The sequence below is a fragment of the Leptinotarsa decemlineata genome, unplaced genomic scaffold (assembly GCF_025532065.1).
Source record: "Leptinotarsa decemlineata unplaced genomic scaffold, Ldec_3_MD MMD2_P_RNA_scaffold_9, whole genome shotgun sequence".
Taxonomy (NCBI): Eukaryota; Metazoa; Arthropoda; class Insecta; order Coleoptera; family Chrysomelidae; genus Leptinotarsa; species Leptinotarsa decemlineata.
The window spans coordinates 3,524,345-3,668,523 of record NW_027412536.1 but is presented as its reverse complement, the minus strand read 5'-3'; the positions used below and the strand labels follow the sequence as shown (position 1 = coordinate 3,668,523).

The 144,179-nt window shown below is 34.9% G+C and overlaps 4 protein-coding genes and 1 long non-coding RNA gene across 5 annotated transcripts in view; 3 read left to right on the top strand and 2 right to left on the bottom strand.

The window, feature by feature from the left end:
- LOC111515037 (cationic amino acid transporter 2) overlaps nucleotides 1-50,826 on the bottom strand; it is a 153,043-nt gene extending 102,217 nt beyond the window's left edge. The window contains exon 1 of the mRNA XM_074170449.1: nucleotides 50,592-50,826. The gene's annotated coding sequence lies outside the window, so the exon portion shown is untranslated. The remainder of the gene's footprint in view (nucleotides 1-50,591) is intronic.
- Nucleotides 50,827-58,276: 7,450 nt separating this feature from the next.
- Nucleotides 58,277-65,967, top strand: LOC141480456 (uncharacterized). The gene is made up of 2 exons (XM_074170442.1): nucleotides 58,277-58,783; nucleotides 64,087-65,967. The coding sequence occupies exons 1-2, from the start codon at nucleotides 58,758-58,760 to the stop codon at nucleotides 65,753-65,755; spliced, it is 1,695 nt and encodes a 564-aa protein (XP_074026543.1). The 5' UTR covers nucleotides 58,277-58,757; the 3' UTR covers nucleotides 65,756-65,967.
- A 10,484-nt stretch (nucleotides 65,968-76,451) lies between these two features.
- RpL27 (Ribosomal protein L27) lies at nucleotides 76,452-80,587 on the top strand. The gene is made up of 3 exons (XM_023171343.2): nucleotides 76,452-76,608; nucleotides 76,782-77,006; nucleotides 80,263-80,587. Exons 2-3 carry the CDS (start codon nucleotides 76,788-76,790, stop codon nucleotides 80,449-80,451), a joined length of 408 nt encoding a protein of 135 aa, XP_023027111.1. The 5' UTR covers nucleotides 76,452-76,608; nucleotides 76,782-76,787; the 3' UTR covers nucleotides 80,452-80,587.
- A 12,106-nt stretch (nucleotides 80,588-92,693) lies between these two features.
- Nucleotides 92,694-93,466, top strand: LOC111509105 (uncharacterized). The gene is made up of 2 exons (XR_002722601.2): nucleotides 92,694-93,157; nucleotides 93,284-93,466. It is a non-coding gene; the product is annotated as an uncharacterized lncRNA (long non-coding RNA).
- A 3,049-nt stretch (nucleotides 93,467-96,515) lies between these two features.
- On the bottom strand, nucleotides 96,516-143,702 carry LOC111509106 (cationic amino acid transporter slimfast). The gene is given in 14 exon segments (XM_074170448.1): nucleotides 96,516-99,033; nucleotides 99,212-99,320; nucleotides 99,372-99,538; nucleotides 104,016-104,197; nucleotides 105,217-105,285; nucleotides 105,374-105,476; nucleotides 109,394-109,504; nucleotides 109,507-109,532; nucleotides 111,041-111,138; nucleotides 111,338-111,618; nucleotides 119,338-119,442; nucleotides 119,493-119,648; nucleotides 128,776-128,904; nucleotides 143,066-143,702. Coding segments are annotated over 14 exon segments (3,171 nt in total). The 5' UTR covers nucleotides 143,301-143,702; the 3' UTR covers nucleotides 96,516-97,633.
- Nucleotides 143,703-144,179: the final 477 nt, after the last annotated feature.

The window sequence follows — 144,179 nt, the reverse complement described above, 5'->3', positions numbered from 1 at the left end:
AAAACAGAATTATTTCAAAAATGAAATTGGCATTCAATTTGAAGAATATTGGTAAAAAACGTATTTGAGTGAATCCGATGCTTTTAAAAACAATATCAATAACTGGACTTTAGAAAAGCTCTCAATCAATGAATTTGATGAAAAAAACTCATCCTTATCTTTATTGAAATATTCCATACCTAATCATGAATAAGTTTTTCTATGGCACCGTATAGAAGTAAACACAAGTAAGTTCACTCTGCGTTATATTTGGGTCAAGATTTCCCACCTCGAATTGTATGCTCAGCCAACCTACAGCGCAACCGACTGAATCTGATGGTTTTACCAAGCGAGCCAAGTTGAGGCATGGAATATTATTACAGAGTGAGTCGTTGTAAACGGTGATTTTGTATTTGTGAAAAATTCTTGTCTAGTTTCAAAATGAACAAGTGTCGAGCTGTGGGTTGCTGTAATCTGAAGGGTGATGTCGGCATTGATTTTTTTCGATTTCCAATTGTCGAAAAAATGTATTTTTTTCTAATATTCATTATGTAAGATTGAAGGAATTAACATATAACGAAAATAATCATAAAATAAATTGTTATAGACCATATATATGCAGACTTTTTTTATGAAAGTAATTTGATGAAATCGAACTTTACGAATAGTATACGCCTCCCTAGTAATGAAAAAACAATCGGAGCTCCACTGGAAATCCACAAAGGAAAATAATTGTTGAACCACATTTTTTGATTTGGCTAGTAGGAAAAATATTACTTCCACTGAAATTTCTGCAAAACCAAAGTATCAAATGTATATTCGAATAACCTTTTTTGGGGCCTACTGTTGCAAACATTTTCACCAATTCATCCACATCAATACTGGATATAAAAAGTATTCTGATTGAAGCTGTAAGGCAATTATCAAAAATTGGATCAAGAGTTAGGGGTATCATTTCAGATTTAGGTTTTAATTTTTATACACTTGCTAGAAAAGATGTCAATGTGAATGTAGAGCAGTCATATTTCTTAGTTGAGAAAAAAATATTTTACTTTTTTGATACTCCTCATCTGCTGAAATGTAGCGGAAACCATTTTTTCGATGAGTTTTTGAAATTTAATGAATTTACGGACGATGAATTTACGAACAAAAGTCATCTTGGACAACTTTACAACTTGGATAAGGAAAAGGAATATAGACTAGCACCCAAACTTACTGATTTTCATTCATTTTCAACTAACTTTCAAAGGATGAAGGTTAAATTAGCCAGTCAAGTTTTCAGTCATTCGGTAGCTACAGCGATGAATACTTATGCCAGTTTCAATCAGATACCATCAGCAGCTATAGGGACAGCTACATTTATTCATCTAGAGACAGAATTTCCTTATCATTTTTATAATTTATGTGCCAATGATTGCATAGGCAACCAGCGCAAAACAATGTTTTCAAAAATCAACATTTCCTTAGGATTATTTATTTTCTCTTTTCACAAGGGTAAGAATTTATTATACTTTGAAATTTGCCAATAGAAATTTGAAAATAAATGTTATAAAAAATCAAAAACTCATCATTCTGAAAAACCTTTAGAATAGATGAGCATAAATTCTTGACATAAATTGTATAATCTGACCTTGTTTATAAACAAATTCAAAAACTTATCTTATGAAGAATCAAACTGAATTGGATAATTCGCCATTATTGAATCTGTTCATTTCAAGGTTAAAATAGTTATGTATATTTGACGTTCTTTCAGGTTAGAGTATAAAATGGTTGTAATTTGGAAGTAACTTTTAGTTTATTCTTGAGAAAGCTATTGTATAGCGAAATACGTGTCGCGGTTTTTGTAAAACCCTCTATAGTGAAAATCATGCAATAAACTGCATTTATTAGTTTTAATATGGATTTTCATCAAGTATCGGCCAGTTCTATTCAACTAATTTTCCTTTGGATTATTTATTTCCTCTTTTCACAGGGAAGAATGTAAGAATGTATTACCTATACTTTGAAATTTGACAACAAAAATTTGAAAAAAAAATCAAAAACTCATCATTCTGAAAATTCTTCAGAATAAATTAGCATAAGTTTTGACCTAAATTGTATAATCTTACTTTACAAAATATACGTTTATTTCACCACCTTGCCTTTTTCTTTATCAATTCCTAAACAGTTCACAATCATATGAGATATTTATTGTGAGCTTTTCGTAGCAATGATGAAGTCAGATCATGGTCACATATTTTTTTATCGAACCTCATGCAGAGGTGCACGATATCTCTTAGCCTACACCCTCCTGCCCCGACACATGGCAGCAAAAAATAAAATCTCGACCCGATACATCAAAGACGCCGACCGGGAGTGAATTTACTTGTGCTTACTTTTATACGATGTCTATGGTAAGTTATTTTTGACACTTCTCTCTCTTTGTCGTCGACGACCACACCTTTCTGGTAATTGACGATCTACAAGAACTAACAGGAGTGCACAAGAACTTACGTCATTTCATTGTTCTCGGGGGTACATTTAAGACTTTTTTGCAGCTTTTCACGTACCTACGTCACCCCTACAGCTAAGGGAGGAGATAATTCGATGATTAAGTGCAGTGGTTAGATAAACGCCAATTATGTAAAACTTACATTTTTTTTTTGGGACGTCCGTTACATCTTTCTCATCTTTCAAACAGAACAGCAATTATGTAAATAAACTCCGACCTCGAAGGTCACATATAATAATTATTCAAATCGAAGCCTCGAAAATGCAACAAAATCAGCAATTATGTTAACAAACTGCAACCCCAAAGGTGACGTTGATTTCCAAGATGTCATAATCGTCTCTCTTTCTCTTACACATTGAATGACATAGCTCGGCCTCCAGACGAACCCTATTTATCTACTCACCTACGAGAATTGTATTAAAAACTAGACTTCCGTTCAAAAGTACTGGTATCCGAGTAAATGATAATCTAGAAATGAATCAAATCTCACTTACATGGACCAATGCAAGTTTGGTGGTGGATATTTCATTTCATCCGTAGATTTATTTCCTTCGAATGAAAAGTGAGTGGTTATTCGAAACGAAAAAGGAAATACATCCCAATACAAAGTAAGGCTGGTTACCAAACGATGTTTTGTAAAATAGAGGAATGATTACGAAGAAACCAACCGGCCTATTATAAGATGAGATGATTTTTTTTTTATTTTTATTGTATTCAAAATCGTTCAATTGATCTGAATCTACCATCACGATTGTGCAAGCCTATATTGTCCATCACTTTCTCATCTTAATTTATATAATTTTCAGTTAGTTCGTCCAAAATAATTCGTTATTAATTTCTACATTTGAAAGTCTCCAATTATTTATAGAACTTGTGCTCGATGTTCGATTCAAAATGCAGTACAAGTTGAAATATACAATGTTCAGACATGGTTGACATTGGAGAAAACGACACAGTCTATGTTTACAGTAGAGAGATGGATTATAATTTTGCAAGTAATATTCATGAATGTGACGTGATGTCGAAATCGCTCGTGGTTAATGGGTTGTGGTTTATAGTTGACATTAACCGGCCTTGAAACAATTCTGTGGGTAAATATGCATTAAACGTATAATTACAATAATAAAGTAACTTTTTTATATCCCCTACAACTAGTTGCAACATTTTGAAACTTTGAAATAACAGCATATTGACGTATCTAGACAATTTAAAGATCTATCTGAAATATACAAATGAGGAGGAAAGGTTCATTTGAATTTAGTACTATTTCTAAGGGTTTGCATACGTTCATGTATTTATGAAAACTTTTTTTTTGGGTTCAATTTATCATGAGTCGATTAACATTCATTTCTACATTTTCGGAATGGTAAAAATAAAATGTTACGAACAAAATTACCATGTGACGATTTTGTGGCGAACTTCAAGTGATGGAAAACTGTAGGAAAATGTATTTGCCCTACTGAGAATTTTGACGATTTCGCTTTTACTGCGTACTGCATAGGTATGTTATAAAAACACGCATTTTCTCGAGTAGCTAGGCGCCTGAGAAATCTCGATATAAGGCAGCTCGTCGTCAAAGATATCTATTTCTGTTGTTTCTAGTCGGACAGTAGTAGATTACAGCCGGTTCTGAGCCTCCCCCCACCACTATGACGTCACGTGGGGTGGATGACCTTGTGACCTTGAAAAATATGTCTGGAGCATGCGACGTTGAAAAATATGTATGGTGCATATAACTTTGAAAAATATGTCTGGTGCATAGGTGGTATATGTACGTCACAGATTACAGCCGATTCTGGACCTCCCCCCACCACTATGACGTATTAATTGTTTTTTTTTGTTGTTGTTGTTTAGTAACATCAAGGCGATGTGACCTTGAAGAGTCTGGTGCATGGATCGTTCAGAATTTTTTTCATATGAGATTTTGTGTGTGTGTGTGTGTGACATAGTGACGTAATTACATTTGATTGGTGTGTGTGTGTGAGAATGAACGGTACAGGGTTTCATCATGTGCTTGTCTATGTACAAACATACGTCTGCATACTTCGAAGATCCTTCAAGTAATGAATGTTCCATCGGTGTGAGCCCACCAAGTTAGTAGTGGTGTGACGTCACAGCAGCAACCGTTCAACGGTAAGAGAGCAATATGTTCACTCCACGACGTGTGGCTGAGTAATGCGTATTCATCGGTGTGCCCTCACCTCTCTCGAAGCAGTGAAGGCTGTGACGTAACGCATCGCTCTAGCCTCGCTATCGATGGTGACACGCAGGCGGCCGAGGACTGTGCTAACGTCTGCCCTCTCCGAGAGCGCAACGACCACTGCCTGTTCGTATCGACATCTGTTATCGCATCCAGTTGGGAGGTGGGCTTGGCTTTAACGTCAGGCATCTCTAGTGGGTAGCAAAGTAGGGTAAACTGAAGAGGGTTAAATAACGTGCATTTGTATAGATAAATATTGTAGAATCTCGTGAAGTATTAATCTGAAAATTATCAACTTGAGCTGTTCCAAGGTATTGTTAGGGCGAATTGGATAAATATAACAATTGACAGAAATTCTCCCTATTATAGCAAAATTTGTCCTCACATTTTCGCTTTCAAAACTCATTGAACTATTGAGGCCCGCGTCGGACTGCAAAATTGAAGGTTATAAAATAATTAGAGATAAGTAATGAGAAAAGTTCATTGCATGTATTCAAATGATTCAACATGAAACAATCCAAATAAAGTACAACTGATAAGAAATGGGAGTTCAGAGTGAATTCTTGTTGCTTGTAACTATCCGATGGAATTTAAGATCTGAATCTTGTGCAATGTTATATTCATAATGACAAATAAAAAAACAGTTATTATTTAGGTCTATTTTATGTACGGAAAACACTGAAAAGAGTGAAATTGAATTACAGAATACATATTCGGAAGAGAAATGAATATATTAGGATTTGGAAAAATCTTGAAGTTTGGTTAGAATTTAAAAATTGTCGAAAGAGACAACTGCTTTGATGTGCCATCACTTTGATCGAAAATAAATTCATTCGCCTGTCATTGCCAGATTTACCCGTCGAATTTGGTTTGACTTTGAAATAAATGCAAGGTTATTATCTGCCCCAAAACAGATGCGTAGACTCAACATAACATTTCACAGGAGAACAGACTGACATTTCTCACGCATATGCATGTCTAACATGAGCTAGGTACCACATATACAGGCTGATTCACGGTGGATGGCACATTAGACGTTTCTGGTGAACCAGACAACGGATAACTTTGAAAATTTAATGGAGGGCATATTCGGACATTCTCTAGCCAACTAAAATATTTTCGACAATGTGGTGTTGCCGCTTCTATTAGAAAGCAGTAGCAACTTTGATTTTTCAAACGAAACACTCTGTATATAATATTATTTTTGGAATCTCCAACAATTGCCCGACAACTTTTCTTGATATTTCCCTATGCCTATCTGTTATCTGTTTTTCTTCGAAAATCATGACTTCTAAAAATGCCGATATCTTTTAGTTAAGAAGTACTATAATATCGAAATTTGGTTTGGAGTTAGGTGATACTTGGACACTTCCCACACGTCAGCCTAATCTCCGTTACTTCAATACAGGGTAGTAAAAAAATACAGTTTTTTCGTTTGCTTGAAAAAGTTGCTGAAATTTGATTATTTTGAATGGAACACCCTGTATATTATTGAAAATTCGGAAAGCTGCTGAACTTTGCTTTCTTTCTATGTATATCATACCTATGCCTAACTAGTCAAGTTTCGGACTTATGAACATTTATTTGTGAAAATGTCCCTTCAGAATGGTATTTCCATTCGGTATTTGGTAAGCAGGCCATGATTACTATTTGACAGTAGCGTTGTGACATTCTCCTAATAATATCGACATTTTCGTCACTTCAGAAGTTGCAAATACCTTCAAAACGATGGCACAAAACTATTCAAACGAAATTCTTATGAATTTGTTTATTATTTTTGGACAGTGTGACAAAATTATCAGCAGAACATGTAGAAAGTTCAATGAAATGTATCCGAATCTACCGCCAATGAACCTCAAGAAATTTATACGAATTCAGAACAATTTCAATGCATTTGGATCAACTTTAAAAGCACCAAGAAACTTGAAATTGGAAAAATTGATATGAATAATTATAAAAAAGTAGAACAATCATGTGGAATATTTCAAAATATGTTCGAATCGCTGGCCGTTCACTTCCAAGCACTTTAAAATGCGGGTGTTGACTGCTTTCGTGGTGGCAGATCTGATTTCATTGGGATCCAAATCTTCAAATGTTTGGGCAATCCTTTCTAACAATTCATCTCTCGAACGCACGGGTATTTTGTAAACTTTTTCTTTGAACATTCCCCACAAGTAAAAATCTAATGGATTAAGATCGGGTGATCTCGCTGGCCAATTCCATGGTCCCAAGCGCCTCATCCACCGATCGTCAAATAGTCTATCCAGTTCTGCGCTCACTTCTCTTGTGCAATGTGCAGGAGCTCCGTCTAGTTGGTACCAACAGTTTCGATAATCTTCGAGTGGCAGATTATCCACGAAACTGTCTACAGTATTCTCCAAAATATTCAGGTAGCTTCTGGATGTTAATGACTCCTCGTATATCACGTACCTCAATTTGTTGTCCATCAACATGCAGAAGACATTAAAACTAAATTTTTCTTGAAATCCGGCTTCTTCTGTGACGTGAGGATTTTCACTGGACCAATAATGACGATTTTTTCTATTGAAAATCCCTTCTCTCGAAAATTTCCATTCATCAGTCCAAATAATTTTATTTGAAAAAAGTGGATCTTTTCACAAAATTCTACTCTCTGTTGAGGATCTTGAGGCTTCATTGCTTGAATTTTGGTGAATTTATAATCATGCATTTTATGTCTTCGCAAGATTCTTTGAACCGATGAATATTTTATACCCAAATCTTCTTCAGCACTTCTTATCGATGACTCGGGAAATGCGTGAAAATATGCTAAGACATTAATCTGGTTGTCTTCGAAAGTTACGGGTCGAGGCAAGTTTCTTGGTGCTTTTAAAGTTGATCCAAATGCATTGAAATTGTTCTGAATTCGTATAAATTTCTTGAGGTTCATTGGCGGTAGATTCGGATACATTTCATTGAACTTTCTACATGTTCTGCTGATAATTTTGTCATACTGTCCAAAAATAATAAACAAATTCATAAGAACTTCGTTTGAATAGTTTTGTTCCATCGTTTTGAAGGTATTTGCAACTTCTGAAGTGACGAAAATGTCGATATTATTAGGAGAATGTCACAACGCTACTGTCAAATAGTAATCATGGCCTGCTTACCAAATACCGAATGGAAATACCATCTGAAGGGACATTTTCACAAATAAATGTTCATAAGTCCGAAACTTGACTAGTTAGGTATAGGTATGATATACATAGAAAGAAAGCAAATTTCAGCAGCTTTCCGAATTTTCAATAATATACAGGGTGTTCTATTCAAAATAATCAAATTTCAGCAACTTTTTCAAGCAAACGAAAAAACTGAATTTTTTACCACCCTGTATTGAAGTAACGGAGATTAGGGTGACATGTGGGAAGTGTCCAAGTATCACCTAACTTCAAACCAAATTTCGATATCATAGTACTTCTTAACTAAAAGATATCGGCATATTTAGAAGTCATGATTTTCGAAGAAAAAAATTGAAATTAATTTTTATTTCGAAAACGGTAACTGATAGGTATAGGAAAATATCAAGAAAAGTTGTCGGGCAATTGTTGGAGATTCCAAAAATAATATTATATACAGAGTGTTCCATTTGAAAAATCAAAGTTGCTACTGCTTTCTAATAGAAGCGGCAACACCGCATTGTCGAAAATATTTTAGTTGGTTAGAGAATGTCCGAATATGCCCTCCATTAAATTTTCAAAGTAATCCGTTGTCTGGTTCACCAGAAACGTCTAATGTGCCATCCACTGATGATTCAAAATGCTACACTATATTTTTTCATGAAATATTACATTTCAATTTGAAGCAACATAGTAGATGATATTGACGTAATTTCAACTGAAACGTGGGTATCGCCTCACTTTGGTCTCTTTTTCTTTCCACACATTGGCAAAATCTGATGGTGAAGTTTGGTTTAACCTTGAAACTAAATACTAGGATTTTCTCGAGGGTCGAGTATTCATGTATGCCGATGACACAACATTGTGACGTCCCTAGATCTAAATGAAATATACTTATTGATATAAGTGCTATAAGATAAAATATCTTTTGTAAAATGTGACGTGACATATACACATTCATGTATCGAAAATGATGACTAAAATTCGACTTTGACTTCTCCGCCAATGTCATGCTAGACGGAGATTTGTAGACATGTAGTGTCAACACTTGACATTTTACAGGAGAACAGACTGATATTTCTCACAAATATGCATGCCCTACATGAACTTCCGCATGCTTGAAAATGATGTGATAATTTAAAATGTCGCACTACGTTTTTCTTTAAGAAATATAATTCATTACAAATCTGAAGCCATATAGTAGATGATATTGATATGATTTCAACTGAAAAGCAGGTTTGTTCTCACTTTGGTCTGTTTCTCCCCCACCATGTCAAGATCTGACAGAGCAGTTTGGTTTGAGCTTGAAACTGAACGTGAGTTTATTCACTGCCCAGGTTATGCTAGACGGAGATTTGCGGAGTTTCCAAAAGAAATGCGTAGGGTCATGCCGTTTTGCAGTAGAATAGAATGATATTTCTCACACATGCATATGCTCGCCTAACAAGAACTTTCATGTATTGCAATACAATCTAATCATTTGAAATGCAACACTATATTGCAATATCTGACGGTGGAGTGTGGTTTGACTGTGAAAGTGAATACAAAGTTCATTGTTTGCTGAACGGGGTTTGGACGTTCTACAAAACAATGCTGTAAAATGGTGCAACACACCATTTTACAGCGAAAAAGACATATTTTTCAGACCTAAATATATTCTCGACATGAACTTTTACATGTCGCAATACACATGTTTCAATTTGAAATGTATCACTATCTTGTTCTTAAAACCCAATATTATCCAAGATTCAAGCCAATATACCATATGACGTAAGCGTGTATTCAACTGAAAAGGAGGTATTTCCACACTTCAACCTGAAAACTGATTCCTCCCCTCCACCATTTCATGATCTGACCTTGAAGTTGAGTTTGATCTTCAACTTGACTACGTGGTCATTTTCTGTCGATGTCCTGCTATACTGGTTTGTGAGTCCCCAAATATTACATAATGCACACATTTTTTGTACATACACACGCATGCTTCACACCATGCATGCTTATGCTTATGTTGTAGTATGTTTCTCGAGAGAATTTATCTGGTTGAAGCTGCGATGATTCTGCAACCGTTTTAGGAATCACACGTTAGAAGGTAAGACCTCTTTAGTCCTTAACTCGCACAAGTTTATCAACTTCTGAGAGTTGTCTTTTGTATGGGGGTGAATCTGATTAACGTAAAAACAGATTTCAAACAGAACAGTATGATGTATCCATCAGAAGTGCAATACTAGGAGTTTGATACAAACTAGCATTATATTCCAATACATGAGTTGGATTCGACCTAATATCGATACTTACGATCAGTGTAGGCTAAAGAAGGCGAAAACAAGTATCTCAAAGAATTTTTCACTTCAATTTATTCAATATGAAGTTTTGGCATATTGGTTTCTCTATTCTTTTAATCAGTATAACATTTACTTGCTGCATGAAGAAGATACAGTAATGCAACTTGTCGCTATCGAATTGGGTACTGTAATAGCGCGATAAACATTTTTGTCGACATTTTTACTGTTGTTCCTGTAAATATAGTGTTTCAGACTGATATATCATCATAAAAATTCATTTTTCTGATATACTATGATTCCATAAGACATGTGTCTCAATAGCAAATTTTATTCATATTCATATTCGGTCACATTACTTCTAACGCAAAGTTTTTCCCGCTAGATAGTGCTGTTTCTAATTTACTGTTCGAGGAATATTTTCTGGCGCTCCATTTCGGTCAATCAGTTATTGTTAAACCTGCTTCTGCAATTTTGAAAAATGTTTGCTGATGTGATGAAATATATCGCATCTATATTTAGCCTCATAAAAGATGAATACAAGGAGAAAACAGTGAAGGATGGACTTGAAGAGTGTTCTAAGGCTTCTAAACGAATAAAAAAAGATCTGAAAAATACTACTACTATGGGTGGGAAACAAAATCTACTAACATTCTTGGTCAATATTACAACACTACGTAATCAGATGAAATTTGATATGAAGAAAGGAGCAGGCCTGATTAGCCGAAAAGAGACAGCCTCTAATCGAGTACATTGGGATGATTAAGAATCGGCTTTCAATTCGCGTATCCGGACTGAAGTAATTAGTAATCTCAAGCATAAGAACCCTACCTCATTTTTGATCGGCTGTAAGACCCTTTTTGTGAGACGAATTCAAAAGGCATTGAAAAAGGATGCATATTTAAAGGTTAATATGACATTCGGTGGAGAATTTGAGGTTGTTAAAGGCGATCGAATCTTCAACGAATATAAGTATTTTACAATATCTAACGCATCCATCCATAGTAACACTGATATGAATATGTGGTTTGAGGAACATGTTATAGAGCCAATCATGATAAAGTTGGAAGAGTTTCAGGAACGTGACAGAGGTTAGACGTTGAAAGCAGTAGTGAATTTGGGGGGTTAACGTAAACAAATTTGTGCCGCAGAGAGGTTCATCATACATTGAACTGCCTCCTCAAATCAAACGAAAAATCATGATAATTCCTGCTTCGCTTGGGCCATTGTTTCGACATTGTATCCAGTTCCCCATGGGCAACATTCAGATCACATCCTATCTTATCCTGACTATTCAAAAGTTCTGAAGTTGTAAGGTATTCACTTTCCGATGACAATTATTCAGATAAATAGTTTCGAAGAGCAGAATGATCTCTCAGTCAATGTTTACTCGTTTAAAACTTTTTAAATCCAAGTATACCGTAATACCGCTAAGATTGAGCATAGCAAAAAATAAAAGCAAACATGTGAACCTACTCATGATTCAAGACATGTATTACGATGAAAGATGTGAGGATTCAATAAATGTCTATGATGTTACGTCACCAACCAGAAAACACTTTGTTTGGATAAAAGATCTATCTAGTTTGGTGAGTAATCAACTCAACAACCATAATGGAAAAAAAATATTTTTGCCATAGGTGTTTTCACTGTTTTTCCACGCAAGCTATGTTAGATAAACACCTTAAAGACTGTTCGAAGACAAAGGAATGCCTACCAAAATGGATGGAAAGCATATTTTGAGGTTCAAAAATTTCAAAAATAAAATTACATCGCCTTTCGTCATATATGCCGAGTGTATTGGTATCTGCACAAGATGGCAATAAATATCAACGACACATTCCGGCATCTATTGAATATTATGTGAAACGCTCTTATGATGATACTCTATCATTTTATCGATCATTTCGTGGTGAAAATTGTATGAAATGGTTTGCCGATGAGATAGGTCAGTTTGCTGAAGATGTTGCAACTGTGTTCCAGTGTCCATTTGATGTAGATATATCAGCCAGCCAGGAAACATTTTTTCAGGCAGCAACTCATTGTCATATATGTGACAAACCATTCAATATATCAGACAAAATAGTATGCGATCATAATCGTCTAATACCTAAAAATAATCAATCGCGGACCATCACACAATGAGTGCATTATAAACTATCAAGATGATCAAACAATTCCCATCGTGTTTCATAACTTATCAGGGTATGATGCACATTTTGTTATAGAAAATATTGCATTGGATCTCAATGGAAGTGTCGCCGTTTGGCCGATAACAAAGGAAAAGTATATTTCCTTCACTAAAAATATTTCTGGTAGCAAGATCCACTTCAGATTTTTTACCTCATTCAGATTCATGAGTTTTTCGCTGGATACGTTAGTATCATATCTATCAGATTTTCCAAATCTCATATCACAGTTCTCCAACCTCTCGAATGATAAAGAGTAGATTTTGACAAAAAAGGGTGTAATGCCGTATGACTATATCTATTCTTTCAAAAAATTCAATGAAGATTGTTTACCCCCTATCGAAACCTTTTACAACAAATTGGAGGGAAAACCGTGTCCTAGGAGTTCTTACTTACGTGCCAAACTGATATACTTCTAATATAAACACATTAGGAAAATATACGGATCTGTATTCGAAGACGGATGATATGCTTCTGGCTATATCTTCGAGCAGTTCCGCTCAAGTTGTCATAAAACTTACGGTTTGGATCCTGCCCATTATTTCACTCTGCCTGGCTATACATGGGATGCTATGTTATTCAAAACGAAACAGCAACTTGAACTTCTCACCGATGTAGATCAGCTGCTTTTTTTCGAAAAGGGAACAAGAGGTGGATTGAGTCAAGTTTGTTCCAAGCGAAGAGTCACAGCTAATAACAAATACATGGGTCACAATTATGATAGAGCCAAAGCTGACTCATACCTAATGTATTTCGATGTTAATAATCAATATGGTTGGGCAATGTCTCAATATCTACCATACGGCGGATTTGAGTGGATGGACACCAACATTGACATCACAACTGTGCCTGATGATGCCTCGGAAAGTTATATACCAGAAGTTGATATGGAGTATCCAAACAACCTTCACGATATGCGTAAGGATTTACCGTTCTGCCCCGATCATGTGGATCCTAAGACAAAAAAAAATTATGTGGATCATTACAGAAATCTCAAGCAGGCCTTAGAACATGGTCTCATTTTGAACAAGATTCATCGTGTTCTAAAGTTCAAGCAGTCCCCATGGTTGAAGCCCTACATAGATTTGAACACACGTTTGCGAACTGCTGCCTCAAATAATTTTGAGAAGAACCTATTCAAACTAATGAATAATGTATTTGATATGTATTGCTATCTTCAAAACTCAATGTTTGTCCCATATATATAAATATTTGTTTCAGGGAAAACTATGGAAAATCTGAGTTGGGATGGGCGATATGGTGCCAAAGCCAGAATCTCCAATCCACGGTTCAAGAGTTTGACTGTCTTCGATGAAAACTTGACTGCCATTGAATTGGGAAAATCCGAAATATTCTTCAACAAACCTATATATGTTGGAATAGTAGTACTGGATTTGGCAAAGTTGACCACATATAATTTCCATTATGAGTACATGGCTCCTAGGTATAGAGAAAATTTTTGCGCAGTTTATACTGACACGGACAGTTTGATTTATGAAATTATAAATTATGATCCATATGAGATGATGAAAAATGATTGTCATCAGTATTTCGGTACTAGCGATTATCAATCAGATATCATTTACAATATTCCCCGAACGAATAAGAAAGTGATTGGATTGATGAAGTATGAGAACAACGGAAAGCTTATGATCGCCTTTATTGGACTCAGATCTGAATTATACCCAACTAAAACTGCAACGTCAGAAGATCAAATCACTGATCTGAAAAAAAGATTGAAGCAGGAGAATTATGAAATCAAACAAATTATGGCCAATTTCGGAGTATCCAAGAAAGCGAAGGGCGTTAAACATAATGTTGTCAAAACAAAAATCGCTTTCGAAGATTACGTGGCCTGTTTGGAAAATTGTACCGAAATAGCAATCACACAAAAATTATTAAAATCCTATAAGCATAGGGTGGATTTAACATAACAAACGAAGATTGCTCTGAATCCTAACGATGATAAACGCTATATAATTCCCGAAACCTACCATACTCTTCCATGGAGACATTACTCAATTCAAAATATATGAATATAGATGATAACAATATCAACTTCAAATTATTCTCGTCTCAAATGAACGGTTCTATGCACGAGTGAAAATCACATATCAAAGTTTTTGTTAACATATTATCCTGTTGCTGAAATACAGGTGTATTTTTGTGAGTCAAAGCAGAACTATTGGAAAAATGAACCCCACTATCATTTATTTCAGATTGAATCATACACCTATTTTCTTCCGAGAGAGGTTTTATATAGGGCAATTGGCCATGTTTTTCTCCTCTATAATCTAAAAAACAAACATCCGGCAGCTCTACCTCCAGGGTGGCGTGGAAACGAGCAAAAAAAACTGTTTTAACGATGAAACTCACAATCTGATGATATCAACCCCTTGTATTCATTTTTTATGGTATTATATCTTGGTCTCTTCCTTTGAAGGGCTTATAAGTATCTATTAAGTCGATGTATTTCCTGAAATTATCAAATTAACTTTTCCGTCATATTTTTTGTTTACAGACAACAATAAAAAATATTTATATATTATGTAAGTCTTGTTCATTATATATTTTTGGTAAACATTTTGTAAGAAACTGTTTTGAATCATTAGTTAACTTGAATGTGTTTTTATTGATGTTCAAAAAATTTTTTGATAGAAACATACTTTTTCTATGACATACATCATCTTGTAGAATCAAAACCATAACACGGACTTCACGACGATAGATGAAATAACCATTAAATCATCTTGTATGAAAGCTGTTTGGAAAAGTGTGTAACTGAAACTGGTTTTGATCTATTTCACCACCAAAATAACCAAAAACATAACCATTGAATCATCTGTATGAAAGCTGTTTGGAAAAGTGTGTAACTGAAACTAGTTTTGATCTATTTCAGTCTAAGATCAATTCAAAAGTAACATGAATACATATTGTTGATATAAAGAGACGAAATCACGCATAAAAATTCAGTTTTGACCAAATTGCAGTATATTCCATAGCAGAGCACTCCATTAATTATGAATCTCGATATTACAGAAAATGCCAAGTCGAACAAACATATTATTATCAGCAAACCCTCTTCAATATTAGTCTTTATTGAGGTGGAAATCTTTCATAATTACCAATCAACCACATCTATCCTCCCACTATTCTACATAAATATCTTCAATTACATAAAAAGTCAAATATGCAGCTACATAATTGAAAATTGGTATGATGGAGATTGCTATCATAGTGTTCGAATGAAACGTGCTAGAGTGAAGAAGCGGGTTTACATCTCTGCCCATGGTTTGCAGACCTGTTTCGGGCAGTTTGGCCACTCGTTTGGCCACTCGACTTTACGTTCATTATAGATCCGAACAGTGAATTAGAAACAGCACTACCTAGCGGGGAAAACTTTGCGTTGGAAGTGATGTTACCGAATATGAATATGAATAAAATTTGCTATTGAGACACATGTCTTATGGAATCATAGTATATCAGAAAAATGAATTCCTATGACGATATATCTCTGAAACATTATATTTACAGGAACAACAGTAAAAATGTTGACAAAAATGTTTATCGCGTTATTACAGTATTCAATTCGATAGCGACAAGTTGCATTACTGTATCTTTATGCAGCGAGTAAATGTTATACTGATTAAAAGAATAGAGAAACCAATATGTATTGGTTCTATTCCATCTCATGTATTGGAATAGAATGCTAGTTTGTATCAAACTCCTAGTATTGCACTTCTGATGGATACATCATACTGTTCTGTTTAAAATCTGTTTTTACGTTAATAAGCTGTCACCCCCATACGAACGGCAACTCTCAGAAGTTGAGAAACTTGTGCGAGCTAAGGACTAAAGAGGTCTTACCTTTTAACGTGTGATTCCTAACACGGTTGCAGAATCATCGCAGCTTCAACCAGATAAATTCTCTCGAGAAAAATACTACAACATGAGCATAAGCATGCATGGTGTGAAGCATGCGTGTGTATGTACAAAAAATGTGTGCATTATGTAATATTTGGGGACTCACAAACCAGTATAGCAGGACATCGACAGAAAATGACCACGTAGTCAAGTTGAAGATCAAACTCAACTTCAAAGTCAGATTATGAAATGGTGGAGGGAAGGAATCAGTTTTCAGGTTGAAGTGTGGAAATACCTCCTTTTCAGTTGAATACACGCTCACGTGTATTGGCTTGAATCTTGGATAATATTGGGTTTTGAGAACAAGATAGTAATACATTTCAAATTGAAACATGTGTAATGCGACATGTAAAAGTTCATGTCGAGAATATATTAAGGTGTGAAAAATATGTCTTTTTTGCTGTAAAATGGTGTGTTGTGACTATATGCATTGTTTTGGAGAACGTCCAAACCCCGTTTAGCAAAGAATGAACGTTGTATTCATTTTCACAGTTAAACCACACTCCACCGTCAGATATTGCAATATAGTGTTGCATTTCAAATGATTAGATTGTATTGCAATACATGAAAGTTCTTGTTAGGCGAGCATATGCGTGTGTGAGAAATATCAATCTATTCTACTGCAAAATGGCATGACCCTACGCATCTCTTTTGGAAACTCCGCAAATCTACGTCTAGCATAACCTGGGCAGTGAATAATCTCACGTTCAGTTTCAAGCTCAAATCAAACTGCTCTGTCAGATCTTGACATGGTGGGGGAGAAACAGACCAAAGTGAGAACAAACCTGCTTTCCAGTTGAAATCATATCAATATCATCTACTATATGGCTTCAGATTTGTAATAAATTATGTTTCGAAAAGAAAAACGTAGTGCGACATTTTAAATTATCACATCATTTTCAAGCATACGGAAGTTCATGTAGGGCATGCATATTTGTGAGAATTATCAGTCTGTTCTCCTGTAAAATGTCAAGTGTTCACACTACATGTCTATAGATCTCCGTCTAGCATGACATTGGCGGAGAAGTCAAAGTCAAATTTTAGTCATCATTTTTGATACATGAATGTATATATGACACGTCACATTTTATAAAAGATATTTTATCTTATAGCACTTATATCAATAAGTAAATTTCATTTAGATCTAGGGACGTCACAATGTTGTGTCATCGGCATACATGAATACTCGACCCTCGAGAAAATCCTAGTATTTAGTTTCAAGGCTAAACCAAACTTCATCATCAGATTTTGCCAATGTGTGGAAAAAAAAGAGACCAAAGTGAGGCGATACCCACATTTCAGTTGAAGTTACGTCAATATCATCTACTATGTTGCTTCAAATTGAAATGATAATATGTCATATATGTCAAAAAAAAACTTTCATCGTGAAAAAAAGTGTTATTCACCGTGAAAAAAATTGTTTTTTTTCACTGTCGAAATAATTGACAATTCATAACAATAAGAGAGATCCACAGAATTTGCAGTTCGGCCACTTTTCATCAAAATAAGGAAAATATTCGCATTTGAAGAAATTTTCTGACAACTGTCATATTTTAAAATAAGTTCGTCAAATTCAGGAAGTGAAAAAATCATTCAATTCAAGTGGACCAGTTCAACTAAAAGCTAAGTATTTTTAAAATATATCTTTTATATATAAAACACATATTTTGCTCACTTTAAACCGTAGTTGTATATCATTCATTTCAATGACTGCTAACGATGGCCTTTCTCTTGATAACAAATTCTGTGAAATTTGTGAAAAATCCTTTAAAACAACGAAAGGTCTCAAAATTCATAATGGTAGAGTTCATAAAATTTCTAATACAAAATCCTCTTTGAATGAATCAGCTTTCACACAAGCTGTCGATTCTGTTCTGTTGCCTCATTCTAATAAAGATACGTCATTCAATACTACGTTTCATGAAAAATTGTCCTCATTGAAACGATCCAGTCACATTATAAAAAGGATTCCTAAATCTGCAAGAAATTGCTCTGCCTCTGCCCTTTGCGAAATTATAGAAGAATGCTTACATACAAACTCTCCAACAAGCTGGGAAAACTTGTTAACTTTTCCTTATACTTTGTTCTCCATCCCACATGCCAAGGACTCCCGTAGATCTCTCGCATCTCTCATAAAGAAAAACATCAAACTTCTCAATTCCAAGACCAATGTCATTCCATCTCAAATCGATGAAAGGAAATATAACCAAAACTTTTGTAAGCTTGTTTTGAGTAAAATAGCTGATGGTGACATTAGGTCAGCTATCAGAATCTTGAGCTCAAGTGATACGTTGGCCGAATACGATGAATCCACACTTTCAGTTCTACGATCAAAACACCCTCGATCAGATTCCTCCACACATTCTCTGGATTCGCAACTATCACACGATTTTTCAGAGTTTCCGGTGTTCCAATTTTCAGAACATGAAGTATCGGAGGCAATTAAATCTTTTCGTTCTGGTTCTGCTGGTGGTTTGGATTCTTTCCGCCCTAGTCATATGCAAGACCTCATTAGTCACAGCTCTGGAAATTCAGGACAGAAACTTCATTTTTACTGGTAGGGTTTCTCCAGAAATTTGTCCTATACTTTTTGGCGCTTCACTGTGTGCTCTTCGGAAAAAAGATGAAGGAATAAGACCGATTGCCGTCGGTACCTTTTATCGTCGATTGGTAGCTAAACTTGATTGTATGAGGATTAAAGACGAACTAGGATCGATGTTACGTCCACTACAGTTTGGTTTCGGTACTGCAGGTGGATGTGAAGCTGTTGCTCATGCTGCTCGTAGATATATTAATCTTCATCCAAATCCTGATAGAAACACCATGCTTCGTAAGGTTAAAGATTCGTTTCCAGGATTATATCCCTTCTTAAGTCAGTGTTACAAATCAGCCTCCTGTTTGAGTTTTGGTGAACATCTGATTCTGTCTGAGAGAGGTGTTCAACAAGGTGATCCTTTAGGACCTGCTCTTTTTTGTCTGACCATCAACGAACTTACTAGAAGCTTATCATCCGAATTTAATTGTTGGTATTTGGATGATGGCTCAATCGCTGGCGATGAAAATAGTGTTTCAAAGGATTTGGAAAAAATCATTGATTATTCAAAACATCTTGGACTTGAACTAAATTTTGAAAAATGCGAGTTGATTACTCTTTCAACTCCGAATAATATTTCCGAATCCATTTTGAAATTGGCTCCTGGCATAAGAATTTTGGAAAAGTCTAAATGGAGTCTTCTGGGTGCTCCTCTCTCTAAAGATTCACTTTCAGAACATCTTCGAGAAAAATGAGAATCACTCAAATTGCTGACCACCAGATTGAATGAACTTCCAAAACACGTTGCATTTTTTCTTTTGAAAAATTGTTTGGCGATTCCAAAACTCATGTACGCCCTCAGATGTTCCCCCACTTGGTCAAGTCAGTTAGAACTTGACGAATTTGATAATTTACTCCGCCACACGACGGAATATGTTACAAACAATCATTTCAATAATGATTCATGGCTCCAAGCAACTCTTCCTGTAAACCTTGGCGGATTAGGGCTACGTTCGGCTTCTTACTTAGCTTTACCAGCGTTTCTGTCATCAGTCAATAGTGTTTCCGATCTTATCGATTCCATCCTTCCTTCCATATTTATCAATATCAAAGACGTTTTTTATTCTGAAGGTGAATCACTTTGGCATGCTGCAACTAATATTGCTCCTCCTACAGATAAAAAGAAAATACAAAGTGTATGGGACCGACCTCTCCTGAACATTATAACTGATAAACTTCTGAAATCTACAAGTGTATACGATAAGGCTCGTCTGAAAGGAGCAATGATCAAGGAATCGGGTGCTTGGCTGAATGCTTTACCTGTTGCATCTCTTGGAACACTATTAGACGATGAATCTTTCAGAATAGCAATAGGACTTAGGATGGGTTCATCTATTTGTGTTTCTCATACTTGTGTTTGCGGTAGTATAGTTGATGAGAAAGGTACACATGGTTTGAGTTGCAGGAGAAGTGCAGGGCGTATATCTCGACATCACCAAGTGAACGACATATTGAAAAGAGCTATGTTGTCAGCGGATGTTCCTGCAATTCTGGAACCCTTAGGTACCAGTCGAGATGATGGTGAACGACCAGATGGCATGTCTCTCATACCATGGAAATACGGTAAACCTGTGGTATGGGACTTTACTTGCGTTGACACGGTCGCGGCTTCCCATCTAGCCGAAAGTTCCAAGTCTGCTGGAACTGCAGCATTGTCTGGCGAGAAATTGAAAAGGAAAAAATACCAAAATCTTGGAAACAACTATCTGTTCCATCCAGTAGCGGTTGAAACTTTTGGTGTTTATGGCCCGGAGTCTCTGTTATTCGTTCATGAACTCGGAAGAAGAATAGGCCAAGCAACGAAAGATCACCGTTCTACATCTTTTTTGTTAGAAAAAATTGGTATTGCTATTCAACGTGGCAATGCTGCTTCAGTACTTGGAACTATTCCTCCTTCACATAATTTTGATGAGATCATGCATTGCCCTAATTTCAGTACGGAACTGAAACCTCTTCGAAACAAGCCAAAATATGTGGATATTCATCAGTCTCCTATCAAGGTTAATTCACAAGTGATTGATCCACTTTCTTCTTTTTCAGTGCGGTCAGTGGACTCAGGTCATTCTTGGCCCCAAAAAATGAGTTGCATTCCTCGTAGAATTGGTACCATTTCAGTGGAAGCGCTTCTTGAAGCAAGAGCCGAATCGATCCCTCTACGAAACCCTTTTTCACTTGGAAGGATCGATCGGAGCTTGAGAAATGGTTCTTATGGAGATTCTGTGAAACGTGTTCTTCCTTACGAATCAGTAGAGAGTTGTCCTGAAAATCTAGAGAAGAAAATTGGATTGGATAATTTAGGAAACACTTGTTACATGAATAGCATTTTATAAGTGTTGTTCATGACGAAGAATTTCAAGAACGAAGTTTTAATGATGAACGAGAACGAGAATGTTTCCTGCTTATTCATCAAACTCAAACAACTGTTCATGCAGCTGCAGTTTCGTAAGAAGGTATCATCTTTTTCTCCAACCGATTTCCTGGAGTCTTTGAAGTCCACTAGATACTCGTTAGGACAACAAGAGGATTGTTCCGAATTCTTGAGGTTCTTGTTGAATATTCTTCGTGAGCAAAACAATAGCAAAATCAATACTCCCAGCCGCTCTGGACTGAATGATTCCGTACAACCCATCTCGTCTTGTGTTTGTAAATCTTTTGCTGGAAAAATCCTCACTTGTTTACTTTGTGGTAAATGTTCAAGAAGTACTGAAAACTTATGTGAATTTCTGGAACTTCATCTAGCTTTTCCTAATACGACTAATTACCAGTCCGTGCAAAGCTTATTGTTAAATCATCTGAAAATGGAATTTTTAACAGTAAATGATCAACTGTTGATCATCACCTGTTGAATGTGGTCATTATTACGCCTTGGTCAAAGAAGAAACGGACTGGTTTAAGTTTGACGATAGTCGTGTCACGAAGTGTTCTGGCGATGCATTGAATTTATTGGAGCCTCTGGAGACACCCTACATTTTGTTTTATGAGAGAGAGGACATTGTTAGATCAAGATCTTCAGATGATGTGGTGCTGCAGGTTTTTTCGGGTTTACCTGCAGCTGAAAAAGCAAATGCGCCACTGGAATCAATGAAGTCGACCCGGAGCGCCAATTAATTTTTATTGTTGTATTTATTTTATTTTTAATGTCATAAAGAACTATTATTTTTAATAAATTATATTTCAAGAAAAAATATAGTGTAGCATTTTGTACCACATATTTAATATATGTGGTACCTAGCTCATGTTAGACATGCATATGCGTGAGAAATGTCAGTCTGTTCTCCTGTAAAATGTTATGTGTTGAGTCTACGCATCTGTTCTGGGGCAGATAATAACCTTGCATTTATTTCAAAGTCAAACCAAACTTGACGGGTGAATCTGGCAATGACAGGCGAATGAATTTATTTTCGATCAAAGTGATGGCACATCCTACTTTTCAGTTATAGTTACGCTGATGTCATATGATGTGAAGGTCGAAACGGAATGCAAAAGCTACGTGCAATATCAAAATCGACAAGTTTTTGTCATACGGGACCAATAAATACAGGCACAAACTATAGAAAATCGGCTCATCAAAGCAGTTGTCTCTTTCGATAATTTCTAAATTGTAACCAAACCTCAAGATTTTTCCAAATCCTAATATATTTATTTTTCTTCCGAATATGTATTCTGTAATTTAATTTCACTCTCTTCAGTGTTTTCCGTACATATAATAGACCAAAATAATAACTGTTCTTTTATTCGTCATCATGAATATAACATTGCACAAGATTCAGATCTTAAATTCCTTCGGATAGTTACAAGCAGCAAGAATTCACTCTGAACTCTCATTTCTTATCACTTGTACTTCATTTGGATTGTTTCATGTTGAATCATTTGAATATATGCAATGAACTTTTCTCATAACTTATCTCTAATTATTTTATAACCTTCAACTTTGCAGTCCGACGCGGGCCTCAATAGTTCAATGAGGTTTGAAAGCGAAAATGTAAGGACTCATTTTGCTATAATAGGGAGAATTTCTGTCAATTGTTATATTTATCCAATTCGCCCTAACCATACCTTGGAACAGCTCAAGTTGATAATTTTCAGACTAATAATTCACGAGACTCTACAATACCATCTATACAAATTCACGTTATTTAACTCTCTTCAGTTCACCCTACTTTGCTACCCACTAGAGATGCCTGACGTCACAGCCAAGCCCACCTCCCAACTAGATGCGATAACAGATGTCGATACGAACAGGCAGTGGTCGTTGCGCTCTCGGAGAGGGCAGACGTTAGCACAGTCCTCAGCCGCCTGCGTGTCACCATCGATAGCGAGGCTAGAGCGATGCGTTACGTCACAGCCTTCACTGCTTCGAGAGAGGTGAGGGCACACCGATGAATACGCATTACTCAGCCACACGTCGTGGAGTGAACATCTTGCTCTCTTATTATTGAACGGTTACTGCTGTGACGTCACACCACTACTAACTTGGTGGGCTCACATCGATGGAACATTCATTACTTGAAGGATCTTCGAAGTATACAGACGTATGTTTGTACATAGACAAGCACATGATGAAACCCTGTACCGTTCATTCTCACACACACACACACACACACACCAATCAAATGTAATTACGTCACTATGTCACACACACACACACAAAATCTCATATGAAAAAAATTCTGAACGATCCATGCACCAGACCCTTCTAGGTCTATTCGCCTTGATGGTACTAAACAACAACAACAAAAAAAGCAATTAATACGTCATAGTGGTGGGGGGAGGCCCAGAATCGGCTGTAATCTGTGATGTACACATACCACCTATGCACCAGACATATTTTTCAAGGTCATATGCACCATACATATTTTTCAAGGTCGCATGCACCAGACATATTTTTCAAGGTCACATGAGTCGGTCTAGGTCATCCACCCCACGTGAAGTCATAGTGGTGGGGGGGGCCCAGAACCGGCTATAATCTACTACTTCGGACATTGAAAGATTTATCATCTAAACTCTGTCCATTCCAAGCAACGAAGTGCTCCAAAACATAGTGCACGTGATCTCCCAGACAAGGCTGCTTGTACAGAGTCGCAATAAGAAACGACCGAAATATTATTTATTTTCTTAATAATATGCGGCTGGGTATAGGAAAATCAATCAAAGTTTAACTAATGAAAAGACAAAAACAATTTTCCATATTTAACATTAAATGAGCTATAAAAATATGGGGGCAACTGGTAAACAGTCTTTGATTTCAAAATGACGTTCTAGCGTATAAATTAAAAAAAAAAGTCTTTTTGTCATTTAAGACAGCGATATACCTGAAAAAATTAATTCCGTCAGCCGATTGCGGTTGAATCTGATTGGCCAGCGTAAGGAGGCTTGTTTATTTTACTCAATAGAAGCAAATGTGCGTGGTGATCATACTTCGATCACGCATCTATCGCTGTTTGGGTTGCTTTATTTGTTGGATGGATACAGTTTAGATATATTTGTTTCCCGCTACCTGGAATATAAGTTTCCCAGAAAAATCGAAGTAATCCACATAATGGTAATAAAGACAATGTGTTCAGATAAATGATAACGGTGCGTTTTGATCAAAGCGGCAGCCTACTCTATGGCCGATTCGGCCCAAATCGCCTTGTACCTATGTCATTGGACTTGAAGTATAAATCGAAAAAATTGTTTTATGTTGTAGATACATTTTCCAAAGCTAATGAAACTTTTCCATTCGGTGATTCAAAATAATTTCAACGAGAAACATCGAAAGACTTTTAGACCTGTTAGTAGATATAGTTAAGAAGTCCATGTCATGATAGGTTTGCTTAGCGCGTGCCGTTCAAGTCACCCGTCAATTCCCAGACTCGAAATAAATATTTTTTTTTTAACGAGCAGGTATCGAGCCTGCGCCGGTGATAATGCCCAAAAGGACACTAATGACTGAACCATACTTTTACCCCATCTTTTAGTTCTTATTTAATAGTGAGGAAAAAATTGGTCATTAATTCGCCTGTAGATGTAAATTTAGGATGTTTCGTTACACCAGGAAAAAAATATGACTTATACATTTGATAAATATAAAGTTTGTTCAAGAAATAATTGAATGTAATTTGAAAATAGTCATTTTTCAGGTTTTAATAAATTTTTCAGCCAATCAACTCGAGATTCATTTTTAAGTCATCAATTAAATATATTGGTTCAAGGTCGCTTCAGTAAAAAAATCGGCCGATTGCAATTTATCGTCACTGAAAGTCTAAATAACTGGCCTATTATTTCCATATTGTTTCCAAACTGTAGATACTTAGTACAGAACAAAAATATTTGACTTTTTTTCATTTATTTGTTGTTTGTCTGCCAAATTGCGTACTTTAGAATTAGATTATTAAATGCATTTTATGGCTTGTTCTATATAGATTAGTTTTCGTTTAAAGAAAATTAAGAAGTAGGTACTATTGAAATGATTATTTTATTTAGATAGGACTTTCGAAACATTAGTCGTTAATGAATTAATATGGCCGATACCAAAAAAATCCTATGATTCACTGCTGTATATAATTTTTTTATTCATTGAGTCAATTGCAATTTTACTTGCTGAAAATTACTTTTTTTATTCGAAGTTATGAATTCTAGAAGACTCCATCACATTTTGATTTTATCGAAACTGACTCTGAATATGAATATAATTGCTATTGAAACAGAATAATTGCTAACTATTAGGTTGTTTCAAAAGTTTTGTCATTTGATTTTGTAACTCCATATCTCAATAAATATTTATTCTACTGTGTCGTAGTATACTCGTATACTGATCGATATAGAATTTTGTACTGTATACGTATACTAATAGAATTATACTACACTTGGTATCAGTAATGACTTACAAAAAATATTGATTTTTTTGGTGTTAACTGCATCGACAACTATGGTAATTAGTCTCGATTCTGGGTAGGCCATTTTAATAACTCTTCAACCCACCTAGGAAGCATTACGGATATTAGAGGTCCCACAGCCTTGTAACGGAGCTGAATTATGCCATAAATATTAATTGATAAAACAAATGCAAAATTTTACATGATAGATAACAACTGATGAAAGTCTTTTAGTGCGTGTAGGATTGATTTTATAGGAAGTTTTAAATCGGACAAATCTCCTGATCATAACTATTATGAAAAGTTACAACATATTTTTTTTTTGAATTGAAGAGGTTATATTTTTAGGAGTGATTAATTTTTGGGAAAGAAAATTTTTAGCTTTCTACTACTCCATCTGATACAAAAAAAGGAATGAGAGAATCTTCCAAAGAAAGGAAGGAAGTAATCAATTTGAGAATAAATAACTCTATACATGAATGTGTAGATCATGCAAAGAAGTAACTTTCAGACACAAACTGAAAGAAAGTCCTCCTGAAACAGCTACTTTCATATAAACATTGAATTACACGAAAGAAAAAAATTCTTTCGAAACAAATACTTCTATATGAACACTGAATTATACAGAAGATACTTTTCTCTACTCAGTTTGTATTTCAAACATTTGTTGTGGAATAAGAATCAGATATCATTCACATGAGTTCTACTTTGAATGAATGGTAATAAATTGTACTCACATGGAACACTGTCACCCTCACCTTAAGACACTTGCCCTAAGGCTCTTCAGTACCGAATTGGATAACATTATAGAAAATACACACACTTCATTCATGAATTACGATTTTGAATGTCTCGGAATAAGCTTGATCTGCTTATGTCATCGATGACATCGTAATGACATTCATTCACCTATTTGATTTAATCCCAGCCAAGAGGAATCTTATTTGAATTGAAATAGTTATATTTTTGGGAGTGATTAATTTTTGGGAAAGAAAGTTTTTGGCTTTCTACTACTCCATCTGATACAAAAAAAAGGAATGAGAGAATTTTCCAATCTATATAATTCAGTGTTCATATAGAAGTATTTGTTTCGAAAGAATTTTTTTCTTTCGTGTAATTCAATGTTTATATGAAAGTAGCTATTTCAGGAGGACTTTCTTTCAGTTTGTGTCTGAAAGTTACTTCTTTGCATGATCTACACATTCATGTATAGAGTTACTTATTCTCAAATTGATTACTTCCTTCCTTTCTTTGGAAGATTCTCTCATTCCTTTTTTTGTATCAGATGGAGTAGTAGAAAGCCAAAAACTTTCTTTCCCAAAAATATATTTTTTTATTTTACCTAGTGAATAACTTATGATTATTTGAACAATTGAATGCATTTCAAATCCAATGTAAACAAATTTTCAATCTATTTCATAAAACTGATTTCGTGACCCGGAAATTCTTGATAAGAAAATTATCTATATAAAATCGGCGTCGCATAGTTGTGTAAACGCACAATTCAATGACGTCTGAATTATTCGGATTCAAAAGGAAGGACAATTAGGTGTCCGATTTTTTAAACACCATAAAAAACGAGACTTTAAGTGAAATTTTGATTAGATACTTACACAAGCGTAGGTATGGGGTGGTGTGCTGTCTGGCCAAAGAATCCCTTCTACCCATTAGTTTTCTTAGGTATTTTTTTTAAACCTGCTAATTTTTACTACTGCTAATAAAATGCTCATCATAGCTGAATGGATTCGTAATAATAATTCGAAAAATATGCTGAAAGTTCAAACCCGCCCGTAAAAAATGCAAAAGTTGAAGATTTCCAAATAGAACCAAATTATTCAAAAATTATTTCTGACAGTGTTAAAGGAAAAACAATTATAGAGAAAAACATTTCCTAAAATATATTTTTAAAAACTTCTCCAATGATTTAATGGCGAAAAGGGAAGTGTTGTGAAAGTGATGGCCGTTTCAAACTGCACTTTCCGAATAGAATAGACTTGTCTTTCTTAAATCGAGGTAATGCTTACATATATAACTCGATGGAACTCGGGAAGCTGGCGGAAAAACTCCCGAAAACACATGGCATTCTAGAAGTTTCGAGAGGAGACAATTTATAGATGATCACTCCTTTCGTTTTTTTTTTCTTCCAAATTTTTCATAGTAAGTGAATTATTTTCACTGTTTCGATTTCATTTTTCCGAACGTATGAAATAATCACCCTTTTTGGATTTTTTTCACATTATTATGGGTGATGAATTGTAATTTTCTCTCATTTTTCTAAAGCATTTCCAATCAAAAATCAAAGTAACCGTAGTTATTAACGGCTGCATCTTTGAAATGAAGCCATGAATAAATTCGTAATTATTGTTGTTAATTACTTTTATCTATTGATTTATAACATTCTTTAAAAAATAGATATTTTTTGCACATTTTATTTCTAACGTTTTTTAATCTTTTTTTTTCTGAATCTAGCTAAAAACATAATATTCAACAAATACTCGTAATGAGTTATTTATTCAATGATAAAATTTAACTTTGCCTGGTTTGGTGATCCAAAATTTTTTTTTCTGTCGGTTGGGAAAGGGATCAAAAATGTTCGTAGATAAACAAGTTAGTTTTATTCCAACGTTTCGGACTTTATTAAATCCATCATTAGAACTCTATAATACAATAATTTAATGAGTGAACAGTATATGCCAATATATATTGCAAAATTCATAAAGTTCATACAATCTCATATTATGTAAAAGATAAACAAACAGGTGTACTTACCAAACATTGGTTTTTTGACATAGATAACTAATGTTTGGTAAGTGCACCTGTTTGTTTCTCTTTCACATAATATGAGATTGTATAAACTTTATAATAAATTTTGCAATTAGTATTGGCATATACTGTTCACTTATTAAATTATTTTATTATAGAGCCCTGATGATGGATTTAATACAGTCCGAAACGTTTGCATAAAACTAAATTGTTCATCTACGAACATTTTCGATCCCTTTTCCAACCAATAGAAAAACCGCATTTGATAAAATTTAATTTGTATAAAAACATATTTTTTTAAATATATTTTGTAGTTCAAAGATAATTTGTTTTTAAATATTTTCAGAACAACTAACTTTCAAAATTGAATCAACAAATAATTCTAATAAAAAAGGATTACCAGTGAAATGGTGCAAGTGGTAGCTAGTGTTCCTGACTCACTATTCAAAGATCTTTGGTTCGACTACTACTTAAAAATATATTTGAAATGATATAATTTAAGGGGCGTAAACAATCAATCTACTGTGAATGTAAACGAGGAATCTAAAACAGTCAGGTAATTATTTTATCAAACCTTATTACTCTGAACAATATATGGTAGAACGAAAAGATTGATAACACCATTTGTAAACAAGTAAAGTAAAATATTGATTCAAAATATTGATCAAATTATAATGATACGAATACAGTCCTCATCAAGTAACCTAATAGTAATCAAAAAAAATTTCATGAAAAAATAACAAAACAAAACGATATAATTTTACACTGAAATTTTTCAATCATCAATAGTTTTTTAAGTATTTTTTTTAAGATTAAATTTTTTATAACTTTTGCAATCATTGCTTACGTTCGGATTTGAAAGTTTTGCATATGTTTCAAGGTATTAGGTACAAATATAATAAGGTATCGCAGACATTTCATTTCAATTCACAATAGTAAGAGTTTTCATATATTATACGTGGTGGACTGTTCAAAAAATAGGATGAATGTTCAAATTTCACAAGCTACGAACATTCGATTAGCGTTTTTTTTGCTGGTACACCCGTATCGAATATATGTTCACACTTTCAGCTAGTTACCATGTTGATGAGAGGCATAAAAGTTGAAAATGTTTTGCTCGTTCGGCGATTTTTTGCTATCGAAAGAAAATCAAACGGTGATTATCACCATATGCTACCAAGTCAGAAAAATGTTTACCAGTGGTACAAGCTTTTCAAAGAAGGTAGAGAACATGTGAATGACGACGCTAGCCTTGGACGCCCCAGCACATCATCAACCGATGAAAATGTTGAGAAAGTGAAGAAAATTGTTATGGAGAAGCGTCGAATCATTATTAGAGAAGAATTTCATTATTTCGGACTTTCAATGTATGATATTATATAAAATGATTTGAAATCTCTGAAAGAACTTAAAAGAAGAATTAAAAAAGAATTGCTGAAAAATAACAATTATATTGAGCAAAAAAACCTGGAATTAAATAACATTGAAATAAAATACAAGTAAAAATAGAACAACTGAACTGAAAATAAAAATTAGAAGATTTCAAGCCAAGTTACTTCACGACGTTTCGATTGTTAGTATCTACAATTGTCTTCGGGTAATGACTGGACTAATTCCTCTGGAAGATGACTATTTATGGGTCATTCGAGTACTTTCATTTATCTTCACTTTCATTTTTCCGCTTCACCAGTTTAGTGGGAGATAACCGTTTGGCGAGAGTTGGCCATTTTTCGCTTGATTATAGGTTTCCATATGTTGCGTATCTCTACGCTAGCTTGGCTGAATACATTGTTGGACATCATGTATGCTGCTTCTTTGAATTTCCTCCTAAACCAATGTTCCTCCCTGAGTATGATCTCAGCTTGGGACCACTCGATATTATGTTGATGGGTCCAAACATGCTCTGCCATTCCTGATTTGCTGGTTTCCCCTCGCTGTGTGTTTTTTTTGTGGTCAGCAATGCTAACTTTCAATAGCCTCTTAGTTTCACCGATGTATGATTCTCCGCACTCGCAGGGTATCCGTTACTGAGGATGTTGGTATATTGGTTGGCCTATGCCATGCAATTTTTTCAGAAATTTTGGTCAAGAAGCGTGTGGCAGCAAAGTTCATTCCAAGTTGCTGAATTTCGACCAAAAAAACCATCGCATGAACATCGTTCAGGAATTGTTAAATGACGTCAACGACGATCCAGATTTGCTTGAAAGGGTCAAAAGTGGTGATGAACCGTGTATGTATGGTTATGACATCGGAACCAAAGTCCAATCGTCCCAGTGAAAGTGCCCAGGAGAGCCATGACCAAAAAAGCAAGCCAAATCAAATTCGAGTGAATGTCAAGGTTACCGCAGCGTAGTGTTATGTACCGCTTGCGTGAAGCAATACGAAGAAAACTTCTGGTATTGTGAAAAAACAATTCATGGATGTTGCATCACGAAAATGCACCTGCTCACTCGTCATAGCTTATTTGTAATTTTTTGGCCGAAATCAACACTGTAATCATGCCTCAGCCACCGTATTCACCAGATTTGGCCTCCTGCGAATCTTTTTTGTTCCTAACATTGAAGAGACCCATGAAAAGACGATGTTTTGGGACGATTAGAGAGCTCAAGGACATATCAAAAAGTTCATATCAGAACTGTTTCAATTCAACAGAATACATTTTCAATTAAACATTTTATACTCATTAGAATTATATTATATAAGAAATTGCGTCGTTTCAAACTCTGTGTGGAGAACTAACCCAATAATTGGCAACCGATTAATTGATGCACAACTGTAGAGATTTATTAAGTATAATCTCATGGAGATAGAAAACCAACTCAGTACTCTAACACATGGTAACCATTATCAAGTTTTACTCGATATTTAACTTTTCTAGTTGAATAAGGAAAACATTCTTGGAGTCCGTGTGTATCATTTTCAGCACAACCTTGTATAATGCCTAAGCGGAGTTGCTCGTAAGTTGCGACGAAAGATTAAGTACAATTGAAAAATTCATAAATATTATTTCAGAATATTATTCTCAAATATGTTCAAGGAGAAAGTAGAAAGCGGCCTCAAAAAGGTTTCAAACCAGATTTTCCACCAAAGTACGACATACCATTCATTACGTACAACTATTTACTTTTCAGACAATGTCATTGTCAACCACACTAAAACAACGGATTGTTGTTATTTGGCTAGTTTGCTAAAAAAATTGAAATCTAAATTACTATCACACACATGTGATGAACAAGTACGGTTCCCAATCGTTCTTAGTACCTATTTCACGTATCACAAAAATGTACGATAATTTATAAATTACTTTATTATTCAGAACAGCTGACCTAACGGATAACGAACATTTTGAGATCATTAGGAGGTGATTATTCCGATGAGTCTATTTTATGTGAGTTTTATGTTAATGGTTGTTTGCATTGTGTAAGAGATAGATTTTAGACAGAAAATAAAATGATATATTTGACCTATATTGTGTATTCTGTTGAATTTTATTTCTAATTGGTAGCAGAACAAACTTTTCGATTTTTTCGAGAAGGGTAGTACTGTGGATGGTTCAGAAATGTCATATCTGGTGGAAATGTTACGTTGAGTATTATAAGATGGGAAAACTTAGGTTTTTTGTTTGGCTGATTTTATAGGCAATGAATATTGATTCAACTATATAGGTTTTACTACGACATATAAATAACAAAACTCTTGCCGGAGAAAATGTAAATGAAATATAAGTTCAGAATGATTCAAAGGATTTTCGAAAAATGAAATCCGTTCACCAACTGCAATTTATAATTTTCAGATAGCGGGAAATACAGTTCAATTTTTTATTCATCCTATCTATAGAACTACATCGATAGATGATCTAAGATTATTAAATATCATCAGTTATCATAATCTTATGGAACGCCGTTTTACTTTTTATTGTCACAAATATTCATTTCTTAATTTATTCACCTAACAATTTATTTGTTTGAATTAATTGATTCATGCATTTGTTCGACACATTGAAAACGATTGTTAGCAAAATTTGTTCTATTTGAATGACACTTGATTTAAAATGTTACATGAATAAAATTGTTACTTAATAAAAAAGACTAATAAAATAACTTGAAGCTTTTATTGATTCCGAAGAAAAATATTGTTTCAGAGTATTGGAAAATAGTTTCCGGTGTTCCAATTTTCAGAACATGAAGTATCGGAGGCAATTAAATCTTTTCGTTCTGGTTCTGCTGGTGGTTTGGATTCTTTCCGCCCTAGTCATATGCAAGACCTCATTAGTCACAGCTCTGGAAATTCAGGACAGAAACTTCATTTTTACTGGTAGGGTTTCTCCAGAAATTTGTCCTATACTTTTTGGCGCTTCACTGTGTGCTCTTCGGAAAAAAGATGAAGGAATAAGACCGATTGCCGTCGGTACCTTTTATCGTCGATTGGTAGCTAAACTTGATTGTATGAGGATTAAAGACGAACTAGGATCGATGTTACGTCCACTACAGTTTGGTTTCGGTACTGCAGGTGGATGTGAAGCTGTTGCTCATGCTGCTCGTAGATATATTAATCTTCATCCAAATCCTGATAGAAACACCATGCTTCGTAAGGTTAAAGATTCGTTTCCAGGATTATATCCCTTCTTAAGTCAGTGTTACAAATCAGCCTCCTGTTTGAGTTTTGGTGAACATCTGATTCTGTCTGAGAGAGGTGTTCAACAAGGTGATCCTTTAGGACCTGCTCTTTTTTGTCTGACCATCAACGAACTTACTAGAAGCTTATCATCCGAATTTAATTGTTGGTATTTGGATGATGGCTCAATCGCTGGCGATGAAAATAGTGTTTCAAAGGATTTGGAAAAAATCATTGATTATTCAAAACATCTTGGACTTGAACTAAATTTTGAAAAATGCGAGTTGATTACTCTTTCAACTCCGAATAATATTTCCGAATCCATTTTGAAATTGGCTCCTGGCATAAGAATTTTGGAAAAGTCTAAATGGAGTCTTCTGGGTGCTCCTCTCTCTAAAGATTCACTTTCAGAACATCTTCGAGAAAAATGAGAATCACTCAAATTGCTGACCACCAGATTGAATGAACTTCCAAAACACGTTGCATTTTTTCTTTTGAAAAATTGTTTGGCGATTCCAAAACTCATGTACGCCCTCAGATGTTCCCCCACTTGGTCAAGTCAGTTAGAACTTGACGAATTTGATAATTTACTCCGCCACACGACGGAATATGTTACAAACAATCATTTCAATAATGATTCATGGCTCCAAGCAACTCTTCCTGTAAACCTTGGCGGATTAGGGCTACGTTCGGCTTCTTACTTAGCTTTACCAGCGTTTCTGTCATCAGTCAATAGTGTTTCCGATCTTATCGATTCCATCCTTCCTTCCATATTTATCAATATCAAAGACGTTTTTTATTCTGAAGGTGAATCACTTTGGCATGCTGCAACTAATATTGCTCCTCCTACAGATAAAAAGAAAATACAAAGTGTATGGGACCGACCTCTCCTGAACATTATAACTGATAAACTTCTGAAATCTACAAGTGTATACGATAAGGCTCGTCTGAAAGGAGCAATGATCAAGGAATCGGGTGCTTGGCTGAATGCTTTACCTGTTGCATCTCTTGGAACACTATTAGACGATGAATCTTTCAGAATAGCAATAGGACTTAGGATGGGTTCATCTATTTGTGTTTCTCATACTTGTGTTTGCGGTAGTATAGTTGATGAGAAAGGTACACATGGTTTGAGTTGCAGGAGAAGTGCAGGGCGTATATCTCGACATCACCAAGTGAACGACATATTGAAAAGAGCTATGTTGTCAGCGGATGTTCCTGCAATTCTGGAACCCTTAGGTACCAGTCGAGATGATGGTGAACGACCAGATGGCATGTCTCTCATACCATGGAAATACGGTAAACCTGTGGTATGGGACTTTACTTGCGTTGACACGGTCGCGGCTTCCCATCTAGCCGAAAGTTCCAAGTCTGCTGGAACTGCAGCATTGTCTGGCGAGAAATTGAAAAGGAAAAAATACCAAAATCTTGGAAACAACTATCTGTTCCATCCAGTAGCGGTTGAAACTTTTGGTGTTTATGGCCCGGAGTCTCTGTTATTCGTTCATGAACTCGGAAGAAGAATAGGCCAAGCAACGAAAGATCACCGTTCTACATCTTTTTTGTTAGAAAAAATTGGTATTGCTATTCAACGTGGCAATGCTGCTTCAGTACTTGGAACTATTCCTCCTTCACATAATTTTGATGAGATCATGCATTGCCCTAATTTCAGTACGGAACTGAAACCTCTTCGAAACAAGCCAAAATATGTGGATATTCATCAGTCTCCTATCAAGGTTAATTCACAAGTGATTGATCCACTTTCTTCTTTTTCAGTGCGGTCAGTGGACTCAGGTCATTCTTGGCCCCAAAAAATGAGTTGCATTCCTCGTAGAATTGGTACCATTTCAGTGGAAGCGCTTCTTGAAGCAAGAGCCGAATCGATCCCTCTACGAAACCCTTTTTCACTTGGAAGGATCGATCGGAGCTTGAGAAATGGTTCTTATGGAGATTCTGTGAAACGTGTTCTTCCTTACGAATCAGTAGAGAGTTGTCCTGAAAATCTAGAGAAGAAAATTGGATTGGATAATTTAGGAAACACTTGTTACATGAATAGCATTTTATAAGTGTTGTTCATGACGAAGAATTTCAAGAACGAAGTTTTAATGATGAACGAGAACGAGAATGTTTCCTGCTTATTCATCAAACTCAAACAACTGTTCATGCAGCTGCAGTTTCGTAAGAAGGTATCATCTTTTTCTCCAACCGATTTCCTGGAGTCTTTGAAGTCCACTAGATACTCGTTAGGACAACAAGAGGATTGTTCCGAATTCTTGAGGTTCTTGTTGAATATTCTTCGTGAGCAAAACAATAGCAAAATCAATACTCCCAGCCGCTCTGGACTGAATGATTCCGTACAACCCATCTCGTCTTGTGTTTGTAAATCTTTTGCTGGAAAAATCCTCACTTGTTTACTTTGTGGTAAATGTTCAAGAAGTACTGAAAACTTATGTGAATTTCTGGAACTTCATCTAGCTTTTCCTAATACGACTAATTACCAGTCCGTGCAAAGCTTATTGTTAAATCATCTGAAAATGGAATTTTTAACAGTAAATGATCAACTGTTGATCATCACCTGTTGAATGTGGTCATTATTACGCCTTGGTCAAAGAAGAAACGGACTGGTTTAAGTTTGACGATAGTCGTGTCACGAAGTGTTCTGGCGATGCATTGAATTTATTGGAGCCTCTGGAGACACCCTACATTTTGTTTTATGAGAGAGAGGACATTGTTAGATCAAGATCTTCAGATGATGTGGTGCTGCAGGTTTTTTCGGGTTTACCTGCAGCTGAAAAAGCAAATGCGCCACTGGAATCAATGAAGTCGACCCGGAGCGCCAATTAATTTTTATTGTTGTATTTATTTTATTTTTAATGTCATAAAGAACTATTATTTTTAATAAATTATATTTCAAGAAAAAATATAGTGTAGCATTTTGTACCACATATTTAATATATGTGGTACCTAGCTCATGTTAGACATGCATATGCGTGAGAAATGTCAGTCTGTTCTCCTGTAAAATGTTATGTGTTGAGTCTACGCATCTGTTCTGGGGCAGATAATAACCTTGCATTTATTTCAAAGTCAAACCAAACTTGACGGGTGAATCTGGCAATGACAGGCGAATGAATTTATTTTCGATCAAAGTGATGGCACATCCTACTTTTCAGTTATAGTTACGCTGATGTCATATGATGTGAAGGTCGAAACGGAATGCAAAAGCTACGTGCAATATCAAAATCGACAAGTTTTTGTCATACGGGACCAATAAATACAGGCACAAACTATAGAAAATCGGCTCATCAAAGCAGTTGTCTCTTTCGATAATTTCTAAATTGTAACCAAACCTCAAGATTTTTCCAAATCCTAATATATTTATTTTTCTTCCGAATATGTATTCTGTAATTTAATTTCACTCTCTTCAGTGTTTTCCGTACATATAATAGACCAAAATAATAACTGTTCTTTTATTCGTCATCATGAATATAACATTGCACAAGATTCAGATCTTAAATTCCTTCGGATAGTTACAAGCAGCAAGAATTCACTCTGAACTCTCATTTCTTATCACTTGTACTTCATTTGGATTGTTTCATGTTGAATCATTTGAATATATGCAATGAACTTTTCTCATAACTTATCTCTAATTATTTTATAACCTTCAACTTTGCAGTCCGACGCGGGCCTCAATAGTTCAATGAGGTTTGAAAGCGAAAATGTAAGGACTCATTTTGCTATAATAGGGAGAATTTCTGTCAATTGTTATATTTATCCAATTCGCCCTAACCATACCTTGGAACAGCTCAAGTTGATAATTTTCAGACTAATAATTCACGAGACTCTACAATACCATCTATACAAATTCACGTTATTTAACTCTCTTCAGTTCACCCTACTTTGCTACCCACTAGAGATGCCTGACGTCACAGCCAAGCCCACCTCCCAACTAGATGCGATAACAGATGTCGATACGAACAGGCAGTGGTCGTTGCGCTCTCGGAGAGGGCAGACGTTAGCACAGTCCTCAGCCGCCTGCGTGTCACCATCGATAGCGAGGCTAGAGCGATGCGTTACGTCACAGCCTTCACTGCTTCGAGAGAGGTGAGGGCACACCGATGAATACGCATTACTCAGCCACACGTCGTGGAGTGAACATCTTGCTCTCTTATTATTGAACGGTTACTGCTGTGACGTCACACCACTACTAACTTGGTGGGCTCACATCGATGGAACATTCATTACTTGAAGGATCTTCGAAGTATACAGACGTATGTTTGTACATAGACAAGCACATGATGAAACCCTGTACCGTTCATTCTCACACACACACACACACACACACCAATCAAATGTAATTACGTCACTATGTCACACACACACACACAAAATCTCATATGAAAAAAATTCTGAACGATCCATGCACCAGACCCTTCTAGGTCTATTCGCCTTGATGGTACTAAACAACAACAACAAAAAAAGCAATTAATACGTCATAGTGGTGGGGGGAGGCCCAGAATCGGCTGTAATCTGTGATGTACACATACCACCTATGCACCAGACATATTTTTCAAGGTCATATGCACCATACATATTTTTCAAGGTCGCATGCACCAGACATATTTTTCAAGGTCACATGAGTCGGTCTAGGTCATCCACCCCACGTGAAGTCATAGTGGTGGGGGGGGCCCAGAACCGGCTATAATCTACTACTTCGGACATTGAAAGATTTATCATCTAAACTCTGTCCATTCCAAGCAACGAAGTGCTCCAAAACATAGTGCACGTGATCTCCCAGACAAGGCTGCTTGTACAGAGTCGCAATAAGAAACGACCGAAATATTATTTATTTTCTTAATAATATGCGGCTGGGTATAGGAAAATCAATCAAAGTTTAACTAATGAAAAGACAAAAACAATTTTCCATATTTAACATTAAATGAGCTATAAAAATATGGGGGCAACTGGTAAACAGTCTTTGATTTCAAAATGACGTTCTAGCGTATAAATTAAAAAAAAAAGTCTTTTTGTCATTTAAGACAGCGATATACCTGAAAAAATTAATTCCGTCAGCCGATTGCGGTTGAATCTGATTGGCCAGCGTAAGGAGGCTTGTTTATTTTACTCAATAGAAGCAAATGTGCGTGGTGATCATACTTCGATCACGCATCTATCGCTGTTTGGGTTGCTTTATTTGTTGGATGGATACAGTTTAGATATATTTGTTTCCCGCTACCTGGAATATAAGTTTCCCAGAAAAATCGAAGTAATCCACATAATGGTAATAAAGACAATGTGTTCAGATAAATGATAACGGTGCGTTTTGATCAAAGCGGCAGCCTACTCTATGGCCGATTCGGCCCAAATCGCCTTGTACCTATGTCATTGGACTTGAAGTATAAATCGAAAAAATTGTTTTATGTTGTAGATACATTTTCCAAAGCTAATGAAACTTTTCCATTCGGTGATTCAAAATAATTTCAACGAGAAACATCGAAAGACTTTTAGACCTGTTAGTAGATATAGTTAAGAAGTCCATGTCATGATAGGTTTGCTTAGCGCGTGCCGTTCAAGTCACCCGTCAATTCCCAGACTCGAAATAAATATTTTTTTTTTAACGAGCAGGTATCGAGCCTGCGCCGGTGATAATGCCCAAAAGGACACTAATGACTGAACCATACTTTTACCCCATCTTTTAGTTCTTATTTAATAGTGAGGAAAAAATTGGTCATTAATTCGCCTGTAGATGTAAATTTAGGATGTTTCGTTACACCAGGAAAAAAATATGACTTATACATTTGATAAATATAAAGTTTGTTCAAGAAATAATTGAATGTAATTTGAAAATAGTCATTTTTCAGGTTTTAATAAATTTTTCAGCCAATCAACTCGAGATTCATTTTTAAGTCATCAATTAAATATATTGGTTCAAGGTCGCTTCAGTAAAAAAATCGGCCGATTGCAATTTATCGTCACTGAAAGTCTAAATAACTGGCCTATTATTTCCATATTGTTTCCAAACTGTAGATACTTAGTACAGAACAAAAATATTTGACTTTTTTTCATTTATTTGTTGTTTGTCTGCCAAATTGCGTACTTTAGAATTAGATTATTAAATGCATTTTATGGCTTGTTCTATATAGATTAGTTTTCGTTTAAAGAAAATTAAGAAGTAGGTACTATTGAAATGATTATTTTATTTAGATAGGACTTTCGAAACATTAGTCGTTAATGAATTAATATGGCCGATACCAAAAAAATCCTATGATTCACTGCTGTATATAATTTTTTTATTCATTGAGTCAATTGCAATTTTACTTGCTGAAAATTACTTTTTTTATTCGAAGTTATGAATTCTAGAAGACTCCATCACATTTTGATTTTATCGAAACTGACTCTGAATATGAATATAATTGCTATTGAAACAGAATAATTGCTAACTATTAGGTTGTTTCAAAAGTTTTGTCATTTGATTTTGTAACTCCATATCTCAATAAATATTTATTCTACTGTGTCGTAGTATACTCGTATACTGATCGATATAGAATTTTGTACTGTATACGTATACTAATAGAATTATACTACACTTGGTATCAGTAATGACTTACAAAAAATATTGATTTTTTTGGTGTTAACTGCATCGACAACTATGGTAATTAGTCTCGATTCTGGGTAGGCCATTTTAATAACTCTTCAACCCACCTAGGAAGCATTACGGATATTAGAGGTCCCACAGCCTTGTAACGGAGCTGAATTATGCCATAAATATTAATTGATAAAACAAATGCAAAATTTTACATGATAGATAACAACTGATGAAAGTCTTTTAGTGCGTGTAGGATTGATTTTATAGGAAGTTTTAAATCGGACAAATCTCCTGATCATAACTATTATGAAAAGTTACAACATATTTTTTTTTTGAATTGAAGAGGTTATATTTTTAGGAGTGATTAATTTTTGGGAAAGAAAATTTTTAGCTTTCTACTACTCCATCTGATACAAAAAAAGGAATGAGAGAATCTTCCAAAGAAAGGAAGGAAGTAATCAATTTGAGAATAAATAACTCTATACATGAATGTGTAGATCATGCAAAGAAGTAACTTTCAGACACAAACTGAAAGAAAGTCCTCCTGAAACAGCTACTTTCATATAAACATTGAATTACACGAAAGAAAAAAATTCTTTCGAAACAAATACTTCTATATGAACACTGAATTATACAGAAGATACTTTTCTCTACTCAGTTTGTATTTCAAACATTTGTTGTGGAATAAGAATCAGATATCATTCACATGAGTTCTACTTTGAATGAATGGTAATAAATTGTACTCACATGGAACACTGTCACCCTCACCTTAAGACACTTGCCCTAAGGCTCTTCAGTACCGAATTGGATAACATTATAGAAAATACACACACTTCATTCATGAATTACGATTTTGAATGTCTCGGAATAAGCTTGATCTGCTTATGTCATCGATGACATCGTAATGACATTCATTCACCTATTTGATTTAATCCCAGCCAAGAGGAATCTTATTTGAATTGAAATAGTTATATTTTTGGGAGTGATTAATTTTTGGGAAAGAAAGTTTTTGGCTTTCTACTACTCCATCTGATACAAAAAAAAGGAATGAGAGAATTTTCCAATCTATATAATTCAGTGTTCATATAGAAGTATTTGTTTCGAAAGAATTTTTTTCTTTCGTGTAATTCAATGTTTATATGAAAGTAGCTATTTCAGGAGGACTTTCTTTCAGTTTGTGTCTGAAAGTTACTTCTTTGCATGATCTACACATTCATGTATAGAGTTACTTATTCTCAAATTGATTACTTCCTTCCTTTCTTTGGAAGATTCTCTCATTCCTTTTTTTGTATCAGATGGAGTAGTAGAAAGCCAAAAACTTTCTTTCCCAAAAATATATTTTTTTATTTTACCTAGTGAATAACTTATGATTATTTGAACAATTGAATGCATTTCAAATCCAATGTAAACAAATTTTCAATCTATTTCATAAAACTGATTTCGTGACCCGGAAATTCTTGATAAGAAAATTATCTATATAAAATCGGCGTCGCATAGTTGTGTAAACGCACAATTCAATGACGTCTGAATTATTCGGATTCAAAAGGAAGGACAATTAGGTGTCCGATTTTTTAAACACCATAAAAAACGAGACTTTAAGTGAAATTTTGATTAGATACTTACACAAGCGTAGGTATGGGGTGGTGTGCTGTCTGGCCAAAGAATCCCTTCTACCCATTAGTTTTCTTAGGTATTTTTTTTAAACCTGCTAATTTTTACTACTGCTAATAAAATGCTCATCATAGCTGAATGGATTCGTAATAATAATTCGAAAAATATGCTGAAAGTTCAAACCCGCCCGTAAAAAATGCAAAAGTTGAAGATTTCCAAATAGAACCAAATTATTCAAAAATTATTTCTGACAGTGTTAAAGGAAAAACAATTATAGAGAAAAACATTTCCTAAAATATATTTTTAAAAACTTCTCCAATGATTTAATGGCGAAAAGGGAAGTGTTGTGAAAGTGATGGCCGTTTCAAACTGCACTTTCCGAATAGAATAGACTTGTCTTTCTTAAATCGAGGTAATGCTTACATATATAACTCGATGGAACTCGGGAAGCTGGCGGAAAAACTCCCGAAAACACATGGCATTCTAGAAGTTTCGAGAGGAGACAATTTATAGATGATCACTCCTTTCGTTTTTTTTTTCTTCCAAATTTTTCATAGTAAGTGAATTATTTTCACTGTTTCGATTTCATTTTTCCGAACGTATGAAATAATCACCCTTTTTGGATTTTTTTCACATTATTATGGGTGATGAATTGTAATTTTCTCTCATTTTTCTAAAGCATTTCCAATCAAAAATCAAAGTAACCGTAGTTATTAACGGCTGCATCTTTGAAATGAAGCCATGAATAAATTCGTAATTATTGTTGTTAATTACTTTTATCTATTGATTTATAACATTCTTTAAAAAATAGATATTTTTTGCACATTTTATTTCTAACGTTTTTTAATCTTTTTTTTTCTGAATCTAGCTAAAAACATAATATTCAACAAATACTCGTAATGAGTTATTTATTCAATGATAAAATTTAACTTTGCCTGGTTTGGTGATCCAAAATTTTTTTTTCTGTCGGTTGGGAAAGGGATCAAAAATGTTCGTAGATAAACAAGTTAGTTTTATTCCAACGTTTCGGACTTTATTAAATCCATCATTAGAACTCTATAATACAATAATTTAATGAGTGAACAGTATATGCCAATATATATTGCAAAATTCATAAAGTTCATACAATCTCATATTATGTAAAAGATAAACAAACAGGTGTACTTACCAAACATTGGTTTTTTGACATAGATAACTAATGTTTGGTAAGTGCACCTGTTTGTTTCTCTTTCACATAATATGAGATTGTATAAACTTTATAATAAATTTTGCAATTAGTATTGGCATATACTGTTCACTTATTAAATTATTTTATTATAGAGCCCTGATGATGGATTTAATACAGTCCGAAACGTTTGCATAAAACTAAATTGTTCATCTACGAACATTTTCGATCCCTTTTCCAACCAATAGAAAAACCGCATTTGATAAAATTTAATTTGTATAAAAACATATTTTTTTAAATATATTTTGTAGTTCAAAGATAATTTGTTTTTAAATATTTTCAGAACAACTAACTTTCAAAATTGAATCAACAAATAATTCTAATAAAAAAGGATTACCAGTGAAATGGTGCAAGTGGTAGCTAGTGTTCCTGACTCACTATTCAAAGATCTTTGGTTCGACTACTACTTAAAAATATATTTGAAATGATATAATTTAAGGGGCGTAAACAATCAATCTACTGTGAATGTAAACGAGGAATCTAAAACAGTCAGGTAATTATTTTATCAAACCTTATTACTCTGAACAATATATGGTAGAACGAAAAGATTGATAACACCATTTGTAAACAAGTAAAGTAAAATATTGATTCAAAATATTGATCAAATTATAATGATACGAATACAGTCCTCATCAAGTAACCTAATAGTAATCAAAAAAAATTTCATGAAAAAATAACAAAACAAAACGATATAATTTTACACTGAAATTTTTCAATCATCAATAGTTTTTTAAGTATTTTTTTTAAGATTAAATTTTTTATAACTTTTGCAATCATTGCTTACGTTCGGATTTGAAAGTTTTGCATATGTTTCAAGGTATTAGGTACAAATATAATAAGGTATCGCAGACATTTCATTTCAATTCACAATAGTAAGAGTTTTCATATATTATACGTGGTGGACTGTTCAAAAAATAGGATGAATGTTCAAATTTCACAAGCTACGAACATTCGATTAGCGTTTTTTTTGCTGGTACACCCGTATCGAATATATGTTCACACTTTCAGCTAGTTACCATGTTGATGAGAGGCATAAAAGTTGAAAATGTTTTGCTCGTTCGGCGATTTTTTGCTATCGAAAGAAAATCAAACGGTGATTATCACCATATGCTACCAAGTCAGAAAAATGTTTACCAGTGGTACAAGCTTTTCAAAGAAGGTAGAGAACATGTGAATGACGACGCTAGCCTTGGACGCCCCAGCACATCATCAACCGATGAAAATGTTGAGAAAGTGAAGAAAATTGTTATGGAGAAGCGTCGAATCATTATTAGAGAAGAATTTCATTATTTCGGACTTTCAATGTATGATATTATATAAAATGATTTGAAATCTCTGAAAGAACTTAAAAGAAGAATTAAAAAAGAATTGCTGAAAAATAACAATTATATTGAGCAAAAAAACCTGGAATTAAATAACATTGAAATAAAATACAAGTAAAAATAGAACAACTGAACTGAAAATAAAAATTAGAAGATTTCAAGCCAAGTTACTTCACGACGTTTCGATTGTTAGTATCTACAATTGTCTTCGGGTAATGACTGGACTAATTCCTCTGGAAGATGACTATTTATGGGTCATTCGAGTACTTTCATTTATCTTCACTTTCATTTTTCCGCTTCACCAGTTTAGTGGGAGATAACCGTTTGGCGAGAGTTGGCCATTTTTCGCTTGATTATAGGTTTCCATATGTTGCGTATCTCTACGCTAGCTTGGCTGAATACATTGTTGGACATCATGTATGCTGCTTCTTTGAATTTCCTCCTAAACCAATGTTCCTCCCTGAGTATGATCTCAGCTTGGGACCACTCGATATTATGTTGATGGGTCCAAACATGCTCTGCCATTCCTGATTTGCTGGTTTCCCCTCGCTGTGTGTTTTTTTTGTGGTCAGCAATGCTAACTTTCAATAGCCTCTTAGTTTCACCGATGTATGATTCTCCGCACTCGCAGGGTATCCGTTACTGAGGATGTTGGTATATTGGTTGGCCTATGCCATGCAATTTTTTCAGAAATTTTGGTCAAGAAGCGTGTGGCAGCAAAGTTCATTCCAAGTTGCTGAATTTCGACCAAAAAAACCATCGCATGAACATCGTTCAGGAATTGTTAAATGACGTCAACGACGATCCAGATTTGCTTGAAAGGGTCAAAAGTGGTGATGAACCGTGTATGTATGGTTATGACATCGGAACCAAAGTCCAATCGTCCCAGTGAAAGTGCCCAGGAGAGCCATGACCAAAAAAGCAAGCCAAATCAAATTCGAGTGAATGTCAAGGTTACCGCAGCGTAGTGTTATGTACCGCTTGCGTGAAGCAATACGAAGAAAACTTCTGGTATTGTGAAAAAACAATTCATGGATGTTGCATCACGAAAATGCACCTGCTCACTCGTCATAGCTTATTTGTAATTTTTTGGCCGAAATCAACACTGTAATCATGCCTCAGCCACCGTATTCACCAGATTTGGCCTCCTGCGAATCTTTTTTGTTCCTAACATTGAAGAGACCCATGAAAAGACGATGTTTTGGGACGATTAGAGAGCTCAAGGACATATCAAAAAGTTCATATCAGAACTGTTTCAATTCAACAGAATACATTTTCAATTAAACATTTTATACTCATTAGAATTATATTATATAAGAAATTGCGTCGTTTCAAACTCTGTGTGGAGAACTAACCCAATAATTGGCAACCGATTAATTGATGCACAACTGTAGAGATTTATTAAGTATAATCTCATGGAGATAGAAAACCAACTCAGTACTCTAACACATGGTAACCATTATCAAGTTTTACTCGATATTTAACTTTTCTAGTTGAATAAGGAAAACATTCTTGGAGTCCGTGTGTATCATTTTCAGCACAACCTTGTATAATGCCTAAGCGGAGTTGCTCGTAAGTTGCGACGAAAGATTAAGTACAATTGAAAAATTCATAAATATTATTTCAGAATATTATTCTCAAATATGTTCAAGGAGAAAGTAGAAAGCGGCCTCAAAAAGGTTTCAAACCAGATTTTCCACCAAAGTACGACATACCATTCATTACGTACAACTATTTACTTTTCAGACAATGTCATTGTCAACCACACTAAAACAACGGATTGTTGTTATTTGGCTAGTTTGCTAAAAAAATTGAAATCTAAATTACTATCACACACATGTGATGAACAAGTACGGTTCCCAATCGTTCTTAGTACCTATTTCACGTATCACAAAAATGTACGATAATTTATAAATTACTTTATTATTCAGAACAGCTGACCTAACGGATAACGAACATTTTGAGATCATTAGGAGGTGATTATTCCGATGAGTCTATTTTATGTGAGTTTTATGTTAATGGTTGTTTGCATTGTGTAAGAGATAGATTTTAGACAGAAAATAAAATGATATATTTGACCTATATTGTGTATTCTGTTGAATTTTATTTCTAATTGGTAGCAGAACAAACTTTTCGATTTTTTCGAGAAGGGTAGTACTGTGGATGGTTCAGAAATGTCATATCTGGTGGAAATGTTACGTTGAGTATTATAAGATGGGAAAACTTAGGTTTTTTGTTTGGCTGATTTTATAGGCAATGAATATTGATTCAACTATATAGGTTTTACTACGACATATAAATAACAAAACTCTTGCCGGAGAAAATGTAAATGAAATATAAGTTCAGAATGATTCAAAGGATTTTCGAAAAATGAAATCCGTTCACCAACTGCAATTTATAATTTTCAGATAGCGGGAAATACAGTTCAATTTTTTATTCATCCTATCTATAGAACTACATCGATAGATGATCTAAGATTATTAAATATCATCAGTTATCATAATCTTATGGAACGCCGTTTTACTTTTTATTGTCACAAATATTCATTTCTTAATTTATTCACCTAACAATTTATTTGTTTGAATTAATTGATTCATGCATTTGTTCGACACATTGAAAACGATTGTTAGCAAAATTTGTTCTATTTGAATGACACTTGATTTAAAATGTTACATGAATAAAATTGTTACTTAATAAAAAAGACTAATAAAATAACTTGAAGCTTTTATTGATTCCGAAGAAAAATATTGTTTCAGAGTATTGGAAAATAGAACGCCAATTTATTATATATTATGCTGAAAAATAATCTATATACATATAGTTCAACTATAATTTTGACCTTTGAATAAAATGTTAGTTATTTATATGATTGTTGAATTATAATGAAACTTTAAATTCACTTTCTAAAAGTAAGTTTGGGAATAAAATTTCAATGATTATATTTGAATGACTGTTAAAGTTTCCCCATGAAACATTGTTGATAATAAAAATAGACTTTCGTTTGTCTGAAAATATAGCAAATTAACTTTCCATACCAAATATTTTTCTATGAATAATAAAGATTGTTTTATTTCAATTTTATTGAAAGTGTTGAATATTTCCAACATTCAATTTTAAATTTGGTTACAACTTTTGTGCAAAACATTCTCAAGCAAGTATCATTTTATTTCATCAATCTTTTTAAAAAGCTTATTTCTGACAAAGAATTGAATGTTTTGATGATTTAAAGAGTTTGTTGTATTTGAAAGATACATTTAAAACGATTGTTGATATCTTTAACTCGGCGCTGGTATCGAGCGGATTTATCAAGAACTTTAAGTGTTATATATGGCAACATGCTAGTTCATTTATAGTACGACAAAATGCCGTTCAACCGTGGCGCCGAATTTAATTCATATATCACTGAAATTCAACAAACAAAATAATTCAGTTCATTTCAAAGGAATATTAATAAAAAGTAAAACGGCGTGCCAGGCCGTTTTACTATTGTTATTTTGTAAAAATGAATTGTTTTGACTGTTGCATTTAGGTGATACATGAATTAAATTTATTGTTGATAATTTTTATTCGTCGCTTCGGTCGAACGGATTATTACCGTACCGTACCGTTACAAAAATACGCCCGACGTCAGCGCCGAATAAAAATTATCAACAATCAATTTAATTCATGTATCAATGAAATTCAACAAACAAAATAATCCAGCTCATTTCAAAGGAATATTAATAAAAAGTAAAACGGCGTGGCACGCCGTTTCACTTTTTATACTTGATACTTGAATTAAATTGATTGTTGATAATTTTTATTCGGCGCTGCGGTCGGATGGAATATTGTGTTACTATCACTAGACTATCATGTTGTCAGATTTAAAAATTCAGCTTATGCAAGAATCCGCTCGACGTTAGCGCCGAATTAAAATTATCAACAACCGTTTTAATTCATGTAACTATAATTATCAACAAACAATTTTATTCATGTTTCACAGAAATTGTAGTAAATTATTCGATAGTTACAAAAAAAAGTGTATATGACAAACATTTACTTCCAAAAATGTCAAACAATGAATCTATAACTGTTCGCAACTTTTCATCAAACAAATTAATTCATATAACATTTCAAATCAAGTGTCATTTAAAATAGAACAAATTTTGCGAACAATCGTCGGTCGGTAGCCAAGCGGTTCGGCGTGGGTGATTTGTTCACTCACTCGAATTGACTGCCGTGTTGGTCGGTGGTTCAAGCCCTAGTCTGAACGATCGATCTTCACTTGCTATCGTCCCTCCCGTGTTAGGAATCACATGTTAAAAGGTAAGACCTCGTTAATCCTTAGCTCGCACAAGTTTCGACTTCTGAGGGTTGTCGTTCGTAGGGGTGCGACAGCTGGTTAACGGAAAAACAGATTTTTTTTTAATGTGTCAAACAAATGCATGAATTAATTAAATTCAAACAAATAAATTGTTAGTTGAATAAATTGAGGAATGAATATTTGTGACAATGAAAAGTAAAACGGTGTTCCATATAATATCAAAAAATATACCCTGATAATTTATCAACCAATGTTTATTTTGATCTCGTGAATATATCACTTGGAACACTCATTGATAGTGATGATATTGTTAAGAAATGATAAACATTTGAGATCAATTACAAAAATAGTCATTAATGTATTTTATTCAGTTAATATTATCATAAAGCCTCACAACACTGGATAACAGTTAATATCAAAGTGATGATGACAATACTAAGTGAAAATATTGTTGTGAATCATCCCCCAAAGAAAATAACGCCGGCCGCCGCTGGCGGTCTTAAATCAATTGTGACGTGGCCAAGATCGCGCTCAACTATGCGACCATTCTAGATGTCACGTCACTTCTGGAATAATTCTACCGGCTTCGATAGACTTCTGGCGAATTCCCTATTGGCTTCGTGTGAATTCGATTATCATATATAAATATTACCCACACCCCGATCGAGAAGTCAAGTTTAGCGGACAGTGCGGTACAAGTGAACTAAGAAGGATATAAACATTTAAACATTAGTTTGAGATTTTAGTTGGAGTTTAGTAAAATAAAGTTAAGTTTAGTTATTGTACAGTGTAGTCAGTTATTGGCAAACCCACGGGAAAACGAAACAATATTATAAAGATTGAAAAAAAATTTTCGATTAATATATCTTTAGTACCTATATTCTGAATTCGATATACATATTGATATATATTATTCACTTATTACAAGCACAAATTAATCAAGTTTTGGGTTACTTCTTCAGTTACTGCTATCAGTAACTGATGTCTTTCTATTGTATTATTTTTTGGATAGAATAGTAATCACGTAATCACGAATTCTTCCATGCGAATACGGTATGGAAGAATTCAAGAGGCCCTCAAACATAAGAATTGGCGTACACAGAAAGAACATATAATTAGGGAAAGCTAGCATCACCCTAGTCATCCTATCATCACTGATGAGACCTTGCCGGGTTGAAACAACGCTGCCTGGCGATAGATCACGAATGCTTTGTTTTAAGGTTCTGGTTTCATCTAGTTGCTGTGCCGTGGAATTGGCCGCGGTGGTAGTGCGCCCGACTCACGATCGGAAGGCCGTGGGTTCGATTCCTGCCTCGACCAGATATTTTTCTCGAGAGAATTTATCTGGTTGAAACTGGGATGATTCTGCAACCGTGTTGAGAATCACACGTTGAAAGGTAAGACCTCGTTAATCCTTAGCTCGCAAATCACGAATATCACGAATATCTTTGATATTCGTGATATTCGAGACTTCTGTCGACCCCATATATGGGGACATGTATTCGACTTAACCTTGTCAGGCTTTCTTCAAGGACAATTGAGTCCAACAATGGATTCGTGGTTAAGCCTAGCACCAGCCAAGTACGATGTATTTGGGCTCTGGTTTCATCTAGCGGTAAATTTTCGTTATGTGGACACCCGGCGATTTTGAAAAAATTTTTGACTGTACTTACGTATTTTGATGCGTAGATTACGAATCCGAAAGAAAAAAGTGGCGCTCTCCCTTATTTAAAAAGTTACGGCCCTTCAAAGTTCAGAAAAGGGCAACTTTTCAGCCTTCTTTTTCACTAAATAAACTATTTAAAAACACAAGCATTTATTCGCTAGGTCACCTTTACACCTTATTCCTCCTTCTTTAACACTTTTCACTTCAATAATCAACATTTTTCTTATAAAAATGTTAAAAAATGTACGGAGCTGCTTTTTGGTTACATATCACTGTATTTTACGTTTTTAAGGTTGATGATATGGTTGGTACGACTGATGCAGTCCATATTCCTGTAGTAATTCAAAAGTTTTTTACCTTCATTCTTTAGATAGTAAATTGGTTTTTGGTGGTGTATTACGAATTTGAAATAGTAGGCGACGGCAAATACCAACCGCTTTTTTCTGAAATATCACTAGTAACTAACCTAAAAATAGAATAATGTCACCAGGAGAAGCATTCGTTTTTAAATTAAGTTTTTTATAAGAAAAATGTTGATTATTGAAGTGAAAAGTGTTAAAGAAGGAGGAATAATGTGTAAAGGTGACCTAGTGAATAAATGCTTGTGTTTTTAAATAGTTTATTTAGTGAAAAAGAAGGCTGAAAAGTTGCCCTTTTCTGAACTTTGAAGGGCCGTAACTTTTTAAATAAGGGAGAGCGCCGCTTTTTTCTTTCGGATTCGTAATCTACGCATCAAAATACGTAAGTACAGTCAAAAATTTTTTCAAAATCGCCGGGTGTCCACATAACGAAAATTTACCAAAAAAATAAATAAATTCTTGATACCGAAAGGACTACATTCAGGAATTTTTTGCTCACCTCAATAACAAAATATATCCAACGTCACTCACGTTTTTGACGCAACACCGACTCACGTAAAAACCACTTCGCGTGCTACCTGAACAAATTGTTCCACGCTAAAAGACCTGCCAGTGCTCAGTCCGTACTACCGACGAAAGTGCTAATCGTTTGTTTATACCGGTGAAATCCCACTTTGCAGTATGTTGATATCTCAATTAAGGGAAAAAATTCGATTCCATATATGCGGTTGGGGTTTTCTATTTGGTCGATTCGAAGTAAAGAATTTATATGTATTATTATTAAAATACAGCTGAGTGGCTCAGGTCACGTACCTGTAGGTATACCTACTCTGAATAAAATTGAACTTAACCGTCATCTGAAAATTTTTTTTGTACTTATGTCTTGTGAAAAGTTAATAGCAAAATCGAATTGAAACCATTAAGAGCGTAGACACACTTTCAAAATTTAGCACCAAGCAAATCGTGCAAAAAATTACCGAGAGGGAAGCAAATAATATCGCCACAAAAATTGCCGAGTGAGAGCAAAAAATAAAAAAAAATCGACGTGAATAATAGTACAGTCATTAAGTACTTGAAGAATAGTACAGTCATTAAGAACTTGAAAGAAGAATCAATTCAGATCAAGGTATTTGAATTGGTAAAGCAGATATACGAACTTGCAGTAGAATGGGAAAGAAGCAAGATGGTCGTCGGAGGTGTATTCTCCTGACTTTGATCAATGCGAGTTTAAAAAGACATAGTAGAAGTATATAGAGTTAAAAAATATATTCAAAGGATCTGAAATTGTCACGAAGGAGAATTCAGAGTATTCAAATCTAAGATTTTTTTGTATCAAAATGGAGAAGTAGAAGCTCAGAATCTTTCCCAAAAAGTTTATAAAACATAAAAATTGATAAAAAAATTCTTGAATTCTTGAAGAAATGGTTTCTCAATATTGATTACAAGCAGGATTAATATTTATAGTTTTTCCAGAGGGTTGAAAATACATCCTAAGAAAAGTACTTTGACTTGCGCAAGAAACGCCCACTTTGGACCTTCAATAAAAAAATTTGATTTCAAGTTATTGAATATCAAAATTAGGATTTGAAGAAATTCAGACACCCACTAGATAAATGAATGAAAAATAATCCGCGGTCAAAACATTTTTATCATGATTTTCCATTTAATTATGCATCAGTTGAGTAACAATTTTTTTCTAATTAAACAGGATAGTTGTTAAAAAAATCTGAGATTTTTTGGAGCTATTTTTGAAAGGTCTTGGAAAAGATTCACATTGGAAAAATTAAAAAAAATGTTGGCAAAGAAAGGTTTTGGCTTTCTTTATACGAAGAAATATGGGAATCTTCCAAAGAAAGGAAGGAAGCAATCAATTTCAAAAACGGCAATTCTATATAAAGGTGTGTAGAAATAACTTTGCATGATCTACACACATTGGAAGAAAACGCTTTTTCGAAACAGTTTCTTTCATACAGATAAACATTGAATTACACGAAAATGAAATACTTTCGAAAAAAATACTTTTATAAGAATACTATTTAGTTTGTATTCGAAACATTCGTTATGAAATTGAATCAGACATCATTCACAGGATTGCTACACAATATAGTAAATGAAGGTTGTAAAATTTCTCTCACCTACCTACATGGAACACTGTTATCCTCACTGGTAGATATCCAGGGTTTAGTCATAGGACACTTGCCTTATTGGCTCTTCAGTACCAAATGTGGATAACATTATTGGAAACAACACTCATTCCATTCATACAAGTAGGACTTCATGCCATCGATGTTATGTTTCAGTTTGTAATCAACAATTTACCGAAGATAAAAAATTGAAAAGCTTCACTAATCATTAAAAATAATCGTTTTTTAATATCTTTATCGATAAGTTTTATTTATTGTCAGAAGCTACATGAAAATAACTTCAAAAATTTTGTATCTGCTTTTGTTTAAAAAATGGTTACAAACAGATGCGTTGTTTACAAGATAATTGAAATTTTTATCGAAAACATACTCTTTGATGCAAATTATGCACTTGTAATTAATATTGAAAAAATATTTTTGTCTCATAATTTATCTTGCTCTTTGTTAGATGAAAAATATTTTTTTAATTTAAATTTTCATTGTTTATTATATAAACAATTTGTTATAAACCATTACATTTTTTATATATATTTGTTCTCTATCTAAACGATGTAACAAAAACACCCATGTATTATTTCCTGTGAAAAAATATTACATATGTTTTATATCGAATGTTAAAAATTCTCTTTTACTCCATCATTGTCACCTGGTTTTTGATATTTTAACTCATGAACTGATTGAGATACGATGAAAAAATTTGGGACTTATTCATTCTTTATCAATTAAAGAACAAATTTTGCCCAAAATTCAAATTTTGCTCAATCCATTCATCATATCATTTGTTTATAGAAAAATTTCAGGTGTTTTACAATTTTCGTGTTTAAATGTAAAGTTTAATAAACATGACTTTATTTAACTATTTATCCAACGTATATTCATCAATAATTTCACCTCGTCGATTTTACTTCAAATTGAATATTTTATGAATTATGAATAAAAATGAGTTGACAAGAAAACTTTTCCCTAAGTTTATTAACCTAAGCATCTTAGAAACTAAAAATTTACTAGGTATAATGGTTTATTAAAATCAAGTTTTTATTAATAATTGTTTACATTTATTTCAAGTATTTTTTCAATTCCATTTCAGATGACTGTCTTTTCTGATAATTTTCTCAGATGGTGTTTCATAATCTATAGTATTAACTTGCTCTTCATTCATTTCAACATTTTTTCTTCGTTTTCATCGCTCCTCAACGAAGCTTCAACAAGCTTTGTCACAAACAGTGAATACTTAGCTCCAGCAGTAACGTCTTCATTCCCATCGTTGAATTCGTCATCTACAATTGTAACCTTGTTGCCATTTTTACAAATATCCCCTTTGCAATGTTTGCAAAGAAACGAACATGAAAATCCGGCCTCCCTATCAATTGGAACAGTTTTTAATGCCTTTGCAGTGGACTAATTTAAATAGATTACCAGGAGCTGATTTCCCTGATGTTTTGATCGGCAGAAACATAGTTTCCATCTTTATTCAGCCCGAATCTTCCAAATTGAACTCATTACCGAGCCAATATTGCACTTGTCACTACACTGTGAAGGAATATAAACTTAGTGCTCCTGAAGTTGGGGGAAGGGTTGCTAAGTTATTTGCTTTCATGGACTCTATGAATCTCATAACACGATGTTGGCTCTACTCTTGTCATCGATAACAGTACGTAATGTCATTCATTCGCTTATTTAAATAAATCCCAGCCATAGAAATCTTGTGGGAGAGAATAATGTTTGGGAAAGAAAGGTTTTGGCTTTCTACTTCTCCATCTTTATACTCGTATCATCGATGACATGATTTCCTACATTAAACTCATTCATAACATAAAGTCGTAATTTTATATGCTTCATTTCATAATGTTATCCAGATTTGGTGCTGACGAGGCGATAAGGCGAGTGTCTTATGCCGAAACATCGGGTGTCCACCACTGAGGATGATAGTGGTCCATGTAAGTGAATTTTCACCTCTTTCATATACTTTATTGTATAGCAATCCTGTGAATGATATCTGATTTTCGAAGTTATGCACCGCTTGCGATAAGCAATACAGAGAAAACATCCGGTATTGTGGAAGAACAATTCATGGATGTTTTGACTGGCTTTCAGGTTTTGCCGTGGTCTTCTTTGTATATGATCTCCAAACTTTTCAATTGCAATTGCGGCAGTCATCTTCAGTGGCGTGGTCGAAGTACTTTTCTTGACGTGTCAACAGTTGTTTATATGAAAGTAGCTGTTTCGAGATGACGTTTCTCCCAGTTTGTGTCTGAAAGTTACTTCTTTGCATGCTCTACATATTATATTTGTATAAAGTTATATTTTTGAAATTGATTGATTTTTTCATTCTTTGGAAGATCCCCATATTTTTTTTGGATGAAGATGAAGAAGTAGAAAGCCAAAACCTTTCTTTCCCAAAAATTATTCTTTCCTAAAAATATACGCCTTTCAATTTTGATAGAAAAGTATTCATTCTTTGTTGTTATCCTTTAATTCTACCATTAGAACTGTTGAGATTAGAGTTCATACTGTATTTTTTTGGAATCCAACCATACTCGCCATGCTTGCCCTACATTTTGATATTGCTTTATGGCAGTCTGTATTTGTTTCTCCTATCAATCCTGTCGACAAAGATATCAATTTTAATGAATGAATAAACGGATTATAAGTTTAAAACCAGGCTTTGAATGTTTGCTTATAACTAGTATCACGTTTTTGGCGTACTGGTGTGACAACGACATGTTGATCGAAAGATTCCCATTTTATATTAACGAACTCTTTTAGTTGGTTCATGATTTCTATGGCATAAGGCATACCTTTCGAGAAACCATGGGTGTTTTCTGGCGATTAATCGTATTCGAGCGTGAATTCAAAAACAATTCGTAGTGACGTCGTTAACAATAAGATTCGCCAGAGTGGAATGATTCAATTTGTGTCAGATGTCAAATTCAATAATAAAAACAAACTTCTCAATTTTCTCGAACCTCAATTAGAATCGGATTTTTGCATACAATGTTTACATAAATATTACCAAATAGCTGCAATTTCCAAACCAGTGTACCAGAATCTTTTTATCAACCCAGAACCTCAGGTTTTCAACTTGAAAACTGACGAAATTCAATACAATCTGTGAATCCCAATGTTTCCTCTATACAAAGAACCTACCTGAATATTTTAAGATTCTAGGTTCAGTAGCTTCAGCTGTACGTTAATATAAGAGCGGGCAACAGTAAGTAATTTATATTTTTACTTTAGGAATATAGTAACTAAGAAAATATGCCAACTGCATTAAGTAATGAATAGCTTCGAGAATCGAATTATGTTACCTATAAAAAAATTCGCAACAACCATCAACGACATCTGCCCACGTTCGGGAATCTGCGATGGTGCTTCATCGCTTAGACCGCCTCTCTACCACCGCGCATCGTCCCCCGTCGTCTTACAGTAGACACGACGCGTAATGGATCGTGATAACTTTCAAACAATTTGTCCAAATTTCTTAGTGTAACAGACAAAGTGTATCTAAATTAAATACTTGAAACGAAAATTGTATCAATTTTCATAAGAATTTGACAGATATTCTGAAATGTGCATAGTACAAAGAATATCCAGTTTAATTGTATTTATGGCTCATTATTTTGCATATAATGGCTACCACATAAGGGGTAGATATATGCTGTCGCTGACTTCTATTTAGAACTTTTCAAGATTACGGTACATTATCTGCATGTAACTCCAACGGTAGAGACAGCGCACGCCAAGATAGCTCTTAGGGAGCAAACATTTTTCCGACTTACCTAATACTTATCGTTATATTATGACCAGAATTACACAAAACCTTTGTCAATTGTAGCCTATATGTTATTGCCTATATATTATTTCTCCATATTGCTTATCGCAAGCGGTGCATTACTTCAAGAATCAGATATCATTTACAGGATTGCTACACAATACAGTATATGAAAGAGGTAAAATTTCACTTGCTTGGACCACTGTCATTCTCAATAGTGGACATCCGAAGTTTCGGCATAAGACACTCGCCTTATTGCCTCATCAGCACCAAATCTGGATAACATTATAAGATAAGGCACATAAAATTACGACTTTAGGTCATGAATGAATTTAATGTAGGTAATCATGTCTTCGATAACATGAGTATAAAGATGAAGAAGTAGAAAGTCATAACCTTTCTTTCCCAAACATTATTCTCTCCCCAAAATATACCCCTTCCAATTCAAACGAGATTCCTATGGCTGAGATTCATTCAAATAAGCGAATGAATGTCATCGATGACATGAGTAGAGGCAATATCGTGTTACGAAATTCATAGATGAACTTAAAGAGTCCATGAAAGCAATCAAGTTAGCAACCCTTCCTTCAATTTCAGAAGCACTAAGTTTATATTCCTCCACAGTGCAATATTGGCTTGGTAATGAGTTGAAACTGGAAGATTAGGGCTGGATAAAGATGGAAACTATGTTTCTGAAAAAAAAAACAGGAAAATCTGCTCCTAAAAATCTATTGAAATAAGTTCCATGCAATTGCATTAAAAATTATTCCAATAGATATGGATGCAGAAAAGCCGGACTTCCATGTTCCTCTTCTTGCAAACATTGCAAAAAAGATATTTGTGAAAATGGCAATAAAGTTACAATTGGAGATGACGAATTTAATGATGGGAATGAAGACGTTACTGCTGAAGCTAAGTATTCACTGTTTGTTACAGAGATTGCAGAAGCTTCGTTGGGGAGCGATGAAAACGAAGAAAAAAACTTTGAAATGAATGAAGATCATGATAATACTGTAGATTATAAAACACAATCTAAAAAAATTTATCAGAAATAACAGTTATTTAAAATTAAATGTAAAAAAAACTTGTAATAAATGTAAACAATTATTAATAACAAACATGATTCTAAGATGCTTAGGCTAATTACCTTGGGAAAAAGTTTTCTTGTCAACTTATTTTAATTCATAACTAGCTTTTACGCGCGGCTTCGCTCGCATGTATGCCATTGAATAAGAGTCAGTACAATATAAATGAATCAATAATATGAGAAGTATATGACGTTAAAGTGGCTAGATTTTGAGATTTTTTCGACAAACATTTTTTTTATCTTACATAAAAAATATTTTTATTTATTAATATGTTACTTCTAATACCTCCAAGAACATGTATACAAAATTTCATGATGATCGGTTGAGTAGTTTTCGCTTGAAACCGTAACAAACAAACTTACATTCGCATTTAAAATATTGGTAGGGATTTATAAAATATTATGTTTAAAGTAAAATCGATGAGCTGAAATTATTAATGAGTAAACGTTGGATTAACAGTTAAATAAAGTCATATTTATTATAGTTTATATTCAAACACGAAAATTGAAAAAACCTGAAATTTTTCTATAAACAAATGATATGAATGGATTGAGCAAAATTTGAATTTTGGACTAAATTTGTTTTTTAATTGAAAGAGAAAGAATAAGTCCCAAATGTTTTCATCGTACTCAATTAGTTTATTAATTAAAACATCAAAAACTAAGTGACAATAATGAAGTAAAAGAGAACAGAATTTTTAACATTCGACACAAAATAAGTAATTTTTTTCACAGGAAATAATACATGGGTTTTTTTGTTACATTGTTCAGACAGAAAAAAAAATATAAGAAAATGTAATTGTTTATAACAAATTGTTTACATAATGAACAATGAAAATTTAAATATTTTTATTCGTCAATGAGCAAGATAAATTATGAGAACAAAAATACTTTCTCAATATTAAATACAAGTGGTAAAAAGAAGTTGTTAATTAACAAATCCGTTTTAAAGCAATAATTTTTTTTCAAATCATAATTTATATGTTTTTGATGAAAAATTGCAATTATCTTGTAAAATGTTCATAACTATTTTTTTAACAAAAGCAGATAAAAAAAAACAAAAGCAGATAAAAAACGGATGGATAGAGATATTGAAAAATTATTATTTTCAATGATTAATGAAGCTTTTTAATTTTTAACATTAGTAAATTGTGTATAACATATTGAAAAATAACATCTATGACATGAATTATATCGCCCGTTCCCATGTGAACCGCTGACCATGCTGAAGCAGAATCTCGCGATTCTGGGAAACTGATGTGCAAGCATTCTTATCTTCATGGGAAGAATACTTTTGTAATTCAGTTATAATTTTGCTCTCATACTGTTAACATCAATTTTTGTTAATAAAATTAATTTTTAAAAAAGGACTTTGACATCCGAAAGTTATATTTGGCGCAGTCGGTAGGATACTCGAAATTGAACGTATCGAACGTGCAGTTTTCGTTTCAACGATTTATCGGGTATCGAACTTGTTGTTTTGTCTTGTGGAGGTGTTTGTGAAGGAGTGGCTCTTCAAACCTCAAGAAACCCAATCCATCGTGGACCTTTAGCTACCCTCAACAGGCAGATCATCGGGGAGTGGAACAGAATCGTCCAGTCTCGCAAGGAAGTCTTTCTGGAAATCAAAAATCGAGGAACCAGTCGTCTACCTTATAAAGGATGCTCAAAGTTCTTACAATTTTAATGTAAGTCGTAATTTTTAAATGTCTATTGATAACTTATCTCAAATTCTTGGAAAGTTAAATTTGAATAACGAAAACCCTTCAGCTGACTCTTCAGTTTCTTTGCCTAATTCTTCTAGTAGTTCAAATATAATAATGGCTAATCAATTCAACTCAGAATACCTTAGGTGTGTGCCTGAATTCGACGGCAACCCTAATGATTTAAATAGATATCTAGCAGTTTGTGATTCAATAATTAATACTTTTTATAATGTGGCTGAGCCGACAAGTTTTCAAAATGTTTATTTGCTGAACTGTCTCATTTCAAAATTATCAGGCAATGCTAAAGTAGTAGCCAATATACAGAATGTTTCAAATTGGAGAGAACTCAAGGATACATTAACCAGAAACTTTGCCGATCAAAGGGATGAAACTTGCCTAAACAGAGACATGGTTATGCTTAGGCAATCCCCTAATGAAAAGCCTCAACAGTTCTATGATAGGTGTTTAAATATATTGAACCTATTGTGCAATTATATCGACGTTCACGAAATCACACAAGAATCTAAAAGGTGTAAAAGAGATTTATATAGCAATTTGGCATTGAAAACCTTTCTTTCTGGGCTCAAGGAACCCTTGGGTACTACAATACGTTGTATGCAACCCAAATCTCTCAGTGAAGCATTGCAGTTTGTTTTACAGGAAGACAATGTACATTACTTCCAAAATTTCTCAAATAAGAATACATTTAGACCAAACTTTCAACCTTCTAGAACACCAATTCAGATCAGACAGCCAAATTCTTCTCCTGTCAATAATTATAGTACACCAAATAACTTTTTCAGACAGCAAAATCAATTTCCTTCACAACCAATACCAATTCAGCCACGAGCACCAAGCCAACCCCAAAAATTCTTTACCAACGCGCAAGTTTTTAGACAACCATTTCAAAACAGAAATGTTTTCAGGCCCAATCAGAATCAGAACTTCACAAAACCTACACCCATGACTGTATCCACCAGAAATACATATCAAACAAATAAACCAGTACCAATGAGTGTTTCGACAAGAAACGCCCCTAATTATCGATCAGGTCCCTCAAACTCATTTCAAAACCAACCCCAAAGAAATTTTATATCAGAAGAATTATTTAATACGGTAGTTAGTGACACTCAAAATGAACCAAATTATAGCGATCACGAATATTACGCTGAAGAAGATTATAACGAACATTATGACGAATTTCTATACTGCGAAAATGAAAATCAGGAAAGTAACTTTGACAATTCCGAGGTAAATTTTCAGGAAATGCCAACCACGAACAATCAAACCTAGTTCCACAAATCATTTCTTTCAATAATTCTAGTTCTAGCGAATTATCATATATAACATTTCCGGAATATGACGCAAAATTTCTCATTGATTCAGGCTCCACGAAATCTTTTATAGATCCAGAAATTGCTCAAAAACTGTTTCCAAATCTAATTAAATACGACCCGTTTATTGTTTCCACAGTTTTCCAAAAATCAGCTCATAAATATAGCGCATCTATGCCCGCTTCAAAATTATTCAATTTGCCACAACAAAAACATTTAAAATTTTTCCTTTTCAAATTTCATGACATTTTCAAAGGATTAATTGGTCTTGACAATTTAAAACTTTTACAAGCTAACCTAGATTTTGGTAATGGCTATCTTATCACTCCTTATGCGAAAATAAAACTGAAGTTTCAAAAAACAAAAAGCGATCTCAATTTAATTACGATTGCTCCAAGATCTGAGCAAGTGATACAGGTCAAAACATCAATTCAGAATGGTGAAATAATAATACCTCACCAACGCTTCCATAATTGTGAATTGCCAGAGTGTCTTACTGTTGCAAATAAAGGTAGAGCTCTCACTACAATTTTGAACAACACCACCAAACCAGTAACCCTGAATTTTTCAGAACCAATCGCTGTTGAAAAATTTGATAAGAACGAAATTCAAAAAATCGATTTTCATAATTTTGATGATTCCCCTAAGCAAAATCTAGATTTTTCAAAAATTCGATGTGACCATTTGAATGACGAGGAAAGATCTAAGATACTTTCGCTGTGCAAAGAATTCTCTGACATATTTTATTATGAAAATACCCCGCTGACTTTTACGAGCCGTGTAAAGCACCAAATTAGAACATCTGATGAAATACCGGTGTATACAAAATCATACCGGTACCCATTCATACACAAGCAAGAAGTCGAAAATCAGATCAAAAAAATGCTCGACCAGAAAATTATTCGGCCAAGCAATTCTCCTTGGTCATCGCCTATTTGGGTGGTACCCAAAAAGGTCGATGCTTCTGGGAAGCAAAAATGGAGGGTTGTTGTTGACTATCGCAAGCTCAATGAGAAAACGATAGATGACAAATACCCTTTACCTAACATCACAGATCTTCTGGACAAACTGGGAAAATGCCAGTATTTCACAACACTCGACCTGGCCAGTGGCTTCCATCAAATTGAAATGGAAGAGGACGATATTGAAAAAACAGCTTTCAATACGGAACATGGCCATTATGAGTACCTGAGAATGCCATTTGGTTTGAAAAACGCGCCAGCTACCTTTCAGCGCGTAATGGATAATATCCTTCGTGGTATCCAGAACGAAAAGTGCTTGGTATACCTCGACGATATTATTATCTTCTCAACTTCCCTCCAAGAACACCTTGAGAGCCTTAAATCTGTCTTCAACAGGCTGAGAAGCTCAAACTTCAAAATTCAGCTGGATAAATCGGAATTCCTACGAAAGGAAGTAGCCTATCTGGGACACGTCGTGACTCCCGAAGGTGTCAAGCCGAATCCAGATAAAATCACAGCCATCAAAAATTTCCCCGTCCCAAAAACCACCAAACAGATCAAAGGATTCTTGGGTTTGTTAGGTTACTATCGACGCTTTATCAATAATTTCGCTAGACTAACGAAACCATTAACCAAATGCCTGAAGAAAGGCGCAAAAATTGAACATAATGCAGAGTTTTTGGAATGTTTCAATACCTGCAAAAACCTGTTAATCAATGATCCGATTTTGCAGTACCCCGACTTTTCTAAACCTTTTAATCTCACCACGGACGCAAGTAAATTCGCCCTAGGAGCTGTCCTTTCTCAAGGCCCTATAGGCCAAGACCTTCCAGTTGCATACGCATCTCGGACCCTGAATGACTCTGAGCAAAATTACTCAGTCATTGAGAAAGAGCTTCTCGCGATCGTATGGGCTACCAAATACTTCCGCCCATATCTCTTTGGACGAAAGTTCAATATAGTCACTGACCACAAACCCCTTCAGTGGTTATTCTCTCTGAAGGACCCCAACTCAAAATTGCTGAGATGGCGGATCAAACTAGAGGAATACGATTATACCATAATCTACAAAAAAGGCAAGTTGAACACCAACGCCGATGCTTTATCCCGTGTCGAAATCCACACTAAGGACACCAAAACCTTTTGGGAGGAATTGGATGACATACTAGACGAATCACAACGTTTAACAAATCAAAGTGTCACTTTCAGTGGTCAAGGAAACCCAGTAAGTCGTTGCCTTGAAACCCCGGATTATCAACCCTCTTCCGATATTTTGATTATTGGAGAACCCAACCTGGACACTGCATATTCTCCCATCATGATTCCTCCTAACGAAATGCATGTAAATAATACGGACAACGAGTTACCTCCGAAAAGTCACACAGAAAATGACAATCTTTCTTTACAAGTTCAACCTGATACCGAACGTACAGGTAATGAACCCCTACCAGAACCCAGAATACACGAAGACAATGAATTACCTTCCACAGGTAATGGAAGAAATGACATTTCTTCACCATTGCAACCTAATATCGAACAAATAGAAGATGAACCCCTACCAGAACGCGAAAACCTTGAAGATGACACCATTCACTCAAATGCTGAACAGAACCCTGTTGTAACAATTCCAATAGCGCAGTGTGCCGTGAACCTAGGGCTCAATCAGTTGATTATAAGCTCAGTTCTCCATTCTCCGGCCAAACCTAAAACTACCATTCTGTTCGAGAAAAAGATGAGAATTCATGTACAAATATCGCAAAATAATACAGAAAACGATATTTTGAATTTTATCAAAGAATATGTCGCCCCAGGAGTGCAGTACCATGTCTATTTTGAAAACCCCGAACTTTATGAACCATTTTCGGCAACAATTCAAAAATATTTCAAGTGGCCCTCTATAAAATTCAAAAGGTGTACCAAAAAGCTTCTGGACGTTACAAAAAAAGAAGACGTTCAAGAAATTATCAAAAACCACCATGAAGGTAAGTCAAACCACCGCGGTGTTGACGAAACTTTCGCAAGAATTAAGGAAAAACATTACTGGCCGAACATAAAAGAAACCATTCAAACATATATTAATCAATGCCTTATTTGCCAACAAAGCAAATATGAGCGAAACCCCATCAAAATGAAGCTCAACATCACCCCTACAGCAACCAAACCTTTCGAAATCGTACATATGGATACATTCACTATCGAAAGTAGAAAATTCCTCACAATCATAGACAGTTTTTCAAAGTACGCACAGGCATACCTAGTCAACTCCTTGACAGGTACGGAAATAGCCGACAACCTCATTCAATTTTTTTCTCATCATGGTATCCCCAAACGAATTATCGTTGACAACGGTACCGAATTCAATAACTTTCTCATTTCGGAACTCCTGGCTTTACACAAAGTCGAAGTTCATTTCACATCACCACACCATCCTCAATCCAATGGAATGATAGAACGGTTCCATTCTACCATTCTAGAACACATTCGTCTACTCAACACTAGAGGATTTTTGAAAACCCCTCCAAAAATGAAAATGTTGTACGCAATTTTGGCATACAACCACTCTATACATTCGGTCACAAAACTCAAGCCAATTGACATCATAAGTGGTCACATTTCAACCAATGATCCTTTCAATATTGATATTGATCGGAAATTACTAAATGATTACACCAATGATCACAAGGAACGATCGAAACTCCTCTATTCCAAAATAAACTCGGATCTAATAAAGCAAAAGGAAAAGATAGTAGAACGAGAAAATAAAAAACGCGATGATCCCATTGTATTCAAAACCAAACAAAAAGTTTACGTGAAAAAACATATTAGGCAGAAGGATGCAAATAAATTTCAAAAACCAACTCAAATCAAAACGGTCGATCATACAATGAAAACAGTTTCTACGGAAAACCAACAAAAAATTCACATGGACAATTTAAAACGTCCCCTCAAAAAATACCCATCTCCCATTAAAAATTGATTAATTTTTCAGATTATCTGGAACTCTCGGACTCCAGGAAAATATATCTAAACAAAACCTAAAGAACAATCCAGGACTTATTCCTCTCAAACTTGGAACAGCCAAAGTCGAAACGCACGCATATTCACTTATTCATTATTATGATTTAAATCCAATAATCGTGGAGGTAAATAAACTGAAATTCCATTCAAAAAATGTAAGGACACTTGTAGGCAGTCACAAAGACTACTCATGGGACACATCTAACTATTTAAAAATATTAGAATTTTCGGAAAAGGAGGTGACTGACAGACTCAACAATATTTTACCACATCCACTTAGAACAAAGCGCGGTCTTATAAACGGAATTGGATCCATTTTCAAGTCGATCACAGGAAATTTAGATTCCAACGATGGTGAAAAATATGACCGCCTGATCAAAGAATTACAAGATAATCAAAATAATCTAGTAACGAATATCAAAAAGCAAAACTCACTCTCAATCTCATTAATTGATCAGTTCAATAGTACAGTTCAGCAAGTGAAACATAACGAAAGGCTTTTGGAATCAAAAATTAATCAAATAGCAAAAATTGTTGAAAATCAAACGTATAAAGAAAACTCTATGTTTATTAAAGACATTTTGAATCAGATAATCAATACATTTGAAATCATAAATTCAATTTTGCAAGATGTTGAAAACTCAATACAATTTTCTAGACTGAACATTCTTCATCCTAGTATTATAAAAACAAAAGATTTGTTCAAAGAACTGCAAAAATTGAATAAAATTGTTGAGAAAGACCAACTACCAATTGAAATAAGTTTCGAGAATACTTTGCTTTATGAAAAAATTATTAGCCTCAAAAGCTATATATCAAATTTCAGAATAACCTATATCTTGCATATTCCAATTACCCATCCATCAAATTTCGATTACTATCACCTATTTTCTATTCCGATATTAACTAAGGGTCAGTTTAAGGCTGTTATACCTCAAAACAAATATTTGTCAAAAAACGAAAAATTGTATGCATTCTTGAGCGATCCTTGTTTGGAGATCTCCCATCGAACCTATATCTGCCCATCCACCAACATCAGAGAGCTGACAGAAGACAATCCATGCGAAATCCAGCTACTCAATGTCCAGAACACCTCCACTTGTAAGCAGACTGTCATACATTTATCGAGACCAGCCATTAGACAACTAGATAACTCAAACAAATGGGTTGTCCTCCTACCGGCTCAACAAACTACCAAACTCAAGTGCCAGAACCAGAACGAAATCGAGAACCTACTACCTGGAAGTTATCTATTCGACATTCCAATTGGATGCCAGTTATCCTGTGGCAACCAAATCATAACCAACGATCACCAAGTTACCAATAGTGAACCAATCATCTTACCAGACTTGGAAGAAGGGAAGCCAGAGCCACCCAAATCAATAGGGATCCAACTTGATGACCTGAACCTGGACGAACTTCATTCAATAAAAACTGCAATAATGGAAAACGAACCGATTATATCTTTCAAAGACGTAGCACATATCCCAAGTTTTTGGACGATGTTTATCTACCTGGTCCTAGTATCAATCTGTTTGTACCTACTGCACAAGAAGATTGGCTTCAGAGGGTGCAAAACCAATGGACCATCCAAACCAAGTCAAGATATCGAGATGTCTAGGGTTCAACTTCCTCGCTGACCCTCCTACGTTGAATCTTCGGGGGGAGGAATTATATCGCCCGTTCCCATGTGAACCGCTGACCATGCTGAAGCAGAATCTCGCGATTCTGGGAAACTGATGTGCAAGCATTCTTATCTTCATGGGAAGAATACTTTTGTAATTCAGTTATAATTTTGCTCTCATACTGTTAACATCAATTTTTGTTAATAAAATTAATTTTTAAAAAAGGACTTTGACATCCGAAAGTTATATTTCATGAGTAGAATAAACTCATTCCGTGATATGAAGTCGTCATTGTATGAATGAACTGAGCGTTTTTTCCCATAATGTTATCGAGATTTGGTACTGAAGAGCCAATAAGGCAAGTGTCTTACTAGAGAGCCAATAAGGCAAGTGTCTTACGACGAAACACTGGATGTCTACCAGTGAGGATGACAGTGTTCCATGTATGTAGGTAAGGGAAATTTGACAACCTTCATTTACTATATTGTGTAGCAATCCTGTGAATGATATCTGATTGAATTTCATAACGAATGTTTGGAATACAAACTGAATAGTGTTCTTATAAAAGTATTTTTTTAGAAAGCATTTATCTTTCGTGTAATTCAATGTTTACCTATATGAAAGAAGCTGTTTCGAGAGGCTTTTTCTTCCAATTTGTGTCTGAAAGGTACTCCTTTGCATGATCTACACACCTTTGTATAGAATTACTTTTTTGAAATTGATTGGTTCCTATCTTTCTTTGGAAGATTCCCGTATTTCTTCGTATAAAGAAAGCCTAACCTTTTTTTTTTTATTTTTCCAATGTGAATAAATTCCAAGACCTTTCAAAAATAGCTCCAAAAAAATCTCAGATTTTTTTTAACAATTATCGCACTTGCAATGTTCCTGTTTAAGTATAAAAAAATTGTTAGTCAACTAATGCATAATCAACTGGAAAATCATGATAAAAATGTTTTGACCGCGGATTATTTTTCATTCATTTATCCACTAGGGGTCTGAATTTCTTTAAATCCTAATTTTGATATTTAATAACTTGAAATAAAAATGTTTAATTGAAGGTCCAAGGTGGGCGTGTCTTGCGCAAGCCAAAGTATTCTTTTTAAGATGTATTTTCAACCCTATGGGAAAACTATAAATATTAGTCCTACAGTTCTAGGGCGTCTTTTTGGGAAATTTCCTCCTCTTTTTGTTTCTTTTTTCAAATTTGAAAAATGCACAACAGTTTTGGAGATATTTACAATAAATCAAACCCCATTTTTTTCAGTTAATTGTTAATAACTTTTGCAATTTTCACAAGCGGTACTTGAATTTTTCCAAAAATCATCCACACGCTATTCCGAATCGAATGACACATCTTTTATATTTTTCGGAAGCGGAGACCTGAAAGGCATTTGTTGAGTACATACATTAACTGTCATCACTACGGTATAGCCAAGTGTAAGGTTAGGCAACCGGCAACACACGGTTGCAAAAAACAAATGCACGGAGTCATCAACAAAAGCCAACCGCACTTTATGGTTTCGGTTAGGTCACCTTGAGTTAGAGACATCGTTAGAGATATATACAGGGTGTATCAACGACAGGCGGGTGGACGATAGCTGCTTCCCTATTAGACACAAGCAGGGCCGTCGCCATGGGGGGAAGGGGGGAGCCTACCCCCCTGCTTTTTCGATTTGGGAAAAAGTTGGGAAATTTTGGGCCATGAAGATAGAAAAAAATAATAGTAATAAATGAATAAAAATTAAAAGAATAAAAATTAGAGAAAAGAAAAGGAGAGATAATAAGAAAGAGGAAAGAACCAGGAGAAGGTTGGGATTTCCCAACATGCATAACTTGAAGAGAATTCTGAGTTGTTTGAAATCTTCAAAAAAGTTTAATTTCTCCCAAATAAGGAAACAGCCCTGAACAGTCCACAAATTCTGAAGTGACAATTTTACAGAATTCCCAACTTTTTGCTGTTTTTCCGACTTGGAAAAGTTGGTAAATTTCGGGCCGTGAAGATAGAAAAAATAATAGTAGAAAACAATAAGCACAATATTATTTAAGTGTTGTTTCCTTTCATTTGAAATTTCACCTCTTTCTTTGTGTAACAATCCTGTGAATGATATCTGATACAATTCTATAACGAATGTTTGGAATACAAACCGAAGGGAGAAAAGTGTTTTTTTTTTATATAATTCAGTGTTCATATAAAAATATTTGTTCAGAATGTATTTTTTATTCGTGTAATTCAATGTTTATATGGAAGCAGTGCTTCGAAAGGGCTTTTCTTCCAGTTTGTGTCTGAAAGTTACGTCTTTGATGACCCATCCTCACTCGAAGACGATTATGGATACTAACAATGGAAACGTCGTAAAGTAACTTGGTTTGAAATCTTTTTTTTATTTTTTATTTCTGCTCATTTTATTTTTATTATTTCTTAGTTATTTTTACTCTGTGGTTATTATTAAAAAGCAGGCGGAAGGAAACAATGAAAACACTCCGACTTGTTCAACTATCAGCAAGAAACTGCTTTATTAGAAAAAGAACGGGAATACAAAGTAACTGCTACATATGCTACTAGAGGGCGCGACAACTAACATCTTTTATTTTTAAGCTAATATCAACACCCCCACTAGGTTAAACAATAAAAATTAATTAAATGAGCCTTTAATTTCACCTAACAAGTTCCTCAGATAAACGGCTTCTTTCGATGCCTCAGACAAGGCCATATACTCGGCTTCCGTCGTTGAGAGTGCTACAGTTTTTTGTTTGGTGCTTTCCCAGGAAATAACACACTCGGAATATTTAAAACAGAAACCAGTATAAGACCTCCTGTCAACTGTGCTGCTACCCCAGTCAGAGTCTACAAAACCCAGTAATTGACCAGAACCCTTTTTATACTTAAGACAAAAATTTCTGGTTTTCTGCAAATATTTTAAAACTCTTTTTGCGGATTTCCAATGACTAACATCAAAGCAACTATTGTACTGACTAAGATAGCTGACTGAGTAAGAAATATCAGGTCTCGTCATTACGGCGAGATACATTAATCCACCAATGAGCTGCCTATATGGTAACAATAAATTACAGTTTTTGTCACCCTTATTTAAGCTTAAACCATTTTCCATAGGAGTATCAATAGGTTTACAGTCAATCATGTTGAATCGACTCAATAGTGAATCAATGTATTTACTTTGATCTAGGGTTATAACTTCGTTTTTCTTATCAATGCACACACTTACTCCCAAAATATGTTTGGCCTGACCTAAGTCTTTTAGTTTAAAATGGTCTGCCAATTTCTCTTTCAAATCCGTACTTTCGGCTATGTTGTTTGAGAAAATTAAAAAATCGTCAACGTATAGTGCAACCACAGTAAGAAAACTATTGACATGCTTTATAAAAACGCAAGGTTCAAGAGCTGATTCACTATAGCCTAGACACAACAATATATCCTCGACTTTTTTATACCAGACACGTGACGCTTGTTTTAAGCCATAAAGGGCACGTTTTAACCTTAAAACTTTGCCTTCATATCCTGATTTGATAAAGCCCTCAGGTTGTCTCATATATACAACTTCGTCTAAGTGTCCGTGTAAAAAGGCCGTAGTTACATCTAAGTGACTTACGTCTAGACCTAAATCTACAGACAATACCATTAGTAACCTAAGTGTAGAATACCTAACTACCGGTGAGAAGGTTTCACCATAGTCCACTCCTTCTCTTTGAGTAAAACCTTTCGCCACTAATCTAGCACGATAGCTTTTATTATTTTCAGTATCACATTTCATTTTATATACCCACTTGCACTCAACCAATGTACCGTTCGATGGTAGGTCGACAACTTCCCACGATTCATTTTCCACCAGGTTGTTCATCTCTTCCTGCATGGCCTTTTGCCACTCGTCTTTGTCGTTTCTACTCATAGCCTGTGAGTATGTGGTTGGGAACTCCTCAAAACAGATGTTGCTATCTGCAGCGCTCAGATAAGTAACATAATCCTCAAATTTCTTTTCTTTTCTTTTTCTTCCAGATCTTATCACTTCTGTTCGAGTTTCAACATCATCAGCATTGTTTGGAATATAGTCTGGATCTAAATCGTCTAAGTCAGTGAACGAACTGCCTTCACTAATATTCTCAACGGCTGGATTGGAATCTAAATCCTTCTGCTTCTGACATTCCAACAACTTCTTCATAGTTTACTACTTCTGATGTATTTTCAAATCTTTTACTTGTATAGTCTTCATAAACTATGACATCTCTACTGGTTGTTATGTCATCAATGTCTGGGTTATAGACTCTATAACCTTTGATATTCTCTGAATAGCCAACAAGTATGTGTCTTTTTGCCTTTTTTTCAAATTTTGTACGCTTGTCCTTAGGTATATGCACCATACAGGAACTTCCAAAAATTTTGAGCTTTGACAGGTCCGGTTTTTGTCCTACCCAAATTTCATATGGGTAAATTTTCGTTATGTGGACACCCGGCGATTTTGAAAAAATTTTTGACTGTACTTACGTATTTTGATGCGTAGATTACGAATTCGAAAGAAAAAAGCGGCGCTTTCCCTTATTTAAAAAGTTACGGCCCTTCAGAGTTCAGAAAAGGGCAACTTTTCAGCCTTCTTTTTCACTAAATAAACTATTTAAAAACACAAACATTTATTCACTAGGTCACCTTTACACCTTATTTCTCCTTCTTTAACACTTTTCATTTCAATAATCAACATTTTTCTTATAAAAATGTTAAAAAATGTACGGAGCTGCTTTTTGGTTACATATCACTGTATTTTACGTTTTTAAGGTTAATGATATGGTTGGAACGACTGATGCAGTCCATATTCCTGAAGTAATTCAAATGTTTTTTACCTTCATTTTTTAGATCGTAAATTGGTTTTTGGTGGTGTATTACGAATTTGAAATAGTAGGCGACGGCAAATACCAACCCCTTTTTTCTGAAATGTCACTAGTAAATAACCTAAAAATAGAATAATGTCACCAGGAGAAACATTCGTTTTTAAATTAAGTTTTTTATAAGAAAAATGTTGATTATTGAAGTGAAAAGTGTTAAAGAAGGAGGAATAAGGTGTAAAGGTGACCTAGTGAATAAATGCTTGTGTTTTTAAATATTTTATTTAGTGAAAAAGAAGGCTGAAAAATTGCCCTTTTCTGAACTTTGAAGGGCCGTAACTTTTTAAATAAGGGAGAGCGCCGCCGTACAGTCAAAAATTTTTTCAAAATCGCCGGGTGTCCACATAACGAAAATTTACCTTTTAATTGAATCGGTAGTAATCTTCATACCTGAATGCTCCACTGCCATGATCATGGGTGCAAACCTTTCTGGGAGACCGGCCAAAAGCAGAGAACCGATCCATTCCTCGTCGATGTTGAAACCTGTCCTTTTCAATTTCTGAGACGTTTCAACGACTTGGTTGACGTAGCTTTCCATGTTTTCACAGCTTTCCAAACGAAGGGATATTAACGTACGCAGGAGCCCGATTTTTCTGACAAAACCAGTGTCTTCATAGAGGTTTTTAATTTTTAACCAGACGTCCTTTGCGGTAGCGGCATCTTTAACGTGCATATATAAAGAGGGATCAATGGTAAGGATGAGTTTTGCCTTCGCTTTCGCGATTAAAACTGTGTCCGTCTCGGTCCCATCAATACATTTGGTCAAGCCCTCCAAGACAAAGATGTTATCCAATGCAAAACTCCACTCGTCGAAGTTCTCGCGACCGAGTAGTTTTGGACAACTGTTTAAATAGTTGATCGACATTTCACTTTACTGAATGAACAAACTGCGGTAAGACTTGTTTCAATGTTTTTATTTACACGTGTAAATAAAAACATTGGGTGGGCCCATAACCTATTAAAAAGCAGGCGGAAGGAAACAATGAAAACACTCCGACTTGTTCAACTATCAGCAAGAAACTGCTTTATTAGAAAAAGAACGGGAATACAAAGTAACTGCTACATATGCTACTAGAGGGCGCGACAACTAACATCTTTTATTTTTTAAGCTAATATCAACAGTTATTTTCATCTTTTATCTTGATTATTTTGTTATTTTTATTGTATTTTCATTTCACGTTTTATTGTCTAATATAATTGATATTTCAGTTATTCATTCTGATTTTATTTGTTCTTTCATAGATTTCGAATCATATATTAAAATTCACCATGAAAGATTGTCAAGCACTTTCAAACAAACGAAATAAGTGACAAAGTTGATAATATGCGCTAGAAAGTTTCCCCTCGAATAAAGTAGTTGAGTTATAGTCGAAAAAAAGAGGTTTATACATTCCCGTATGTAATACAGGATTCAGATCTGCTGAGATGTAATGAGATCAAATACCTAGGAGTAATATTCGATCATAAATTAACATTTGGTAGACATTTTTCACAAAAAGTTTCAGAATCTCTCAGAGCTTATGGTTTCACTGTTAGAAATTGCAGAAATTTTCATAATATTAAAGCCATGAAGCTGTTGTATTTCACCTACATACGTTCGAAGATAGAATATGCAAGTATCGTCTGGAGTCCATTCTATGAGATTCATAACATATCCATTGAAAAAGCTCAAAGAAAGTTTTGTAAATTTCTAATTTTCAGAATAGAGGTTTCTTACCCTGAGAGAGGTATCGGTAATGATGTCATATATGAACATTTGTTTGAAGATGGTTGACAATGTTTCGTGGTGTATTTTTTCAGTTCAGACTTCCATTGTCTAATATAGTATAAATTGATTTGAAATCCCTGAAAAAAATTGAAGATTAACAGAAAATAACAATTTTATTAAAACAAAAAACTTAAATTACAAGGAAATAACATACAAGCTACAACCAGAAAATAAAAAATTGAAATAATAATAAAAGCTGACAATTAAAAAATATTATTAACAAAAATGAAAAATAAAAATTGAAATTAAAAGATTCCAAACCAAGTTACGTCACGACATTTCGATTGTTAGTATCCACACTCGTCTTCGGGTGATAACTGGACTTATTCCTCCGAAATCTGCCTATTTATAGGTCATTCGGGTGCTTTCACCTTTCACCTATCCCCTATTTCCTCTTTTCTCTTTCCGCTTCATTGGTTTTAGCGGGAGACCGTTTGGCGGGAGTTGGTCGTTTTTCACTTGATAAGAGGTTTCCATATGTTACGTATCTCTACGTTAGCTTGACTAAATGCGATGTTGGACAACATATACGCGGCTTCCTTGAATTTTCTCCTAAACCAGTTCCTCTTTGTGGATGATTTCAGCTTGACCCCATTTGATATATTATGTTGATGAGTCCAAACATGCTCTGCTATTCCGGATTTGCTGGTTTCTCCTCGCTGTGTGTGTGTGTGTGTGTGTGAGGAATAAATAATGAATAAAATATTGTGAATAAAATTTTATATTGTCCTGTAAATGAGTAACTGTTGGACAATAAAGTTATTATTATTTTTTCCGTAGTGTTCGCTGGTCAGGCCCTATCCGATGCCCCGATACATTCGGGAGGGCGCGCCAGCATTATCAACCAACGACCACTCCCCCACACCGTGGGGTAAGTGATCATTGAGTCCGAGAATCATGTGCCCTGAGCAAGCTCAGAGAGCCAAGAATGACAGCCTTCGGCATCTCCTTAGTGCAGCAAGCCGGTATGATTTTAAGATTCGAGAGTAGAGAGGACATCATTCCACCAAGGACTCCAATAATCAGAACAACCATCTTGACAGAGTGATCTGGATAGAGTCTGTGGAGTTCGAAAAGAAAATCTCGATATTTTATCCGTTTTTCCTCCTCTTTTCTGACTCCACGACAAATATCGTTTTGCTCTGGTGGTCGAGAAGGACCACATCAGGCTTATTAGCTTTTATGAGCCTGAGGGTGGGAAACGAATAGTTCCAATAAATTTGGCACTTCTTCCCCACAACGGATTCAATATACCCCGGAGCGTAGGGCAACACCGGTGTCTCGTCAATAACGTAGATGGTAATATATAGCACTCTTAGGGCCGCGTTATGTCGATGAATATAGGCTGAAACCGCATATGCTGGACATGCTGATAGCAAGTGCACTAGGGTCTCGGGCGCCTCGCGGCAGGCCCTGCACCTTGTGTCAGGAACCTCTATACCCATCACGCGACTGCGGTAGACTAAGGTGTTGAAGACACCATCCTGGCAAGCCATGATGAACCCCTAAGTTTCCGACTTCAGCCCACTCGCCTGAGAAAAGCGAAGGTCAGACGCTTTGATAAGCCAAGGTCTCTAATGTTATTGAAGAAGACCCCATGCATTGGCTTATCCTTGTGTTTCCGTAGAAGTAAGGTGATCTCTGCGGCTTTTATCTGAGCTTTTTGCTGAACAGGTTCCAACTCGGTGACAGAGTTGTGGTCACCTCGTTCAGTGTCGAAAACTATACCGAGTTCATCAGCTGCTCGGGCAGCTGCCTTAAAGAGAAATGCTCCAATTCCTGCTCTCTCATGGTCAGCACGGACCATGCAGAGAAGAGGATCCGAACTCCTGATGACTTTACAGGCTGTATCCAGCACCATTCTGTCATGTAGACACTCCAAACTCAAAAGTCCACGGCCTCCCTATTGTCGGGGGAAGTACAACCGTGGAACGGACGATTTGGGATGCAAACTCCTATAGAGATGCATCATTTTTTGGGTCTTTACGTCGAGTTGATACAGCTCCTCCCGAGTCCACTTCACTACTCTAAACGAGTAGAGTAAGATTGGAACGGCAAGCATATTTGTTGCAGCAACTTTGTTCTTCCCCGACAGTTCCGATGACCAGATCTGTCGAAGTTTGTGCTGATACTTGCCGCGAAGAGAGTTTTTCACTGCTGTTACTTCTTGTGAGTGGCATTGTTCCTCCCCGAGGTAAGTATACGTCTCTCCGGTATCCAGATGGTGTAAGATGCTTCCATCTACGAGCTGCACATCCTCTCCGTAGTCCCCGCATCGTCCTCTTTTGAGATGTACCATTGCACATTTGTCTATCACGAATTTCATACCGATAGCATGCGTGTACTCTTCCGTCACCCTCAAGGACTGATGGAGATCCTTCTCTCCAGAGGCATAAAGTTCAAGATCATCCATATAAAACAAATGGGTGGCTCCAATAATCAGAACAACCATCTTGACAGAGATTATTATTATTATTATTGAGACCAAGGACCTTGGTCCAAAGTAGAATAATTCCCATTATTATTTTTATAATTACCAAAATGTATTTTTGTTTGTGCATACCCTAACGGGCATAGGCATTTAGCCAATATTTGGATAGCTAAGTAAGAAAGTTAATATATTCTAGTAGTAACTAATCCCTCGGCTTTCATTTTTTCGTAAGTTAGGAAATTTTGTTGATGGGGTTGGGAAAATTTGGATTCCCTCCCCCCCTGGTTTTTCTTCGCTACGGCCCTGCCTGCCCAATCAGTAGTTTTCCTAAAATAGGTTTGTTCGTTTAATACAAATTCGAGTGCCAAATTAGATCGCTTCACTCAACAGATTTTTTCTTGGAAAATCGATGAAAACACCTGGGTTTTTATGCATCTTTCTTATTATTAATTAGTGATGCGCCGAATATTTGGTATTCGGTATTCAGCGTATTCGGAGTGCCGAATATATTCGGTTCGAGTATGTCTATTTTCTTGCTTACACGACAGGACATAGAACTGAAAGACTTCTTATGGGAGATTTGTTATATTATAAGTCAAAGAAATCCTGTGAAGAATTAATGTGTTGAATAAAGCTGATGAAATAAAGCATTTAAACTTCAAATCAATATTCATTTCTAAACCTCAAATCAAAATAATATGTATTTTTAAACTTTAATTGCCTAAATAAACATTTATTTTTAAACTTGAAATGAAATTTTTTTTTAACCTCAAACAAATGCACATTTCTCTCTAGAACTTATATCAACATTTATTTTTTTAGACATCTATCTTATCTGTCTTAGGTGAAACCACTATTTAGTGCATGTCTAGAATGGACGATTCCAGTACCCCTATTCAGTGTTGCCACTATAAAATTTTCGGGTCTAAATCGACTGACATTTTCTAGGCCTTTTTTGGAATAATTTAAAGTCGGAGCAGATAGAATTTGTAATTTTATAGATTCCTGGATGTTCCCGGATACATGAATCGAAGTATTAAAGTTGATATGGACAAAAATAAAAAATCCTAGGGAATTTTAAGTTTGTTCGTTGTTCAATAGTGGTGATCCTGTCAGTTTACCATCACATGTCATATACCATAAAACATTTAATTGTTGTATTCACTTATTGTTTATTGTATTCAGTAGAACAGGGTCGTTCTAATAGAAAAAGTATAATCATCTTTGGAGTTCTGCAACTGAATGGTCTTCAATCAATAAATTGTCTTTCAATAGTGCACCTGGAACATCCTCTGGTAATAATAATGAACACTGAATGCTATATTTGTAACAACAGGTAAACATATATAGGTGCGACAGGTTTCGAACAATTGAACAATCTAAAAAGTGAAATTCCCTATGATTTTTTATTTTTGTCCATATCAACTTCAATACTTCGATTCATATATCCGGGAACATCCAGGAATCTATAAAATTACAAAATATATCTGTTCTGACTTAAAATTATTCCAAAAAAGGCCTAGAAAATGTCAGTCGATTTAGACCCGAAAATTGTATAGTGGCAACACTGAATAGGGGTACTGGAATCATTCATTATCCTTCAAAAATAAGACACACAGCGACATCTTGGTTATTTAGTTTGAAGTAGTTACTGCAGTGCTGCTCTCTCTCGAATAAATAATATATTTTCTCTCCTTCGGTTCCTCGGTAAAGTAGAACCGAACTAGTTCGATTTTTCATTTTTCTTTTATTATTTGGAGTGGGCCTGTTGTGGTCGTTGTAAGTAAATCTTTGTAAAATCTTTAAACATCATCAAAAAGTATAACTAATCTTTCACATATTTATTGAATATAGTAATTATTTCTTAATTGCCATCTGATTTCATAGTTATTTTAGCAAAATTTGTATACAGTGATAGTAATTTTTTAGGTTATGAACATTTTTATTTTCAGATCAAAATGGGTAAAATAATGAAATCTGGTAAAGTCGTATTGGTCCTTGGAGGCCGATACGCTGGAAGAAAAGCAGTAGTCATAAAAAATTACGATGATGGGACGTCAGATAAACAATATGGACATGCCGTGGTGGCTGGAATCGATAGGTACCCTAGAAAAATCCACAAACGTATGGGCAAAGGAAAAATGCACAAGAGGTCCAAAATCAAGCCCTTCCTTAAGGTAACTTTTTTTAGGTTTGATAAATAAGTGTTTGAGAGTTTAGTCTTACCTGATATTCGCTTTAAATTTATTATGCACTGTTGATTATTATACAGGGAATTTGTTTTACAAAGAAGTTCAGAGCATGCATATATGTTTCAAATAGGAGCTTTAAGTATGACCATTGAATTACACAGAAATTACGGGAAAGTGTAGAATATGGTTATAGTACCTGATTTTGATGAAATTTCCAGGGAAGCTTCAGAACGTCCTGAAATGGGCTAAATGTTGAAAAGTTTTGCACAGAAACATTTTTTTTTTTTTCATATAACAGTCAAAGGGCTCAAGCAGAACACAAAAAATAAGATTAAGACAATTTCTTTATTGTACTTTCCTTATAAAAGCATTTCTTCAGAAAGTAATTTTATTTTGTGTAATTCAATGTTTATATGAAAGTACCTTTTTCGAGAGTACTTTTCTTTTCAGTTTGAGTCTGAAAGTTACGTCTTTGCATGATCTACACATCTTTTTATAGAGTTACTTGTTTTTAAATTGATTGCTTCCTTCCTTTCTTTGGAAGAGTCCCACACTTTTTTGTATAAAGATGGACAGGTGGAAATCCAAACTCTTTATTTCTCAAAAAACAATTTTAAACATATTATCTTTCATTATTTATTGCAGTGCGGGTTTTATAAACACAATAAACATGAAAATAAATACCAGGCATATTTTTGGGCCTAAATATTGTCCTCAGATAATTCAAATCCGCTCCAGTCATGGTGAATCACCAATAATAATAGGAAAATCTGCCCCCCCAAATATTAGTAATAATGAAAACGATCCCTAGAAAGTATCATATATTTTGAATTTTGACAACTGATACCTCTGTGAAAAATTGGAACTAAGAGAAATAATGATCCGTTTATTGGATGGGGTACGTTTTTTGCTGGTTTATAATTTCCGCATTTAAAAAACTTTGTATTTCAGTTGAGTTATATCTATTTGTAATTCCAAGCAGTTTTCAGTTTTATTGGGGTTAATGTACTTGTTGAAACCAAAATATTTTAAAACAATGTTTGTGTTCACTATTGTACATATATCTGCGAATGTATTGAAAGACCAAAAAAAAAAAAGGATATTTTACCAAAATTCACAGTCGAGTGTGAAATCAGTTACAACCACACATTCAATAGCTGTATTCCAAGAATCTTACGATTAGCCAATGGTAAGGTTGATCTTGAGATGTTTAACAACTTGCATCATTTTAAAACTCAATTACGGAATACTGTGCTTTAATGTTTTACTGTATAGTTTATGGTAGTATATGTTTTATTGTTGATCATTGTTTTTTGTCGTTTTATACTCTAAAATTAACCCATTTTTAAACTTTGAATTTACCCCTTTTGAGCTATTCTTAGTTGGAATTTGTAATTCAGTACCTTATATGATTTTATTTTGATTATAATTCAACATTGTAATCCATATTTTAAATGGGCTTGCATGTAAATAAAAGGTGTTTCGAGACTAACTTATTCTTATGTATGGCAGTTAATGGAAAACAGTTAGGGCATCGAATATCTATGTGAAATGATGTAGTTTTGAGTTTTTTTTTTAATTATGCATAGTTTCCCTTTTTTGGTTCATACCGTGTACATTTTTTTTCAATATTTATTATTTTTTTATCTTACAAATGAAGTATCATAATTTAAAATTCGAAGTTTTTCTCGCAAGAGGGTGAGAAAATGAAAAGTTACACAGTGAACAGATACATGGATGAATTCCTTACGACTTTGCCTTTTCAATGATGTGTCTCAACTGTACTTTCTCTATTCAAATTATATGAGTGAAGATCACCGAGGGGGACAGGACAAAGTATGATAGAAAGATGACCCTTTGAATAAAAAATTTACCTCTTTTCAATTTTTTTTCTCACCAAAAGTGTTCTAAAGTTATTTAATCTGTTTTGTTTTTGTTGCTGCACAAAGGGCAGTACATTTTTCTGTATTGTCTTTCATGCTGGTTCTTGACCACTTTTTGTGGTAAAAATAAATGTGAAAAAATAAATGCTGCAAAGTTTTTCATGAAAATATCTAATTCATGCAAATATACAGTGTGACCCACATGAAAGCAAGACACCTCCCTAAAATTTGCATCTTTTCTCCGATTTCGAAAAACTTTATTTTGATATATTGATGGATGTAGATAACACCACTGTAAGTAATAACAGAGGTACTTAACTTAATTGAGTAACTTAATTTTGTTTACCTGTGACAATGTGGGTACTTCAATTTGAAAACCGGTGAGTAAACTTGATCGATTTGATCATTTAACAGGTTGCACCCGCGATGCTTATGAATTTCCAAGGATTCCAAATAATTGAGTTTGCAACCCTTCATTGCATAGTGTGTATCCGCATTGTCACAGGTAAACAAAATGCGGGTACTCAATTAAGGCAAGTACCTGTTATTATGGTGTTATATAAGAGATAATGTAATCAATCATTTTTAGTTTAATGTATAAGTTTGAAAATGTCCTCATAGGACGAAACAGCAGTAACATTAGTTACAAATAAGAGTAGTAAAGACATAGAAAGCTTCATTTCTAACTTTATTTTGATATGTAGAGCTCAAAAACTACTTTGGGACCAAATATCATTTTCTTTCTACATGAAATCGTATTGGCGATTTTTTTAGGAACAATTTAACTTCACATTTGGACTGGGCACCGTCTCAAATGGTGGTATACCAAATTTCATCAAAATATTTTCAATACTAATAATTCTGCACGTGCACGAAGATATTGATCTTATAACAGTTTTCACTGATATTTCCAATCATATTGTTGATATTCTCTTCAAACTTCAAAATAGATCATTTAGCTGTCCTAATTTAGTCCGTGTTAGGAATCACACGTTAAAAGGTAAGACCTCGTTAGTCCTTAGCTCGCACAAGTTTCTCAACTTCTGAGAGTTGACGTTCGTATGGGGGCGACAGCTGATTAACGGAAAAACAGATTTTAAACAGAAACAGACAGATCAGTTGAACAACTTAGATGTTATTGACATTTTTTTTAAACGTATCTAAGCATGTTTTACAGTATTGTTGAGATTGGTGATTGATAATTCATATTCTTTGTGAGAACACAACTCATAGATTTTAGATTTATATTCCAATGATACATACGTTTTAGATTTATATTCCAATAATACACTTTGGTTTACAAGACTTCACTCATAATTATAGTCATTCCTGTTTATTTAAAATGCCCTTTTTTGCAGGTGCTCAACTATAACCATTTGATGCCTACAAGATATTCAGTGGATTTGACCTCGGACTTGAAAGTGGCGCCCAAAGACCTCAAGGATCCAGTGAAGAGGAAGAAGATTAGGTTCCAAACCAGAGTTAAATTTGAAGAGAGATACAAGCAAGGAAAACACAAATGGTTTTTCCAGAAATTGAGGTTCTAGATTCTATAAATTTAACCATTTTGTAATCCACCCACCTTTTTGTTCAAATAAATTGTGGAAAAAAAACATTTTTAATTATGGATTTAAAAGTACTGTTGAATTTGTATATATGAAAACAACAAGACTGTTATCGAACGCTCACTATTTTGATTTGGAAAATACCTCCAAAATTTCTGGAAACAATGCTGATTCTCAAAATTTGAGAAAATTCAGGTTTATCAACACCTCTAAATTCAAAATTGATCTTGGATCTGATGCTATTCGCACTTATGATTCACTTTACGAGTTTGTTGCAAACAATGTAGTGCTTGAGTAGACCAGTGAACTGCTATAAAAAAAACATGAAAATATTGAATCAAATTACACACTCCACCCAAAGGTTCTTCTCCCAATTTCAGTCCAGAATATCTTTCGTGTTGAAGTGAAACCCACTATATGCTCAGTTTTTGAGAAATAAGGTTTTTGGCTTTCTACTACTCCATCTTGATACAAAAAAATGTGGGAATCTTCCAAAGAAAGGAAGTAAGTAATCAATTTGAAGATAAGTAACTCTATACATGGATATGTAGATCATGCAAAGAAGTAACTTTCAGACACAAACTGGAAGAAAGCCCTCCTAAAACAGCTACTTTCATATAAACATTGAATTACACGAAAGAAAAAAAATTCTTTCAGAAAAATGTTCAATGTTTATATGAAAGTAGCTGTTACTTTTTTGAATGATCTACACATCCATGTATAGAGTTACTTATTTTCAAATTGATAACTTACTTTCTTTGGAAGATTCCACATTTTTTTGTATCAAGATGGAGTAGTAGAAAGCCAAAAACTTTCGTTCCCAAAAATTATTCACTCCTAAAAATATAACCCCTTCAATTCATGCTCAGTTTTTAATGCTGAGCATCAAATTTATACATTCCCTTAGTTTTTATCAATGGCAGTGGTGAATGGTCGAAGCATGTAGATGATGTTTCAACACACTGACAATTAAGTTCGTAGTTATACTTGTTACATCTAGCTAATCATAATATCGATAATAGCAACTGGTCTCGCATATTGAATTCAAATCTTGCAGATCCTCTCATGTATTAAATGAGATCGATATTCTCTTAGGTGCGGATACTTTCCCTGTCACTTTTAGAAGTGAATACCTTCCTCGAAAACCAGGTGAAACCCACTGCATTTCACACTATTTCTTATTGGCTTCACGTAGGCACTATATCCAGTTATCCGATTTCTAATTCACTTCTCTGCATTGTTATCGAGGTCCTTCGCTTGACTTCCACTTCAAATGTTTTTGAATAATAGAAGTGCCAAGAATTTGTAAGATGACCCCTGAAGATAAAATATTATGTAAAACCATAAAATATTTTGTGAAACCATTAAAAAAATCTGGTAGATATCATCTCTCTCGCATTTTGTTCCATCGAACCTAGGTTTTCAGATACTTGAGACGATGCCTACGGGCGGCTATTATCTTTCGAAAGCAAATTACGGAAAAACTTCTTTAGTCATGCAATATTACAGTTTCAGACGAGTTTACTTTTCACAAAACCATATGTCACTTGCAGACAAATCGGTCCGCGGATATAATAATTATTTAATAGTTCATGTCATCCTTGTGTCGATACCTGCAGGACTCCCCATGTCTGCACTGTGAAGTTTGATGGAAGTAACACTCCACAGTTTTCATGCTCGGTCGGGGAAGATGGTTACTGCACACCAAAATCTTGATACCGCTGGATCTGAAGATCATTTCCAACATGCTTCTCACAATTCTCCAATCCAGGCTGTCGAGCCCATAGGCTAATTTCGATATTGCCAAGTCCACGAGATTCTGGTCGAGCATCGTGTCCCTCAGTCTGGTAAGACTCCTCCAGACATCTTCATAAGACGGTTTGTCTCGAGAATGCTTTTTGGTCACCAAGTAGAAAACGTTTCTCTGACCCTTCTTTAACTGTAGCACTCCTTCGACTTCACGATTTTGTTCTCGTAATGTTTGAAGCTGATCGAATTTCTTGTTGAATACCACAGCGATACCCCTGAACATTTGGAGATCCTCTGCCACGCAGTGAGCTAGTGCGTAATCAACTGGGACCTTGAAAAGTCGTGGCTCTTCTTGAGTTACCACATGTACGACCTTCTGTCCGTTCGAGTAAAAGGGCATGCATTTCTGGAACGTCATTCCATCCTCTGGTGGTCTGAGGGCGCGAACTTGGTCGTGATTTCCAGCATAAGGAGCCAATCTATTGAAATGGACGACCCTAGGCTTTTCTCGAGGTGGCTTATGGATTCGGTAGCCAAACTAGGTCACTGGTTTCATATTCCCCAGCATTCGCCTTGATGTCATAGGCCTTTTTCATCCTATTGCTGGCACTTCGGATGTTCAGACGGACTCGTTCATGGATGTCGTCCATTCTCTGCCGACATAGTCTTCCCTCGCAGTATCTTGTTCTGGCGGCGTCCCAAATTTCAGATCGCAAGGAAGCCACAGCTCTCGGCCCATTATAAGGCCTCTTTTATGCACGTGCGGTTTGCAGTCGAACGGCATAAAACGCTCAAAAATTATATATTAGGAGAAAGTGCTTCCTTTTATGCATTTGCGGTCAAGAAATTTGCAGTCGGATGTGGCAAACGTGCGGTTCTTCGTCTAACCATGCCGTCGAAAATATATATTTGGACCGCAGACGCCCGACCACATTTTGTGTTTATACATCTTCAAATACACGTACCCAGATGGAGGTTTTTATGTAGACGTTCAATGTTTTTGTTGGCGTCATTCGCTCTGTTGCCATCCCCCGAGTCCGAGTGAATAGTTTTCAAAATGAGTTAGGAACGTGTTAGGAATCACACATCGAAAGGTAAGACCTCGTTAGTCCTTAGCTTGCACAAGTTTCTCAACTTCTGAGAGTTGTCGTTAGTATGAGGGCGGCAGCTGATTAACGGAAAAACAGATTTCAAACCCATAGTCGGACCCTGGGAACGGGCCGACGATGTCGATGGCGATTCTCTCAAAGGTATAACCCACGTTATACTGGCGCATTGGAGCTTTCGGTCGTATTCGAAGTCCGTTACTGGCAGCACATACAGCACATTTTCTGCACCAGTCCTTGACGTTGGCTTGACAATTAACCCAGTAAAACTGTTGTCTTACTTTCTGGATGGTCTTCGTTACTCCCAGATGTACTCCAATGACTCCGTCATGGATTTCTCTGAGCACCTCCCGTCGTCTGTTCCTGGGTACCACTGTTAAGGGGGTTCCATTGTACGCAGTAGGACCGCTGGCGAATAACCTGCTACCTCCTGCCACGATGTTCTTCGATTACTTTTCTTCCATCCGGTGACTAAACCAAGATCTGGGTCTTTCTCTTGGTCTTCCTTGATCTTATTATCCTCCCAGTTGTCGTCTACAGCTGTAGTTCTACAAATAGCTGCTTCCTTCTCTTCTGCTCGTCGGGAATGTGAGCAGTCATCGGGGCATGGTCTCCGTGACAGGGCATCTGCGTTTTTATGGCTAGTCCCAGCTCGATGTTCTATTTCGAAGTCAAATTCTTGTAGTATCTCAATCCAGCGCGCTACTTGGTCCGTTCTGCATGGTCCGTTCTCAACAGAAATCTTCTTCCATACACGTATTTGTAGAAATGCTCTACAACTCTGACAACGGCCGACAGCTCTCGCCTGGTGACACAATAATTGCGCTCTGGTTTATTGAGCGTTTTGCTGAAGTAGCCAATAATTTTCTCCTGCCCATTCTGGATCTGAGAAAGGACTGCTCCAAGTCCCACGTTGCTGGCGCCCGTATCTAAAATAAACTTTCCGTCCGGTAGGGGATAGCTCAAAACAAGAACGTTGATCAAATCCCTTTTCAGGTTCTTGAATGAGTCTTGACATTACTCAGACCACTGGAACTAGATCTGCCCTTCTGTAAGACGGGTCAATGGTTTGGCGATGTTAGCAAACCCCAGCACATATCTACGGTAGTAGGTGCATAAACCAAGGAAGCTCCGAAGCTGGTGTGTGCCTTTTGGAATGGGTCATTCCTTAACTGATTTGATCTTTTGTTCGTCTACCGCCACTCCTTTCCCAGAGACAACGTGGCAAAGGTAACTAACTTCTTTCTGGAATAGATGACATTTCTTGGGACTAAGTTTCAATCCCGAACTCCTCAGACGCATGAATACCTCCTCCATATTTTTCAAGTGATCGTCGAACGATTTTCCGACCACGTTTAAATCGTCGAGATACACTAGACAAGTCTTCCATGAGAATCCTTTGAGAACCATCTCAGTCAATCTCTCGAAGGTCGCTGGAGCATTACAAAGCCCGAATGGCATAACCGTGAACTGCCACAATCCTGAGCCGAAGATGAAAGCTGTCTTTTCTCGATCTTCTGGGGCCAATTAAACTTGCCAATATCCACTCTTCAAATCCAAAGTCAAGAAAATTGTGGAGCCGTCTAGGGTCTCGTCGATTCTTGGAAGAGTGTAGCTGTCTTTCTTCGTCACGTTATTTAGTTGGCGATGATCCACGCAGAACCTTGTTGAGCCGTCCCTCTTCTTCACTAATGCGACTGGGGAAGACCAGGGGTTCGATGACTACTTCTTTTTCCATATCACTGACTATCTTTTGTCTGCCTCTTCTTTCTTCGCAAGAGGGAGTTCTCTAGCTGATTGCCGGAAATCGAAGATTTCCTGGTATCTCTTGACTAACTCCCTCAATTTAGATTGGTGAATTGATGGTATGCTCTTGGAGGAAAGTCAATAAACTTCTCCAACTCTTTAGGCAAGTTGTTGGCTTGGCTAGCCAAACTGTGTAAACTCCGTATCACAGAGGAAATGGACGAATAGTGCCCCAGCATTCCCTTCTTCAAGGTCACAGGAAAGTAGTTGACATTCATGACCCTGACCGGCATAACTTTATCAACATGCAACAGAGTCTTCCCCAGTGAGATTCCTCGTCCAATTTTCTCGTCATGTATCTTGGGTTCGAACATTACCACCTTTCCGATGCTCGCATTTCCGTCCAAGCGAGCCTCTAGCATGGTTTCAGCCCTCTTAGGTACGCACACGTCTTCGACCAACAGAACCCTAATCATCTCTTCGCCGTCTTGGAAATTTAGCTCGCCACCAATGCACGATAGTTCAATCTAGTGCTGCCCAACACCAATTCAATTGGTAGTTTTCCAAGTACAGTGGTTGGCTCCCTTGTTGCGGTGTATAGCTTCCAACTTGACGGTTCAATTCTTGCCGGTTTTTTGGAAAAGGTTGGCCCAAGAATGGTTGTCGTCGCACCTGTATCTAGCAGCATGGTGCAAGGCTCGTTATTGATGAGGCTGTCTACGAAAACGCCTTTGTCTTGTCGTTGGAGAATGGCAACATATGCGTTTTTTAGTAAAGGGGGTCTTATCAACCCCCTCAAGTTTCCCTGATTTGTTGTTGGTTCTTTGCATGTTGGACATTTGCTACGCACATGCCCAATTTTTCCACAGTTCCAACATCTTATTTGTTTTCTCTCAGGCAACACTTTTTTTATTACCTTTCTGATGGTGGACTCAATATCAGCAGGCACCTATCCATCTTCCTTGATAGCTCGAACTTTGCCTGGCTCTTGCAGGCTTGTTTTACAGCCTCAAACTCCAGGACGAGATGCTTGAGATGAGCTAGCGTCAAGGCCTGCCTCGTTTCTTGGTCGCGAAGTCCATCCAAGAATGCATGAACTGCTAACCGCTCCATTACATTTTTCAGTGTTGCAGGATATGCCAGACGAACCAATCGAGCAATGTCGGCTTCAAACTCCTGTAGGGATTTTCCTGATTTCTGGCAGCGGTTTTTGGTCATAGTCTTCCTGTTCCTGGGCCGTAAGGGTTTGCAGAATATTTGTTGGTTCTCGACGCAACGCCAATGTTAATGCTTCCGCCTTTTCTCCTGCATTACATCCATTCGCTCTGGCCGCAGAGCGGCCAGACCAAATTGTCGGCGGTAATTTGCCAAAGGAGTTTTTTCGTCGAACTGGGGCGGCTTCATAGAGAACTTTCCTGGTTCAGAACTGACTTTGACAGCTTTCAGTTCCGGAATTGAATTTTCGGTAACCGTTTCTGAGGGGTGGGCAGAATTAACGATTTGATTTTGCAAATTGCTAATCATTTCTTCATTCTTGCTGATTTCTGCCTGAACTCAGCCTTTGATTTCCTCTACTTCTGTGTTCATTTCCTTCCTGATTTTATCTATCTCTGTCTCGATGGTTCTTATACTTTCTTCGAGTAGACTCGCCACACCACAAAGTTCTTTCTTAAAGCCTTCTGCATTTTCTAGAAGTTCTTCCTTCAGGCTATTCGAATTCTCTAGAAATTTATCTTCCAAATTTTTCTAATTTTCCAGAAGCTTGTCTTCCAATTTCTTCAAATTGTCTAGAAATTCATCTTCCAAGCTTCTCGAATGTTCCAGAAGATTGTCTTTCAAACTCTTCGAATTTTCTGGAAGTTTATCTTTCAAGCTTTTCGTATTTTTCAGAAGCTTCTCTTCAAGGCTTACCGAATTTTGTTGATTCAGTCAAGTTATCCCACAGTTTCTTCTGGAGCACTGATTTCTTTCCAGAACAATCTAGCTCCCTCTCCTCCAATTCTTGCTTCAATTCGGCGACTTTCAAGTCCACTAGGCACACTTTCCTCGAACACATTTTGTCTCTTATTATCTTTTCACAAAACTGAATATGTCCACTTATTTTAATCGAGTCCAAAGCACTTATTTACTTTTACAAGTCTATTTTTCGCGAGAAAGGTCTATCAGTTTATGTTTCCGTAGTCTGGTACTTCGCCAAACACAACGAATCACCAGTCTCTCTAAGCGAACAAATAAGTTTTATAGTCAATTTCATCGTAATACAAAGATTGTCCACCAAGCGCTCACAGATTTATTTAAAAATCCACTTCTGATCACCAATTGTAACGAATTAAAGAATTTACTGTCCTAAACAAATTTATTTCTAACAATATTTCACTATCGCAAACTAATTTATTACACTTAGCACTTAATTTATTTTCACTATTTGAATTCTTTATTTAATCGCTCGATTCACTTTCTAAATTCGACTGTCATCTCTCTTGTTTGTCATCTTTATTTTCTTCAGGCTGGAAATTTTTTCCTTACCCTTTCAACTGTCTTTCGTCAGAAGGACGAGTGGTTCATAACTGAAGGTGTTTTTTGGTAACGACATAAAGATCAATGACATCTATGCCGCTCTGGCCTTGTGTATCCCTTCCTGACTAGGGTATTTGATGAACAAACTGTTCATTTTAACAGACGCCGGGGCCTTCTGAATCGAGTGGGGTCATCTATAGTGTAATCTACAGCTTCCCTAACTAATGGGTTATCATGAGTTTCCGCTGACTCAAAAACTCTCTGATTCCTCAACTGAATGGACTGCCGTATAGTTAACAGCTTCAAATCTCTGCAAATGGCTTCATTCCGCACGAACCATGGAGCATTCACCAGCATTCTGATTAGTTTGTTCTGCAACCTTTCCAAAATGGAGAGGTTTGACGGAGCGGTTTGTTCCCAAGCGCCTGAAACATACATAATGACAGGCTTGAATATCGTATTGTATAATGAAATCTTATTTTTAAGATTGAGCTTGGAATTTCTGTTGATCAGAGGATAGAGTTTGTCTATCCTCATTTGTACTTTGCTCTTGATATAATCGATGTGATTTAGCCAGGTAAGTCGGCGGTCTACCCAAAGACCTAAGTATGTGACTCGCGTTTGCCATTCGATTTTCCTGCCTGAAATGGTGACTCTTATGTCTGGAGAAACGTTACGTCTCCCCAAATCTATCGCCTGAGGTGGACTCACCCGAATCTTCCATTCCAGGTACCAGCGTTCGAGGTCGTCCAATGCGCGTTGCATGTAGACGACCACCAACTCTCAACCCATGGAAGAAGCGAGGAGAGCCGTATCATCGGCGTAAAGAGAAACCTTCACGTGATCGGACCTCGGAAGCTTGTTCACGTAAAGGCCGTACAATAGTGGAGACAGCACAGCTCCTTGAGGCACTCCAGCTTGGATTACCCTGACGGGAGACAGGGTTCCTTCAACTGAAATGTTCTGCCTTTCAGAAAGGACCTAATCCACCGGATCAGGCCCCGAGGCAGGTCGAAATCGAGCATTTTGTGTAGTAGACCTTCATGCCATACTCTGTCAAAGGCTTTCGAAATGTCCAGGAGGACGACATGGACTGTCTTCCTATTGTTTAGTTCTAAGATGGAATTTTCGACCAGTCCTGAAGCCGAATTGTTCATCTGGCAGAACATTTCGGTCTTCAACTTTTTCGGTCAACCTTTGTAGCACAACACGTTCAGCCAACTTAGCCGTTGAGCAAAGTAGACTAATCGGACGATGATTCTGGGGAATCATGACGACTACGGCATGCTTCCATCTTCGGGGGAATAGGTATCTGATGACGTTCTCCGGGAGCTGCTTCAACAACCTTCTGTTGATTTAATCAATTCCCGGAGCCTTCTTGAGTTTGGAGACCCTAATGTACCCCCTCAGTTCTTCCTCCGAAGCTGAACGGATCACGTCGTCATCATTTTTCCTAAGGATGCACTAAACCCGCTGTTCCACAGCCGGATATCATAGTCAATATCATCAATCGGATCAACGTTAAGTTGGAACTTACTCTCCATTGTGTCTGAGTCGATTTCTCTCTCGGATAAGGTTCTTTATCCTGGGAGAAAACTCATTGTACCTTCGCAGAGGACACTCTGTCCTGGTTGTGGCTGCACGGAAATTATTGTTCACAGACAGTTCGAAACCCGCCACTGCCGCGTCGAGACCGTTGCGAGTTTGAAGCGCCTTACGGTTCGTACAAGTCTCCACTAGATGAGCCTTGAAGGCTTCCCAATCCGTGGATGATCTCATGCGATAATCCTGGGGAGGGGTATCATCACCCAGCATCAGAATGACTGGATTATGATCTGAGTCAAGTTCCGACAAAGTGTACACTTCGCAGGAAAAGGAGACGTTCCTGAGTAGTGCGATATCAAGCACGTCATCACTCGATACTCATGCCTGTCAGCATGCGCTCGGTCGTTCGCATTGGTAATTCTGCTTCACAGATTGTGCTTGGCGTTGAAGTCACCAGCAGCAATTGCGGGGGTATCTGTCGACATCAGCAGTTTATCTAGTGATTCTGGGAGTAGACGATTCCGCGGAAAGTTGTGAATTGAGATTAGTATATAACGACCTTTTCTCAGTTGGAGTTCAACGCCCACGGCTTCCGTGCCGTGTAACTGGTCCGAGTCAATGCCGAATTATACGTGAGGAAGATTACGTTTGACAAAAATGCCAACTCCTCCTCCAACACGTTCTCTATGGAGGAAACGGTTGTTTGGAATACCAAAAGGTTCATTGTGCAGGTGGGTTTTCTGCACAAATGCAACATCGATGTCATGTTCTGTCAGGAAGTTCTCAAAGTCATGTTTTTTGTTCGAAATACTATTGGCATTTCAAAATACAACCTTAAGAGAGCTAGGCATTGTAGGTTGTCTAGTCATTAACAAGCTCGGTGTTCTCTGTAAACATTTTTTCAAGTACGGAAAACTGAATGTTCAAGTGAGCCTCGGAAGCATCATCCTGGAGACTAATGATGGCTGGAAACCTTTTTCCACCAAGGCGCCGTCGATGTCAGCGATATCCAAGTGTTCCGGAACCCTTCTGAAGACGGCACTAATTTGCCTGTCCTCAGGAAGGGTATACGTGTGATGAAGGATTTTCTCCCTCACCAATAATTTGGACATACTCCTGTAGTCCTCGATCGAAGAAGGATGAACTTCAAAGCCGTCAGCCAAGTTTACTGGTTTCGTATAGTTGACTTTGTGAAAGGTAGCCAACTTCGTGAAATAAACCCACTTGTCCTTCTGACGAACGACAATTGGGGGAACGCGAGTTTTCTTGATGTTTTGGAGCAACTCAGGGCGCGGAGGGGGAGGGGAGCTAGCTACCTGTTCCGTAGGATTTCCAACCTGATTTGTTTCGCCGTTTTGGGTAGTCTGGTTTTTTGGGCTACCCTGTACAGTGGAAGTAGACTTTTCATCCGTTTCAGAGTCATCGCTCATATTGACATCAGCCTTTACATCACCCTCCACAGAGGATTCAGTTGTTGATATCTCGGATTCCGAGAAATTTAGTGCTTCATCACATAATTTAGGTGCTTTTTTGTTCGTCTTTTTTGGCTTTGCGCCAGTGTTTCTCGTTGTTTGAGAGGCTGGCTTCGAAGAAGGAGGAAAGTGTTCTGAAAGTCTACGTTTCTTTTTTGCCGGTTCATTCGGCTTTGTTATGGCATTGATTGTCTCAGGCTACGCAGAAATGGTGGAGCCGACGGGGGTATCTTTGGAGGAGACTCTCCTTGGAGTGCCAGGAGGCTCCCTAATCGCCGACCCAGGAGTGCCTTTCAACAGCTCTCATGGGCTCAGGCCCAGACGGTCAAGCAAAAGGCCAATGAGGCCAATCACTTCACCTCTGTCCCTGGCCATCAGACTGTCTAGCAGTTCCTCCATAGCGCTGTAGGAACAACTCACAACCTTAGATTTCCCAAGGACAGGTGATAACAGTCTCGTAAAGTGATATAGCTGAACGCACTTACCAGAGGTCTGGAGGGTTCTTGCTCACTATAACTAACACTCACACTAATAAGAGAGATTAACCTCTGGCGAATGGCTGATCATCCACCATAAATTCTGCACTTTGTGGAAATAATTCGAAAAATTAGTCAGAGCGAGAAAAAATTCTGCCATCTCTGGACTGGAAGCAGGCCTTATATATCGGTAACGATCGGTTTAGATTTATCTAGTGGTCAATGTACTCGCCTACTATTTTCCCGGCGAGTCAGACTACATTCTCGCTGGCTGGAGTATCGATCAGAGACGGCTTCAGATTCGTTACAATACTATATTAAATGAAAATAGATTATGAGTAGTTATAATCACCCACCAGCGAGAATTAAAGCGACTTTTTGCCTGAACAAAACATTCACCGGTAAAAAACTAAACGTGAATGCAATATTACCCCCCCTATAGGGGCAGTAAGCGTATCGCTCACTTTGAGAAAGACTAAGATAGAATATTCTTATTTAGTTACTAGTAGAAAAGTACCACGTCAACAATCTCTAAAATGGTCAATTCTCGTCCATTGGAAGAAAAAATTGAAGCGATTTTTATTCACGGTGCGACGCGTAGCTTTCACGAGACCGAAAGGATTTTCAATGAACGTTTTCCGAATCGTCCTATCTGTAGAAAATATTTGAGGAAACTTGTATCCAAATTCACAACTACCGCTAGTGTACATAACAAAAAGCCCCCAGGTCATCCGTCCATTCCGGAAGGACAGCTGGTGCAAATAATTGGTGAGATGGTAGTAAATCCTGAACAGTCTACTTATTCCGTTGCGAATATTTGTGAGTTTGTCTCCTTCTACTGTGCGGAGACTTTTGAAGAGGAATAGGTGTCATCCATACAAAATTAAAATGGTACAAATTAACTGAAGATGACACTGACCGAAGAACAGAATTCTGCGAAATTATGATGGAAATCACTGCAAGGCATCCTACCTATCTCCACAATATTTTTTTAGTGACGAAAAACCCTGATCAAAGAACAGAATTCTGCGAAATCATGACAGAAACCATTGCCCAGATAGCACAGGACGTTTTAAAGACATCTATTACATGTTCATTTATCGTCTGAATGTCCAGGACCAAGTCTGGACGTTTTAAGTGTGTCCAGTTTAGTAAATCCTCGGGACGTCCAGAAATATATGTCCGTAGAACGTCCATTCTAGGTACTCAATTATACTTCCATTGGATTCACGTTTGCATTGTATTATTTCATGAGAAACATTAAAAAATCAGTATATATTATAATGAAATGATTATAAAAAACGGCGTATATATATGTTTATTACACAAAAAACGTCTCATTCAGCAAGACATTGTTATAACATTATTAAATCATCAATAAGCAGTAGAACATTTGAAGGTAATGCCAACTGTGTATGATGCCAACATATAGGTATCAAGGTCATATAGATCATATCAAAGAACAATTTCAAACATTGATATCTCGAGAATGGAGTTTTAGGAATTATATTATGTGATTTTCAATTTCCAAATTGATACATAAAACACGAAGTCATGCGTAACATGAGCGCACGCGCAAGACTGATTTCAAATTGTGGAGTTTTGGACTTCAGTTAATAACTTGGGGTAGGTTGTATACTACAATTTTACGAACTACTGAACTGTGTTGGTTCAGTTGCCAAGGAAATAGGAATTATGGTTGGCCAATAATTAACGCATTTCTAACTCAATTTGCATGCGACCGTTTAAAATGACATTTTAAACTTCCCGCCATCAGAGTCACCAACTACAGAACGCGTCTTGACCGTCTTGTTGCATTTTACTGTCGGCTATACGGAAGTCTGGTCGATTTTAATTATCACATTCTTCACCTTTGGTTGCATCGCTTTTTTGATATTTTAATTTATTCAATGTCGACATTTTCTGAAAGTAATGACAAAAAAAGGTAACTAATGCAGTTCAGATCACTGAACGGTCCATTAATCAATGACTTCATCATGAGAACAAACAGCCAAATGTGTTGAAGTCACTAGTTTTCAGTACGAAGAAGTGAAGGAAAATGCAGCGCATATCATAAGTGAGTATACTCGTATATTATTTAGACACCGCCTACATTAGATACCTATAATAATTTAATACATATTGGATTTTCATATTGATCATCAGCCATTCATTTTGAATAAGCAATTTGAATTATTTTCAGGTTCAGCTGAGATGGCAAACATGGCCAAATCACGACAGGAAACGGAACTGTCTTTTCAGGCATGGCTAAAAAGGGCGAAGGAAAGAAAGGACGTGAAATCTACGAAAAAGTTTTAATATTATCATTTATTTTATGTTATTATTTTCAATGGATGTTTCAAATAAAAAATATTTAAAGGTTCAATATTTTCTTAATTTTTTCGAGGCAATCTGACCTAATAAATAAAAAATAAATAATTTTTAGCCTACAGAAACGTATGACAGAAACAAATAGAACATCCTGTGAATATATTTTTGAGCTTCTGATCATGTCCATGAAATGTTCTCAAATGGACGTCCTAAAGACATCCTGTAAATGTCTATTTGAAGACCTGTAATGTCCTATTATGGACGTCCTAAAGACATCCTGATTATTAACAATGGACGTTACAAAGACGTCCATAAGATGTCCACGTCCGTTTTGAGGATGTTCTGAATGTCCGCAAGCGGGACATGACGTATTTGTGCTATCTGGGATCCTACCTATCTACACAATATTTGTTTTAGTGACGAGTGTACTTTTTTTAAACGGCAATGTTCACAGATAAAATTGCCGTTATTGGAGTAACACCAACCCTCACTTTTTCCGGGAAACGCATACCCAATATCCAGAAAAAATTAACATTTGGGCAGGAATACTGGGAAACCATATTGTAGGACCTATATTTATTGATCAAAATTTAACAGTCGAACTGTATTTGAATATGCTGGAAACTACTGTTGACCCTTTCATCACTGAAATCGTCGAAGCGAATCCTAATGAATTCGATATGGATATTGTATTCCAACAAGATGGAGCACCACCACATTACTCCAGACATGTAAGAAACTATTTGGATACTATTTTTCCCGGTCGTTGGATTGGCCATAAAGGTCCTACAAAATGGCCAACCCGCTCGCCAGATTTGACACCTTTGGTCTTTTTTTATGAGGCTATTTAAAGCAAAAGGTGTAAGAAACTGAACCTCCTTCAATACTTAATATACGGCAGAGAATAATTAATATTTGTAAAGATATTGACGTTACTGTGTTCGAAAATGTTCGGCGTGAAATATCGGATAGGCTGTTCACATGTCAAGAAGTTCAAGGCAACCATTTCGAGCTTCTTCTGAACTGACCTCAAGCTTATTATCTCCTAGTATGTAGTTAAATGTCAATTTATTTAGGCAATTATTAAGTTCCGCCATTTTGTAGTAGTTGAAGATATTGACATTATATTCTAGGGTTGTGAAACATTTGTCAGTAGCTTCAAAAAGATGTGTCACAAGACCCCTTTTTCCATTTAATTTTTTTCTCCCAGATGGCGCCCAGTCGCCATCTTGAAAGTTTTATCTGTCATTTTACTTCAAAATAAAGTATTCATGCATTAATTTCATTATCCCAAATTTCATTTTTTTTGAGTTGACCCATTCAAAAAATAAATTATAAGGGGGGTCATTAAAGAAATGCACTGTATTGTGCCGGCAAATTTTTAGACACTGGCGTTTCGTGGTACCACACACGCACGCCCGATACTCGAAGGTACTCGTGTCAATATAAATACATACAGTGTGATACAAAATAAAATGAGTATAAATGAGAATGGAACAACTGTTCCCAGACTTTCAACCTTTGACCCCCAAAAACCGGACAACTTTGATTCTCCTGGTTAGATAATTTGTCCTCTCTGCACTGCTTTATTGCTAATTGTACTAACCGTGTTTCCTGGCTAGAATAAAGTTTGATACTGTACGCATGAATCGCTCAAGAGAATGAGAGTTGCGCGCATTGAATGAAGTTACATTTACTCTATGAATGGTTTCTGTGCAATTCCGTTTGATGTGTTGAAGTTTGTAGTAAACCAAGAGGTTCTTGGTTTACTACACTGACTTTTTAAATGCCCTGTACCTCCACAATTATAACATTTGTTATAGAAGTAAAAGATCTAACCATAATTCATCTTATTGTGAATTTTTACTATTAAACTCTCTACTTTATCAGCTCGAATCAAACCTTGTAAAATTTCCACTTTACATTCACTGAAAATAAATTTAAAATTTCCGCATAATATCACTTTTTCATGAAAATATGAAGCAAATAGTTTCCCCTGCTCTTCAATTTCTTTATCTCATTTGTTCACATCTGTCAGCGGTACTCGATGTATATACGAATGTTAATCTGAACTTTGTTTCACAAATAGTTTATGTACCTGCTCTCAAATTTAAATTTTGAACCTAATTTGCTGCCAGACATCTCAGATGTGAATGTGCAACTGTCAATTTGGTTTGTTCATCCCAACCCTGTATATTTACCTCTGTCACTATAAAAATCCACAATGTGGTGTATTTGGAACAACCCTCTTATTTCTACTATTTTGTACAGTCATTGAATTCAAAGTTTTCATTTGAGTATAGTCATTAAATTATTTATCTGTTGCGTTAACCCACTGAAATCGTCCAAAAATTGCTCTATTCATTCTAATAATGGCAATTAATTTGCTAAAATAACACTGGAAAAATTATATGTGTTATTAGATCCACTTGGATTCGTATTCATTCATTTTTATTCAAATGACACTGACGTAACTGAGTGTATACCAAATACTGTGCTTATCTTAATCACCCCTACTAAGACTATGCCTTAATCACCCTGTAAAACTTTTTAACAACCTGACACTACCTGTCAAAAATCACCTCTAAATACGATACTTGTAAATTCCTACCAGATTTACAACATGAAACGTATTTGGTGTTCAAGAACCACTTCGGAAATGTTAGCTTTTGCTCACCTGTATGGCACAAGAGACACTTAAGTTCCAAAAAAAAAACACTTTGTGTTTGTTTGTGTGTGTTTGTTTATAAGTACACGGAGTGTACTTGAGTTTCAAAAAAATAAGAATGTTTTTAGAGATAGCTTTGGAGAAGTGAATATTTATGATAAACTTAGTGAATATTTTATAAAATATGTTGATAAATCATAAACCACATATAAGACGTTAAAAAAAAATTCTAATGTTTATAATACATTATACTTTTTTATCGGACGTTTATAGTTTAATCATGTCTTTAACAAATGTAAATTCATTTAAAGTCACAGAATAAACTCACAATTTTTTTCAAAGTCTCTTTGTGATGACATCAGATGAAAATAGATGTTACAAATATCATACAATATGCTGAATTATTCACAATATGGGATAATAAAATAAAAAAGCATTTAACAAGACATGTATATATTATTCGTCAAATATTGTATAAAATAAATAATCATTTCCTAAGCATATACAATAAAATATATGGATTCATTTAATCCAATCTTTCATAATCTCTAAAATCTTTTAGGCTATTTGGAAGACCGTAAAATCCATACATAGAAAAACCTGTAAATAACAATTTTCACAATACAACAATATCGTTTATTGATTTGAATGAGTATAATAAAGAAAGGAAATAAAATCAGAGTTGGATAAAATTGCAGAATATCATTCATAAGTAAATTTATTATAAAAACATTACTCACAAATCAAACGGTAGAGATTCAAAAAAAAATTTGAATTCAATGAGTGACATTTCATATACTGAATCAATAGGAATTCTTTTTACGAGAGAAAAATACAATACATCAACCTATACATTATTTAATTCTTCATTCTACCGAATTTCTATCAACAAATTATCCTTATGCGAAACTGATTATTTGTAGAGACGTAGGTAATAATTATTTAACCCTAAAATTTTTGTTGTGACAATTTATATTATAGAATCCGCATCTTTATACAACTCATCTGTTAGTTTTTCAAACAAGAAAACATGATACATCAGTTCAGTTTTGTGATACTTAAAAAATGAATTAGGATACATTCACACATTAAAAAAATCCAAGCTCAAATGATCAAAACAGAGGCAACAAAAATTATTTCACAAAACTAAAATTCTCATACCACTGGTAATTTCAATTACAAAATATCATTCGAAATGAATATTCAAAAACTGAAACTTATTATCTATCAATACCAATAGAGCCATTTCGGTTAGTGGTTAGTAGTTTTAGTACGTGAGTTTGGAATTTGAAGAACAGATAAAGCTATAAGCCAAAGAAGGAGCACAACAAACGAAAAGCATAACACATTTTTCATGGAGATGTCATATAGGGGATCTCAAGAGGACTTCCGATGAAAAATTGGGATTATTATTAAAAGTGTCTTGCACGTCATTCAAATGAGCATTAAATAATCTGGAAATTTAATCTCCATATGTTCTTAACTCATCTGTTAGCTCAGGCAAACAAACATCTTTTATCAATATACATGATGATTGTCTTCAATTATAATGATCTAAAGTTTACTACTATCTTTTCTTCTCAATTCGATATTTTTAAAAATTTCATTCATAGCTTGTCTATGTTTTTTCTTATCATCGTTCATTTGACCCAATGATTTGAAGTTGCGTGAAGTGTCCTCAGTTATGGAAAGGCCTTCGTTTGGTAAATGAATACTTCTAAAAACATTACCCATTCTTTTTTTGTGAGTCATGAAATCTTCGTCAAACTCTTCTTTGTTTGTACCTGTCTTTTTACCTTTAGGAGGTTCAACTTGATAATTATTTGTTTTGCTTTCAATGCCCTGTATTTTATCCCTCTTCACGTTGCCTAGGCTTTCTGCTCTAGAAGTGATAAATGAAACAAATTTTTCTTTAGCCTCATTTACGTTGATACTGTCTTGAATAACATCGTCATTTTTCTCTAAGGGGATTACCTTGTTTGGGCTTCCGTTATCTTGAATTTTCTTGTTATTGTATACATTTTTTTCAATCGGAATATAATTTGGTAGCACAGTCATCCTTCGCAATATTCCACCAAGATTTTCCATGAATACTTTGGTCTTTTCTGATGTAACTGTTAAATTTTCATCACCTGGTTGGAATTCTGATGAATCTTTCTTTACAACTTTTTTTGGTGGTTTTAGTAATATATTGTTAAGCCTGCTAGAAGTCAGCTTGGGAAAAACTTCCTCACTTTCATTTTTAGTACCAACTGATGGCATTGGAGGGGGCGCATGAGAGTTCGTTTTTTCCTTTGTATGAGGTAAGGGAGAACTGTTTAAAGATGGTGGAGGCGTTGGAGGACGAGACTTTTGGGTTACAGAGCTATCACTTTTCTCATCATCAGATTCACTTGATTCATGTTTCGATGATGGAGTGTCTGGAGGAATGGGAGAGTCAACTGATTCGACATCACCCTTATCATTTGATAACTCATCTTTTTCTTTTAGGAGCTCAGAGGGGCTGAAGGAAATGGGAACATTTTCTGAAATAGTGGTAAAAGGTGAAATAGTAGCTTCTGCAGGAGAGACAACATTATCGCGATGCACAACAGCAACAACACTCTGTTCACACAGCATAATATCTGAGACAATGGATACACGATCTTTAGAAAATTTACGTTCTAAGGAATTATGAAGATTATTATCAACTTCTTCCAACATTTCATCCAATTTTTCCAGTTCTTCTTGTATTTTGAGTACCTCCACTTTATCTTCAGTTATCACAGGAGGCAGGGGGACTTGCTTCTTTGTTGATTGTTTCATATCGGAATTCTCAAATTCATCAGGTTCAAAATCAATGTTATCGTAATAATTTAGAACAATCTTTTTGGAAATCGTGTTTTCATGAAGAGGAGAAGCGTTTTTTTGTACTTCCGAATATGGTCTTAGAGAAAAATAGTAAGTAGGAAGGCCTAAGAAAAGAAATAACAAACCCATGCAATATGTACAGCATTCTCAATCCACTCTCGAAATGTAGATCTATCTCTTCAACGATCAATTCAGCAACAGTTTTGAAGTATGTTAAGGATAATTATTGATAAGAAATACATTTCGAAAACTGGTATCTATTTTTTTGATTGAGATTCTTACCTAATGCCATCCAAATCCCAAATCGGATCCAAGTGTGTATATCAAGCATAAGCATTAAATAAATATTTATCAATATGCTAATTGCTGGTATGAGAGGTACCAAAGGAACCTATTAAAAAAAAAATTATTGAAGGCTGAAATTTATATATATACTTTATACCTTGAATGAAAGTTCCTTTTTAGATGTGGGTTGAGTAGCCATAGACATAACAAGAATTACAGCAATGAAAACAAATCCAGATGTAACAGATATTGCCCAAACATCACCATCTACGATATGATTTTTCCAAAATAGTACACACAATCCAATGAATACACAAGTGAAACCTGAAAAAAATTATTAGTTTTGGATGTTATAAATAGTGTAACAACAGTTTGTTTAAATGTTGGGTAAATCTTAACAAGACCAAGGTAATCCCAGAATAGGTAATCACTTCAATATATCAGTGGATAAACTGAACGAAACAGTGAATGGCATCCAACAGGTGAGTAGTACGGGTAGAAAAATTGACTATAAAAAATAAATCAATAACTTCCGAAAATCAGTTTGAACTTTCGACTCGAAATTAATGAAAAGTATAGGGAATTTCTCAAAATTATTACCATTTTCAACAACCTTACTCTAAAAATGATTATGAAATAAAACTTAACCGTGCCGTTGCAACAATAAGGAAAGAGAAAAAGTGGTATTTTGAAGAAAACATTTACAAAAACAGAAGAAGTCATTTAGTTGAATTGTGTAAATTGTGAAAAAAATCCAGTAATGTTGCATGTGACAGTTGGAAAATAATCAATGAAAATAGTAACAGAGTTAATAAGAAACCATTTCTTGACAAACATAATCAGAATAGAGAACCTATTAGAGATGAACTGGACAAATGTAATTATATCAACAATTATTTTACTAACCTCCCAAAAATTAGCTTGAGCTCCAATAAAAACAAAAAAATTAACACAACTCCTGTTAGCTTTTTTCTGACGCCTGTAACGCCAGATGAATTGAGAACAATCTTAATGAAAACTACCTCAAATTCCTGAAATTGATGACATTAATGGAAGAGCTTTGAGATCAGTTGTGAATTTAATTTGTGAACGAGTCATCTTTCCGGACCTAAAACAATCAGAATGTATACCAATATTTAAAAATAAAGGTTCCGAACATGATGCTGCAAACTATTGCGCTATTTGTGTTCAGAGTCAAATTTCCAAAGCGTTCGAAGCTGCCTACTCTGTTCGATTGATCTCCTACCTCAAACATTACAATATCATCTCTAATAACCAAAACGGATTCAGGAAAACTAATCAACTTCAACGGCTATTGAGCAAGCTCTGGATTTTATCTATGAACAGCTTAATAACAAGAAGAATGTACTGAAGTCTATCCAAATCCAAGATAGAGTAAAACAAAACAAAACCGAAGCGTGATGTTCACGTGATCGCCCAGTGTCAGATGGAAAGGGCAGCGTTCATTGGTGAATTCGCCTTCTTGGTACGAGTTCGGTACCAGCACAGGGTTGTAATCAGTCGTTTGCGTGTTTGTGTGGCGTGCGTTATAGTATATTGTTTAAAATTGTTTTCCAAGATGTCCAGTACAGACACTGCTGATGACACTGTGAGCTATCCTCTGAGTCTAGCCAGGAAACGATCTAAAAAAAGACAGTTGAGTGTTGAGCACTGCGAGCTCAATCCCATCGAGTTAATATGGGCGGATGTGAAGAATTTTGTAGCTCAGCATAGCACCACCTTCAAATTTGCAGATCTCAAAGTACTTTTTGATGAGGCTTTGAAAAGAGTCACAGCGGAGAAATGGAAGAAGTGTGTTCGGCATGTGATATCGGAAGTCGAGACAAAGATGTGGAAGCTTGATAACATAATAGAGGCACAAATCGAGTCACTGATAATTTAGATTGGTGAGGATGACACTACTGATGAAGAGACAAATTCATCCAGTTGAATAATTTTGAATAATATTCTTTTTGATTTTACATAAAATAAAAATTATCAATAAAGAAATAATTACGTCTCTTTTCATATAATGCTTGAGTGCACTGTGAAAAATTCAATGAAAATATTTTTATATTACACATATTATCTGCATTTTTCCCGTTAAACTGCAAAACTTGTGCATTTCACTTGGTATTATAAAAACGTTTTCCTAAGTATGATATAGCCTTTGCGATCAACAAGATGTTGGTTCTGAATACGACCCTGGCCAATTCTTGGGATTTTCAATATCACGTGCGTAGGGCATGTCAATGTTTACATCCACTCTATCTTGGATTTGAATTTGCTTTAGTTATATTCTATGATTTAACTTGTGAATTATTTTCAGTTAACCTTTTTAATTTTTTCAGGGATGAAATACACCACGAAACATTGCCAACCACCTTCATCTACGATACGTGTACCACACCAAATAATGGTACTTTACGCTGATGACGCAAATATACTTCTAGCCCATAAAAACTTGGAAAGTCTGGTAAACTTGGGTAATTATGCATGTAATGAATTCAGTAAATACTGTAGCGACAATGATTTTGTCTGCAATATAAAGAAAACCAAATTTATCAATTTCTCACCCAAAAACGGTACCTCAAATCCAGATCTAATGAACAACATCAATATGTGTGGTAAAACTCTGTTATACTGATAGGCAGCTAGATTTTTAGGAATACTCCTGGATCAAAAGCTAACATGGGAGGCACATATCGACAGTTTATGAGTAAAGGTTGGCAGTGCAAACTACGCAATTCGGAATCTGCAAAACACTGTCTGTACAGAAGTTATAAAACTCATGTATCATGGACTGGTACAATCAAGGCTAGAGTATGGATTGATCTTCTGCACATACTGACCCCATTTTTAAGGTTCAGAAGAGAGTTGTTCGCTGTATGGATTCCTCATTCCTCATTACAGTAGAACTGTAATGAGGAATGAATGGTGTCTTGTTGGATAACTGCTACTACAATATGGATGAAATTTTTGCTTTCAGTCCTTAGATAAATGACAAAGTTTTTTTATACATGTAATCTTTTTTTAAATTCATTCAAGATCAAACATTTGTGTTTAGCTTTTATCATTTTACTTTTTTGACTAGTCTAATAAGTTTTCTCATGTATTTGATTTTGTAATTATGTATGTGTGAAAATTTTAGTGATGAATAAAACTTATGATGCACTGTTTGGAACCTTTGGTGTAGTAATGAATATTACTGGAGTTTTTTTTCCCAACACCAAATCGTTGTTTTTAACACCTCGACACGTGTTTCGATCACCAAGTGATTGTCTTCAAAGAGGAAGATTAAAATGTTTTAATTACAAAATTCTTGGGGCTACAGATAGATAGGATGCTAAAATACTAAGAACATATGAGAACCCTCTTGCCACACGTTGTTATGCTCAAAGGATGGTTCGAAATTAACTACGATTCCAGTCTGCAGAATGTGCATACTATGCGTTGATAGATGTACATGATACCTATGGAATAGCAACTAAGATGTTTAATGCCATTTTCATGATGCAGAAAAGGACTGTTAGATTCCTGTAGATCACTACAGAAACATACAATATCAACACTGATATTCTAAAAACAGCAAGTTCAGTTTACAAAAAGAGGTCCCAATCCCGAGGGTAAAAGAGCATATATTACATGACAAGTTTATCAGAGATTCCCGAAGACAAACTTGACGCCGATAAAAAAATCTGTTATTCATAATGGTTTGAAAATACTCAATCAAGTGCTTATATCTGTCAAGCAGCTGAAAGTTATGACATGCATAGAAAAAAACTCAAATATCACTTTGATGAAAACACTAGCAAAATTCTTCAATGGATGACCATATTTTTTAAAAAATGGTTCAAATCATAATAATCTTACTCTCATGACATCAATGTTACTATACATGGAAATTTTTGCACTGATTTTCAAAAAATTTACATTGTTCGCCAGAAAAGGTACATGACATTATCTTGTGTGTTAATTTGAAATCTAGTGATTCTATATGATGTTATGTTAAACCAGATAACATGAAATTTTTTCAAGTCTCAGTGTTTTTTGGCATCAAAAAAGGTCACTTCTAAATTTATATCTAAATCATGATAACTTAAATTTTGGAAACAGAAAATGGATGGGGTCTGTTGTAGCAAAAATCTTGGTTAGGTTAAGTGCTGAAATATAGGAACTATTTGTTTTGCAAGTCTGATTGGGGTTTTTGCCTCTGGAGTATTTTGACCCTGAGAGAGCTATCATGCTCTATTCCCACCCTTGAAACCGGAAACAGCTCACATAAGAATAAAAACTTACTAATCCAGTTTGCAATTAGATTTTCACTATAAATGGTTTCACAAAAAACTATGGCATGTATGCAGCAGGAGGAGATCCTGTATTATTAAAGTTTTATATAGATTTTCATCAAGCGTCAGCCAGTTCTATTCAACAATAAAACTAACTCGAAAGCAACTTTACTTTGCCTAAACCGTTGCAATAAGAGAAATTCTTATTAAAGATTACAAATTTTTCATTTGAGTGAAGTAAATGTTATGGAGAGTTTTCTAATTTGTTAAAAAAAATGGTGTTTTTTTGTGAAAAAAAAACAGTGATAAACAGAAACTATGCATGTCCTAGTATTTGTCTAAGCTTTTATTAAAAATTAGTGTGTTCAAAATTCATATGTTAATTTTGTAATTATGAAATTTTTTAAATGTTTTTTGTAAAAGCTATTATTACAATTTAATGTAGGATATTTTTCAAGTGTTCTAGTGTCATATTATAAAAATAACTTGGCAATAAAATTCAAAGAACTTACAATAAAGTAATACTTCCACAGCTACAATTGTCTCAGAATTTTTTGTTGGATTTTCTTGACGACCGCAATTAAAAATTTGTCCTAGTACACCTGAACAACTGCTGGATTCATAAGTCAGTAAATCATTTTCTTCATTATTTTCATAACTATCTGTAGGCATATCAACTGCATTGTCAGTGTACCTGAAAGATAAAGATTATAAAGATATTTTTCAAATTCCGGAATTTTGTATGAAAATAATCAAAACAGAATATTACATGAAGCACAATGAATTCAAGAAACCAAACTAATATATACTATCATGAAAACTCTGGTACATTAAAATAATAATATTGACAAAAACGATAAGAAAAATGTTGAAAGCATGTTTGAAAATGATTTAATTATAGCTCACCATTATTGTAAACTGTGAATTTAATCCATATTCTATTTTCAGGTGATCAATACAATAATTTTATTTCAATTCAAAACAATTCAGTCAATATCAGTTCCATTTATGAAAAAATACTTTTCAACCATTTCAGAATAATATTTTTGAATATCCTGTATGTATAAGCTCTACTTAAGTTTGTTTTAGGTACTTCATATAGAAATAAGTTTAAAAGTAACTAATCTTACAGAATGAAATTGTTTACATATTTAGTAAATAAGATACATTTTCTTACGAAAGACAACTCTCAGAAGTCGAAACTTTTGCGAGCATAGGTCTTAACTTTCAACGTGTGATTCCTAGCTCTAGTGAGATGACATGCAATAAAAATCCAAAATCCTACAGTTGGATTCTAACCAATCTTCACTCAGAGGCTGATCGAATAAGTAAACAAACCAGTCACGCTGACTAGCCATCTACAGACTAATTGTGACATACAATTTCTAGGGTTGTATTCATAAATTTACTGACAGCTGCCATTGTTTACTTGCTGAATGGTTTTTGAACAGTTATTCCGAGTATTAGATGGCAATGTGTTTCTAATCACGTGCACATGATCTACACCATCAACAGGAGAAATTTTACAATGCAACGCAGTGGATTTGTCACCTTTTCTATCTATGAAACCTTACAATGTTTTCGCAAATTTGAGCCTAAACATAACATTTTTCTAGAGGATATCCTCTATACGAGTGTAATTTGACATACACTAGAGTTTTCGTGTAGAACATAAATACAAAAATAAAAGCATATAGATCAACGTACACTTACATATCACTATCATCAGAGTCTGACGACACCTGTACAGGACGGTACAATCTTACTTGTTCATCAGAATATCTGGTGAAAAATCAACAAAATGTTTTCACAAGGACAGAATGGATCAGATCATTCAAGTCTGATATCATAAGAATTAATATGCACTCACCTTAATCGCAGAACACATGCTGCTACAATTGTGTATGCCAACAAGGTTCCAATAGACATCATATTCACCAGCTGTTTGAGGTCAAATATAGCTGCCATCAAACCTAAAATATATATTAATATTGAATGTTCTATATTACATATTACCTAATAACTCAAACAAGGGAATAACTGATGATATGTTTGTATAGTGAATTCTATGAGGAGAAAAACAACTGTTTTGTACAAAACCTAAAATTCACACTAAAATCCCAATCAAATCCGTTGGAGCACTTAAAACATGTTAATATTCCTGTAAATTTTCACCAATATGATACCGATTTACATGAACTAAAAGAAATATTATTATAAGATATAAAAAGCAAAAACTCAGCCGGTCTGGAATTTCTGTAAATATTCTCAATAGTTCTCCTGATTCTGCTCTGAACGTACTTGCTGAAGCCATAAATAATAAGTCTTTTTCTTATGGGGAGTTTCCGTCATATCACAATTAGCTATTGGCGTTCCTGTATTCAAAGGAGGTGATACTGAAAATTGTGACCCATTTATCTGTTATCAACATTTTCTAATGTTATCAGAAAATTAGTAAAAACAGGATAATGACTGTTCTGAATGATCACAGCTTAGCTCAGCTTCCAAAAATCGAAAAGTAGAAATGATGTCACGTTCTTATTGTTAGAATACATTTATGATTATCTGATCAATGGGGATGCAAGAGCTGCAGAATTCTGTGATTTTACCAAGACTTTTGACATGAGATACTTTTACGTAAACTTTGACTTTAGAGGAGTGTGTCTAAATTGGATTGAGTCCTATATTATAGTCTAGTTCACATGTACTTTTTTTGTAACATTTTTCAGCCCTGTCCAAAAATTACGACCAAGGTGTCATTTGATTCGTATTTTTGCCTAGAAAGTTTAAGGAAAGGTCCGAAAACGCGCCGATAAAAATTACAAAAGTTATAAACAATTAAGTGAAAAAAAAATGGGGCTTTAGTTTTTTCTTAATATCTCGGAAAATTTTCAAAATTTTGGAAATTTGGAAAAAGATTTGAAAAGATCAATGAATTTGCGTAAAAAAAGTCACGACTCCCGAAACTGTATCTCGATTATTTATAATTTTTACAGAGCCCTGAAAATAGAGCCAAAAGCGGGTAGTCTGGCTTCCGCGCGCCTTTCGTCACTCTAACATAAAAACAAACAAAAAATTTAAACATATTAAATGTAAATATTAAGGAATGAAAAAATTCATGTAATGTTGGGATACATCAATAAACAATAATCCGCAGTCAAAAAATGTTTATCCCAATTTTAACGTTAATTATAAATTTGTTAATTAATAACTTTTTCTGAATTGAAAGTTAATATAAAAATCCCTATAATTATTAAACTAAAACCCTGGCATTTTTTTCCTTTGGTGAAGTAAACCTTAATAGGCAAGTAAATAGATTACCGTTGCCAAAATAAAAAAATTGTTATTTTCTATTTTTTATTGACAATAGAAAATTATAATTTTATAAAAAATACATAACAATTTTTTTTTAATTTTTTATTGTTTCAATGTCTCATGGCTAAAAACTAATTATTAATATTATTTTTTTAATTCTTTACAGCTATTGTTAATAAATTTATTATAAACAAATACATTGTTTATAAGCAATTCGAAATTTTTTTTGCATTATGTTAATTGAAAAAAATTATGATTTTTAGAAAAAAAATGGTTTCTTAAAAAAATTTCTTTGGTGCTAAAAATGCGTTTGTTGATTAACAATCGTTTTTTTGCAACTAAATATTAAAATTACGGAACCGTTTTTTTTAATCATAAATTCTATTGCTCTTTAAGGTTTTGAAAAAACTTTTTTTTCTTTTTTTAATTGTTTATTTGAAAAAAATTGTTGTAAACAATTTTTTTTCCAATACTTTGTTCTATACTAAAAGTAACTATGTGTTTTTTATTTATTATATTTTTGATAAAACTTTTGATATTGTGATACCTTAATACTTTTCTTTTTCATTCGCTCCTTCGCTTTTATAATTATAATAACTTTCAAACTATTGCAGTTATGATATATATGCTTCAAGTCTTTTTTGTTCATTATGAATTTATTAACAATTTAAGCCTTTTACTAAAACTGTAGTCCTATTATTCATTCAATTATTGATCGTTATTTATTAAAAAAAAATTAAGTTTAAGAAAATTAAATGAAGCAATCAGTCATTTTGTTAATTTAATTTTAATGAGTTTACTCATTAACCTTCATTAAATTTCCAATGCCCACAATTTTTTCAAAACCTTAAAGAACAATAGAATTTATGATTAAAAAAAAACAGTTCCTTAATTTTAATATTTAGTTGCAAAAAACGATTGTTAATTAACCAACGCATTTTTTAGCAACAAAGACATTTTTTAAGAAACCATATTTTTTTATAAAAATCATGATTTTTTTCAATTAACATAATGCAAAAAAAATTTTTCGAATTGCTTATAAACAATGTATTTGTTTATAATAAATTTATTAACAATAGCTGTAAAAAATTAAAAAAAAAATTAATTAGTTTTTAGCCATGAGACATTGAAACAATAAAAAATTTAAAAAAATTTGTAATGTATTTTTTATAAAGTTATAATTTTCAATTGTTAATAAAAAAATAGAAAATAACAATTTTTTTATTTTGGCAACGGTAATCTATTTTTTTGCCTATTAAGGATAACTTCACCAAAGGAAAAAAATGCCAGGGTTTTAGTTTAATAATTATAGGGATTTTTATATCAACTTTCAAATCAGAAAAAGTTATTAATTAACAAATTTATAATTAACGTTGAAATTGCGATAAATTTTTTTATGTCAGAGTGACTAAAGGCGCGCGGAAGCCAGACTACCCGCTTTTGGCTCTATTTTCAGGGCTCTGTAAAAATTATAAATAATCGAGATACAGTTTCGGAAGTCGGGACATTTTTTACGCAAAGTCATTGATCTTTTCAAATCTTTTTTCAAATTTCCAAAATTTTTAAAATTTTCCGAGATATTAAGAAAAAACTAAAGCCCCATTTTTTTTAACTTAATTGTTTATAACTTGTAATTTTTATCGGCGCGTTTTCGGACCTTTCCTTAAACTTTCTAGGCAAAAATACGAATCATATGACACTTTGTTCGTAATTTTTGGACAGTGCTGAAAAATGTCACCAAAAAGAGCTAAATCGAGTACATGTGAACCAGACTATTTATTAGTAACAGAATACAGGTTGAATATGAAAGGCAAACTATCAGAAAGTGGAGACATATTTTATGGTGTCCCTCAAGGTTATGTACTAGGCCTTATCCTTTTCCTCTTATGTATAAACAGCTGCTATTCTGGTTCAAGGAACGCTCACTATTTTCGAAGATAATATCACTCTTCTTTGGTATAACAAAAAAACCTCAAGTATGCTAGAAACTATCATCAGGATATGAAACTAAACGACCATGGTATAGAAATTAACACCTTTCAAATTCTTAGGTACATTCATAGATAATATATTGAAATTTGATCAGTACATAACATTAAACAAAAAATTAGCATCAGGATATTATTTACTTAGAGTTGTCACAAATCTAATTCAACCACAGCAGAAGTGGTCTACTATGATTTAATTGAAGCTCATTTGAGATACAATATAGCTTTTTCAGGCAGCAAACATCTTTTGCATTCAGTGTTTATTTTGCAAAAGGGAGTTGTGTGTTATCTATGCAAAGCAGGACCACGGGAATCATGTAGACAACTTTACATGAGAGAAGGAATTATAATGATCACATGTATTTTATTTCTTGAATCTGTGTGCCACATTCATAAGGGACACAATTCAGAAGAATACCGTGGCTTTTCAAACTACAATATATATCAAAGAACAAATGAACATTTACTTATTCCTGCCCCTTAATTGACAAAGCTTATATATACACACATAGTTATACGGGAAATAGTGGTCTCACTGTATAAGAGGGTGCAATAGAAAAATGAACTTGAACTTCATTTTTTATTACCTGTTAAAAGTCCTTCCAGTAAAGTCCCAATTACTGGGGTATGAAACCTAGGACTGACTCTTCCAAGGAATTTAAATACCAAACTATCATTGGCCATAGCATATATTATCCGGGCAAAGGAAACATTGCTCCAAATAAGCTGGAATAAAATAAAAAAGTAAATAGAAATATAATTATGCAAAAAAGTATATACAATTTGTCCTTCTGTTTATATTTCAGAAAAATCATATATATTTACGAAAAAAGTTGCAGAAATTTGAATGACATAAACTACAGTTTTACTTTGTGCAACTCAAATTAGTATGTCCATTACTTTAGCTAGAGCACATATTTGCCTGTGAAAAAATTAAGTTATACCATACTTCTTATAACACTGTCCTTTTCATGTTGTGCAACTCAAATTTTTTATTTCTAAAAATGGAATGCATATGAGCTATTTGTTTATGATAGAAAAATAATCCTTAAAACATGATCAGGCATTCAAAATATTTTTCAAAGTCTCAATTTTAGAAAATGGCAAAAATGATAGAAATTCAAACAATCACGTGTGCCAAAAATGTGTCCGGATTTAATGACTTCAAAAGTATCTCATAAATCAGTGGCGTTGGCTATTGCCAAGTATGGATTTTTTCCACCTGTTCATTTATCCCAATTTTACAGAAAATACTGCATCCTCATGGGCTTATTGCTTTTTCCACCAATCTTTTATGTGACATAATTTGGGTTGTCCATTAAGTAAGGATTCATATACATTCAAACTTGAAGAACGTTTCTTGGCAAAAACATTTCTGTTTTGCAATCATCATTAGCTTGGCAACACTGGTACAGATTGTCTTTTATTTGTACTGTTGTGCATGATGGTGTTATTATGTTTGATTTTTACTTGTGTTTTTGTTTTAAGTTATTAGATAATGAATAATATTCAAGTGATGTAATTTTGCTGTTTATGGGAAGAGATTTGTTAGAGAAATAATGGTTCACAAATATTATATAAAATTATATTGTAAAAGTATCAGATGCCATAGTGTCTACACCAAAAAATCTGTTCATGAAAGTGTTGTATAATGTAAACAAATTTAAAAATGCAATCAAAAAATTTGGTAAGTTTTGTATTTTGACATGGTTCCAAAATATAGTATTTCTGTAAAGTAAAAACAATAATTTTTTCAGCAATTACAGAGAATATTAGTTGAAGTATTAGCTCACTACTTTTTCTACTGAATATAATGAGGTATTAATTTCTTCATTCATTAATTGATGAGTTTTATCCAATAACAATCCAACCTTATACACTAAAACACTTCCAAACAAGTGTTATTGCAGCATATCAAAAAAGATAATAAATTTTAATGTATGTGTTTAAGTGCATCTGTATCTATACTTATTAAAGATGTTTTGTGACATCTATAATATTTCATTATTTTATTTCTGCTTCTCATTTTTGATCATTCAACTTTTATAAATCTTTGATGTTTTTATATTGACTTTTCAAAGTAACTTTATATTATTTTTTATTTATTTATTATTACCATTTATACTTTGTACTTACATTATGTATTTTCAATGAACGTTTGTATATTGGGGTAACCTAAATAAATAAAAATACTGCACACTACTAAAAATGGTATATATAACTTTAATATTTACCTTGCACATAATCCAAAAATTCCTCCTATTGAAACAATCCATTTAGCCCATTCCCAGCCAATGTGTTCAAAAGCAAATGGTATAGGAGCATTAGCATTCTGAAAAATTTATGTTTTTCATATCTAAATATAATGTATGTAAGTGAAAAACATAAATTGTGAAAATTAGACTCAGTTTCTACTTTTTACGAATAATTAAAAATAATGTTACATGCAGCTAATAGAAAAAAAAATAAACATCATCAGTTTTCACAACACCATTAAAAATCTTTTAGTCACTAAAATTTAAAATATTTACCTGAAGATAATATGGCACCATAAGAGTAACAATTGCGGATGTGCCAAAATATGACAAAAAAACTATGAATAACGATAGGATAATTGAGATGGGTATAGCCTTTTTCGGATTTTTTACTTCTTCTCCTGTAGTAGCAATGCAGTCAAATCCAACAAAACCATAAAAACAGGTCGCTGCTCCCTTTATCATCCCTTCCACACCAAAGGGAAAAAAACCTCCCTTGCCAATTATTGTTGAATTTGTGGTGCTGTTGGGTTGTATACTCCAGTTTGCGGTGTCAGCTGCAATTGTTGAAGTTTTATTGTTTTTATTTTTAAATGAACACTGATGCTTCAACAAATTTCAACTTATCACCAATCAAATGCAATAAAATAATTTTTTCAATTGAAATATATATTTGAATATCGAACAACTTATCAAAATAAATGTAGTTGAAAAAACTAAAAAACACGCTTTTAAAGAACATCGAACTAAAAAGTTAGAAATATTTTTTTTAAATAAGCTTTAAACAATAACGAACGAAAAATACTAGTATTATTGTGAAAAAAGCGACGGGCGCTTTATATACAAAAAATATGGTGGAAAGCGTCCACGCTTTTTTTCACAATAATACTAGTATTTTTCGTTCGTTATTGTTTTGAGCTTGTTTTAAAAAAAAACAATTTTTTAGTTCGATGTTCTTTAAAAACGTGTTTTTTAGTTTTTTAAACTATATTTATTTTTCATTTTTTAGTTTCGTATGCTATAAAAGCGTGCTTATTAGTCTTTTTGAACTATATTTATTTTATCTAAATTTTGGGATCAATCAGCCGTATATTCTTTAGAAAAATGACCATTGATATTTTCCGATTCCGGAGAGGGAGCCTGAAAATCAGCTACCAAGCCCAAGGCAGAAGGCGCCCAAAGAAGGGTTACAAATAGAGCAGTAAGCGCGCGTATTAATTAAAAAAAACATTTTTCAAATGAATAAATACATGTAAAGTGAGTTTGAATTATATCAAGGTGGTTACGTACAGCGCCATCTGCCCATGAATAGATCAAGAAATAATGTCGATATATCAAGGAGATTATGTACAGCATCACCTGCCCGCGAATAGATCAAGCAATAATGTTGATAATTATGTCAAATACAGATCCCGAGCTTGAGAGTTACAAGCAAGCAAACAAACAAACAAGCATACATACAAACAGGTGAAGCTAATAAAAGCGTGTTAATAAAAAACAACAACTAACCCAGCTGTCTCCATTAGAGACAGGAGACACAATGCATGAATATCAAGAATAAACCAGGCTCCCAAGGCGGGCTGTTGTAAAGTCATACTTTGACATCGAGTGCTGAACAAAATTAGTTATCTTGTATTTTATTGGAACTAGTTGAAATAAGTGTCCTAAAATGAAACATTCGTGATCCAACATTAGATAAAACTATTTGAGCGTGTCATAGGTCTCATCAGTGTTTCGTGCTCTAATTTCAACTAGTTGCTCAATGGAGAAAGCTGTAGTTAAAGACAGAAGATGAATATTATTTGGTGGTCAGTGTCTGAGCTTGACTTTGCAATAATAGATCGCTTCAGAGAAGCTTGTTAATCTTTGATATTCATGGATTGAGTCTTCTGTTGATTCAGTATATGGCGTCTTCGTTGAAGATGTTATCGCCATCAATTAGTCAGGCTTGTCTTTTAAAGACAGTTGAGTCCAGCAATTCATTCGTGGTTCATCCTAACACCAATGATAACACTTATTGTTGGATCATAAATGTTTTGTTTTCGGACTCTGTTCTCAACTAGTTATAACTAAGTTTAAAAAAATTATTACATCAGTTCAGATTAATATAATCATTAACAAATTTGTTAAATGACAGAACATTTGATTAATTGAAGAGGAAAAATTCTTGCAGCTTAGCAAACATTTGAGTAGTTAAAGTAACTTCAAATCCAGTTGAAATTATTTTAAAAATTATTACATTTTTCAAAAGGGTCTGACTGATATATGATGGAATTGGCCGATACTCAATGAGAATCCATAACTGACAAATTCAAAAAACACTTCATTGTGAGATTGTCACTAAACAGTTTTAAAAAAACGCAACACGTGTTTTGCCATACAATGGCTTCTTCGGGCGTGTCTTTACTAACTATAATCTACATATTCAATGCTTAATATATCTAATTTTATAATTTGAAGTACCTACATTTCAAGTACCTGAGTTTGTAATTAATTAAATTACCTGAGCTTATGTCCCAGTTTCCACATTTGAAAAAATAAAACAGGGATTTTGAAGAGAATTTCAACGATGTTCTTCTTAAAAAAGAAATTGTATTATGTGTTTTGTTCCTAAGGTAACGTGTAAGCGACAACGTGACGTCATTGCGGCACGTTAACTGAGTTTGTTTAGCCTTTTTGTTGTTATTATGAGTAAATATACATTGTCACACATAAAGTCCGCATCAAATGGGATTTTTTTTGTTCATCTCTTCAAGCAACTTTTGATATCTCCGGTAGGTTGTGCTTTAAAAATGATGCCAAATGACATGCATATGACCGATCAACTGATTTTTCTTCCCTGTCCAATTTGACATTTTTTCCAAAAAATGTTCAGAAAAGCAGTTATTGCTCGAAATTTCGAAAATCGGTAAAGAGAAAAGATGATTGTTTTTTCATTTTTCACCCATTTACCAATTTTTAGCTCTCTAGTTTTTTTACAGAAAATTTGACATTTGCCGATTTCTCAAATTTAGCCAAACCTCAACAAAGTTAGTGCTTTATGCCTAACTTATCTTTCCAACGCATTTTTATTACCAATTGCAATTCTAAATACAACTTATTTCGCAAAAATTTAAAACACCAGAAAAAATTATGCCAAAAATGATGCAAAGTTGATACAGTTTTTAAAAACAGATAAATATTTCACTTTATTTCTACTTTTTGCAAAATAGCTTGATACATAAGCATAATTAAAAAACAATATCAATGAAAAGTCAATAATTTATTCTTTACTGCACTTTTCAAACAGTTAAACTTTGATTTAATAATTACGAAAAATTACAACGAAATTAAACTAAGGGTACTGTGGAAACAATTTAACTGAACTGAATAAGCAAAATATTTTATTGTCATATGACATTTGTTGAATAACTCAAAATAGTGTTTATCAGTTTTAGATTTAAAATAGTTTATTCGTTGTCTAGTGTGTTGTTAAAAATGCTGAATCTTCAAGAGAAAATTGAAATTGTTTTAATATGCGGCGAGAATAACGGTCACCGACAATTAGCTGATATTTTCAATGCCAGACATCCTGCAAGAAATATTCATCAGTCAACAGTTAGTAGGATAATAGCTAAGTTTAAATCTACTGGCTCGGTTGGGAGTGCTTTTAGAAAAGCACATCAGCCTTCTAGACATACTGAAGAAGTGGAATTTGAAATATGTTTGGATGTCATAGAACATAAAAAAACAAGTATTCAAGATATTGCAGATGTTAACCGAGAGAGTGTACGACGTATTTTACACAAAAATAAATTTACGCCTTATAAACCTAAATTTATCAATACATTAAAAGAAAGGGACTTCGATATGCGCTTGTATTTTTCTTTTTGGTTTCAAGGGGGAAAAGAAGAAAATTATCAATTTCCTTATCAAATTTTATGGACAGATGAAGCGACCTTCTCTTCAAATGGCGTTGTGAGCTCGCAAAACTGCAGGTGGTGGGCAACGATCAAATTATAGAACCATACTTTTTTAGACATAATTTAAATTCTGCGGACTACCCACACTTTGTGAATACCGAACTATCTGAAGTTTTGGATAATATGCCCCTTCAAGTAAGAAATGTTGTGTGGTATCAGTGTGTTGGTGCACCTATTCATACTACAAGGGTGGTTAAAGAGCGTCTTTTGGAAATATTTAGGGGCAAAGTAATCAATCGCAATATGGAACATTTTTGGCCGCCTAGATCTCCTGATATAACCCACTAGATTGCTTCTTGTGGGGTTACTTAAAACAAAAGGTGTATAAGCAAAGACATTTTCGAGATATAAACCATTTAGAGTATAAAGAATGCAGTTAAAGATGTTTTGAAAAAGGCAATTGATTGCATTGAACGTGGTGGAAGGCACACCGAAATGTGACTTTTTATTTTGTATTTCTATTGGTATTTACATGGTTTAGGCATATGTTTCGATTTGATTTAGTGTTCTTAATTTAAATTATAACTTTATTTTAACAGATGTTTGTTAGAATTTTTTACGGTTTAGTTTTCTAGGCAACAAAGTCTAAATTGATTTCTGAAGTAATTTTGTTCATTCATACCTCATAAAAGATATTTAGTAAATGTGAAATTACTTTCGCATAATTCCTTCTCCTAGTTTAATTGCATTGTAATTTTTCGTAATTAGTAAATCAAAGTTTGACTGTTTGAAAAGTGCAATAAAGAATAAATTAATGACTTTTAATTGATATTGTTTTTTAATTAGCTTATGTATCAAGCTATTTCGCAAAAAGTAGAAATAAAGTGAAATATTTATCTGTTTTTAAAAACTGTATCAACTTTGCATCATTTTTGGCATAATTTTTTCTGGTGTTTTAAATTTTTGCGAAATAAGTTGTATTTAGGATTGCAATTGGTAATAAAAATGCATTGGAAAGATAAGTTAGGCATAAAGCACTAACTTTCTTGAGGTTTGGCTAAATTTGAGAAATTGGCAAATGTCAAATTTTCGAAAAACTGTAAAAAAACTAAATTTGTACTAGAGAGCTAAGAATTGGTATATGGGTAAAAAATGGAAAAACAATTATCTTTTCTCTTTACCGATTTTCGAAATTTCGAGCAATAACTGCTTTTCTGAACATTTTTTGGAAAAAATGTCAAATTTGACAGGGAACAAAAATCACTTGATCGGTCATATGCATGTCATTTGGCATCATTTTTAAAGCACAACCGAATGGAGATATCAAAAGTTGCTTGAAGAGATGAACAAAAAAAAATCCCATTTGATGCGGACTTTATGTGTGACACAGTATATTAGATGTTAAGGGACAGTCCTTTCTTTTGTGTGAATTGATTATTTAGTAATTTGTACCGATACGCGTAATATTAATTATTATTGTAATATAATTGTTAATCATCTTTATATCGTTTCGATTTGTCTGTTCATACTCAGTCATCCTGGGCAGTCTACTAGTTAAGACTGGCTCATTGATAACTAGTGGCGCCCATTCAAATTAACTCAGGAAAATCTAATAAAATTGATCTCGTGGACCCACCCCGACCGACACTTGAGCTTGGGTACGAGTTCACGCACCTCAGCTATTGGACAGATGAACAAGGGTACATAGATAGATAGATAGATATATTTTCACCACATTACATATATAAATACATTTATGGCATGTCAATATATTAATAGATACAATATAAAGTACACAATGAATAAAATTATACAATAAAACATATGATATTTTGAAAGTGTTACAAACATAATCAAGTGAGGCATAAATAAATAGTGTAAATAGAATGGACTATTTCAGAGAAGTGATGTGTTGAGTGCATGACTCAGTTGCTTTGTTGTGATGAGAAACTCGTCTGTGGAATAAAAGCAGTGTTCAAGAATATATTTTTTTGTGCTTTTTTTGAACTGATCAAAAGATACTGATTTGATTCTCTCCGGCAAGCAGTTATATAGACTGATATTCAGAGAATTATGTTGAGATTTGGTTAATCTATACCTTGGAGTTTTTAATAACTTAGCATACCTAGTATTATGGTCATGTATATCTGACTGGGTTTGTAACTGGTTGATATTTCTGTGTATTTCTAATAAGGCATTGTAGATATATAATGAAGGTAAAGGCATGATGCCAAACTTTATAGAGTGTGGGTGACAATGTTCTCTATATCCAACTCCAGCTAAAATTCTTACTGCTTTTTTTTTGTCGAAAGATGATTATTGCACGAGTGGCATTTCCCCATAAAATTATTCCATAGTCTATCTACGAATGAAACAGAGAGAAATATGTCATTCTCAGAGTATCAGGTTGAATTGCTTTTTTTAACTGCCTCAAGAGAAATAGAGTACTTGCTAATTTATTACAGAGCTGTTCTATGTGATTCGACCATGTGAGTTTGTCATCAATAACAATTCCGAGTAGCTTGACAGTATTTTCCATTTGTAAGTTCATATTAGAGGAGAAGGTTATTTTTTGGGATTTGCTTGCGTTCAACTTGAGTTTGTTTGCAGTAAACCAATTTTCAGCACGTTTTTCAATGTTATAAGAAGAAGAAGTGAGTTCCATAAGGTTTTTACCGGTACTCATCAAAGTAGTGTCGTCGGCGAATAGAACACTTTTATTGGGTAATAGGAAGTTGCAAAGGTCATTTATATAAATTACAAATAAGAATGGCCCAAGCACTGACCCCTGTGGGACACCATGTTTTGGTTTCTTTGGTTAACAGTAACACATTGTTTTCTATTTTCTAAATATGAACTGAATAACTTTAATGCCACCCCTCTAATACCGTAATATTTGAGTTTCAAAATGAGTATCTCATGAGAGACACAGTCAAAGGCCTTCGACAAGTCACAGAGTGTAATATCCGTGAGTACACCTTGTTCCAGACCCTCAACTATGCTTTCCAATATATTAAGAATTGCAAGAGTTGTAGAGCGATTTTGTCGAAACCCATACTGTGCATTATTCAAAAATTGGTTTTTTTCAAAATATTTCACTAGTCTATTTTTCAGAATTATTTCGATGATTTTAGCAAATATGGAAATAATGGATATTGGTCTATAATTGTCAATTTCTGTAATATCTCCCTTTTTATGAATAGAAATAACTCTGGTAAATTTGAAACTATCTGGAAAAATGCCTTCACTGAAGATCAAATTGATCATTGATGTTAATGGCGCAAGAATTAGATCTGATGTTTGTCTTATGATATGGCAATTTAAATCATGTGTATCTACTGATTTCGAATTTTTTAATGCGTTAATTGCATAAAGAACCTCATAGCTTGTGACTCCCGTTAGGAAAAAAGAATTGCATGGCACAGAAAAATGTTTGTATTGGATCAAGTCGTCTGGTATATTGGGTAACTGGTTTATTATATTTTCAGCAACACTTATGAAGTGAGTGTTGAAAGAGGTTTCACATATTGGAGTTTCAGGGTTACTTTTAATTTTCCTATTTAACTCATAGTTTATAATTTGCCAACTAGCTTTTGATTTGTTTTCTGATGTACTGATATAATGTCCATATGAATTTCTTTTTGCTTCTTTCAATTCCTTCCTGTAGCTTTTCTTAAGTGAATTGTATGCCACCTTATCGGTAGGATTTTTCTTTGTATCATAGATACATTTTACTATTGAAAGTGTGTCCCTCTTCTCCTTCAAAGAATTATTGTACCATATAACTGGCGGTTTTTCTCTAATTTTATATTTCTTAAATGGAAAGTGTACTCCCACATAATCAGCATAAGTATCAACCAGGAAATTTGCTAGAAAGTTGATACCTAAATTTGTATTTTCAAAAATACCCCAATCAATACTCTTGAGGGATTCTCTGAATTTTTCCATTGAGGAGTAAGATAAAGATCTTTTCATAATTATGTCGGGTTTACATTCAGTGATTTTGTTTAAGATTATATATTGTCCAATATGGTCAGACAGACATGGATCCAATACACCTGAAGTCATGTTCTGTTTCTCTATATTTGTCAATACATTATCAATGCAGCTGGATGAATATGCTGTTATCCTGGTGAATTCAGATATGATTATAGTGAGGCCAAACGAATTTAGTAAGCATTTCAATTCAGATAAGACATTCGAATTCGACTTGAAATTAATGTTAAAATCACCCAGTATTATGATTTTATTTTTACCTCTTACGTATTTATTTAATAAATTTTCCATAATAGTATTTGAGTAGTGCGTAACAAGAATAATGAATGACTCAAGTAAAACATACATAATTTTATATGTGCACTTAACTTGACTTACCTTTGATTGATCCAGCTATTATAACAAACAGAACAACAAAAATATTTACAGTAGTGAATATATTATTCACCAAGCTGCTTTCTTTCAAACCAAATGCCAAGGCAACTGAAAAACAAAAACTATAATATATTAAAAAAAAGAAGAATAATTCTTACTCGATAGCAATACTGATATTCCAAAGGAGAAGAAATCAAAATATTTTGATAAATATGGAATGTTGATTGGAGCAATGTCCGTAAAAGTGTTTTCTAATGTGTTGTTCAACAGCATATCCACATATTCCGTCATTCCTCTAGCTACACTGGCAGACCCTGAAAAAAGTTGTCGAAGTGTAGTTACTGGCGAGGACATCAATGAAAGACTCGGTGATCTGTTTAAAATCTGTTTTTCTGTTAACCAGCTGTCGTCCCCCTACGAAGCCAAGGACTAATGAGGTCTCACCTTTTAACGTGAGATTTCTAACACGGTTGGGCGATAGGAAGTGATATTACTTTTATATTACAAAACATAATATAATACAGTGAAATATACGGAACATACGAACTGTTCAACTGATTTGAATTGTTCATTAAATCATTAGCAAATTGAAATGAGAAGTACAAGAGTTGTCAACTGTAGAAAATATTTAATAGAAACCTAGCATGCTTTGCCTTTTCGGCTTCAGCTACAATATTAGAAGTATAAATATTATGAATGGACTGACCTGTTACTTAATGAAAATTAATAACACTATCCGTGATAATAACTGAACAATTTTCACAAACATTTTTTATTTCCAGAGACGTTTCGCTAACACCGTAACTTCCTCGGTAGAAACGGTATTTTAACAAACGCTTTTTTTTCTAGACGCGTTTCGCTAACACCGTAGCTTACTTTCTACCATGTTTCGCTAACACCGTAGCGAAACGTGTCTAGTAATAAAAAATGTTTGTGAAAATTGTTTAATTAAGCCACCCCTGCACTCCCCTGCGAATTTTTCTGTTCCCAAGATTGAAGAGACCCATGAGACGAAATGTCAGGAATAAACATCTGCAGGCCACGGCCAAAAAAAAAACAGAAAATTGCTTTCATTCAGTTAGTGTTTGTGTTGTCTTGACAGTGTAGAAGTGAAATTAGGTTGAGTTCAATTGTACAGTGAGGTGAATTATTGCCGAACCTACAGGAAAAACGTAACAATATACATATTATATACTGGGATGGGAATTAAAATGCAACAAACAACTCTGTAGGCTGTGTAAATCAACATAAAATGGCTACAGTTTAGATCGACTTTTGATCTAGATAGTTCATAACCAAGGATATGCCTTTAAATTCAATGGATTATTTAAAATAATTATATATATATATATATATATATATATATATATATATATATATATATATATATGTATATATATATATATATATATATATATATATATATATATATTCATTAATTATTAATGTTCAATGAATATGTCCAATGTTCCTCTAATCTGTCTGATATTCTCCTATTTGTCTAGCAGACGTATTCCCCGCCGCAATATCCTCATGAGATTCTATATATGCCTTTGTTTTCTTGGTTGACTTTGTCTTTCAGGTTGCTCAAGATATGTTTTTTAAGAATCAGAACGTTTCTCGTACACCGCCAACCATGCACACCGCCGACCAATCAGGACTTTTCACGCCACAACTACAGCAATGTATGAACAGACAATCATCGACAAGAATGATTTAAGTTTCAAGTTCAGCTACCAAGCAGAGCAATACATGAATATGGCAAGTAGGATCTTGCCGAAACGTCGTGATAAAGTCATATGTTCGTCTTTTGACGAAGCACTCATATATGTTATATTAGAAAACATATATTACACAAACCGCAGACACGTGTTTCTGGTTCATTAGCCGCAATCTATACAGTGTAGCCAGGTGCAAGGTAAAGCAGCACTTGGTTGCAAAAACGACACAAATGCATTATCATAAGCCAGCCACATTTTGTGGTTTCATACCACATTATGCGATTTGCATAATTTCCGCTTCATCTACATCGTATACTGGACCCGGATTTCACGCAGATAGCGTGCCTCGTGGTGATTTCAGTGATATTTCTATTCAAGGTGACCTGACAGAAACCACAAAGTTCGGATGGCTTCTTTTAATGACTCCGTGCATTTGTGTTGTCTCTGCTTGCACTTGTTTATACCTAACAGCTAATGAGCCACAAACGTGTCTAAGGTTTGCCTAATTTCCGAATGCTTCGTCCATGAATTTTCCTGATATATATATATATATATATATATATATATATATATATATATATATATATATATATATATATATATATATATCTGTATCTGTATCTGTAGAGTAGGGAGGGTGAGTGTAAGCCCACGCACTTAGGCCACATGTGACCCATTGTACATCCTCCCGAGGAGTTGTCCTCCTAGGTCGTCGTCCATCGTGTCCTTTCCAGGAAGGTGGACAGGTCGCTGGGAGACATCTCCTTTATATCGGCAGGTGTAGGCCAAGACTCGCCGAACACACACTCTCTTATTGACGATAACTCCGGGCACTCGCACAGGACATGCCTGACAGTCTCATCTTCCTGTTCACACATCCTGCATAGAGGTGTGTCCACTAGCCCCATATTATGTAGGTGTTTCCTTAGCTGACAGTGGCCAGTCAGAAATCCTACTGTAAGGCGTAGATTTTTCCTGGTCATCGCCAGATATTTCTTCGGCGCCAGCTTCCCAGGGTCGCCCAAGGTGATCCTGGCAAGATTACTTCCTTTGATTTCATCCCATCTCTTTAGAGATTGAGCATGGGTGTAACTTTTGACTAGTTCCGCAATTGTCGAAGTCATCAGGCCGTGGGTGCCACTTGGTCCTAAAATTCTTAGTCCAGCCGCTTCCTTGGCTAAAGAGTCGGCAATGCGATTACCTTTACTCCTGTTGTGCCCTTTAACCCACCTCAGGATAATGTTATTATCTATCGAGGCTTTGGCTAAATCTTCGTGGCACTCTAGTGCTAGCCCTGAAGTAACACGGTGTCTGTTCAAGGCTAATAGTGCTTGTCTGCTATCAGTGCAGATTGTAATGTTTTTGCCAGAAATTTTTTTCTTGGTTATTTCTTTTGTGGCGATTGAGATACCAGCCAGTTCTGTTTGGACCACGCTGGTATTTCTTCCCATTCCCCACTTAATCCTTAGGCTTAGTGATCTGGAGTACACTCCACATCCTGAGCCTTCTTTGGTTTTTGAGCCATCTGTATAAATCCGTATTGCATTTGTAACATCTGACTCTGTGTTCTGCTTGATTTGTATTTTGTAGGGTTTATTAAACACAAACCTGGGTTCAATTGCATCACTTGTTGCCTGCAGCAGAGGTTGCGCAGTAAGCGCTTTCTGCCATAGGCCCAACCTCAATCGACCCATTCCTACTTCTAGGTTTACACCAGCCGTGTGCAATCGTACCATGGCCATTAACGCAACCTCCTTAACGTACAGGTCCAGAGGGGTCAGACCCGTGATTAATTCCATTGCCGCGGTTGGTGTTGTTCTCATGGCTCCTGTGATGTTTAAACAAGCCAGTCGCTGTATTTGGTATAATTTTTGGATGGCCGTTGCTTGTAGAACTTTAGGTCCCCATGCAATGGCTCCATACGTTAACATAGGTCTTATTATTGCAGTGTAGATCCAGGCGACTACACGGGGTGAAAGACCCCATGCGCGTCCCACTGTCCTCCGACATTGCTCATAAGCCACGTATGCTCTTTTTGCTCTACTCTGTAGATGAGAGTTCCATGTTAGCTTCTTGTCGAGGATAATACCAAGGTATTTCACCTCTTCAGAGAAGTTTAATTGGCTTTTGAAGATTTCGGGAGGTTTTAAGCTCGTTAAACTTCTTTTCCTGGTGAAAAGGACCATCTCAGTCTTCTTGGGATTGATCGACAGTGAGTGTTCCTTACACCATGTTTCTATCAATTTGAGCCCATCCTGCGCTCTATCGCACAGTGTGTTTACAAATTTGCCGGTCTGCAAGATAACTATGTCATCTGCGTATGCAATTTTGTAGAATCCATTTTTGTTAAGGTGATTAATTAGGGTATCCAGAACTATGTTCCAGAGAAGGGGTGATAAGACCCCTCCCTGTGGACATCCCCTCATGACCAGTCCTTTTACTGTGATGTCTTCTACATTAATACTTATTGCTCTGCTAGAGAGCATCTGGAGTATCCATTCTCCTACTACCAGGGGTACATTCCTGGAGTGTAGTTGCTGGGTAATTGTTGGAAAGGTTGTTTTATCAAACGCTCCCTCAATATCTATGAATATACCTAGGGTGGATTCTTTGTTATCCAATGATCTCTCGATTCTGCCAACCACATGGTGAAGGGCCGAATCAGTAGACCTTCCCGGGGTATATGCATGCTGATTTGGATGAAGTGGGTTGTTAACAAGTACTTCATCTCTTATATACCGCTCACATAGTCTCTCCATGGTTTTTAAGAAAAACGATGTGAGACTAATTGGTCGGAATGCTTTTGGTAGGGTGTAGTCCATCCTACCTGGTTTGGGTATAAATACTACTCTTACTTCTCTCCACTTACTGGGAATATACCTCAGAGCTAGAGAGGCTCTGAATATTCCAACCAGGTGTGGCATAAGAGTGTCCAGTCCCCACTGAAGTAGGGCTGGTCTTATACCGTCAGGCCCTGGTGACTTGAAGGGGGAAAAGCTCGATATAGCCCATCTTATTTTGTCCTCATCAATTACTGTACTAGCATATTGCCAGTCATATTGTGAGGGTGTTATTGGTACATCCGTCCAGTTCGCCGTTCCAGGAAAGACAGAACCTGGGAAGTGAGTTTCCATAAGAATCTCAGCACTCTCCTGGAGGTTGGCGGCTTTGTCGCCATTTTCCCTCGTCAGGATGCCGATAGTCTTATGGTGGTCATTTGAGAGTGCCTTCTGTAGCCTAGAAGCTAGTGGAAAGTCTTCGACTGCCTCACAATAGGCTCTCCAGGCTTCTCTTTGTTTTCGTCTGCAGACTTTTTTGCAGAAACACGTGTCCGCGGTTTGCCCCCCTTTTTTGAGTGTTGTGTCCACAAATTGTTTAATTTTTGATATATATATATATATATATATATATATATATATATATATATATATATATATATATATATATATATATATTAACTCGAAGATTCTCACGGATAAAGTATGATGAGCTGTTTTCTCGGGTTTCGCTCCGTGTTCTGTGTATTTTCTCCCCATAAGGATTATTTTCACAACGTTTCGGCAAAGTCTCATTTGCCATCTTCTGGTGATGTCTGGTTTTTTCAACTAGACTGATTACTTCGAACTCTGTGTCTCAATTTATAGGGATGGATGTTTCCCTTTACCTGCGTTGCTGCCACTACCTGTGTTTGTTCGACTACCTGTTTTGGTCTTATTACCTGAGCTGCCTCTCCTGTCTCTGTTATTGTACCTGTATTGTCATGTACCGAGTTTTGCCTCTGAAGTTGAGCGGTCTGATTGCTTGTGCGAAGTGATAAAACGGATCTCCATGTTGATGGTAATCTTTGCGCATCATCCCTCTTGTTCATATTATTAGGTCGTTTTTCAATTTCGATTGCCTCTCTGATTGTTCGTGAGTAAAAGTTTTCGTTGCTTGCTAGCATTTTTGTGTTGTCGAAATTGATGTTATGTCCTGTTTGAAGTACGTGTTGGAAGAGAGAAGACGTGGTGACTTTCCCCTTCACTGCTAGTTTGTGTTCATCTTTGCGAATGTTGATTCGTCTGTTGGTCTGGCCGATGTAAGTCCTGTCACAATCATGGCATGGTACTTCATACACTCCTTGTGATTCCAGTGGTATCTGATCCTTGGGATTACGAAGCATGGACCTTATTGTTCGTTCTGGTACGAACGAAGTTGATATGTTATGTCGGTGAAGAATTCTGCTGATTTTATCTGTTGTTCCTGCAATATATGGTAGTGTGGTTGTTATGACCGGTGTATCTCGAGTTTTTTGTTGTTTCCGTGTGGTCTTGGCAGCCGCTTTTATACTTCTTTCTGAGTAGTTATTCATTTGTAGCGTTGTTTCGATGGTGTTCAACTCTTGTTGTCTGTGATCGTTGTCTGCCAGCCTCCTCGAACGTGTAATGAGTGTTTTTGCCACCGCGTGAATTTGTTTTGGGTGGTGGTGTGAATTTGCGTTTAGGTACCTGTTCGTGTGTGTTGGCTTTCGATATACCGTGTGACCTAATGTTCCGTCTGGCTTTTTCATAATCAGTACATCGAGAAATGCGAGCTGGTTGCCTTCTTCAACTTCTTTCGTAAATTTAATGCGTGGATGGATTTCATTCAAATGATTAAAAAACCTGGACAGTTCCTGGTGACCATGAGACCAAATCACGAAGATGTCATCGACATACCTCAGCCAGAGTTTAGGTTTCAAGGGTGACGTTGCTATTGCTTCGGTTTCGATTTCTTCCATAAAGAGATTGGCAACAACGGGTGATAGTGGCGAGCCCATTGGTGCCCCTTCAATTTGTCTGTATCGTTGGTCGTTATAGATGAAGTAAGTGTTTTTGATGCAATGTTCCGCCAATGTGATGATATGCTCTTCCGGTTTGTATTTCTTTTTGATTATTTCTAGTGCCTCTCCGGTGGGTACCTGGGTAAATAACGAGGTTACGTCAAAGCTGACAAGGATGTCGTCCGGACTAACGGTTTGTGTTTTCAATATGTCTATGAGGTGGTCGGCATTGCGCACATATGAATCGACCTTTTCCGCATGTGGTTGAAGTACATGAGCAACGTGTTTCGCTAATTGATGCACTGGCGAACCTACCGAGCTCACGATTGGCCTAAGTGGTGCCCCTTCCTTGTGGACTTTGGGGAGTCCATAAAGTTTAGGGCACTTGGATGATTTCTCTCTTGGAATCAAATGTCTTTTGATTTCGTCGTCGATAGGAGAATTATTGATGGCAGTTTTTGTGGTTTTCTCTAGATAGGTAGTTAGATCTCTAACTATTTTCTTGTAGGCTGGATCCTCTAGTAGTTTCATCATTTTGGATTCATAATCTATGGCACCAAGCACTGAAAAATCTACGAGAGAATGAGGATATCATCATCCTACCAGCAGACAAAGGCAATGCAACAGTAGTGTTAAACACCATAGATTATGAATCCAAAATGATGAAACTACTAGAGGATCCAGCCTACAAGAAAATAGTTAGAGATCCAACTACCTATCTAGAGAAAACCACAAAAACTGCCATCAATAATTCTCCTATCGACGACGAAATCAAAAGACATTTGATTCCAAGAGAGAAATCATCCAAGTGCCCTAAACTTTATGGACTCCCCAAAGTCCACGAGGAAGGGGCACCACTTAGGCCAATCGTGAGCTCGGTAGGTTCGCCAGTGCATCAATTAGCGAAACACGTTGCTCATGTACTTCAACCACATGCGGAAAAGGTCGATTCATATGTGCGCAATGCCGACCACCTCATAGACATATTGAAAACACAAACCGTTAGTCCGGACGACATCCTTGTCAGCTTTGACGTAACCTCGTTATTTACCCAGGTACCCACCGGAGAGGCACTAGAAATAATCAAAAAGAAATACAAACCGGAAGAGCATATCATCACATTGGCGGAACATTGCATCAAAAACACTTACTTCATCTATAACGACCAACGATACAGACAAATTGAAGGGGCACCAATGGGCTCGCCACTATCACCCGTTGTTGCCAATCTCTTTATGGAAGAAATCGAAACCGAAGCAATAGCAACGTCACCCTTGAAACCTAAACTCTGGCTGAGGTATGTCGATGACATCTTCGTGATTTGGTCTCATGGTCACCAGGAACTGTCCAGGTTTTTTAATCATTTGAATGAAATCCATCCACGCATTAAATTTACGAAAGAAGTTGAAGAAGGCAACCAGCTCGCATTTCTCGATGTACTGATTATGAAAAAGCCAGACGGAACATTAGGTCACACGGTATATCGAAAGCCAACACACACGAACAGGTACCTAAACGCAAATTCACACCACCACCCAAAACAAATTCACGCGGTGGCAAAAACACTCATTACACGTTCGAGGAGGCTGGCAGACAACGATCACAGACAACAAGAGTTGAACACCATCGAAACAACGCTACAAATGAATAACTACTCAGAAAGAAGTATAAAAGCGGCTGCCAAGACCACACGGAAACAACAAAAAACTCGAGATACACCGGTCATAACAACCACACTACCATATATTGCAGGAACAACAGATAAAATCAGCAGAATTCTTCACCGACATAACATATCAACTTCGTTCGTAACAGAACGAACAATAAGGTTCATGCTTCGTAATCCCAAGGATCAGATACCACTGGAATCACAAGGAGTGTATGAAGTACCATGCCATGATTGTGACAGGACTTACATCGGCCAGACCAACAGACGAATCAACATTCGCAAAGATGAACACAAACTAGCAGTGAAGGGGAAAGTCACCACGTCTTCTCTCTTCCAACACGTACTTCAAACAGGACATAACATCAATTTCGACAACACAAAAATGCTAGCAAGCAACGAAAACTTTTACTCACGAACAATCAGAGAGGCAATCGAAATTGAAAAACGACCTAATAATATGAACAAGAGGGATGATGCGCAAAGATTACCATCAACATGGAGATCCGTTTTATCACTTCGCACAAGCAATCAGACCGCTCAACTTCAGAGGCAAAACTCGGTACATGACAATACAGGTACAATAACAGAGACAGGAGAGGCAGCTCAGGTAATAAGACCAAAACAGGTAGTCGAACAAACACAGGTAGTGGCAGCAACGCAGGTAAAGGGAAACATCCATCCCTATAAATTGAGACACAGAGTTCGAAGTAATCAGTCTAGTTGAAAAAAACCAGACATCACCAGAAGATGGCAAATGAGACTTTGCCGAAACGTTGTGAAAATAATCCATATGGGGAGAAAATACACAGAACACGGAGCGAAACCCGAGAAAACAGCTCATCATATATATATATATATATATATATATATATATATATATATATATATATATATATATATATATATATATACAAATACGAAGGTTATCGAGTGGTTATTGATCACGTGTCTATGGTTTGATATTTTGAAGTTGATTTCTCATTTGTGATGAGATCAATTCAGGTATATCATAATAAATCAATGGGCACATATTTTCCAATTCTGAATAAGTCTTTACAACGGACTTCTTCAACATTTTTACCGTTAATCTGCGAGCCCATCTTGAAAGTTGAATATTATAAAACAATAAATTGAATTACATAGGTTCACTCTTCAATATTTAATATAATTATCAGAGTAATATCAGCAATATATCAGATAAGTGATAAAAACATGATTGTACTGAATTCATTTTTGTAAGATCAACTCACCAATGACATACTCCAAGATAAGATTCCATCCTATTACAAATGCTACGAATTCACCGACACAAACATAACTGTAAATATAAGCAGATCCTGCTTTCGGAGCTCGAGCACCAAATTCCGCATAGCACAAACCTTAAAACAAATCGAATTTATTAGTTATCAAGTATACCTATCATATCTCAATTTCAGTTTAAAAAGTAGGTATACCTACTAGACACATTGGATGAAGTGAATTTAATAAACAAGGAAGTATTCATCAAAATAATTGTTCAGAAATTAAACGCAACTTGAATCCAATGTTTCACAGAACTATCCATTCAACATGATTACTTGTTGAAATTTTTCAAAAATTTCTGTGGAAATCACTCCCAAATATAAAAATCAAAGTGATCATGATTATAATAAAAATTAATTCATTTCGATTTTACTCATTCTTCAACATAAAAATGAAGTTTATTGAAATTCAATTATTGTTTATTATTAAATCAAGAAAATATGAAATTATCATATATCCAAATCTGAAAAAAATCAATGTAAGTTTGAGAAACAAGTTATTTCAGGGTTTTGAAATATGAAGTGATGGCAAAAAACTATACTCTGGACATCCTTTCTGAGTATGGCGATTATGATATAACATATGTACCAGAAGTTTACGTTTCATCATACATATTTGAGATAGAAACAATAATTGTTTTATAATTTTTCAACTAAAGAGGTTTACTAATTAGATCATTCCTTCGATTGCAGGAAAACTCATGAAGGATGTGCCAATGTCATTTCCCAAAAGTTCATTTTCCATCGGTGTGAAAGTACTATTCACATCAAGTCCCCATGCGGCCTAGATGTCTGCTGTTTTCCGATAAGTCGGCATGATCTTGAGGTTTCACTATAACCCGAACAATTTGAATAAACAGAGAAGATCCGCCCATTTCCTTTGATTTGCTAACTCTCCAATATCTGAACAATTATATGAATTGCAAATCTAATTGATAGTTTAAAAAAATTCTCCCAAATCTTTCATATAGAAGTCATTTGACAATTTAAAATTTCCATTTCATTATCACCTACTACGATAATATCACGCATATATAAAATTATAAACGTTTTCGCATATACGGTTACATATGAATACAAACACTTGAAGCCCTTTCAAAATGAATTTATCAAATCTAGAATATCAGGTTCTCAATACTTGATTGAACTCATATAAAGACTTTCAATGTAGGTACCAGGTTTGTGTTATATACAATTCCTTCTAATTGCTGCATATATATAGCTTATTATTAACGCATTTTTAACGTCCATTTAATACGCAAGAGGATCATCTTTATTTATTATTTAGCAGGGAGTCGAACATTTTCAAAACGAGCTAATGGACATAGGTTTCATTATAATCATAGCCTTTCCTCTGACAATAATCTTTCGCTACTAGTCTTGCTTTATATTTCTCGATATTTCCATCTGTATCTCTTTTACTTTAAAGATCAATCATTTTGATGTCGCACGATTTCCATAGGGTCAATCAAAAAGATCCCGAGTTTTATTGGGCTCTTAATTTAATTTCTTCTTCGATTACTGTGTACTATTCAAGTACAGGAAGTTTAGAGTTAGACCTATTTCAATTTTAATATTGTTAATTTCAATAAACTGAACATTAATCTCTAGAGATGAATAAAAATATGACGTTTCTTTTTCTTAATGTTTCATAACTATTTTACATGTTCTATATAATTACAACTCAATGTTCCTTGAACGTGATTTGCAAAACTGTTGAACTCTTTTCGATAACAATTTTCAATACTGATGAAAATAACTGTTTTGTACTCTTGAGCAAAATTTATATTTTTCGACAAATCCCTTATATGACTGAAAGAATTTGATTACCGATGATAACATTTCAGGTTTTGTTCCTTGCACAACTTTTTATGAGAAATATTTTTTTTTTTATTAATAATAAAAAAGGTTTCCATATGTTTTCAAGTTACATTGGCGTGTAGTTATCCACAGATTTCTGGCCACACATGCTGACGTAGAGGAAAATTAAAATCTGTGGTTGGGATACGAAATTATTAGCACTCGAATTAATATCTGTGGCTGGAAATACCTATTCGTTATAGGTTGAACGTGGAATTATTAAGACTATTTGGTGTATAACTTTTTTATAGAATCTTGAGTAGATTGACGTGTTGATAAACATTTTCTCATCAACAATACAGATTTAGGAAAGAATAATATTGAAAATATCAGACTTACTTTCCAATACTCCATGTAGAAATGATACCCGATGATGTGCGTTCATCAAAATGACACAACTTCCATAGTTTCTTGGGTAGATCAATAATGTGAAAACCGTTTTCGATCAAACAAACTTTTTAAAACCCCTTGTAGAATTAAAACCAGATGATGTGCGTGCATAAAAATCGAACATGTCTTATGGAATCTTCGGTAGATTGACGTAGTGATAAAAATTTTCTTGTCACCCAAACAGATTTCGAGAAAAAAAAGTTCAAACAATCAGACTCATTTTTTAAAACACCTTGTAGAATTGGAACCAGATGATGTGCGTTCATGAAAATAACAGAACTCTTGAATCTTGAGTAGATCAACATAGCAAAAACCGTTTTTTTTGTCACACATACACATTTTCTCATAAAATACACCTCAGGAGATCAAATCTTGAGGTGTAGTTTATGAAATTACTATGGATCTTCATCAAGTAACGGTCGAATCAATCAGAAAAAAAACAGACATACAGATTCTGAGAATAAAATTGTTGAAACGATCAGACTAACTTTTTAAAACGCCTTGTAGAATTGGAAACAGATGATGTGCGTGCATAAAATTCGAACAAGTCTTATGGAATCTTGAGTAGATTGACGTAGTGATAACAGTTTTCTTGTCAGAAAAAAAAAATTGAAATAATCTGACTCATTTTTTGAGACTCCTTGTAGAATTGGAACCAGATGATGTACGCCCATGAAAATCACATAACTCTTATTGAATCTTGAGTAGATTAACGTAATGCGAACTGTTTTCTTGTCACCGATACAGATTCCTGGAAAAAAATATACAGATTTCGAAAAAATGATTTTTCAAAACGTCATACGAATGAGTAATAATATTGCTTCTCTTCCAGTTTGAAGGTATCGTGACAAATTGAAGAATTAACTGTCTTGAACAAATTTATTTCCAATAATATTTCACTAATTACAAAATAATTTATTTACAACACTTAGCAACTAACGCTTAATTTATTTCCACTATTTGAATTTTCTGTTAAGCCGCTCTATTAACTTTTGAACTGCCCTCTTGGGTCGGGAAGCCGGGCTTATATAATGTAACGGTTCTTTCTAGAAATACATATGTAGTCGGTTCGGTACTCAACTAGAGTTTTACCGGCGGTGTCCGACTGCATTCTTTCGCGGTGATGTCATGTGTTTGCTACAGGATTCGGCCGGCATGCTGGTCAGGGGCGGCTTCAGATTCGTTACAGTAGTCTCGAAATCTGTTATTTGTATATTTATAATTTCATAAAGTGAATTGGGGCTAGGAATCATCTTGTTCCAATTCTACAAGGAATCTCAAAAAATGAGTCTGATTGTTTTAACATATTTTCTTCCGAAATCTGTTTGGGTGACAAGAAAACTATTATCACAACATCAATCTACTCAAGATTCCATAAGTATTGTTCGATTTTCAATGCACGCACATCATCTGGTTCCAATTCTACAAGGGGTTTCAAAAATTTGGTCTGATTGTTGCAACAATTTATTTTCTCAAAATCTGTAGGGGTGACAAGAACACTATTCTCGCTATGTGAATCTCCCCAAGATTTTATAACAGTTCTGTTATTTTCATGAACGCACATCATCTGGTTCTAATTCTACAAGGAATCTCAAAAATTGAGTCTGATTGTTTCAACATTTTTTTTTAGAAATCTGTTTGGGTGACAAGAAAACTGTTATCACTATGTGGATCTACCCAAGATTCCATAAGACTTATTCGATTTTTATGCACGCCCATCATCTGTATCTAATTCTACAAAGGGTTTAAAAAAGTTAGTCTGATCGTTTGAACAATTTTTTTTCTCAAAATCTGTAGGGGTGACAAGAACACTATTCTCGCTATGTGAATCTCCCCAAGATTTTATAACAGTTCTGTTATTTTCATGAACGCACATCATCTGGTTCTAATTCTACAAGGAATCTCAAAAATTGAGTCTGATTGTTTCAACAATTTTTTTAGAAATCTGTTTGGGTGACAAGAAAACTGTTATCACTATGTTGATCTACCCAAGATTCTATAACAGTTGTGTAATTTTCATGAACGCACATCTTCTGGTTCCAATTCTACAAGGAATCTCAAAAAATGAGTCTGATTGTTTCAACATTTTTGTTTTCGAAATCTGTTCGGGTGACAAGAAAATTGTTATCACTACGTCAATCTACCCAAGATTCCATAAGACTCATGCGATTTTTATGCACGCCCATCATCTGTATCTAATTCTACAAAGGGTTTAAAAAAGTTAGTCTGATCGTTTGAACAATTTTATTCTCGAAATCTGTATGGGTGACAAGAAAACAGTTTTCACTATATCGATCTACCCAAAATTCTATAAGAGTTGTGTAATTTTCATGAACGCACATCGTCTGGTTTCAATTCTACAAGGTGTTTTAAAAAGTGAGTCTAATTAATTCAATATATTTTCCTGGAAATCTGTATGGGTGACAAGAGAACGGTTTTCACTTTATCGATCTACCCAAGATTCTACAAGAGTTGTGTTATTTCCATGAACGCACATCTTCTGGTACCAATTCTACAAGGAATATCAAAAAATGAGTGTGATTGTTGCAACAATTTTTTTATCGAAATCTGTATAGGTGACAGAAAAACAGTTTTCACTTTATCAATCTTCCTAAGATTTTATAAGAGTTGTGTGATTTTCATGAACGCCCATCTCCCGGTTCCAATTCTACAAGGTGTTTTAAAAAGTGAGTCTGATTGTTGCAACAATTTTTTTATCGAAATATGTATGAGTGACAAGAAAACGGTTTTCACTATATCAATCTACCCAAAATTCTATAAGAGTTGTGTAATTTCCATGAACGCATATCTTCCGATTCCAATTCTACAAGGTGTTTTAAAAAGTGAGTCTGTTTATTTCAATATTTTTCCTGGAAATTTGTATGGGTGACAAGAAAACGGTTTTCACTATATCGATCTACCCAAGATTCTATAAGAGTTGTGTAGTTTTCATGAACGCACATCATCTGGTTCCTGTTCAACAAGAAATCTCAAAAAATGAGTCTGATTGTTTCAACAGTGTTATTCTCAAAATCTGTTTGGTTGACAAAAAAATTTTATCACTACATCAATCTATTCAAGATTCCATAAGACTTGTTCGATTTTTATGTACGCACATTATCTGGTTCCAATTCTAGAAGGGGTTTTAAAAAGTTAGTCTGATTGTTTCAACAATTTCATTCTCAAAATCTGTATGTGTGACAAAAAAACGGTTCCCACTACGTCAATCTACCCAAGATTCTATAAGAGTTGTGTAATTTTCATGAACGCAGATCATCTGATTCTAATTCTACAAGGAATCTCAAAAAACGAGTCTGACTGTTTCGACATTTTTTCCCGGAAATCTGTATGGGTGACAAGAAAACTGTTATCACTACGTCAATCTACCCGAAGTTCCATAAGACTTTTTCTATTTTTATGCACGCACATCATCTGGTTCCAATTTTACAGGGGGTTTTAAAAAGTTTGTCTGATTGTTTCAACAATTTTATTCTCGAAATCTGTATGGGTGACAAGAAAACGGTTCCCACTACGTCAATCTACCCAAGATTCTATAAGAGTTGTGTGATTTCCGTGAACGCACATCATCTGGTTCCAATTTTACAAGGAATCTCAAAAAATGAGTCTGATTGTTTCAATAATTTCTTTTTCGAAATCTGTTTAGATGACAAGAAAACTGTTATCACCAAGTTAATCTACTCAAGAAACTATGAAAGTTTTGTGATTTTAATGAACGCACATCATCGGGTATCATTTCTACATGGGGTATTGGAAAGTGAGTCTGATATTTCCAATATTATTCTCCCATAAATCTGTATTGTTGATGAGAAAACGGTTATCAACGCGTCAATCTACTCAAGATTCTATAAAAAAGTTATACACCAAATAATCTTAATAATTTCACGTTCAACCTATACTGAATAGGTATTTCCAGCCACAGATATTAATACGGGTGCTAATAATTTCGTATCCCAACCACAGATTTTTATTTTTCTCTACGTCAACATGTGTGGCCAGAAATCTGTGGATAACTTCACGCCAATTCAAGTTCTGAGTATAAATTTCACCCTAAAATATCAGTAATTTTTTTTCTGGTATCCGTGATCCACTATTTTACATTTTAAAAAAATCAAAAATCGTTTTTCACTCATTTATTTTTCCAAAACATGAAAGTATAAATTAGAAACTAAGGTCTGAGTCAGTTTTCATGAACTCATACCTTGAACTACTATAAAAAAAAAATTTCTAAAATCCATCATTCATCATGAACCATTTGCTTACATTTTTTTCTTGTGGACTATGAAAGTATGGAATAACATTTTTAAGCAGATCTCAAGCACCTTAAAATACCAGTGAAAACATTTTTTTCTGATATACATAATTTTTGAGTCGGGTCTCGTTAACTAGATAATCCAATTTTTCTTCCTACAAATTTTAGTTTTTACATCATGAAATTAGAAACAATAAATTATATTCTCATAGATCTCTGTAAAAATTCCTTTTGGAATTCTTCACTCACCGATTTCAATTTTATTCTACACACAATGTACTTATGGGTAAAAAATATCATTTTGTATCAGCTCTGGAGAAAAAGTAGTTTAAGATGTGGAAAAAAATTTGGAATCCACTATTCACTATTTCCAATTTTATCAGATGCAGGCCTATGACTTCTCATTCTGAATAAACACAAATGAAATATTGCTCTTTATTGAATTGTTGATGTAAAAATTGATGAAAGCATTTGTTGAAACTATTTTGCAAAATATAATAAACATTTTTTTCGGGAAAAAATTTTTTTGGCTTTCTACTACTCCATCTTGATACAGAAAAATGTGGGAAGGCTTTTTCTTTCAATTTGTGTCTAAAAGTTACTTCTTTTCATGATCTACACATCTATGTATAAATTTACTTCTTTTAAAATTAATTACTTCCTTCCTTTCTTTAGAAGATTCTTACATTGGTGTAGGTGTGGTGGTGTATAAAGCGAAAAACTTTATTTCCCAAAAAATCAGTCACTCCTAAAAACATAACCCTTTCAAATTAAACAAGATTCATTTTGGCTGGGATTTAATCAAATAGGTGAATGAATGTCATTAAGATGTCATCGATGACATAAGTAGATCAAACGTATTTCGCGACATGAAAAATCGTAATTTATGAATGAATTGTGTGATTTTATATAATTCAGATTGGTACTGATGAGCCCTAAGGCAAGTGTCTTACGGCGAAACATCATTTAGTATATTGTGTAAAAATCCTGTGAATAATATCTGATTTAATTCTATAACGAATGTTTGGAATAGAAACTGAGTAGAAAAGTATTTTCTGTATAATTCAGTGTTCATATGAAAGCATTTGTTTCGAAAGAATTTTTCTTTCATGTAGTTCAATGTTTATATGAAAGTAGCTGTTTCAGGACAGCTTTTTCTTCCAATTTGTGTCTGAAAGTTAATTATTTGCATGATCTATACATCTATGTATGAAGTTACTTCTTTTGCAATTGTTTATTTTCTTCCTTTCTTTGGAAGATTCCCACATTTTTCTGTATCAAGATGGAGCAGTAGAAAGCCAAAAACGTTCTTACCCAAAAAATTAATCACTTCTAAAGATATAACTCTTTCAAAATAATAAACATATAGTGGGAATTCCTACACAAGTACTTTTTTCAAAAACTTGGAAAAACCATACAATGATATTCCACTAGAGTTTTTGTCTCTTCTGCATATATTGTGAATGACAATTTGTGGATAACTTCACAGGCGCATGTCTGGTGCATGAATCCACCTTAATAAATTTTGATAATGGTTATTGGCATCTTTTAGACATGGGAAAACTCCAGCAACTTATGAATTTATCTCGAAAGTTATAGATACTATAAAGCAAATCATAATACACCCACATACATACTTTTCACAATAAACTGCATAATTGCATCTCATCTAATATATTTTTTTAATTTTTTTCTATTTATTTAGCTTCAACCACAGAGGGTTATTAACTGAATGTCAATTACAAATATGCCATTTAAATTTTATTCAATACATTTATGTCACTAAGGAAATTTAATAGTTGAGTATGGTCCGATTTATCACTTATAGTTTTCAAGTCATTTCCTACATTATGACGACGTCTCTCATTTGCGTATAGTGGGCACTCAGTTAAAATACAGGGTGTTAATTAAGTATGTACCATAAATTTAACAGACGATTCTTTAGGTAATTTTAAGACGAAATGTTCATATAAACAAGGGTCCGCAAATTCTTCGTTCTCAAGACACAGGGTGTTGAAATAAAAATAAAAAAAGGTTATTCGTAAATATCTTAAATATCCTTTACCTAATTTTGTTGTAATTTGACAATGGTATTTATAACATTAAGGAGCTAATTTAGCCCGAACGTGATTCAATTTATCACGTCCTCGAGCGGGATTAGAACGAATATTTTTGACTTAAAAATGTACGCCACTGACTTTTGTGCAGGTTTTATTATTTCATTGTATTAAGCAATTAGAAATACAACTTTTTTGACTCTTGAATTTTTTTCGTATATTGCTTAGTTTTTAAGAAAAAAAAGTCGACCTAATTGCATATCCCTGGACGTCACAAGGAATAATATGGGGAATTAAACGTTTCTTTTGGAAATTATTATTTTTACAATTTTTCATTACTAATTATGTAAGACTAACAACAAATATTAAATAACATTAACATCTAGACTAACGAATTGCACTAAATTAAGGGTTAGAAATGGCTTCCTTCGGTTTCAATACAACCGTCTAGCCGCCGCATCATTGAATTTTGCACTCTTCTGAAAATACCTGGCGTATTTTTTATTATGTCACATGAATTAATGATTTTATTCCGTAAATCATCTTTACTTTGGATAGCAGTTTTGTATACTAACGCTTTAAGGTGTCCCCAGAGAAAATAATCTAAGGGACTCATTTCGGGCGAGCGAGGTGGCCATTGGTGTGGGCCTGCTCTCCCAATCCAGCGATTATGGTAATTTTCATCCAAAAATTGCCGTCTTGATTCTGTCACGTCTTGATATTAATCAAAATTCTGGGAAAAATGTCAAGTTTCTCGGTACATAAATTAACTCATATCTCAGATGTAATTCTCACTGAACAAAGCATATTTTGCTAGTCTAGTCTTCACATAAAGTCATACCCGAGGCTTGTTCAAGGTTGGTAAATTTATGAAATACTTGGAACACTTTGTGAGATTTTCGCAAATCAGTTTTACAAAAATGCAACACGTGTTTTGCTATACAATAGCTTCTTCCGGCGTGTCTATACATACCTATCTACTCCAATTAGCATAATTCAAGAGTCATTACCAAATGAAAATGATATACTAATTTTTTGAATCTCTATTGCCTCTCTATATATTCTTGGGTAATAATTTTGGGTACTGTCGAGTATTACTGTGTCTTCGAATGAGATAATGTGGGTACCTTCTTTGTTGAGAAAATGTTCGGTCATAGCCGACTTGGCGGTCGTGGTTTCGATGTAGACCGACTCGCAGCTACACTGAATCCGGTATACCTCTGGCGTTGCTAGAAGTTCTCTAGGGTCCTTCGCTGAAATGAGACTTTGCCTGATGGTTTTTGTTGGCCTAATATTGGCTTCACGTCGTGTTTCACTAAGATTCTACCAATCCGGTCTGCGACATTTTTGGCATAGGGAAGGAAAACTTTTCCCTTGACTGGCCTAGCTGGGGTTGCTTTGGTGTTCTCTCTCCTGAGTCGTATGGCCCACTTGGATTATCTTTCGCTGTACCCATTAATTTTGAATGCATTTTTCAGGTAATTTAGTTTTTCAGGCAGGCCTCAAGTTCACAGATTCGTCGTTCTCTCTCAACCAACGTTTTAATTACCCCTCTCTTTTGTTGTGTCTGGTGATTCGAGTTTTTGTTCAGGTATCTGTCTGTGTGCGTTGGTTTTCTGAACACTCGGTGGCCAAGTGTACCGTCTTCACGTCTATTCACAAGAACATCCAAGAAGGCTAGAGTCCGTTGGACTTCTCGTTCCATTGTGAATTGGATTTTTGGGTTGAGCGAGTTAAGGTGTATTAGAAAATCTGTAAGTGTGTCTTCCCCATCTCGCCATATCACGAACATGTCGTCAATATAATGTAGCCAGCAATATGGTTTCTCGGCTAAATCACCTGAAAAATGCATTCATACCAAAGTAACCCCAGCTAGGACAGTCAGGGGAAGAGCTTTCCTTCCCAATGTCAAAAATGTCAGAGACCGGATTGACAGACTCTTAGTGAAACACGACGTGAAACCAATATTTAGGCAGAAAAAATCATCAGGCCAAGTCTCAGGTCAGCGAAGGACCCTAGAGAACCTCTAGCAGCTGGCTGTCCTTAGAGGTACACGAAAAGGTAATACAATAAGGAACGATATAAATAGAGCGCCCAGTACGGAAATAATAGTTGATGCGTTGGATACAACAGGAACAAGAACCAGCTCGGGCATTGCGACCGTTACCACATCGCCTTTAAAAATGTCTACCGCAGCAGTAGACGAAACGTCAGGCATAAAACTTGCAAACCACGGCCAGAAAACCCGGAAAATAGCCTTCATACATTGGCAACACTTTTACCATCAAAAAATATTTGATAGTTTCTCCACTCTCAGCCTAGAAAGTGCATCTACATGTGGCAATTTTTTACCGTTCTTATGTTTGATATCATAATCATAGCCCTAAAGTGTAACTACCCAGCGTTGTACTCTGCCAGCAGCCAAAGGGGATAATGGTTTGGATGGTGAGAGTAAATACTTTAAAGGTTTATGATAATTGATTAATGTGAATTTTCTGCCATATAAATGATTATGAAAGTTTTCAACACCATAAATTATACTAAGTGCTTCTTTTTCTAATTGTCTATAATTTTTTTCTGCTGATGAAAGTATAGCAGAAATATACAATATCGGCCTTTCACTCCCATCAGGTGTTACACCATATGGTGACACATCACAAGTTAATGTAATTGGATATATGTATAGGATTGAAAGCCATTAAAATGTTCGAGCCCATTAAGAATTTCTTACTAGTTTCGAAGCATGTATTAGTATCCTGATTCCAATACCATGAAACGCCTTTCTGCAGTAGTTTATAAAGAGCTATGAAATTCTCTGGTAACAATCCTAAATATGATTGTAACTGTTGAATATTTTCTAGTTTAGGAGCTTCCAAAATAGATTTAATTTTTGAATCAGTAGGTTCAGTACTATTTTCTAAAATTATGTGACCTATTTCAGAAACAAATTACTTTTATCTGAATTAATATGAACATTTTATTTTATGAACCTATTGAACACAATCTATTCTCCATTTCCTGATGATTTTCGGCGGTTATAAGACAATCATCTAAATAACAATTGCACCCGAGATATAATTTTCAGAATTTATTCTATTACCGATTGAAATACATGCGGTGCAGATTTAACACCAAATGCAAGTCTTGGTATATAAGAATAAACCAAAAGAAGTATTTATCGTTAATAAACTTTTGCTTTCATCACTAACCTCAATTTGAAAATAGACATTTTTCAAATCCACAACTGAGAAAAATTTTTCCCCAGGCAATGAAGCGAATATTTCCTCAGCTGTAGGAAAAGGATAATACCGGTTTTCAATGACTGGATTGATGGTAGACTTAAAATCTCCACAAATCCTGATTTTTCCATTAAGTTTAGGAACCACCACTATAGGACTAGTCCATTCAGACATTTCAACTGGTTGTAAAATTATTTCTTTGACTAAATTTTCGATTTCCTCTCGTACTCAACCTTTCAAGGCATACAGTATTCGCTATGTTGTCATGTTATCTCTCACGTTTACATTCGCTAAGAATCAATATCTTTATAAAACCTTCCACTTCCACCAACGTTAGGATGCAGTTCCAAACTACGACGGCCTTCAAACGCGAATGATAATAATAACACTGAAAATCTCTGCCTCGAAAGCCTTAACCAATTTTTCCACTTCTTTGCTACAAACATTATTATTAACCATCTATGTATTAAAACATTCAAACTGTTCTTTCCGATTAGGCAGCAGAACATTCAACCATGATCTTCCTAACAAAGAGACACCAGACTCAAAATCAGTCACTTTCAACTCTGGACTCTTACTGCATCCATTTTTCACACATTTAACATCAACGGTAGCTCTGAAAACCAAATCATTCACTTGATCAAATAATATTTCAAGTTTCACATTGTCTTCAACTAATTCAACTGTAGGAAAGAACTTTTTGAACATATCCATAGAAACAATAGAACTATCAGAACCTGTATCTAATAAAAATTCAATAATTTTTTTTGCAACTGAAAATTTAATCATGACCGGACTAGTTTTATCATTACTTGACTGATGAACTTCTTTAATGCCTTTGATTATGGAATAAAATACTTTTTCTTCTGCGTTATCCAAGTCTTCTTACTTTGTCTCTAGGTTTTTATCAGCTATAATATCCCAAGGACTTTGATAACTAACGAAATAATTTTATCACAGTTTTCGAAAGCACGTTATTTGGTAACATCCCGACGCCAAGGCGGAGGGATGTTACCTAAAATAACGTGCTTGAGGAAGTTGTGATAAAATTATGAGTTATTTATCAATGTTCGAGGGATATTCGGTGAGAAAATTTTTTGCAATTCGAACAAAATTATTTATTGAACACACAGTTATTAAAAGAACAATTCGTATAATACTCCACTCTTAGCTAGTTGACTGACTGCAGTTGCTCTATTAGAGTGATTGGTTATTTTCCTCTGTTTCGTATCCAAGCCAATTGCTTCAGCAGAAGATTTCGTCCATCCGTTGATTAAGTGACATTTTCAAAATAAATTGAATTACTGAAATGTCAAACAACTTTATTGTGTTGGTTGCTTAGCAATGTCATGACATAAGTGATAACTACCCGTGAAAACTATCCATGGGTAGTTATCAGTGTAATGATGGTTTCATTGGTTATTTCGACACACATGACTAGAAATAGACAAATTTGATAGGATAATTTTTTTGGCAAAAAATTTTCATCAAAATCACCCTCGAATTCCTCTACAAAATGGACACGATTCTTGCACATGGGGGATTTTGAAGTATGTCCCATGGTATTGCAAGAAAAACATTTCCATTGCATTGCAGGACATTTTGAATTATTCATATGTAATTGCAAACATCATTTACACTTCATATTCATTTACTGCAATGAACCACTACTGTTTGAATCTCGACCTAAAATGACTTTGACTTTCAACTTTATTCACCAAATCAGTTCCCATGATTTTGGCTTTGTTTTCAGCAAGTTCCATACTTTGAGCTATCTGACAGGCTCAACTGAATGTCAAATTATCCTCAGATGATAATTTTTTCTTGACGTTTTCTGATTTGAGACCACAGACCAACTTATCCCTAAGCGCATCATCTAAGATGCGCTGATAATGTTTGATCAAGCAGCTGATTCACATAGGGTTTTCATACTCGAAGAAAAAATGATTAGTCTCCTGTTCAACATTAATCATGGTGAAATTTGTCGCATTATTTTCAAAAAAAAAACAAATATTAATGTTAAGAGATTTATAGACTCTGCAATGGTTTAACATTTGTTAAAAGTCAACAATTAATTAACAAGAAATTGAAACAAGGTGAAATTAAAAACATCAACTTACAAAAAATTCCCTTATTACTACAACTGCATTCCATAGTTGAAAAAATTTAAATGTAATTTATTATTAAATGTTGATAATATATTTGTAATCAAATGTTTCAAAGGTGTAATTCATGTAATGTATAGTTAATATACAATCTGCACTTTAAGATGTACATTGTTTGTTACATCAGTGTATAAATGTAATCTATTATTCTATTCAGGGTACTTATTCCCTCAAATATGTTTTTCTTTTGTGTTATAAGTTTGCAGCTAAGAAGTTGAAATATATATATATATATATATATAAACCAAATGTTTTTACCTGCAAAAATTGAAGCTAGGGCTGCTATAAAAAACGATAGAACGACAGATGGTCCAGCTGTATCTTTGGCAACATGTCCCGCTAATACATATACACCTACCCCCAAGGTACTTCCAACTCCAAGTGCAGTCAGGTCAAATGTGTTCAAAATTCTTGATAACTTTGATTCTTCAGCAGTAATATGCTCAATCACTTTTTTTCTCGTCAATATTTTCCAAATTTTTGCCATATTCATCCTTTCAATTCTTTATAGAAAATCATAAGTTTTAGGTTATCTATTTTATCTCAGCTGAGCACATCACATCACCCAACTTCACTGGTATGAATACGAACACACCCAGACAATAGAATCATGCAAGAAGATAAATTTTATGATAAAATATATAAATTTCGAGATTAGTAAATTAGCTTTCTGAATAGTAAACAAAACGTATGTGCTATCTTCATATACTCATATTTTAGATTAGTTTTAGGCGTATTTCTAGAAATGTGTTTTCAACAGAATAGATAATGACAAAGAAAAGGAACGTAATATAATGAATGAATAATCGAAACATTTGTTTGAAACAAATTACACTAATTCAAACTTTAGTAGTAAGTGGTGCAGTGGTAGTTATTAATATTCATTTTTATTAATCATAGATAAGTTTCGGAATACTGTGACATAGTATAGACGTGACAGTTTGTATTGGCCTACGGTGCGTACCTATGTAGAAGGCGTTACGATTACGAAATAGAGTGGAATTTGGACAAGAGGATACCTGAGGCACCGTATAAAAGTGAACACCTTCTATACGGTGCCTGAGGTAAGAAAAAATCGGTATTCCTCCGAAACGTCACGTATTTGTTTAGAAGAGTTCTTAATTTAAACAGAACATTTCTGATTTATTGCTTCAACCAATAGAAACGCGCTAACGTTTTGAACGGACCAATAGGTGAATTCGTTGGATCCATATCGGTAGACTCATCGATGAATTTAAGAACTAGTCTTATTTTCAACTATACTAGAATTCCATAATAGTAGGCACTGAATTCTCAGAAATATTGCATTAAAACGGTAACACTGAAGGAATAATACACTTTCGATTGATTTAATACGGTATAATGTAATCAA

Coding starts and splice junctions, on each gene's coding strand:
- RpL27 (XM_023171343.2), top strand. CDS start 76,788: ATGGGTAAAATAATGAAATCTGGTAAAGTCGTATTGGTCCTTGGAGGC. Junction 77,007..80,262: donor AAATCAAGCCCTTCCTTAAG/GTAACTTTTTTT, acceptor CCTTTTTTGCAG/GTGCTCAACTATAACCATTT.
- LOC141480456 (XM_074170442.1), top strand. CDS start 58,758: ATGCTCAAAGTTCTTACAATTTTAAT. Junction 58,784..64,086: donor AAAGTTCTTACAATTTTAAT/GTAAGTCGTAAT, acceptor TTAATTTTTCAG/ATTATCTGGAACTCTCGGAC.